We start from the raw sequence: 130,085 nt of genomic DNA, 5'->3' as shown, positions 1-130,085 counted from the left end.
AATTTCCAGTGTTCAGCGTCTCAGGGAACAGGCACACATCACTTGTGCTGAATAGTCCAAGGAGATGTGAGGGGAGCAATGAACCAACACCACCAGAAAACCCCAAGAGGAGAGCAGCCCATGGACCCCAGAGCAGCTGTCTGCAGGCTCACTCAGGGGTAGCAGAGGGCCCGCAGGCTGGCTGGGCTTCCTGAGCCCCCAGACTGCTGGGGAAGGCTGCCATCTTTCAATGATGATTCAGACTCCCCATCAGGAAAACCAGGCCTGATCTCAGCATCTCTGACTCAGTAAATACCTTCAGAACCCACCCCAAGTCCACCCTCTCCTCCTCTCTCTCAGGCAGAACGAATCGACTGCATTCAGTGCAGGCTAGGTCGCTGATCATCCTGGGGTGCTAAGGCCAGGGCTGGCCACATAACTCACCACCCGGGGATTCTCGGGGTCATAAGAACTTAGCTACTTCCTCATTCAGGGTGAGGAACAGCAGTGGCTGTGACAGGCAGGACGTCCCAATAAGACAAAGGGACAGGCAAAGTCAAGGTGAAACGAGAGGAGGCTGTCTGTGCGGGAAGCTGACCAGGGCAGCATGGCCAGCCCTCTGTTCAGGGACAGGCGGGCGCCCTTGTCACTAGAAGCAAATGCAAATCAGCCAGGGTCCCAGGGCTGTGACTCACAGCAGGTAATGGCATCAGCGTCTTGGTCCCTGTATCAGATGGGCACTTGTGAATCTGGGATGGCCAAGGAGAGCCAAGCCAGGTGGAAGATCGGCCCATGGAGCCTGCAGACCTTGACACCCACTGGGCGGAACACAGAGAGAAGTGCTGACTGGTCACCAACTCTCAGTGAGGGGAGGGCGGGAAGCTTTGGCCTGAGTCTCATTCCTAGGACCTACCTACAAGGTTAAAGACTGACCTGATCGTTACTAGATTCTTTTTAACAGAAGCCCAGGGTTCCTACTATACCCAGTTTCTAATGGGCCAAGGCGAAGATGGAAGAAAATGTTAGCATCATTCCTTCATCATTCATTTGTAAATTCATCCAATATTTACTGGACATTTTTATCACTAGTGATAAAGAATAAAATCTCCCTTTGAGAAGCTCCTTCTCTGCTGGTAATACAGAAAGTAATCCCCATCACAGGGCAGTGGACAGTCCACTCGCTCCGCCCAGGAGTCTGGGGGCCCTGACAGTCCAACAGGGCAGAGGAGGTTCAGGTGAGTCTTTAAAAGTGAGACTTTTTTTACCTGGAGGTGGAGGCAGCTCATGTGAAGAACAAGAACGTTTGTGAAAATGAACCTCATTCTCCCCTTCTCCTCTCAGGTGCTGGACCACATGGCACCCCGGGCTGTTCTTTGAAATCCCCACACCCCCTCAGTCACAGAGCATTTCCCTTCTCTCTGATTCCCCTGAAACACACTTCTCTTCCAGCGACAGACATCTCATTCCTTCATTGGCTCCAGGCCTTTACTTAAATGCTCCCTCCTGGGGGAGAGACCCCACACCTCACACGGAGGGCATCAGCGCCATCCTTCTCTTCCACTCGTCCTGCTCTCTCTCTCTCTCTCTTATTTCTTGCATCTCTGACAGCCTCTAGGGATGGGGCTGTGGGTGAAGGGAGATGTGGGGAGAGGGTAGGGTGCTATCTTCTCTCCACAGGCTTTGCTGGAGAAGAAGCTGTTTTTTTTTCAGAGACAAGGCATGAATATAAACTGCAGGTAAATTGAAACTTAAATTGAAGGTATTAATAAATCAAACATTAAGTGTGAAAGACAAAAAAACATGAAAACTTTTGGAGCATACCTAACAGAATGCTATTATGATGTCTGGGGGATGAAGAACTTCTTTAAAAAGCCGAATAAACGGGTAAGCAAAAGATGGATAAATATGATCATGTTACAAGTAACAACTGCTGCTCATCAAAAGACATCACAAAATGAGGAAAGCAAAAGCCAGGGAGTGGGAAGTGACATGTGCAACGAGTGTAAAGATTTTTCACCAATAAATATTTTTTTAAAGTAGATGTCAAAAACACGTTAACAGGCATTGCATGGAAGGTGAAACATGGAAGTCCAACGAACATTTAAAATGTGATCAGTTGTGATAAATTAAATTAAATTTGTGATAGATTACTGTGATAATAATGTGGTGGTGGTTTCGTCACTAAGTTGTGTCTGACTCTTTGTGAACCCATGGACTGTAGCCGGCTAGGCTCCTCTGTCCGTGGATTTCCCAGGCAAGAATACTGCAGTGGGTTGCCACTTCTTTCTCCAGGGGATCTTCCTGACTCAGGGATGGAACCCATATCTCTTGCACTGCAGGCAGATTTATTACAGCTGAGCCTCCAGGGAAGCTCAGGAAATCTATAAAGTCAGAAACATGAAAGCAATTGCTGAGGCGATCTGAGTAGAATGGGAAGTGGACCTCCTGTGGGTCTGAGAACTAGGGACAGGACGCCTCTGCATTTGAATCATGGTCACTCTCACTTGCTCTAACCTTGGCTGGGTTTCTAAACATACCAAAGTCTGAGTTTTCACAGCTGCCTCAGAACCTTGTTTCCTGAACTCAAAGGGCTCAGAGTGGGCACAGAGAAGGGCTGCTTCTCACCAACTTCTCCAAACTTGTACAGTGAAAAGTAGATTTTTAAAGTTGAGAGTAATAAGGTCTTTTGAACCAAGGGGAATGCAGAAACAGGCCAGATGGATGGAAAGAATCCAAAGCAGGACCAGAATCCAGAGGCTGCTAAGCATGATTCCCCTGTGCTCAGTATCACAAGTCATTCCCTGGGATCTGGGGGGATCGCTAGCTACCCTCACAGATGTGAAGAACTGACTCACTGGAAAAGACTCTGATGCTGGGAAAGATTGAAAGCAGGAGAAGGGGACGACAGAGGATGGGATGGCTGGATGGCATCACCAGCTTGATGGACATGAGTAAGCTCCGGGAGTTGGTGATGGACAGGGAGGCCTGGTGTCCACAGGGTCACAGAGAGTTGGACACGACTGCGTGACTGAACTGAACTGAGCTACCCTCATCTAAGTGCCAGTACATGTCTTATCTCATGTAATTTTCCACACAGCTCTATGATGCAATAGGATTGTCATTTCTACTCTAGAAGTAAAGAAACAGGTGATTAAAGACATTAGGTGTCCTGTCCAAAATCACACAAGTAGACAGGGGTAGCGATAGGATGTGGATGTTTGTGTGACTCACAGCCAGCTCGTATTCACCCCGACTCACACAAGCACAGTTTACTTCAGGCTTGTGCACTGAGAATGCCTGGCTTCTTACCTCAGCATTTGATAACACATCGCTGTCACTTTCAGCTAGGTGTCAGAAGAAAGAGAAAGATGCAAAGCTAAGTTTCCATGGGGCACGTTGTGATATAAGGTCATTTTCCCCTGGTTACTCTTTCCCTCCAGTGGGACCCCCCCAGTTCTGGATGCTCATCTCTGAGGGACGGCGCTCACCTGGTGGTCAAGATGCAGGTGCAAGGCCCAGGACCCCCTTGTGCATCACCCTCTCTCAGCTCAGCTGTCTCCAGAGCATCTCCAGATCTAAGTAAGATCACGAGCACACACCCTCCCAGCTGTTTCCCTGAGGCCCCTCTGCCCAAAGTCCCTTCCTGCCCCCAGGGAGGGCCTTTCATATCTACCCACATCCTCCCTTCCCTCTGTCTCAGGAGAGTGGCTTCTGAGTTGCTTTTCAGAGGATACATATTATCAAATTACCTTTCCTCATTCTAACTCCCTGATACAAAGAAATTCTTCCTACCAGTAGGGGGGCCATGTATCTTTTAAAAAGATACATTTTTTAAAGAAAACACTTTTAAATGTTAAAGAAATTCTTCCTACCAGTAGGGACCCATGTATCTTTAAAAAAGATACATTTCCCTACCTGTATCCATTTCTTACTGCTGGTATAACAAATGAGCACAAGTTCACTTTCTCATCCGTCTGGAGAAGTCCAATGTGGATCTCGCTGTGCGGACATGGAGGTGTCGGCGGGGCTGTGTTCCTCCTGCAGGATCTGGGGGTGTTCTTTCTAGGGGTCGCTGCACGGCTTGCTTGTGGGCCCAGCAGCCACTTCAGCCCCGCTATGGCTCATGTCCTCACGTCTCCTTCACCAGCTGTGACCCTCCTGACTCCCTCTCTGACTTCTGAGGACCCTTGGACTACATTGCACCCTCACCAGTAACCCAGAGGGCCTCCGGGTGTAGATCCTTTCTTTAACCACACCCACACAAGTCCCTTTTGCCATGTGAGTTAACAGTCACAGGTCCTGGGGATTAGGACCCAGATGTCTTTTGGGGGAGGGAAACTATTGGTCACACTACTCTTTCTGCACAACTTGAGAGAAAATTACTTTAAACAGTTGCAAAGTACCTTCACAACAGCTCAGAGTATAATCACCTACGAAAATATGATATATAGATAATACAACAATTGGGTCATAATGTGGATCACAATAAACAGGCCTAGAAGAATGCTTTCCTAATTTTTCACCAGCGAGAAACAAAGATCAGATTGTATTTGGGTGACACCTCTCAGGGTCATTTCCTGAAGCAGGAGGTCAGGGAGGGTGGGTGGGGTCTGCACAGACAGGGCTGAGCCTGGAGAGGTCCCGGTGAACACAGGCACAGAATCCAAGGGACAGCTAGGCCTCTGCAGGGTTCAGGCAGGAGCAGCCCCAGACATTAGGGTGGGAGCTGGGTGGGCAGGATGTGGCTGCGGGTGTGGGGGTCCCTGAGAAGCCGCGTCTTCTCACCACCTATTTGTGCAAGTGCCCACCCTCTCTAACTCCTAGTTCCCCCGTGATGTCCTGATCTACAGCGTCCGTTCAACAGAAAAGCACAACGTGGTAACAGCAGCGTGGCAGGACTGCAGAGGGCGGTTCGGACCGCTGAGATCAAGAAGCACTTGAGAAAGAGCAGCGCTGCTGAGCCCAGAGCCCCGGGAGACTCCTTCCGCCCCGCCCCGTCGGTGATCCCCAGCCCCGGAGCTTCCCGCTCGGGTCCTCTGCTGGAGAGGGGCCCGGGCGCCCGCACGTCTGAGCCTTGGGCCCCGCGACCGATCTCCGATGTGCCGCGCGCGCCCCTTCTCCCGGTCCTCCTCTCCGGGTTCCCGCAGCGGCCGGAGGGCCAGGGTCGGGCCCGGGGCGGCGAGCGGGCAGGGATGCGCGGCCCCGCCGGTGGCCGCGTGCGGGGAGCGGGCGCAGTTTCTCCCCGCGGGGCCGAGCCCGGTCGGTCGGAAGCCCTTAGCCCGGCGGAGGGGCCGCTGCGCCGCCGGCGGGGTCACCGGTTCCTCCACATCTCCGGCCTGCGGGGTATCGGAACCGTCTCCGGGGCCCGGAGACCGCCCCGCTCTCTCCTCGCCGCCTCCCGGCTTCTCGGGGCGCACCCGGCTCCCGGGTTCCAGCGGCGGCCAGGGGCCCGGAGCTCCTGCGGGGACTGGACCCCAGATCCCGCCCGGCCCCGGGCCCTCCGTGCGCGTCGCCTGCCCCGCGGGCGCGGCTTCCCGGAGTGGCCGGCCGAGCGGCAGCCCCAGCTGGGGAGATGCAGCCGCTGGAGGCGCCGTCGGACGGGGACACGGGGCCGCCTGGGCTCCTGACTCCGCCGGCCGCCCCGTCTGCAGCCCGAGGGCCGGGGGACACCAAGCGAGGCGGCTTCGCCGTCTGCCCGCGGAGCGCAGGGGCGGCCCCGAAACTACGACTTGGGGTCAACTGCATGCGCGCCGCTTCTTTGATCCATGTCTCTGGTGTGGAAGAACCCAGATCTCCCGCCCTGGGCGGAAGAAATGTTCTTTATAAATATTTTGCAGAAGGCGTTCTTTCCCCGGCCAAAATAAGCCGATTGATGATTTGAAACGCCACCATCACCCGCACTGTTGGCGGTGAGCCTGAAGGGCAGGTCTGAGCCCGACCCTCTGTGGGTGCGCGGAGCACAGAACACTGCCCGCCTCGGCTGGTCATCAGCCGCCAGAGAGGCAGACACTCAGGACTGGACTCCAGCTCCAGGGCTGGGGCTGGAAAGGCGGCTTCTGTCCCTCTGGGAGCCTCAGTAGGTACTGACGACTTGATGGGCGAGGAACTGTGCCCAGCAAGTAACTGCTGCTCAAAACTGGATGGGCGCCAGCGCGCAGCAGGAAAGGGGTACGGGACAGGACAGCTTCACTCCCTGCTGGAGGCTGGGGACGCATGGATGAGGTTGTTGTAGCAAAAATAGAAACGAAGTGTTTCCTCTCCTGAGAACAAGCGAAGACTAGAGAAGAAACATGACCGGTGGTCAGAGTTATTCGCTCCTAGTTTTACTTGAAGTGTTACTAACCTGTAGTGTCTGTAACCAGAAGTCCCCTAATTCTACATAGTCTTCATCCGGTACCACATTTTTGCTCTCGCTGCACCCTCTTGTAGCAAGTCACCCCTTAGAGTTTTGCTGCTGGATGTTTGATATTTCAAAGGGAGAGATTCAAGCCTGGACTTGTATTTCCAAACAGCAGTTGCTCTAATTAATGAAGCGTTTATCAAAGGTGATGTCCATTATCACGATTGTTGGAAACAGAGTGATTACTGAATGACCACACACTTTACTGATGTGGAGTGGAAGTGCCCCAGAGCCACACACCAGGGCTGGGAGAATCTGCCCCACGACAGGCGGTGGGAGGAGATCACATTCCCATCTTACCGAGTTTACCATCCACTGAATGATCATTCTCACACAGCAGCCCAAGATTCCACATGGAATGTTGAGAGGGTAACAGATCCAGGACCTACTAAGACCTGCACTAGTCCTACAGGTGCACAGAAAAAGGGTGAACTCACTTACATGTGGCATCTTAAAAAAATAAATAAATAAAATAAAAAGCAAAGCACCAAGGTCCTCAATACAGGGTCAGCTTGGTGGCTGCAGAAGGTGGGCTGTGGGGGTGTGTGAAGTAGGTGAAGGTCGTCAAAAGGCACAAACTTCCAATTACAGAAAAATAACTCATGGGATCATAATGTGTAGCATGGCAACTGTAGCTAATAATACTATTTTAAAAAATTATTTTGTATATTTGAAAGTTGCTAAAAGAGGGGATCTAAAAAGTCCTCATCACACACACACAAGATGTAACAATGTGAGATGATGGGCATGAGATGGACTCATCATGGTGATGATTTCACAGTACATACAAATATTGAGTCATTATGTTGCACATCCAAAATGAATATGAAGGGATATGTCAACTATGCATCAGTTAAAAAAAAGAAAATGGTGGAAGGACGATGTGCGCTCTCACAATTGCTGAGAAAGGTGAAGCACTGAGCTTGCCTCAGGGTCTGCAGTCTCCCTTCCTCTCAGGGATGTAAAGGATACTTATGGCCTTGTACGCAGTGATGGGATAGGCCTGGGGCTCTGCATTTCTCAAAAGCTCCCAGGAAATGCCAATTCCTGCAGACCCCTGGCTGCATTTGAGTAGCAAGGTGTTAAAGCTCCTGAGGGTGGAGATTAGCTGGGCTGGTTTCTAAGGGATCCAGTTACACTTATGAGTACAGCACAGGGGCTTTTTTGGCCTCCACTCCTGACAGTGTGAAATAGCTGCGGGGTGAGCCAAGGTGGTGTTTCCCTTGCAGAGAAGAGGAAAATGGCAACTTTCATCAGACTGGAAATGATGCTGTTTCATGTTCATATACCGATCTCCTCAGACAAATGGGGCCCACCAGCAAACACCTTCAGAAATAAAGGCCAAAAGACCATGGTGACTTTTAAAGTATTATTTTGGAGTGCTATCCACAATGAATAAACTAGATTAAAGGAAATGATTTTATGTCACAGCTCAAGTGGTTCAATTGCCTAGGAGCTTTTTTTTTTTAAGTTTTATCTTGAACCCTTCTTGGAAGTGTCTACAATTACATGAGGGCTTGACGGAGTGTGTCACTGCTTGTTCAAAGCTCTGGTGGCAAATAAAATATACAATGACAGGAAGCACCCTTCACTACACTTGTTAAAATATGGAAGGGACCTCCTTGGGAAGCTATAAATTATTGGTCACCATGAGGAGTAGAAAGTGAGCCTGCAGAAGACACAGCTGGGCCACAGGAGAGGAGCCAGCCGAGCTCCCGTCCCTCTCAGCCCCTCTGATAAAGGCTCTGTCTGACCCCCAGACACTCAGCCATGCCTCCCGGGGCTCACAGACCCTGAGAGGCCTGGCGTGGGTGCCGGTGGTCTCCTCTGACCTGGGGGAGGAAGCGGTGGGCTCAGGAGAGTCCCTGGACGTGGAGTGAGGGCCCCGGCCCGAGGTGCGCCATGCGCCGAGGGACACCGTCTGTGCGCTCCGCTGGTGTCGGCTTCCACGTGTGTAAGACGAGCGGCCCGGCTGCTCTTGGGTGTTTCTTTATACTTCAACGGTCCTTGGGCCTCAGCAAAATTGGCAGAAGTCAGACATGTGTAATCTCAGGCATCCCTGCTGACTCAGTGGTAAAGAATCTGCCTGCCAAGGCAAGAGACACAGGTTCGATCCAGAAAGATCCCACACGCCGCGGAGCAGCTAAGTCCGCGCACCACGACCATTGCTCCTGTAGAGCCCGGAGCCGCAGCCCCTGACGCCCGGGCCTCCCAGAGCCTGTCTCTGCAGCAAGAGCACGGGGGGCTTTCTTGGAGTGAAAGCTGCTCCCCCACAGCACAGACAGTGCCTGAGATGAGGCCCAGATGGCCCTGCAAGCCTGACGGGGGAGCCACAGCCTTCAGTCACCGTGCAGGTGAGCAGTGAGCACCTCCAGGCCTGAGAGAGTCGTGGAGAGTCGTGGGGCCTGGATTCCTGTCCTCAGGAAGCCCTGGGCCTAAGAGGGGCATCAGACAAGACGGAAGTGCCCCACCATGTGGCACATGCTCACCGAGAAAAGGCACACAGGACCAGAAGAAAGACAAGGAGTTACAACACAGCCCGAGGGAGTCAGGAAAATCAGCAGAGCAGATGGTTTTCAAACCAAGGTCTCGGAGGAATGCAGTTCAGCAGCCAGGAATCCAGAACCAGGGCCAGTGGTAGGTGCAACAGAGAGCAGGTTCCCCCAGAAAGACAGATGTGAAAACAGAGCGTTCATCTCACTCCTGGATGTCAAAGGTGGTGTGGACCATGGGGTGGACGCAGGGGGTGAGGGCTGGCAGAGGAAGGGGGCAGGGGAGAGAGGGTAAAAGGCATTTAGAGCCTGGCCTGGGATGCCACTATCCTTCCTGGGAAGTGGGAGCCACTCAGATGCTGTGAGTAGAGAACGCACATGTTCAGAACTGCAGTTAAAGCATATCAGTTATCACAGGGAGAAAGCGAACAGGAGGGCGGAGAGGCTGCAATCAGAGGGGGGTCAGGAGCCCAGCAAGAGCACTGGTGAGAGGAGCCCAGACTGAACTCAGGAGGCAGAGCTGGAGGGAGGAAGCCCATCAGAGCAGGGGGAGGAGAAGGAGAGGGGGTGGTAGGAACATGGAGAGCAGCTCCTGCGGAGGCTGAGGATCCTCGTTGTTTGGTGATGAAGGGAAGCTCAGAGAAGTCAGTCCCTGAAGGAGGAAACCTGAATCCTCATCCCTGTCCAGATGTTTGTTTGCCTACAGACGTTAGAAGGGTAAGAACCAAACAAAACTCAGGATAAGATGTGTTTCTTGTGTGAATTCTTAAAAAAAAAAAAAAATCCTCTATCAATCACAATTTTTAAGTTGGAATCTAATTCACATATCATAAAATTTACTGTGTAAAATGTACAGCTCAGTGATTCATCATCTGTGTGCAAAGCTGTGCTGCTATCATGGCTATCTAAATCAGAGCACTTCATCTCCTCACAGAGAAAGCCACTACCCACTAAACAGGCACTTCCCCTTCCACCTTCCCCCAGCTTTTGGCAATTGTCTGTGTGCTCTTTGACCCTAATGATTTGCCTATTCTGCATATCTAAAGTACATGGATTTGCACAACTGTGGCCACGTATGCTGGTTTCTTACACGTGGTGCTGTCTTTGAGACTCATCTATGTTTAGCACACAATTCATTCCTCTGTTTGACTTGAGAATTTTCCTTTCTAGGCCATTATAATACACACACACACACACCCGAGTTCTTTTCTTTTTAATTGTGAAAAACTCACAGCATATAAAATTACCATTGTTGCTCAGTCTACTTCACTAGGAACCGTCTTTGTGCAGGGAGCCTCTTTGCCTCATGGACCCTGAGCCACTGGCAAGCATAGAGAAACCAGCCCAGCCACGACACCCCTTCTTGGGACCCTCCGGACCACCCACCCGACCCAGACTCCACATGGGCCTCCCCATGGCAGCCTAAGAAGAGAACTACATGGGGGGATGGGGGTGGCGCAGAGGTGGAGAAGGAGAGAGACCAGGAGAGAGGAGAGCAGAGGTGGGCAGAGGAGCCGCCCACACTGAGCTCCTGTCTCAGTTGCATGCCTGCCAGACCAGCCCTGCTCAACTGCTGGGATCAGAAATGGTCAGATGGCTGAGGGAGGTGTGACCACGGATGTCAGCAGCTTCAACCAGACACCCGACAGTCTACACTGCAAACCTGCCAGGCCCAGCTCCACTCCCCGGGCCAGCTTCAGAACCCCAGAGCCCAGCCTCATGTGGAGGGCTTCCCAGCCCCATCCTCCAGAGCTCCACATCCCAGATCTCAGGAGAGTCCTCTGAGCTCCCAGGAGGTCATGTCCACTCAGGGTGTATAACAAGTGGCATTAGGCTGGGACCAGTTGGAAGTGGCCAGAGTGAAATCAAGTTTCTCTGTATCTCTTCTGCCCCTGAAGTGCCCACTCTCTCCTACTCACTCATGCCTGTTTTGTCCAGGTGTTCCCTGAACACAGCCAGGCTGCAGGGAGGGGTTTCAGGGCAGAGCAAGAGCTGCAGCATCTCACGGTGAGCAGGGCTGGCCACTAACTCATGCCCGACTCTGGGAGAGCATCACTGTGGGTCAGAAACTGACCCTCTGAAGGCACAGGTGACTGGTCCTGGATCACTCAGGGGCCCCAGAACTTAGATTTGTACTGTGACCTCTATAGCTGGCTCTAAAGGACAGAACATCTAGCAAGGAGACATCTGGACCCCGGTAATCACAGTCAGGTTGGTTAAGTACAAAGGGGATGGGAAGGGCAGTGAGAACGGGGGTGGGGGCCTCCTGCCTCTGCTGTTTCACCCCCAGTCCCCCGCTTTCCCCTGACTTTCTCCTCCTCAGTATCCTACCCGCGTATTGGGTTTTCTTGGCCCAGACACAACAGAAGTGATCATTAAGTTACTCAGTATTCAGTGGAATAGTCATGAAGTGACTTCAAGTGTAAAAAGAAATAAAATTGAAAATAAAATCCACCCAGACTATTAACATTTTGGATGAGGTTAGTGTCAGAGAAGATCCTTGGGCTCCTGGTAAAGGTCCCTCTGAAACTCTGTCTCTGGAAGGAGGGAGAAGAAGATGACCTTTGGTGAATGTGACCTAAGCCTGGTTTGTGTTTGACCAGCTCATTGATTTGATTATTGGTCATCATCACATTTTCTGAGCCCCGTTCTGCATCTGTTCGAGGTCCTCACAGGGCTCACAAGCTGGAGAGCTCACCGCAGTGTGCTTAAAGACTTGAGGGCTCCTGTTTAAGGCAGAAAATGGTGCAGGCAGAGCATGGGATCAAGAAAGGTGTCGTGGACCCGGTGAGTCTGAGCTCCAAGGGTGAGTTCGGCAGGGCCTGGCTCTGAGCAGGACTTAAATACACGATGAATGACTAAATGAATGAAAATGGAAATCTTCCCCAAAAAGAGCAAGACTGTCAGCTCTTCTGTAACTGAGTCCAATCTTGTCCTGCTCACCTCATGACAGGCCAATAAATTGAGAGATGAGTTCTTGGGGCAAGGAATAGTTACTTTATTCAGAAGCCCAGGACACTTGTCCCAGGACACATCTTGCCTGAGTTAGAATTCAGGCTTCCTTTATATTAATCCTCACAGGTGGTGGGGGAGGAAAGTCAAATATTTCCTCATTCTCATCAGGCTCCAGAGGGGATGTGTAAATGTCTGCCTCCCTGTCGTGATTCACAGGTGAGTCTGGTCATGAAGTTTCCTGTTAGTTAAACAAAGTTATTATTTTAGTTTGGTGCTCATTACCTGGGATGCAGGGCTCCCAGAGATGGGACTTTATGTACAAGCTTATAGGCAACATTCCTTTAGTGGTTAACTCCTAATAGGTAGGATACAAAGGGTCCTTCTCTATGACGCTTTCAGGCCAAAGCTTGGAACTACAGGGCACCCGGGGACAGCGGGAGAGGCCCCGCAGGGTGCCCACTCCACCCCCTCACGGCTGTCTTGCTGACTAAGCAGCTTGTGTCTTGACTTCCTGGGGCCACCTGTTTGCCCTTTTCTCTCGGACAGTGCTTGTTGTAAGGTATAGATTGGGCTGAGGCAGAGAAGGAGAGACAACCTCAACAGAAGTAGGTGACCTTTTTTCAGGCAAGGAGGGGCGTCAGTTGGCCTAGTGACCAGGCTGAGCCTGAGAGGGATCAGGGAGGCTTCATATTTAAAGGGAGGTTTGTGGAAGCGATAAGGGAAACGTTAGTCAGGCGGGATGTTTTGGGTATTCTTTAGTTGAGATGGCATTTGTAGTTGGGCAGGGGGTGATCAATCCTCTGGACAAGGGGTGGTAAGTCCCAGGTGGATGCAACCAGCCTGGAGCATCAGGGCGGGACCTAAAGTTTGGTTTTGTTTTCCCCGAAGTTAGATGACTCAGCAATGGCCTCTGAGACTGCTGTTTCCTTTTCTAGGCCCAAAGCCTCTTTCACTCATCAGAAGCAACACTCACCTGTGCCCCTCCCTGATCAGGCCCAAGCAAACCAGCTGCCCTCACCTGAAAGGGTGTTAGTCTCTCAATCATGTCCCTGTGACCCCATGGACTGCAGCCCACCAGGCTCCTTTGTCCATGGGATTTTCCAGGTAAGAATACTGGAGTGGGTTGTCATTTCCTTCTCCAGGGGATCTTCTCGACTCAGAGATTAAACCCAGGTCTCCTACATTACAGGTGTATTCTTTAACATCTGAACCACCAGGGACATGCATAAGAAACTGCTACCTCCCAAAACTGGGGTCAGAAGGCTGGGCATGTGGTTCAGGCTCTACAAGGCATTTCACATCCTCCTAGTATCTCCTCTTGTCTCCCTAAGAAGCTCTTACATCTCAGGACACCTCTAACCAATACCCTCTTTTGGTGAGAGCTAGTGCTCAGTGGTTAACATTTTCAGCCCAGAGAGACACAGCCTGTGCTTTAGACCATGGCAAACCCTCCCAGCTAGCCCCAGTCCATCCAAATTTATCCTGTTCCTCAGATCCCATGGCCAACAGGCAGTCCCTGAGTCTGTTCAGTGGACAAGCTCCCACAGTGTCCAGCGCTGAGGCTCCTCCCACCCCCGTGTCCCCTCAGCCCTGCACAATGAGCCTGCACTCCTGGGAATGGAGGGCCCCCTGTGTGCTTCTTCTGGGGCTGCTGCTGGGCCTTCTTCCTCCTTCAACCAGAGCAGGGAGCTGGTTCGGGCAGGCCCTGGGTAGGGGGAGGATTGGGTAGGGGGAGGAGGGGATGAGTGGTCAGTCCCTCCGACTCCTGTGGGCTGGGCCCTGCGGGAGGAGGTGCTGGGGGCTGAGAGTGGGCTTGGCCTGCTCAGTGGTCAGGACTCGGGGCGCATTCGGGGAAGGCTGAACCTACTGGAGAGTGGTGACAGTGTTATGGTGACAAGCTGTTTCCATCTCTGTATGAGCTGGCCCGGTTCACCAAATTCTCCCAAAACTAACACCCATATATAAACACTCTTCCTCTGGCAACAGGGGGTGGGCTGAGTGTTTTCCAGGAAACTCCTCACTAACCTCTGGGAAAGATTCTGACAGAGTCTCTGATGATGCAACAAATGTCCGCTTTGGTTCGGAATCAACAAGGACTCACTGTTTGGCACACGGATGTCAATGCTATGTAGCAGCCTCGAAGGGAGGGGAGTGTGGGGGAGAAAGGACGCATGTGTGTGTTTGGCTGAACTGTTCCCCTTGGTGTTCACTTGAAACTGTCACAACACTGTTTGTTAACGGGCTACACCCCAAATACAAAGTAAAAGTTAAAAGAGAACAACATGTGACCAAACACTCACCAAAAGAAGACAATGGATGATCTGAACATTGGCTTCAAAGTGCATTTTGGTAACACAGAAAACTACAGTATTTTAAAATCCTAGTTTATGATTTAGAGTCTATGATATTTAGGTGACTGATCAATTGTTTAATACAGGCACTGATAAGAATACAAGCTAAAGGCTAAGCAGTTTTAATATCATAAAATTCACACTACAGTCTAAAGCCAGGGCACATAAGTCTATTTATCAGTCTCCCTCCCTCCAACTCCCTCTCTCTATAGTTTTAAGATTTGTGTCACCAGTGAGCTCGCTCCAGCTCTCCTGCAACACACACCCTTCATTCTGTGGGAGAAGTGATAACACTTGTTTACACTAGTGTAAGTGAGGAGGTGACGCATGGTGACAGAAGGAAGGAGACTGGAGGGGGGCTCGGCCTGGCCTCGGCCTGAGGGCTTTGCCCGGATCCTCACTCCCTCTCTCACCGCTGACCATAAAAGGGGCCTGGAGAAGCCTGTGAGGAGCCCTGGCCAAGAACCTTCATGCACATCTCGCCATTTACATCATGAGCATGAAGTTTTCTCAAAGATCTTCAAATTTCTGTCTTTTTCTGACTTTTTTCGTCTTCATTAGTCTTCTCACCAGGGGTGTCGTTAACTAAATCAGCCTATATATTATTAATATTAACATATATCATTGATATATAAATATTATATTAAAATAATAATAGTACATAACATTTAATGTTTATTTACATTATATGTGCATACATTTATGTAGCATTATGTTATAATAAATTAAATTAATAAATATAAATAAACTAGCATGACAATATGAGTATATATTACTCCTCAGAGGCAGATCTTTGCCTTTTATGCAGTCAACTCTGCCTGCTGACCACATTTTGTTTGCCAGAAAAAATGAAGACTGAGGCCAGAGTGAAAAGTGAGGGGAAGGCAGGCAGAGAAGACCCAACCTGAAATTACAGGGAGGCATAACTGAATCACTCAAGTGAAACAAGAAGTGTGTTCCCAAGACCAGCCTGAAGTGAGGGGAGCGGATGCGACCCTGCACCCTGCCCGGCCTGTGGGCAGCTTCTGGGGTGGGGTGAGTGGGAGGGAGCCTCCTCCGGGTGTCTCTCCGCCGGCTCTCCAAGGACCCGCTCGTCCTCCCCAGGCTCTGCTGAGACCTTTGTGCTTTGCCGCCAGGAGGCCCATTTCCTGCCCTCCACTGTTCTCCGCCTACCATCTCTCTTTCCTGGATTGTCTCCACTGCTACCGGCCAGGCTGGAGACACAGGCATCACAAGACTTTCCCCCAGCCCGTGAGCTGTCCTTGCCGGGCCCTCCTCCTTTAGCGCTGGGTTAACGGGGTGCCTGGTGTTCATTGCTGAGACTTTCCTTGCTCATAGTTTCCTCCATTCCTGATGGTGGGATGTGCAGGGCAACTAAAGCCATTTCTGAATTTCCCTGAATGTGCATGCTAGATGAACCTAGTTTGCTTATAGCAGAATCATGTTGTTCTAAAGAAAGATTTTTATATTCCTATTGAAAACCACTGGAAAACCCCCAAACAGGAAATGGTGACACCTCAAAGTCATACTGTTACATGACAAAAGCAAGTTGTAAAACAACACACATTATTTGATTAACTGAACTAAAAATGAACATATATTATCTGCATGTAAATAAAATATATTTGAAAATGTTTTCTAAAAAGCTGGAGGAATATATACAAGTGAACCACAGATACTTTGATAAGGATGAAAGAGAAATTCTACTTTTACTCTAAATTATCCAGTTTCTTTTTGGGTGTACTTTTAACTCAGGAGGAACTTGAACGAGAGTGTATATTGTTTGCATTTAAATAAACACTACATATGATTGTACAGAACCAGCTTAGAAGGGCTAGAGACAGAAAGAGCACACGAGCAGCACAAACAGTGAAATGCTGGCTGCACGCTGCTGTCCCCTCCAGTCACTGGGTCATTCCCTGAACACTTGTTGGGTTTAAGGCAGCCTGGAAGTCAGTCACCTGTCCAAGGCAAGTCTGAAATGATGCCAGGCCCATAGTAAATACATATTTCAATTAGTAGCTCTCAGAGGTAGCAAAAGTACACTTTATTCTCTAAACTTATTTTGGCCTGTTCTATAATGGATTCTTCCATTAAAAACAAAACACTCAAACCAACATTAAAAACCACCCTTTTGGTGTACCTGAAAGCTTTTGCCATTTTAGAGCTTTCTCTTTTTCTGTCATCTCTTAAACATGTAAAATAAATACAGTCAAGTCCCCTCAGGAGGGGCCACTCAGGGAGCTCTGGGCCTCAGTCGTTCCTAGGAATAAAAGTGGCAACGAGCATTTTTGCTCCAGAACTCTCAAGGCATTTTGGTGTGGGATAATCGGGACCTGTGGAAAGCATATGATAGCCCGATACTGTTTCTCACATCTGCCACAGTTCAGTGATTTTCAATATCTTACTTTTTGTAACCAAAGATTGAGAATGCTCAGGAGAGAGCATAAATATAACTACATACTCGTTATAAATAGCATATAAGTAGAAAGTATAGTTAGATGTGAGTCTAACTTACCTTAATATCCTAGTTCCTGTGGCTCTCAGTCCATAAGGCTCAGACTACATTCCTCGGGCACCTCTGCAGATTGGACAGTAGGTGGCGCTTTCAGCCTGTTTGGAACAGTTCACGGGCTTTGGCTTGTTTACTTGCTTTTTAACTGTTTTACCACCATTGCACAGAAAACAGAGTAATTTGGTACATAAGTGTATGAAGTCCAGATCAATGTCATGGGAGCAATTCCAGAAGAACACAAAGCCATATAACTGGATCTGTAGGAAGCATTTACAAATATCCACAGAAAAGACTTTACCTCTCCGTAGATCCAAACTGAAAACAGAAAGTGAAAGTCACTCAGTCGTGTCCAACTCTTTGCGATCCCTTAGACTGTAGCCCGCCAGGCTCCTCTGCCCATGGAATTCTCCAGGCAAGAATACTGGAGTGAGTTGCCATTCTCTTCTCTAGAGAACCATCCCAACTCAAATTATCCAGTAATAAAACGCTTTTAGGGTCTGTGTCACAAATGCTCCTCACTACTTTGATTCCTGGTAATGACAGAATCTCAGGTCGACCCGGGACCTGCCCTAAAGTAGTTTGTGTCCTGTAACCCTGGTCCACATAGACTTTAGTTCAGTTTTCTTGTTTGGAAACAATTTGACGTAGCTTGCTCACAAGCGAAAAGCAAACTACTATACCTTAAAATGTTCCAGTAGAGCACAGTCAAGTGCTCTTGATTCTAGGAACTTCAAAGGATGTTTTTAAGCCTTGTCAGCTACCAGCTTCTCTTGATTCTGAAAGCTGGGTTTACTAGGGACCGGCAGCAGTGGAAGTGTGATGAAATCACTGCAGCGGTGTTGTGCTTCAAAGCACAGGGTCTGTACAGACTAGGAACAAAGATAAAATATTCTGAAGGGGTGAATCCAGGGCATTTACTCTTATCTGAACAAAAGCTTGTGCACAGATGCATTTTATGCATCACCAGGGAGGGCACAGGCTCCCTGGGCTCTCCAAATCCCTCAGGTTAAGAGCTCCTGGCCAGGGAGTGAAAGAAAGCAAAGGCAGCCCTTCTCTCTTCCCCATTCCGACCTCTGGTCCCATGAGAGGGACAGTGGACGCTCAGCGCGCTGTCCCAGCCTCACGGCTGCCAGAGGAGTTACAGGAGCAGACTTGCCCAATGGCGCCACTGCTTCCTGCCTGCTGCCGGGCCTTGTGAGAAGGCCCCAAGGAGATCTAGGAAAAGCAAAGGGGAGTCCAACTCAGCAGAGCAGCCCCGAAGCACAGGGAGTTAAAGAAACAGGAAGCACGAGTCAGGTCAAGGAAGGACCCCTTTGTGAAGGCTGCGCTGATAACGGGTGTGGCTGAAGCATTACTCTCCAAGCACATGGGGCTCTGAGTCTGCAGGCACTTCCAGTTTGCCTCACCATGAGAGGCGCCTGCTTGTCAGAAGGCAGATCTTTTCTACCATCAATATACTGTCTTTTCCCCGCTGTCAGCCCTATAATCTGGCACTATATGTGCCTTGCTCCATTGGCTGCTAACACTTCTGTAAAAAGAGATCTAACTGTCAAGAGTTCAGAATTCCACGGGTCTGTGGAGTCCCGCCACCAATTCACTCCCCAGAGCTGTGTCTGAATCAAGTAAAAATGCTCATTATAGGCTTAGGATTGAAGATACTAAAGTGAGAACATGAATAAATTTAGAACTTTTGGAAAGTCTGATTTTAAAAGTATTTGTTTATCTTTAAAGTCCAATAATAAACATTTACTCTTGCTTGTCTTGTCTGAGGAATAAACGTGGAAAGATACTTACTGAAAAAAAGCTACAAAATCTGAGGCTTTGAAGAAGGGAATTAAAAGAGAATGGGTCTCATGAAGAGTAACTCCTTTCAGATGGAGAAGCTGAGAGGAGAAAGAAATTGATTTAAGACAAGATCTTAATATTAGAGCTTAATATTAGAGCTGAGGCCTTCTGCCATTTCGTCAAATTTGCTTTTCTGCATGCAGGGTCACCTTATACAGACTCGTACAGACACACAATACAGCTACCATCTCCACTGATACACAGAGGGGTGCCCTGGCCACCGCTTCAGACCACCTTGTGGGCACTCAGGATGCTCAGGACTCTGTCCTGTGTGTCCCTGGGAAGTGATTCCCAGGAGGTCCATCCACTGAGCCGAGTTTGTCTGTTTTCAAGCAGCCCTTTAAATCCCTGAGGCCAGCGCCCCTCTCTCACCGCATAAAATGTCCCCCCGTGTGTCACTGCTCCTCATCAACATGGCTGCTGCTTTTATAATCAGTCTTCAGATATGGTCACCTGATTCTGTTATTTTTTATTATGCTGAAGTCAATCAAGTGTTTTATATCTTACTAGCATATTAATATGTCAGATTCAGAGAAATAATTCAAGTATGAAGTCAACTGATTATCCTCCTATCCATATGAAGTATATAAATATAATCTCTGGGAGTTGGTGAAGGACAGGGAAGCCTGGTGTGCTGCAGTCCATGGGGTCGGAAAGAGTTGGACATGACTGAGTGACTGAACAATGATAAAGTATTATCTCAATTGATAATGAATGTACAGTGCATAGGGAAAAGTGGGAGAAAAGTATTTTAAAACTTGGATCAAGCTTAGCTAATAAAATTAGCAGTTGCAAATGTTGTTTGAGGGAAGAACATAACGAATTATGAATTAGGAAATTTTCCTCTTATGTGAAAGGAAAACAGCAAAAGTCACAGAACATCCTCATGAGTAGATATATTTATTTATTTAGAAACTGCTTATTTTCTGTCAATCAATTTCCATTTTAAGAGTTTGTGGGGTTTCCATAATGGCTCATGGTAAAGAATCCTGCCAATGCAGGAGACATGAGTTCAATCCCTGGTCCAGGAAGATACCATGTGCCTTCAGAGGAACTAAGCCTGTGAACCACAACCATCAAGCCTGTGCTCCACAGCCTGGGGGCCACAGCTCCTGAGCCCACGCTCTGCCACCACTGAAGCCTGGGGTCCCTGGGGCCCACGCTCCATAACAAGAGAAGCCGCTGCAACAAGAAGGCCAGGCACCACAACCAGAGTGCTCCCTGCTCACCGCAACCAGAGCAAACCTGTGCAGCAGCAAGGACCCAGCACAGCCCCCACCCAAGAAAAGAGCCTGTGAAAGAACAGCTGAAGCCCACGCAGTGCTGTGCCTACCCATCCAGTGGCCTGAGCAGTGGGCGCTGCAGGCCAGCCTTCAGGGGGATCTGCGGAGTAGGCAGCCAGCTCGCTGCCCGCCTGTGGACTAGGCCAGCACCTCAGATCCAGTAGCGTTGCACTCAGCTGCTGAAGTGACCCATTCACGGTGAAGTCCTCCTTGGTCAGAGCTTGCTCAGCTGCCGCCTGCTCTTCCCTTTTAATCTCTTCAGAATCTGCAGATGTAGAGATCAGGCACGACCTCCCAAGAGTGTTCACAGGAAACGGTGCCGCGCACGGGCAGAACTTCCCGGGTGAGCATCCGCCAAGTCAGACCCACCGACAGCTCCCTGGTTGCCGGGAATGGGTCGTCTCCAGAGTGCAGAGGAGAGTCCGTGTCACACAGACCGATGGTAAGAAGTTCACATACATGCCTCTGGGAGAGGCCGGCGGTCAGCCCTGGCCTCGTAACCACCAGGAGTCTTGGCTCCTGGAAGCTGCCTGGGTCTGGTTAGTGGAGGCTCCAGGAGCGAAGCGGCTGACCAGAGGAGTGGCGGCAGCAAACTGCAGCTCAGCTCGCTGGCGAGGGTTCCTGGAGGACGCAGCAGGGACAGCAGCTGGGTTTTCAGTGGCAACGATGGCATGAGCTGCCTACAGAAGCTTCTCCCAGGTTCTCTTCGGATTCCTAGTGTAGACGCCGTCACTTTTCCTTCTGTAGATGTACTGCTCCATTGGGAAGTAAAGGTCGGTGCTACCTAAGTGGGCCCCTGCTGCAAGGAACGTGATGACGTCGTCCTTCATTTGCCGGACATCAAGGACCGAGGATAGTGTAAAAGATTCACTTCCCGTTATGACAAGAATCCAGACAGTGCCCTATGGACCACTGTGTGGGTAGCGTGGGAAAAGCCTGAGAAGATGTTTTAGAGAAGCCAGATAATCTTTCTGATAAAACAAACTTGACTTTCATTCAGTTTGTAGAAATAACGCTGTGAGTTTTATTCTTTAGAGGTTTAAATTCTTTTATAATGTCTTGGCATTTCTGAGAAACTTATAATACATGTACAAGATTCAAGAACCTAGAAATATAAAATACTTCATATTACATTGTTCTTCCTACCGCCTCCCTTCTTGTCAAGGCCCTGCTGCTTCCACAGTCAGCCACGTGTTTTGTTTCTCAGGAATAGCTTCTGGAGGTTTATTTATTTTTTCTAAGTATTTATTTGGCTCTGCCCGCGGGACCTTTGCCATGGGAACTCTTAGCTATGGCCTGTGGGTTCTAGTTTCCTGACAAGGTATTGAACTCAGGCCCCTACAATGAGAGTGCAGAGTCTTAGCCCCTGGATCAAGAGAGAAGGCCCAGAATGTCATTTTATGGATACACAAGCAACTATGAATATCTATTTCTTCTTCACTCCACATGTGGTGCTAATGGTAAAGAACCCACCTCCCTGTGCAGGAGACATAAGGGACTCAGATTCAATCCTTTGGTCTGGAAGATCCTCTGGAGCAGGAAATGGCAACCCACTCTAGTATCCCTGCCTGGAGAATCGCCATGGGCAGAGGAGCCCGGTGGGCTACAGTCCATAGTGTCAAAAGTGTGGGACATGACTGAGTGACTGAGCACAACCACATTTAAAACCATACATGGTCACATACTGTGCACAATGTTTTATGGTATCTTGCTTATATTCAGCTGACAATATCTTGGGGAATATTCTCTCTTGGGACACTATTTTCCACAAATCAGTCCAGTGAATAGATGATGTACTATAATACGCTTTACTGGTCCACATTGGAATAAACACTAATATAAAATGACATCTTGACATCACAAAAAACTATGTAATGCATAACCTTAGCCTAATTTATTCCATTGCAGGAAATTGTATCAATTTCTAATGCATATGGAATTTCTATAAATCTAATGGATTTGTAGCCTGAAGTATTTCCAACTGAAATATAGCATCTGATAGGATGTTGCTGGTAAACTAGCACGTTGCTGGATTTCCCCCCCTCCCCCACTCCACCAAGGAGCTATGCAATGATCATTTCTCTTTCCTTAAGACTCAACCTCTCCTCTCCCAGATTTCTCCCTGATCTGTTTTCAAAAACATTCTCCAACCTCTTCTGCCCTTGTGACTTCTCTATAATCTGCTCCTCTTCTTAGCACTGTCCTTCATTCTCACGCCCTCATTGCCTGGTCTGGTCTCTACCTGCCATCTCAACATTGCCCATCATTGCTCCACCCACTCCCCTAGAGATGGTATCAATACGGCCAGATAGATGGTTGAGTATAGAAAAATGGTTCATGGATGATACTGAATCACTGAGCCTGGATGAGAAGGAGACATCCACAGGGGAGTCTAAGGTAGCTGGGGAAGAAGGAGAATTTAGGTTTTATCTGTGGTCTTCATTCAGGGGAAGATGCTACAGGGCCCACCAGGGAAGGAGAAGTCAGAGTCAGAGGTAAATACTTGGGAGGTGGTGTCCAGAAATTCCAGCAGGAGCTCTGGAGAGAAGAGTGAGGGAGAGCGCCTGCTGTGAAGCTGCTGTGAGTGTCGGGCAGGGACACACATGGGGCAGCAGAGAAAGGAGCAGGAAGGTGATAACAGGCTTCCCGAGGGAGGGAGGGTGTCATGGTGATAGTGATGTGCACAGAGTTACACATGTCACGGAGATGAGGGAGGACGGAAAAGAGCCAGTGAGAGGGAGGGCGGATGCAACTAACACACCCTGTACGCTGTTTCCTGAGAGGCCAAGAGCAGAGGCCAAGAGAGAGGCTGAGCCAGAGCACAGGACACAGTGAAGGAGACATGAAAGTTGATAAATAAAAACATAGGTGTTCAAATCAAGATTGTGTTAAAACCCTCTTTTAAGGAATACAGTTGGGGTTTTAAGGAACTCCTTTTAAGGAATATAGAAATAAAATTGCAGGTGAGATGATATTAATTCTTAGATGGTGATTCACAAGAATGACTCCCCTGCCTAAAGAGTGACACCATCAGAAGCAGTTCTGTGCAGAGGAGAATGGGGAGACGGCACAGCACAGTGGTGGAGACAAATGGTCGATGGAGACTCTGGGCCTTCACGGGACGAGGGGGGTCCTGTAGACCCCATACGCCGGTGTGCTGAGAACATCGAGCAGGAGTTACTTGAGCCATTGAGAGTCACTGTACTTGAAGGGGTTTTTGTTTACACATAATTTTATTTCTTTTTGGCTGCCCTGGGTCTTCTTTGCTGCCTGCAGGCTCTCTCCACTTGTAGCAAGCAGGGCCTGTGCTCTAGTTGGGTGGTTGGGCTTCCCGCTTTGGTGGCTCCTCTTGCTGTGGAGCGCTGGGCTCTAGGATGCCTGGGCTCAGTCTTTGCGGTGTACAGACTTGATTTCTCTGTGGCATGAGGGATCTTCTGGGGACCAGAGTTTGAACCGGTGTCCCCTGCACTGCAAGGTAGATTCTTAACCACTGGACCACCAGGGAAGCCCCTGTACTTGAAGTTTTCATTGGAGCTACCTAAAACATGATAAAAGTGATCTCAGCAAAAGGGGGAAGGAGCAGTGAGTGCACGGCCTGCCTTCCACCAAAGAGAGCCTGCTGGGTTTGCACAGACCCCTTTCCGTTTCTGAACCACACTTGCCTCTTTCTCCACCTAAAAACCACACATCTCTTAAATTCTCCAAGCAATCTTCCTAGTGGCTTTCTTCCATGGAAGTAGAATTTCTTTTTTTTTTTCTTTCTTTTTTTACTTTTATTTATTTTATTTTATTTACTTTTATTTATTTTTTGCAGCATGTATTCCCAAGCCATAACTTTTTGTTTCTTCAGTTTCTTTTTTTCTTCTTCTTTTTTTTTAAATTTTATTTTTAAACTTTACATAATTGTATTAGTTTTGCCAAATATAAAAATGAATCTGCCACAGGTATACATGTGTTCCCCATCCTAAACCCTCCTCCCTCCTCCCTCCCCATACCATCCATCTGGGTCGTCCCAGTGCACTAGCCCCAAGCATCCAGTATAGTGCATCGAACCTGGACTGGCGACTCATTTCTTACATGATATTTTACATGTTTCAATGTCATTCTCCCAAATCTTCCCACCCTCTCCCTCTCCCACAGAGTCCATAAGACTGTTCTATACATCAGTGTCTCTTTTGCTGTCTCATACACTGGGTTATTGTTACCATCTTTCTAAATTCCATATATATGCGTTAGTATACTGTATTTATGTTTTTCCTTCTGGCTTACTTCACTCTGTATAATAGGCTCCAGTTTCATCCACCTCATTAGAACTGATTCAAATGTATCCTTTTTAATGGCTGAGTAATACTCCACTGTGTATATGTACCACAGCTTTCTTATCCATTCATCTGCTGATGGACAAGGAAGTAGAATTTCTATGCAAAAAATTCTATGCAATCTTTCTATGTGAATATCAGAAGAAGGTGAACATTTTGTTTGAGGTTATGGTTCTGGAAATTCAGAATTAAATATATTTCAGCTCACATTGGCCAAACATGCTATACCTGGCCTCAGCCTCCTGTATTTTAGTTGGCTCACTGGTGTCATTAAGGTCCTGGGATCCCTCTAGCCCCTCAACTACTTCATCCACCTCCTATGGCATGGCAAAAAGAAAAAAAAGGCTCTCTGGTACCATTAATATCCCTGTTGATTGCAGATCCTGTGATCTTGCTGGTGCCTTGACTTACTGCAGCTTCCTAAGTTCTTACCTAGGATTTGTTGGCATAAAGTTCAACCAGGAAAAGCAGAAAACAAAACCTATTTTAATGTGTCTCTTGATATTTGGTTTTGTTTTTACATTTGCAAGAGCAAAACAGAGAAAATGAAGCAAAGGATACTTTTAAACATATATGGTTAACTGATTTAGAATTACTGATTCAAAGAGTGTCTGTAAAAATAAAATGTGACTTCCACTCCCAGCTTTAAGAGGAACAGTATCTGAACTTCCTCACCTGGCACTGGTAATTAGAAAGCTGAACAAAATACTGGGAACAACTGTTTTCAGATCCTGGACAGCAGGCCATGTAGGACTAAGTTCCTAGAGTGAAGATGGATGCACAAATCCATTTGAAAACTCCTGGCTGTCTGCCTTCAGGCAATTTCCATGTTGCAGGTACAGGGAGGGGAACCCAGATGCAGCCCAGCAAAGCCCTGATCTGAGAACACAAGTGAGCCAGGGAGGTGCAGAAGGTGATATGTGTGGGGCAGGGCATCTAAAAGAGAGCTACTCAGACAGAAAGAATGATTACAAGTGCCTAATGAGCCCATTGAGTCTCTGTCATCTGATCACACGCAGGTGAAATTTCCCAAGGCTGGGCAGGAACAACTTTTGAGGAAAGAATTATTACTGGAGAGCTGTGCATTGAGTGGGATCAGATGCCATGATCTTAGTTTTCTGAATGTTGAGCTTTAAGCCAACTTTTTCACTCTTCTCTTTCACTTTCATCAAGAGGCTCTTTAGTTCCTCTTTACTTTCTGCCATAACAGTGGTGTCATCTGCATATCCGAGGTTATCAATATTTCTCCTGGCAATCTTGATCCCAGCTTGTGCTTCTTCCAGCCCAGCGTTTCTCATGATGTACTCCGCATATAAGTTAAATAAGCAGGGTGACATACTCCTTTTCCTATTTGGAACCAGTCTGTTGTTCCATGTCCAGTTCTAACTGTTGCTTCCTACAGGTTTCTCAAGCGGCAGGTCAGGTGGTCTGGTATTCCCATCTCTTTCAGAATTTTCCCCAGCTTGTTGTGATCCACACAGTCAAAGGCTTTGGCATAGTCAATAAAGCAGAAATAGATATTTTTCTGGAACTCTCTTGCTTTTTTGATGATCCAGTGGATGTTGGCAATTTGATCTCTGGTTCCTCTGCCTTTTCTAAAATCACCTTGGACATCAGGAAGTTCATGGTTCACGTATTGCTGAAGCCTGGCTTGGAGAATTTTGAGCATTACTTTACTAGCGTGTGAGATGAGTGCAATTGTGCGGTCGTTTGAGCATTCTTTGGCATTGCCTTTCTTTGGGATTGGAATGAACACTGACCTTTTCCATTCCTGTGGCCACTGCTAGTTTTCCAAATTTTCTGACATATTGAGTGCAGCACTTTCACAGAATCATCTTTTAGGATTTGAAATAGCTCAACAAATAGATGGGGAAACAGTGGAAACAGTGGCTGACTTTATTTTGGGGGCTCACAAATCACCGCAGATGGTGATTGCATCCATGAAATTGAAAGATGCTTACTCCTTGAAAGGAAAGTTATGACCAAACAAGACAGCATATTAAAAAGCAGAGACAGTACTTTGCCAACAAAAGTCCGTCTAGTCAAAGCTATGGTTTTTCCAGTAGTCATGTATGGATGTGAGAGTTGGACTATAAAGAAAACTTAGCAGAGAATAATTGATGCTTTTGGACTGTGGAGTTGGAGAAGACTCTTGAGAGTCCCTTGGACAGCAAGGAGATCCAACCAGTCCATCCTAAAGGAGATCAGTCCTGGGTGTTCACTGGAAGGACTGATGCTGAAGCTGAAACTCCAATACTTTGGCCACTTGATGTGAAGAGCTGACTCATTGGAAAAGCCTCTGATGCTGGGAGGGATTGGGGGCAGGAAGACAAGGGGACGACAGAGGATGAGATGGTTGGATGGCATCACCGATTCAATGAACATGAGTTTGGGTGAACTCAGGGAGCCTGGTGCACTTCGGTTCATGGGGTTGCAAAGAGTTGGACACGACTGAGCAACTGAAATGAACTGAACTGAATGCATTGAATAATGTGCAACATTCATGTGAGGCGGAGAATCCTCACCAGCCAGAGTGAAGAAACCTCCTTGAATACATGGGGCATTCAACTGAGATGGAAAATGCATATATTAGAGCTGAAACTAAAAAAAAAAAGAGAGAGAGAGAGAGATGAAACTAATCACAAGCCTTAAAATAAAGGGCACATAGAATTCTACTAACAAACCTTAGCAATAATCCTCAAACGTGTCTGTTATGAAGGTAATCATTTCCTACCAGGAAAAAGCAAAATTAACACTTTCAGGAATCATGCAAAGAAAACAAGCCAAAAGACATTTCTATCACCCAGGAAACTTCAAGACACTTAGGGGTCCTGTGTCAGACAAGAGGTCCGAAGTATATTTCATATTACCTCATACCCACCCACAAAAATGAATATAAACCCCTTTATATACACTGCAAATATACGAGAATATTCAAGAAATTGACTACTTTCTGGAAAAATATGAATTCTCAAGACTAATATTTAAAGCAGCTGTAACAAAAGAAAAATAAGCAAGGAAGGCTATAAAATAAAATTTTTTTCAAGAATTACTTCTGAAAATCATGTGAAGGCTATGCAAGCAAAGAACAACTGACTACAAAAGCACCACATAATTTTAGAGAATCAAGAATAGAGGAACAGAAGAAATCTGTATTTTGTGAACATAATTTAACCCTGATAGGAGTCGGACACAACTGAGTGACTTCACTTTCACTTTTCACTTGTGTGCACTGGAGAAGGAAATGGCAACCCTCTCCAGTGTTACTGCCTGGAGAATCCCATGGATGGAGAAGCCTGGTGGGCTGCCATCTATGGGGTCGCACAGAGTTGAAGCAACTTAGCAGCAGCAGCAGCATGAGAACTTGACATAAGTGACATAAAACAAAACGACACACCAATTTTACCTACTATTCTTGGTCTCCTAATCCATTAAATGCTGATTAATGATATATGAATCATTGCAGAGAAATTCTCCATCTCTAAAAAAATTTAGGTTTCCTCACAATTTTTGTTCCTTTAAAGGAAGTCAAGCTGTACAGTCTAAGAAGTGCTTGCTCCAGAAGATGTGGAATATATATACAATGGAAAATTACTCAGTCATAAAATCAAATGAAATAATGCCATTTGCAGCAACATGGATGAACATGGTGATTTCACTTTAAGTGAAGTCAGACAGAAAGAGGCAAGCATCGTATGACATCACATATGTGGAATATTGAAGAATGATACAGATGAACTTATTTACAAAGCAGAGGTAGAGTCACAGACATAGAAAACACGCTTATGGTTACCTAAGAGGACACGGGGGTGTGGGGAGAGGTGAGTTAGGAGTTTGGGGTCAGTACGCACACACTGCTGTATGTACACCAGGTGACATAAGGAGCTGCTGTGTAGTGAGGGAGCTGTACTCAGTATCTTGTGACGACCTGTAACCAGAAAGAATCCGGAAGAATATATAGTGGCTCAGTCGTGTCCAAGTCTTTGGGACTCCAGGGTCTGTAGCCTGCCAGGCTCCTCTCAAAGGACGGGCCACAAGGAGCTGGACACAACAGAGGGACTAACCACACAAGTCCTACTCTGCTCGTTCTTAGCCAACTTGGAGAAAGACATGACGCCTTATCAGTGCTGCAGTAAGTTTTGCTCTAAGATGCTTTCCCTGTAGGGAACAATTTGAACATATTCTGAATTTCAGTTGTGCTTGGAAGTAATTTTGCCGGGAGAAAGAGTTGGTGAAAGAAAGCACAGCTGACCCAGAGGAAACTAACCAGGCAGGAAAACACAAAACACCGCTTAACACACAATCAAACATTAAACTGATTGAGGACATCGTGGGAAGTGTCCTAGATCATTCTCCATTTGTCCACACTTAATTGAGTGTGCTCAGTTAAGACACTCTGTGTCTAGAGTGTACTGTCATTCTTGGCTAATTTAAAATATAGTGTATTAGTAGGAAATTGCAGGCATAATAAGGCAAACAGATCAGGAGATAACTGTCCTCGAAAAGAGAGTTGATGACTTACAGTTCCCAAGAGGAGGGACAGGCCACACCATTGGGCCACACGGGAAAGGACCGGACTTGTCCGCAGATTGAGGGAAGGGAATTAGGTACAGGGACCTTTACTGTGACTCTTCAGGGGGAACAGTGAGCTGGGTGTGCAGGCTGAGGACTGGCTGGTGCACGTGATGTTAGCGGCCATCCTTGGTGTCTGCCTCTGGGTGACAAGGGAAGGGGACAGTGGCTCGGAGCGCATTTTAATTGTCACCTCCTCAGAGACACATCCCCATGTGCATCTGTGGTGACAGCTCCCCCATGTCTCCTGCCCTTACCACCTTGGTCCTTCACGGCACCAGGGCTGGCCCTGTCTGCACCCGCTGGGGCTCATCACCCATCCGTCCTCTGTCCCGGGACTCCTTTCCTCCCCACCCTCCCACCGCCCCAGCTCCTCTCTTCCTGCTATGCCGTGTCCCGCCCTTCACTCCATGGAGCTGACTCTTCTACAAGCTGTTCTGTTTATTCCTTGTCTCGCTCCACAGTGTCAGCTCTGTGGGAGCAGCAGAATCCTTTCTTTTTAAAGTGTGGTGGTTTTCTGTCTTACTCTCCTCTTGAATGTCAAGGACTGTGAGGTGTCGTGGCTGGGTCCCTGCCCCCAGCACAGGCCTGGCACAGAGCACATGCGCTCTCAGCATTTGGGAAGAACCAGCAGTGGTAAGCCTTGTTGCTGCCCCCCAGGGGACTGTTAAAAACAAGACAACAGCCCCAGAGGAGTTGCTTAGTTAGGAACCATGCTAGCAAAATAGACGACGTAAATGCAGTTTTGGCTCTTCCAGAAATGAAATCTTGAACCAGTCAGCCAGGAATCTTCTGATTATCACTAGTTAAGTCATCTGCCTGAGAAAGCTTTCCAGCCTTTAATGGAAAGTAACCTCACAGTAACCACTTGGATTCTTTGCCCAGTACAACTTCCTTGTTTCTGATCCCTTATGCCTATAAAAGTTTTTTATTTTGTGCAACTCCTCAGAGTTTCTAACTGCTAAATTGGATGCTGCCTGATTCATAAATCTTTAAATAAAGGCACTAAGATTTTAAAATTTTACTCAGTTGAATTTTATTTTAATAGGGCATATAGCTTATTTTGGAGATGGCAATGGCACCCCACTCCAGTGCTATTGCCTGGAGAATCCCAAGGATGGGGGAGCCTGGTGTGCTGCCTTCTATGGCGTCGCACAGAGTTGGACACGACTGAAGTGACTTAGCAACAGCATAGCTTATTTTAAGATTATATTTGGCTTTTAAGAGATTGTTATAGATTCAATTGAGCTTACTGTGAACGATGTCAGATTCAGGATCTCCGAAGATGATTTAGCTTCAGGACCAAGGACCAGGATTGATCACTCAAGAGCGTTTGTGTAGCAGAGTTTTGAGACAGTGGAAAAAAGTCATAGAAAGCTTCTGACATGGACAGCAGAAGGGGGTGGAGAGTGCCCCCCTTGCTAGTGTTAGCAAGGGAGGTATATACTTTTTAAATTAGTTACTACAATAAATCAAAAGAATGTCTCAAGTTTGTGAAAGTTTTACCAGACCCACTCCCACAATTAGCATTTTAGGATAACAGGATTAGATTTTAACAGAAAGATCCTACGAGACCCATTCCCATAATATATATTCTAAGATGTCAGGATTAGTCAGAAGGTTTTCAGAAAGGAGAAACTGTCCTCAAGCAGGATACATTGTTCTTATATGATCCTTAGTACAGAGTTTAAGTGGCTCAGATGGTAAAGCATCTGCCTACAATGTGGGAGACCTGGGCTGCATCCCTGGGTTGGGAAGATCCCCTGGAGAAGGAAATGGCAATGCACTCCAGTACTCTTGCCTGGAAAATCCCATGGACAGAGGAGCCTGGTAGGCTACAGCCCATGGGGTTGCAAAGAGTCAGGCATGACCGAGCAAATTCACTTTCTTTCACAGAGTTTAAACTGAGTTGTGTAATCATCAGTTCTGGGCCTAAAGAAAGAAAGAAAACAAAACAAAAAAATGTTTTAAGTGACTAAGACTAAGGAATGTAGAGAAAAAAAGATGTTTGTCCTTTCCTCCTCCTTGAGAACTCCAGACCCTCTCTCCTTGGCTTCCCCCAGACTTCTTATCAACCTGCTTAGGAATTGACTCTCTCACTTTGAGCACCTCTTCAGCCTGTGAGCTCCATGAGAACATCAGGCCAGAAAGAGAAAAGACCTTGAGTAAATGTTATGATGACTGAATAGCTGTACAGATAAAATGACTACACAGAGTCCATGAGAAGGTTACATTCACTGAAGATTAGCTTTTTCTTCCTCCTCCCTCCCTCTTTCCAGAACAGAAGTTCAAGGGATATTATATCACCCTCACCTCATAAGGGACTCCAGTGGTCTGGGTGAGTTTTATCTTTTCTTTATTTTTACACTGGAAGACATTTCATGACTGTACCCCTCAAAACTGAGAAAATTACTACTTGAGGGGCAGGAACACTTCATGTTGTCTGAGTCAAAACAGAACACTACATGAACATAGGATATTGAGGAGGTGGCTGGGCCCCTGGGCAGCTGGAAGTAGGGAAACAAAGGCAGAGGGGTGCTGTTTCCACCTCCCTCCTCCCAACATGACACACTTGTCCCTCTTTGTACTTAATCAATCCGATCCTGATTATCTGGAGATTGACATGTCTGCTGGCAGGTGGTGTGGTCTTAGGTCACAGCATTAAGGCCACCAGCCATCAGTTCTGAGCTGTTTGCCAGACCTAGGACAAGTCTTCAGTGTCTTAGATCTGCTGTTTTTATCCCTAAGCATTGACAGCGGTACTACCTGTGTGAGGGCCCAGAGGCAGAGGCATCGGCACTTGGGATTGGTCACTGAAAGGCTGCAGCCCTGTGAAGGCTGCCCCTAGAATCCCACCTGGAACACGAGTGGTACGTGCAATATCTGGATGAAGCAGTGAAGATGTCAGCGAGAGACACTCAGTTGGTGCCAGGACAGCATTGAATTAGAGCACTGGGCTTTTCTCCACTCACTTCCAGAGGGTCAGGCCCTATTGCCACTGGCCACATACCCTGAGTGATAACCATCTCTTGGGAACTCCAAGTCACAGCCTGATGGCTGGGCCTCCACAGGGCTGAAGGATGTGTCAGGAGCGGTTTGTCCACAGATGCTGGGCACCCCAGGGCTCTGACAGGGGCTGGTGAGGCTGGCATGGCAGGGCCCCACAGCACAGGGTATTGGGGTGCCTGGTCGGGGCTGCCATCATCTAGGGCCATGCCACCATGAAGGCACCTGTTAATTTCTGAGCTCAGAAGCTAAAGCAAGGTTGAACCTGATTAGTACTTGGTTGCAAGACCACCTGGAAAGACCAGGTGCTGTGGACTTTCCCACTTGTCTCTCCTTTCATCTCTCTCTCCCTTTGCTACCACCGCCCCCCCCACCCCCACCCCCCAGCACAGTTGGGCTCTCCTTTGGCCACAGGGAGCTGCACCTATTGTTGAGTCTTGGCCTGGGTGGGTGCTGTTGGGAGTTCTGACAATGGGCAGCACAGTTGGGCTGGCATCCTCTGTGCTTGCTGGCCGCTGTGGGTTGGTGGGCAGGTTGAGTGCCTACAGGAAGGCAGTACTTTATGCCATGGAACTGTCTGCATAAAATGGTTCTCATGGTGACATTGGACCTCTGTGTATTTTCCACATTAAAAGAACTGTAGCATGTCTGTGTGTGTGTGTGTGTGTGCATGTGTTAAAGACTTAGGAAAATTCTGAAGCCAAACAAAAAATTGGATCACATGATAAAATATGAATAAGCTTCAAAAACATGACACTGTGTAAGAAACCGGACCTAAATGGCCACAGTTGTACAAACCCATGTGCTTGAAATACACCGAATAGGCAATTCCATGAGGATGAAAGAGTGAGGAATGTGGAATTAAAAGTGACTGATTAAGGAACACTAGGTGTCTTTGTAGGGAGATAAAATATAAAATATTCTGGGTTAGATAGTGATGATGGCTACACAACTATAGAGATAGGCAATCACTAAAATATAGTGCTCAAAGGAGAATTTTTTGGTATATGATATATATCTCAACTTAAAATGATTAACTTGATTTTTTTCAAAAATAACAAAACCCATGTATTATCCTCAGTGCTTTATTTGGTTCTCACTCTAAGCTCTGTAGACATAAACAAACATGCCTGTGTCTGTGTGTGCATGCTCAGTCGTGTTTGACTCGTTGTGACCCCACGGCCTGCAGATGGCCAGGCTCCTCTTTTCATGGAATTTTCCAGGCAAGAATACTGGAGCGGTGGCTGTTTCCTACTCCAGGATATTTTCCCGATCCTTCACTGTTTCTTCAGAATTTGTCTCCAGAGCAAGGAGTCAGCCACCACCACTCGCCTAGGCTGAGACTCAGGGCACACAGAGGAGTGGGACGCGCTCTGGTGGGAAAGAGGGAAAGCATGTCCTACTCAGAACGTGTAATGTGGGGAAGCCGGAGGCAGGCTGGGAGGAAGAGGGCCGTCCCAGGTGACTGCTTAGATGACAGATTTGGTTTCCCCCAATTGGTACTAAATTGAAAGGAAGGAAAATAAGAAAGGTGGCAGTCACCCACCACGCACTGAATCCTGGAGCCCATTGCTGCAGGGGCTGGGGTCTGGCTTTCCAAGTCGGCTGTTGCAGGGCAGGGCCTCATGGCTGGAAGGAGAGGTTCCCCAACTTCACAGTGTATGAAGAAAGTTCTTCATTTCAATATCCTTCTCTGGTCGTCTTCAATTGGATACTCTGTGGATAAACTTGAAACTGTTTCTTAAATTAACTGCAAACAAAGGTAATAAAAACATTATTCTTGAGTTACAATGATAATGGTGATTTTCACTATAATTAATTTCGAGATTTCTCATTGAATACCTACATTACAGTTCATATATTAACAAGAATCAGGCCATGTGGTCGACCTCGCCACAGTAGCCACCAATCTGTCGGCTTTGTGATCCTCACACAGATGTATCCGCGTCTCATACCCGGGAAACACAGCGCCTCCACACAGACACCATCCTTTCCACTTCTGAGCCCGAGGAGAATAGAAGGGACGCCGGGCGCCCCTCGTATAGATGCAGCCCGACCCGCAGGAAACCCATCTGCGGAGTCCTGAGCACGTCACCGGGAACCGAGGCCGCCTGGGAGCAGCCTCAGCGCCGCGAAGGCTGCGGGACGACCGTTCCCCCAAGGTGGCAAGGAAGCGCTTCCGGGCGCCCTTTGGGGAGGAGGACGGGCGGCCCGTGGTCCCTTGCGGTGCCTCCTGTTCTGGACAGCAGGGCCGGCCCTCTCCGGGGAGAGGACACACGTTTGTGAATCGGGACTATCGGGGTCCATGGGGGAGGCTGGGAAGACTGGACATGTCTGCATGCATCCGTGTGGTCCGCACCTCCGGGCGAGTGGGAAACATCGAGAGGCTGTAACCCCGCGGACGCCGGCGCCATGCCCTTTCCTGCTCGCGCTCAGCTGCCCCGGCGGTGCCCGCGGGCAGAAGGGGCCCCGCGGCGCGCTGGTCCACCGGGCCGGGAAGCGACACCGACCGACACCGACCGACGCCGCCCGCCCTGTCCGCCGACCTGCAGCCCGAATCTCCGGCGACAGCAGGCTCTTCCCGGGTCTCATGACACCGGGAACGTTGCCGCTGTCACCCCGGCCTCTGGAGCTCTGCCCCGGGCTTGGTGGCCGAACCGTAGCCTTCGCGGGAGTCGCCAACGTTCCCCAGGAAGGGACCGGCTCACGGCGGCCGCTGGGTGGCTCCCGACGGGAGGCGCACACGGCCCCGGGCGGACCCCTACCCTTGGGAGGCCAGAGCGCAGCGGGGGCCGTTCTTACGCCCGGGACAAGCCGGGCTGGGAGCCGGCTCCCGGCCCGGCAGGGCGCGGAGACCCAGACACCAGTCGGGAGGACGGGAGCTGGGAAGACCTCCCCGGGCAGCTGCGGGAGAAGGCGCGCTCCTCAGCGATTCCCGAGGCTGGGACCCAGGCGGCCCCAGAGGGCAGGTCCCTGCTCCCGGGCGGACTTAGGAATTTAGTGAAACTTAGACTGTGGGGACTGTAAAACTGAAACCATGAAGTGATTGGGTAAAAACATGTATGAATGATTTTTATTCTGTGGAATAAAAAGAATGGAATCATGATACAACATTTAAAAAAAAAAAAAAAGTCCAGAAGCTATCAAAGAAATGAATGATAAACAGCCATAAATCCACCTTTTCATATTCCACACGGAAGGTCCAATGATAACAACTCAGCATGGGAGGAACATTTGTGCAAATACTTGTGTACTAAGATTGTTGATATTAGTATCACTCAGTATAAAAACAGAACATTCAGGAAACAGCCATTAAGAGGGATCTAGGAAGGAAATTTGTGTCGGTACTGACTTGGAAAGATCTGTATGATGAATTGTTGGATAAAAATAGCCAAGTTATAGGATTTCCACTGGTGTTAAAGAAAAAATATATACATTTGTACATTTATCTTTAAATGAACTGAGATGGAAAGGCAAATGAATTAGAACAGCTAAAGCAGTTTTATAAAAAGAATACAATCTTTCCCATAGGTTGGCACCTGGTGCCAGAAAGAAGTGTCTTCAGAAATCAAAAGGAGCCACACCGCCTGCTTTTCTGCCTCCTCCTCCTGTGGCCTCCAGGCAGGCAGCTGGCATCCTAGCCCCTTAAAGTCACTGCTCCACTTAGACAGACGCAGATCCAAGGAGGGGTTGGTATGACCTTGGCTCTGCAAACTTGGGCTCCTCAGCCTCTTGCCTCATCCTGGGAGCCCCCAGCCAGTCAGTCATCACCCCAGTCTTCCCCACCAGAGGCTACTGGCCCCACTCTGCAGTGGGCAGCCCTTGTCTCTATGAGCTCTGAGCTGTTTTCCCAAAGGAAGGATTTTCCCTTTGCACCGCAAGTATGAAGCAAGGGGATAACTGACTTTTTGCACCTGAACCCATCGCACACTTTGTCCTCACATCTGGCCCCAATTATGCCCATGAGGGTAGAAGAAGGCCATTCCCTTTACATAGGAGGTGTGAATCAATTGGAGGCCTGAGCTTTCACATCTGGACCTTTCATACACGTTTTGTATGCATTGAGCTCCTGAAGACACAAGACAGAGACAGGGTTAGGCCTCTTAGTGTGGTGTGGCCATTGCTCTCAAAAAATATCCAGGGTCTCTAAGCAACACCAGGGTGGCAAGAATAGGGAAGCATGAAATCATTCAAGCCACATACACACACACACAAACAAAGGAGGGGCTAAAGCAACCACCTGATCCTAAGGGAAAATGCAACTCTGGAATCAAACATGTTAATGTGTTATGCAGATGTAATATCATGAAAATGACCTGATTCTTTAAAAAATTTTTAATTATGAATAAATATTTGATGTCCTTGTGTTTATTCTGAGATTATTGAGACTAATATGGCCAGATAAACATTACTTAAAAAAGATTTATTTCATTGGGAAAAATTTACTAAAATTTTACATTTCTTCAAGAAAAATTCAAGCAGAGAGTATTGAAAATACTATGTTTCTGTGAGGACCTGTGAGCGAGGCCACTACTTTTGTTAGGTCTGAGAGGGCAACGACCAATGTTATAAGATGGACGATGCCAAGGTGACCGCCTGTGACGAGACCGCTGCCCTGAGCCAGAGCGCCTACGTCCTGTTCTACGCCCGGGAGGGTGCGTGGGAAGGGGGCGCTGGGGGAGGGGCAGCGGCCCCCGTCGGGGCTGACCCCACAGAGCCCGGGCAGCCTGCAGGAGACGCCAGCGGCAGAGCTCCTGGGTCGGAGGAGTCCCCGGGGGACACAGAGGTCGAAGGGATGAGCTTAGAGCAGTGGCAACGCCTGCAAGGACACAGCCGACCGAAGCCGGCCTTGGAGCTGCGGAAGGTCCAGTCTGCCCTGCCTGCCGGCGCAGTCGTGATTCACCAGTCCAAACACGGAGGAGGGAGAAACCGCACGCCGCCCCAACAGGAGCACGAGCGGCTCGACCGTCCCAGCACGGACACCCCGCCTCCGGGGCCGAAGAACGTCGGCAACGGCCCTTGTGCCAGCGGGAGGGCCAGAGCCACCAAGGGGAAGAACAAGAAGCCGCGGCCGTCTCTGGGGCTGTGGCGGTAGGTCGGCTCTGACGCACGTGCGTGCAGGCGCCCAGGCACACGCTGTGTGCGGCACGCCCTGTGTGACGCACCAAGAGTTCCGACGAGGAGCGAGTTCCTCTCGGCCGTGTGCGTGATGCAGCCTCCTGGGAAGAAGCGGGGCCTGGAGTGTGCCCGGGGTCTCGGTGTTCACTTGGGACGGGCTCGTGCCTGAGCGGCTGAGCTCTCGAGGGCTGGCTCTGCTGGGAAGTCGCTGGAGAGGATGGGGTGATGGGGTGCATGAGCGGGCCTGGGCACGGTCCGAGGGCCTCCCACTTCTGCGAGGGTGGGAGAGTCCTCTCGGGATGGGACTTTGGGTGTGGGTTTGCCTTTCGTTCCCCGTCCCCGTTCCCTGGCCGCACCGCTGGCCTCGGGTGAGTGACGCGGCCTGGAGACGCCTCACAGAGCGCTCACAGCCAGCCGAGCAAGGAGAAGATCTCGGGAGCCCTTCGGGGGGCAGGGAAGAGCGGGTGCAGGTCCATGAACCGTCTCCTTCCGGCCGGTCAGGCTCTCGAAAATGCCCCAGACGTCGAGAGGCGTCCGGGGAGAAGACGGGCAAGCAGCCTTTATGGGTGTCTGTCCTTGGGAGGCCTCGTGCTACTTGGCGGAGGGTCCGGCAGGAATGAGGCGGGGATGCGCGCGTCCCCGGCACGACGCTCGTCCGCAAAGATCCCTGGGGCTCCATGTCCGGTGCAAGGAGTACGCTGGAGAAGCTCCAAGTGCCAAACAGGAGAAGCGATCCACAAGGCCATGAGCACCGCCACCAGCACCACCAGCACCACCAGCACCACCAGCACCAACACGAAGGCCAAGGGGAGAGAGGCAACCCAACCAGTCCCAAAGAAACTTCTCCACCAGCATCGCACCGGTGCCTGAGTGGAGATATGTCGCGCCACGTTCATTTCTGAAAGCAAAGGTCCTCCCCGCACTGAGGAAAGACCCGAGCCTACCCTAGATTGTGATAGCAAGACAACTGGACTTCCGACTCTGCCCGTCCTGTCTGGCAGTCTCATCCAGCTGGGCCCCGGGCAAACGCCTCTGGACGCGAGGAGATGCGGCCGGCCTCCAAAGTGCCTGGGGCGGTGGGGAAGCTGTCCTCCCCTAGCTGCTTTCTCGACTGCCTCATGGGCCCGTGACCCGCTGGAGGGGCACCTGAGGCCCCTTATCGACCACCTCTTGCGTTTTTCTTTCTTTGGCTTGGCTGATGGCTTCAAACCCCAAACCCTCCATCAAACGGCAGACCGGGAATTTGCGATGTAACATCTCCGACCTCGAGGGCCCACTCTGGCTCCTGACTGCGCTAGTCGGCGTGGCAAGGAACAGAGAACGTTCCGATGGCTTGTTTCCCCCGCATGGCTACCTACGCCGCACCATGCCCTCCGCACGTAGAGAGGACAAAGAATGATGAGCAGTGTCTTCCCCCGAGAACACGAACAAGCGTGCCCTGCACGAGGAAGCGGAGCCACCCACGGTCCACCCTCATCATCACCACGCATCTTCCTCCGCCCCATCGTCTCAAATGGACTTACTGCTTGCCCCATCCACACCCTCTGAAGAAGGAGGAGGAGGAGGAGGAGGAGGAGAATGTCGATTGGGGTGGCGTGACAGAGGGAATGGGAAGGTGGCCTTATGCTGGGCGAAATCCGTGCAAAAGAGAGAAAAATCCTGGCTGATCTCGCTTCTCTGTGCCATGGGAAGGAGGTAAGAGGACAGCAAGGGTGTGAGCACTTGGATCATAAAGCACAAAGCGGTAGGCTCCTAGGATGGGATGGGGGGAGCGGGAGGTGGGAGGGGTGCAATAGGCTAAGGAAGAAAACGGGGTCAGGGCCCTTCTTTCCTAGTAAGGACCAATGGAATCAACACTCCAGCTATGGTAAACCTGTGGACGGTCAAACCCCCATAGTCCTGGAAGGCAAGCATAATGTCCAGGATGGGAGAGCAAACAAACACACATGTCACACACCGAGAAGGAAAGCAACAGTCATCCTCCTCCAGGAGGGAAACCTTTTTTATACCTTGAGTTATACCGCATTTTGAGCCCCGGAATTCGAAAGACGACTGTATGAGTCAACTAGTGTATATAAAAGAGAGAAAGAGAATAAAAGCAACAAAAAAATAACAAAAGGAACACAAAATTTTAAAAAGAGTTTAAAAATAAATGGAAAAAAAAAAAAAAAACTCAAAAAACCCTAAAACACCCAGCAGGAAAAAAAAAAAAAAAAAAAAGTAAATGATAAAGGAAGAAGGAAAAGGAAGAAAAAAGGGCAGCGGAGAGAGAAAAGGAGCTGCAGAAATGAATCCAAAGTTGCAGGACGCCTATGCCTTTCTAAATGAGCTCGCTTTGGGTCTTGAGCAACGGCCCTGAAGGGAGAAAAGCATATGTGGCACTCTGCTGGCATCTTTTGGTGCTAGGACCCTGAACGCTAGAAGAGTGTCCAGTGAGAACGCATAGAAATTGGGGAGGACCTCGCTGGAGCGCAAAGTTGAGGCAAGGGTTTATTGTTGTCCGGGGAGGGGTTGTCCTCAGGCAGGGGTCTGGGGTCGGGAGACCCCTAAAGGGGAGAGGTTCGGTGGGCAGACATATGTTTCCACACGTGTGTTAGGATGTGAATGGTGAGCCCACGGAAGTCCTGTGCAGCCGGCATTTGTGTGCTGAACTTGGAAGCCCCGCAGTGAATCTCTAGCGGGCAAGGCTGGAAGGCCCAATGCCCCCGAATCACTTGCATCCTGAGCCCTTTGGTCCAGGGGGTCAGGTCGGAAGTGCGTGTGGGGCCTCGTCAAGGGGAATTCCCCGAGAAAAGTGTGGGTGGTTGGATGGCGGGAGTGGGAGTGGGCACGCCCTCGGCCGCCTCAGCCAATGAGGAGCCTGCACGTGCGGGGGTGGGGCTGTGGGGAAGCCCCCAAAGGCCCGAGGGGGCGGGGCCCAGGCCCTTTTCTGGAGCCGGACCGTCTGAGGGAAGGAGGCGTCGGCGTGCAGCTGCAGGTAGGAGATGGAAACCCTCGTGGGCCTCGGGTGCAGAGCCCCGGGGGCTGCTTCTGAGCACGGGGGAGGTGTGTGTCCGTCTCCGTTCGACGTCTTCCCCGGAGGGCAAGGTTGTGGGCCCAGCGGCGCTGGTGCGGATGCCCTTCGGGGACCCTCTGTCCCTGAGGGGCCGTCGCCGGCGCTTGGGCGTCCCCAGCGGGGTGACTTGGCTCCTGGGTCAGCAGGGCTGACGCCTGGCCAGAAAGGCGCCCTGAGTTGGAAGGGGCCGTGGGGGGTGGGGGCTGGGCTTCAGAACCTGGGGAACACCTGCTACGTGAATGCGGCGCTGCAGTGTCTGAGCCACACGCCGCCCCTGGCCAGCTGGATGGTGTCCCAGCAGCACGCCGCCCTCTGTCCGGCCCGCAGCGCCTGCACGCTCTGTGCCATGCGAGCTCACGTGACCCGAGCCCTCCTTCACGCGGGAGAGGTGATCCGGCCCCGCAAGGACCTGCTGGCGGGCTTCCACAGACACCAGCAGGAAGATGCCCGCGAGTTTCTGATGTTCACTCTGAATGCCATGCAGCAAGGGTGCTTGAGTGCATCCCAGCCGTCGGGCCATGCCTCCGAGGACACCACCGTCATCCGTCAGATCTTCGGCGGGACCTGGAGGTCTCAGATCCAGTGTCTCCGCTGCCTCGGTGTCTCGGACACGTTCGACCCTTATCTGGACATCAGCCTGGATATCACGGCGGCTCAGAGTGTGGAGCAAGCTCTGAGAGAGCTGGTGAAGCCCGAGAAGCTGGACGCGGACAATGCCTATGACTGTGGCGTCTGTCTCCGGAAGGTGCCTGCCACCAAGAGGTTGACTTTGCACAGCACCTCCCAGGTCCTGGTGCTGGTGCTGAAGCGGTTCACACCGGTGAGCGGGGCCAAAAGGGCTCAGGAGGTGCGCTATCCCCAGTGCTTGGACCTGCAGCCCTACACGTCTGAGCGGAAGGCAGGGCCACTGGGCTACGTGCTCTATGCCGTGCTGGTGCACTCCGGGTGGAGCTGTGAGCGAGGACACTACTTCTGTTACGCCCGAGCGGGCAACGGCCAATGGTATAAGATGGACGATGCCAAGGTGACCGCCTGTGACGAGACCGCTGCCCTGAGCCAGAGCGCCTACGTCCTGTTCTACGCCCGGGAGGGTGCGTGGGAAGGGGGCGCTGGGGGAGGGGCAGCGGCCCCCGTCGGGGCTGACCCCACAGAGCCCGGGCAGCCTGCAGGAGACGCCAGCGGCAGAGCTCCTGGGTCGGAGGAGTCCCCGGGGGACACAGAGGTCGAAGGGATGAGCTTAGAGCAGTGGCGACGCCTGCAAGGACACAGCCGACCGAAGCCGGCCTTGGAGCTGCGGAAGGTCCAGTCTGCCCTGCCTGCCGGCGCAGTCGTGATTCACCAGTCCAAACACGGAGGAGGGAGAAACCGCACGCCGCCCCAACAGGAGCACGAGCGGCTCGACCGTCCCAGCACGGACACCCCGCCTCCGGGGCCGAAGAACGTCGGCAACGGCCCTTGTGCCAGCGGGAGGGCCAGAGCCACCAAGGGGAAGAACAAGAAGCCGCGGCCGTCTCTGGGGCTGTGGCGGTAGGTCGGCTCTGACGCACATGCGTGCAGACGCCCAGGCACACGCTGTGTGCGGCACGCCCTGTGTGACGCACCAAGAGTTCCGACGAGGAGCGAGTTCCTCTCGGCCGTGTGCGTGATGCAGCCTCCTGGGAAGAAGCGGGGCCTGGAGTGTGCCCGGGGTCTCGGTGTTCACTTGGGACGGGCTCGTGCCTGAGCGGCTGAGCTCTCGAGGGCTGGCTCTGCTGGGAAGTCGCTGGAGAGGATGGGGTGATGGGGTGCATGAGCGGGCCTGGGCACGGTCCGAGGGCCTCCCACTTCTGCGAGGGTGGGAGAGTCCTCTCGGGATGGGACTTTGGGTGTGGGTTTGCCTTTCGTTCCCCGTCCCCGTTCCCTGGCCGCACCGCTGGCCTCGGGTGAGTGACGCGGCCTGGAGACGCCTCACAGAGCGCTCACAGCCAGCCGAGCAAGGAGAAGATCTCGGGAGCCCTTCGGGGGGCAGGGAAGAGCGGGTGCAGGTCCATGAACCGTCTCCTTCCGGCCGGTCAGGCTCTCGAAAATGCCCCAGACGTCGAGAGGCGTCCGGGGAGAAGACGGGCAAGCAGCCTTTATGGGTGTCTGTCCTTGGGAGGCCTCGTGCTACTTGGCGGAGGGTCCGGCAGGAATGAGGCGGGGATGCGCGCGTCCCCGGCACGACGCTCGTCCGCAAAGATCCCTGGGGCTCCATGTCCGGTGCAAGGAGTACGCTGGAGAAGCTCCAAGTGCCAAACAGGAGAAGCGATCCACAAGGCCATGAGCACCGCCACCAGCACCACCAGCACCACCAGCACCACCAGCACCAACACGAAGGCCAAGGGGAGAGAGGCAACCCAACCAGTCCCAAAGAAACTTCTCCACCAGCATCGCACCGGTGCCTGAGTGGAGATATGTCGCGCCACGTTCATTTCTGAAAGCAAAGGTCCTCCCCGCACTGAGGAAAGACCCGAGCCTACCCTAGATTGTGATAGCAAGACAACTGGACTTCCGACTCTGCCCGTCCTGTCTGGCAGTCTCATCCAGCTGGGCCCCGGGCAAACGCCTCTGGACGCGAGGAGATGCGGCCGGCCTCCAAAGTGCCTGGGGCGGTGGGGAAGCTGTCCTCCCCTAGCTGCTTTCTCGACTGCCTCATGGGCCCGTGACCCGCTGGAGGGGCACCTGAGGCCCCTTATCGACCACCTCTTGCGTTTTTCTTTCTTTGGCTTGGCTGATGGCTTCAAACCCCAAACCCTCCATCAAACGGCAGACCGGGAATTTGCGATGTAACATCTCCGACCTCGAGGGCCAACTCTGGCTCCTGACTGCGCTAGTCGGCGTGGCAAGGAACAGAGAACGTTCCGATGGCTTGTTTCCCCCGCATGGCTACCTACGCCGCACCATGCCCTCCGCACGTAGAGAGGACAAAGAATGATGAGCAGTGTCTTCCCCCGAGAACACGAACAAGCGTGCCCTGCACGAGGAAGCGGAGCCACCCACGGTCCGCCCTCATCATCACCACGCATCTTCCTCCGCCCCATCGTCTCAAATGGACTTACTGCTTGCCCCATCCACACCCTCTGAAGAAGGAGGAGGAGGAGGAGGAGGAGGAGAATGTCGATTGGGGTGGCGTGACAGAGGGAATGGGAAGGTGGCCTTATGCTGGGCGAAATCCGTGCAAAAGAGAGAAAAATCCTGGCTGATCTCGCTTCTCTGTGCCATGGGAAGGAGGTAAGAGGACAGCAAGGGTGTGAGCACTTGGATCATAAAGCACAAAGCGGTAGGCTCCTAGGATGGGATGGGGGGAGCGGGAGGTGGGAGGGGTGCAATAGGCTAAGGAAGAAAACGGGGTCAGGGCCCTTCTTTCCTAGTAAGGACCAACGGAATCAACACTCCAGCTATGGTAAACCTGTGGACGGTCAAACCCCCATAGTCCTGGAAGGCAAGCATAATGTCCAGGACGGGAGAGCAAACAAACACACATGTCACACACCGAGAAGGAAAGCAACAGTCATCCTCCTCCAGGAGGGAAACCTTTTTTATACCTTGAGTTATACCGCATTTTGAGCCCCGGAATTCGAAAGACGACTGTATGAGTCAACTAGTGTATATAAAAGAGAGAAAGAGAATAAAAGCAACAAAAAAATAACAAAAGGAACACAAAATTTTAAAAAAAGTTTAAAAATAAATGGAAAAAAAAAAAAAAAAAACAACTCAAAAAACCCTAAAACACCCAGCAGGAAAAAAAAAAAAAAGTAAATGATAAAGGAAGAAGGAAAAGGAAGAAAAAAGGGCAGCGGAGAGAGAAAAGGAGCTGCAGAAATGAATCCAAAGTTGCAGGAAGCCTATGCCTTTCTAAATGAGCTCGCTTTGGGTCTTGAGCAACGGCCCTGAAGGGAGAAAAGCATATGTGGCACTCTGCTGGCATCTTTTGGTGCTAGGACCCTGAACGCTAGAAGAGTGTCCAGTGAGAACGCATAGAAATTGGGGAGGACCTCGCTGGAGCGCAAAGTTGAGGCAAGGGTTTATTGTTGTCCGGGGAGGGGTTGTCCTCAGGCAGGGGTCTGGGGTCGGGAGACCCCTAAAGGGGAGAGGTTCGGTGGGCAGACATATGTTTCCACACGTGTGTTAGGATGTGAATGGTGAGCCCACGGAAGTCCTGTGCAGCCGGCATTTGTGTGCTGAACTTGGAAGCCCCGCAGTGAATCTCTAGCGGGCAAGGCTGGAAGGCCCAATGCCCCCGAGTCACTTGCATCCTGAGCCCTTTGGTCCAGGGGGTCAGGTCGGAAGTGCGTGTGGGGCCTCGTCAAGGGGAATTCCCCGAGAAAAGTGTGGGTGGTTGGATGGCGGGAGTGGGAGTGGGCACGCCCTCGGCCGCCTCAGCCAATGAGGAGCCTGCACGTGCGGGGGTGGGGCTGTGGGGAAGCCCCCAAAGGCCCGAGGGGGCGGGGCCCAGGCCCTTTTCTGGAGCCGGACCGTCTGAGGGAAGGAGGCGTCGGCGTGCAGCTGCAGGTAGGAGATGGAAACCCTCGTGGGCCTCGGGTGCAGAGCCCCGGGGGCTGCTTCTGAGCACGGGGGAGGTGTGTGTCCGTCTCCGTTCGACGTCTTCCCCGGAGGGCAAGGTTGTGGGCCCAGCGGCGCTGGTGCGGATGCCCTTCGGGGACCCTCTGTCCCTGAGGGGCCGTCGCCGGCGCTTGGGCGTCCCCAGCGGGGTGACTTGGCTCCTGGGTCAGCAGGGCTGACGCCTGGCCAGAAAGGCGCCCTGAGTTGGAAGGGGCCGTGGGGGGTGGGGGCTGGGCTTCAGAACCTGGGGAACACCTGCTACGTGAATGCGGCGCTGCAGTGTCTGAGCCACACGCCGCCCCTGGCCAGCTGGATGGTGTCCCAGCAGCACGCCGCCCTCTGTCCGGCCCGCAGCGCCTGCACGCTCTGTGCCATGCGAGCTCACGTGACCCGAGCCCTCCTTCACGCGGGAGAGGTGATCCGGCCCCGCAAGGACCTGCTGGCGGGCTTCCACAGACACCAGCAGGAAGATGCCCACGAGTTTCTGATGTTCACTCTGAATGCCATGCAGCAAGGGTGCTTGAGTGCATCCCAGCCGTCGGGCCATGCCTCCGAGGACACCACCGTCATCCGTCAGATCTTCGGCGGGACCTGGAGGTCTCAGATCCAGTGTCTCCGCTGCCTCGGTGTCTCGGACACGTTCGACCCTTATCTGGACATCAGCCTGGATATCACGGCGGCTCAGAGTGTGGAGCAAGCTCTGAGAGAGCTGGTGAAGCCCGAGAAGCTGGACGCGGACAATGCCTATGACTGTGGCGTCTGTCTCCGGAAGGTGCCTGCCACCAAGAGGTTGACTTTGCACAGCACCTCCCAGGTCCTGGTGCTGGTGCTGAAGCGGTTCACACCGGTGAGCGGGGCCAAAAGGGCTCAGGAGGTGCGCTATCCCCAGTGCTTGGACCTGCAGCCCTACACGTCTGAGCGGAAGGCAGGGCCACTGGGCTACGTGCTCTATGCCGTGCTGGTGCACTCCGGGTGGAGCTGTGAGCGAGGACACTACTTCTGTTACGCCCGAGCGGGCAACGGCCAATGGTATAAGATGGACGATGCCAAGGTGACCGCCTGTGACGAGACCGCTGCCCTGAGCCAGAGCGCCTACGTCCTGTTCTACGCCCGGGAGGGTGCGTGGGAAGGGGGCGCTGGGGGAGGGGCAGCGGCCCCCGTCGGGGCTGACCCCACAGAGCCCGGGCAGCCTGCAGGAGACGCCAGCGGCAGAGCTCCTGGGTCGGAGGAGTCCCCGGGGGACACAGAGGTCGAAGGGATGAGCTTAGAGCAGTGGCGACGCCTGCAAGGACACAGCCGACCGAAGCCGGCCTTGGAGCTGCGGAAGGTCCAGTCTGCCCTGCCTGCCGGCGCAGTCGTGATTCACCAGTCCAAACACGGAGGAGGGAGAAACCGCACGCCGCCCCAACAGGAGCACGAGCGGCTCGACCGTCCCAGCACGGACACCCCGCCTCCGGGGCCGAAGAACGTCGGCAACGGCCCTTGTGCCAGCGGGAGGGCCAGAGCCACCAAGGGGAAGAACAAGAAGCCGCGGCCGTCTCTGGGGCTGTGGCGGTAGGTCGGCTCTGACGCACATGCGTGCAGACGCCCAGGCACACGCTGTGTGCGGCACGCCCTGTGTGACGCACCAAGAGTTCCGACGAGGAGCGAGTTCCTCTCGGCCGTGTGCGTGATGCAGCCTCCTGGGAAGAAGCGGGGCCTGGAGTGTGCCCGGGGTCTCGGTGTTCACTTGGGACGGGCTCGTGCCTGAGCGGCTGAGCTCTCGAGGGCTGGCTCTGCTGGGAAGTCGCTGGAGAGGATGGGGTGATGGGGTGCATGAGCGGGCCTGGGCACGGTCCGAGGGCCTCCCACTTCTGCGAGGGTGGGAGAGTCCTCTCGGGATGGGACTTTGGGTGTGGGTTTGCCTTTCGTTCCCCGTCCCCGTTCCCTGGCCGCACCGCTGGCCTCGGGTGAGTGACGCGGCCTGGAGACGCCTCACAGAGCGCTCACAGCCAGCCGAGCAAGGAGAAGATCTCGGGAGCCCTTCGGGGGGCAGGGAAGAGCGGGTGCAGGTCCATGAACCGTCTCCTTCCGGCCGGTCAGGCTCTCGAAAATGCCCCAGACGTCGAGAGGCGTCCGGGGAGAAGACGGGCAAGCAGCCTTTATGGGTGTCTGTCCTTGGGAGGCCTCGTGCTACTTGGCGGAGGGTCCGGCAGGAATGAGGCGGGGATGCGCGCGTCCCCGGCACGACGCTCGTCCGCAAAGATCCCTGGGGCTCCATGTCCGGTGCAAGGAGTACGCTGGAGAAGCTCCAAGTGCCAAACAGGAGAAGCGATCCACAAGGCCATGAGCACCGCCACCAGCACCACCAGCACCACCAGCACCACCAGCACCAACACGAAGGCCAAGGGGAGAGAGGCAACCCAACCAGTCCCAAAGAAACTTCTCCACCAGCATCGCACCGGTGCCTGAGTGGAGATATGTCGCGCCACGTTCATTTCTGAAAGCAAAGGTCCTCCCCGCACTGAGGAAAGACCCGAGCCTACCCTAGATTGTGATAGCAAGACAACTGGACTTCCGACTCTGCCCGTCCTGTCTGGCAGTCTCATCCAGCTGGGCCCCGGGCAAACGCCTCTGGACGCGAGGAGATGCGGCCGGCCTCCAAAGTGCCTGGGGCGGTGGGGAAGCTGTCCTCCCCTAGCTGCTTTCTCGACTGCCTCATGGGCCCGTGACCCGCTGGAGGGGCACCTGAGGCCCCTTATCGACCACCTCTTGCGTTTTTCTTTCTTTGGCTTGGCTGATGGCTTCAAACCCCAAACCCTCCATCAAACGGCAGACCGGGAATTTGCGATGTAACATCTCCGACCTCGAGGGCCAACTCTGGCTCCTGACTGCGCTAGTCGGCGTGGCAAGGAACAGAGAACGTTCCGATGGCTTGTTTCCCCCGCATGGCTACCTACGCCGCACCATGCCCTCCGCACGTAGAGAGGACAAAGAATGATGAGCAGTGTCTTCCCCCGAGAACACGAACAAGCGTGCCCTGCACGAGGAAGCGGAGCCACCCACGGTCCGCCCTCATCATCACCACGCATCTTCCTCCGCCCCATCATCTCAAATGGACTTACTGCTTGCCCCATCCACACCCTCTGAAGAAGGAGGAGGAGGAGGAGGAGGAGGAGGAGAATGTCGATTGGGGTGGCGTGACAGAGGGAATGGGAAGGTGGCCTTATGCTGGACGAAATCCGTGCAAAAGAGAGAAAAATCCTGGCTGATCTCGCTTCTCTGTGCCATGGGAAGGAGGTAAGAGGACAGCAAGGGTGTGAGCACTTGGATCATAAAGCACAAAGCGGTAGGCTCCTAGGATGGGATGGGGGGAGCGGGAGGTGGGAGGGGTGCAATAGGCTAAGGAAGAAAACGGGGTCAGGGCCCTTCTTTCCTAGTAAGGACCAACGGAATCAACACTCCAGCTATGGTAAACCTGTGGACGGTCAAACCCCCATAGTCCTGGAAGGCAAGCATAATGTCCAGGACGGGAGAGCAAACAAACACACATGTCACACACCGAGAAGGAAAGCAACAGTCATCCTCCTCCAGGAGGGAAACCTTTTTTATACCTTGAGTTATACCGCATTTTGAGCCCCGGAATTCGAAAGACGACTGTATGAGTCAACTAGTGTATATAAAAGAGAGAAAGAGAATAAAAGCAACAAAAAAATAACAAAAGGAACACAAAATTTTAAAAAAAGTTTAAAAATAAATGGAAAAAAAAAAAAAAAAACAACTCAAAAAACCCTAAAACACCCAGCAGGAAAAAAAAAAAAAAGTAAATGATAAAGGAAGAAGGAAAAGGAAGAAAAAAGGGCAGCGGAGAGAGAAAAGGAGCTGCAGAAATGAATCCAAAGTTGCAGGAAGCCTATGCCTTTCTAAATGAGCTCGCTTTGGGTCTTGAGCAACGGCCCTGAAGGGAGAAAAGCATATGTGGCACTCTGCTGGCATCTTTTGGTGCTAGGACCCTGAACGCTAGAAGAGTGTCCAGTGAGAACGCATAGAAATTGGGGAGGACCTCGCTGGAGCGCAAAGTTGAGGCAAGGGTTTATTGTTGTCCGGGGAGGGGTTGTCCTCAGGCAGGGGTCTGGGGTCGGGAGACCCCTAAAGGGGAGAGGTTCGGTGGGCAGACATATGTTTCCACACGTGTGTTAGGATGTGAATGGTGAGCCCACGGAAGTCCTGTGCAGCCGGCATTTGTGTGCTGAACTTGGAAGCCCCGCAGTGAATCTCTAGCGGGCAAGGCTGGAAGGCCCAAAGCCCCCGAGTCACTTGCATCCTGAGCCCTTTGGTCCAGGGGGTCAGGTCGGAAGTGCGTGTGGGGCCTCGTCAAGGGGAATTCCCCGAGAAAAGTGTGGGTGGTTGGATGGCGGGAGTGGGAGTGGGCACGCCCTCGGCCGCCTCAGCCAATGAGGAGCCTGCACGTGCGGGGGTGGGGCTGTGGGGAAGCCCCCAAAGGCCCGAGGGGGCGGGGCCCAGGCCCTTTTCTGGAGCCGGACCGTCTGAGGGAAGGAGGCGTCGGCGTGCAGCTGCAGGTAGGAGATGGAAACCCTCGTGGGCCTCGGGTGCAGAGCCCCGGGGGCTGCTTCTGAGCACGGGGGAGGTGTGTGTCCGTCTCCGTTCGACGTCTTCCCCGGAGGGCAAGGTTGTGGGCCCAGCGGCGCTGGTGCGGATGCCCTTCGGGGACCCTCTGTCCCTGAGGGGCCGTCGCCGGCGCTTGGGCGTCCCCAGCGGGGTGACTTGGCTCCTGGGTCAGCAGGGCTGACGCCTGGCCAGAAAGGCGCCCTGAGTTGGAAGGGGCCGTGGGGGGTGGGGGCTGGGCTTCAGAACCTGGGGAACACCTGCTACGTGAATGCGGCGCTGCAGTGTCTGAGCCACACGCCGCCCCTGGCCAGCTGGATGGTGTCCCAGCAGCACGCCGCCCTCTGTCCGGCCCGCAGCGCCTGCACGCTCTGTGCCATGCGAGCTCACGTGACCCGAGCCCTCCTTCACGCGGGAGAGGTGATCCGGCCCCGCAAGGACCTGCTGGCGGGCTTCCACAGACACCAGCAGGAAGATGCCCGCGAGTTTCTGATGTTCACTCTGAATGCCATGCAGCAAGGGTGCTTGAGTGCATCCCAGCCGTCGGGCCATGCCTCCGAGGACACCACCGTCATCCGTCAGATCTTCGGCGGGACCTGGAGGTCTCAGATCCAGTGTCTCCGCTGCCTCGGTGTCTCGGACACGTTCGACCCTTATCTGGACATCAGCCTGGATATCACGGCGGCTCAGAGTGTGGAGCAAGCTCTGAGAGAGCTGGTGAAGCCCGAGAAGCTGGACGCGGACAATGCCTATGACTGTGGCGTCTGTCTCCGGAAGGTGCCTGCCACCAAGAGGTTGACTTTGCACAGCACCTCCCAGGTCCTGGTGCTGGTGCTGAAGCGGTTCACACCGGTGAGCGGGGCCAAAAGGGCTCAGGAGGTGCGCTATCCCCAGTGCTTGGACCTGCAGCCCTACACGTCTGAGCGGAAGGCAGGGCCACTGGGCTACGTGCTCTATGCCGTGCTGGTGCACTCCGGGTGGAGCTGTGAGCGAGGACACTACTTCTGTTACGCCCGAGCGGGCAACGGCCAATGGTATAAGATGGACGATGCCAAGGTGACCGCCTGTGACGAGACCGCTGCCCTGAGCCAGAGCGCCTACGTCCTGTTCTACGCCCGGGAGGGTGCGTGGGAAGGGGGCGCTGGGGGAGGGGCAGCGGCCCCCGTCGGGGCTGACCCCACAGAGCCCGGGCAGCCTGCAGGAGACGCCAGCGGCAGAGCTCCTGGGTCGGAGGAGTCCCCGGGGGACACAGAGGTCGAAGGGATGAGCTTAGAGCAGTGGCGACGCCTGCAAGGACACAGCCGACCGAAGCCGGCCTTGGAGCTGCGGAAGGTCCAGTCTGCCCTGCCTGCCGGCGCAGTCGTGATTCACCAGTCCAAACACGGAGGAGGGAGAAACCGCACGCCGCCCCAACAGGAGCACGAGCGGCTCGACCGTCCCAGCACGGACACCCCGCCTCCGGGGCCGAAGAACGTCGGCAACGGCCCTTGTGCCAGCGGGAGGGCCAGAGCCACCAAGGGGAAGAACAAGAAGCCGCGGCCGTCTCTGGGGCTGTGGCGGTAGGTCGGCTCTGACGCACATGCGTGCAGACGCCCAGGCACACGCTGTGTGCGGCACGCCCTGTGTGACGCACCAAGAGTTCCGACGAGGAGCGAGTTCCTCTCGGCCGTGTGCGTGATGCAGCCTCCTGGGAAGAAGCGGGGCCTGGAGTGTGCCCGGGGTCTCGGTGTTCACTTGGGACGGGCTCGTGCCTGAGCGGCTGAGCTCTCGAGGGCTGGCTCTGCTGGGAAGTCGCTGGAGAGGATGGGGTGATGGGGTGCATGAGCGGGCCTGGGCACGGTCCGAGGGCCTCCCACTTCTGCGAGGGTGGGAGAGTCCTCTCGGGATGGGACTTTGGGTGTGGGTTTGCCTTTCGTTCCCCGTCCCCGTTCCCTGGCCGCACCGCTGGCCTCGGGTGAGTGACGCGGCCTGGAGACGCCTCACAGAGCGCTCACAGCCAGCCGAGCAAGGAGAAGATCTCGGGAGCCCTTCGGGGGGCAGGGAAGAGCGGGTGCAGGTCCATGAACCGTCTCCTTCCGGCCGGTCAGGCTCTCGAAAATGCCCCAGACGTCGAGAGGCGTCCGGGGAGAAGACGGGCAAGCAGCCTTTATGGGTGTCTGTCCTTGGGAGGCCTCGTGCTACTTGGCGGAGGGTCCGGCAGGAATGAGGCGGGGATGCGCGCGTCCCCGGCACGACGCTCGTCCGCAAAGATCCCTGGGGCTCCATGTCCGGTGCAAGGAGTACGCTGGAGAAGCTCCAAGTGCCAAACAGGAGAAGCGATCCACAAGGCCATGAGCACCGCCACCAGCACCACCAGCACCACCAGCACCACCAGCACCAACACGAAGGCCAAGGGGAGAGAGGCAACCCAACCAGTCCCAAAGAAACTTCTCCACCAGCATCGCACCGGTGCCTGGGTGGAGATATGTCGCGCCACGTTCATTTCTGAAAGCAAAGGTCCTCCCCGCACTGAGGAAAGACCCGAGCCTACCCTAGATTGTGATAGCAAGACAACTGGACTTCCGACTCTGCCCGTCCTGTCTGGCAGTCTCATCCAGCTGGGCCCCGGGCAAACGCCTCTGGACGCGAGGAGATGCGGCCGGCCTCCAAAGTGCCTGGGGCGGTGGGGAAGCTGTCCTCCCCTAGCTGCTTTCTCGACTGCCTCATGGGCCCGTGACCCGCTGGAGGGGCACCTGAGGCCCCTTATCGACCACCTCTTGCGTTTTTCTTTCTTTGGCTTGGCTGATGGCTTCAAACCCCAAACCCTCCATCAAACGGCAGACCGGGAATTTGCGATGTAACATCTCCGACCTCGAGGGCCAACTCTGGCTCCTGACTGCGCTAGTCGGCGTGGCAAGGAACAGAGAACGTTCCGATGGCTTGTTTCCCCCGCATGGCTACCTACGCCGCACCATGCCCTCCGCACGTAGAGAGGACAAAGAATGATGAGCAGTATCTTCCCCCGAGAACACGAACAAGCGTGCCCTGCACGAGGAAGCGGAGCCACCCACGGTCCGCCCTCATCATCACCACGCATCTTCCTCCGCCCCATCGTCTCAAATGGACTTACTGCTTGCCCCATCCACACCCTCTGAAGGAGGAGGAGGAGGAGGAGGAGGAGGAGGAGGAGGAGGAGGAGAATGTCGATTGGGGTGGCGTGACAGAGGGAATGGGAAGGTGGCCTTATGCTGGACGAAATCCGTGCAAAAGAGAGAAAAATCCTGGCTGATCTCGCTTCTCTGTGCCATGGGAAGGAGGTAAGAGGACAGCAAGGGTGTGAGCACTTGGATCATAAAGCACAAAGCGGTAGGCTCCTAGGATGGGATGGGGGGAGCGGGAGGTGGGAGGGGTGCAATAGGCTAAGGAAGAAAACGGGGTCAGGGCCCTTCTTTCCTAGTAAGGACCAACGGAATCAACACTCCAGCTATGGTAAACCTGTGGACGGTCAAACCCCCATAGTCCTGGAAGGCAAGCATAATGTCCAGGACGGGAGAGCAAACAAACACACATGTCACACACCGAGAAGGAAAGCAACAGTCATCCTCCTCCAGGAGGGAAACCTTTTTTATACCTTGAGTTATACCGCATTTTGAGCCCCGGAATTCGAAAGACGACTGTATGAGTCAACTAGTGTATATAAAAGAGAGAAAGAGAATAAAAGCAACAAAAAAATAACAAAAGGAACACAAAATTTTAAAAAAAGTTTAAAAATAAATGGAAAAAAAAAAAAAAAAAACAACTCAAAAAACCCTAAAACACCCAGCAGGAAAAAAAAAAAAAAGTAAATGATAAAGGAAGAAGGAAAAGGAAGAAAAAAGGGCAGCGGAGAGAGAAAAGGAGCTGCAGAAATGAATCCAAAGTTGCAGGAAGCCTATGCCTTTCTAAATGAGCTCGCTTTGGGTCTTGAGCAACGGCCCTGAAGGGAGAAAAGCATATGTGGCACTCTGCTGGCATCTTTTGGTGCTAGGACCCTGAACGCTAGAAGAGTGTCCAGTGAGAACGCATAGAAATTGGGGAGGACCTCGCTGGAGCGCAAAGTTGAGGCAAGGGTTTATTGTTGTCCGGGGAGGGGTTGTCCTCAGGCAGGGGTCTGGGGTCGGGAGACCCCTAAAGGGGAGAGGTTCGGTGGGCAGACATATGTTTCCACACGTGTGTTAGGATGTGAATGGTGAGCCCACGGAAGTCCTGTGCAGCCGGCATTTGTGTGCTGAACTTGGAAGCCCCGCAGTGAATCTCTAGCGGGCAAGGCTGGAAGGCCCAATGCCCCCGAGTCACTTGCATCCTGAGCCCTTTGGTCCAGGGGGTCAGGTCGGAAGTGCGTGTGGGGCCTCGTCAAGGGGAATTCCCCGAGAAAAGTGTGGGTGGTTGGATGGCGGGAGTGGGAGTGGGCACGCCCTCGGCCGCCTCAGCCAATGAGGAGCCTGCACGTGCGGGGGTGGGGCTGTGGGGAAGCCCCCAAAGGCCCGAGGGGGCGGGGCCCAGGCCCTTTTCTGGAGCCGGACCGTCTGAGGGAAGGAGGCGTCGGCGTGCAGCTGCAGGTAGGAGATGGAAACCCTCGTGGGCCTCGGGTGCAGAGCCCCGGGGGCTGCTTCTGAGCACGGGGGAGGTGTGTGTCCGTCTCCGTTCGACGTCTTCCCCGGAGGGCAAGGTTGTGGGCCCAGCGGCGCTGGTGCGGATGCCCTTCGGGGACCCTCTGTCCCTGAGGGGCCGTCGCCGGCGCTTGGGCGTCCCCAGCGGGGTGACTTGGCTCCTGGGTCAGCAGGGCTGACGCCTGGCCAGAAAGGCGCCCTGAGTTGGAAGGGGCCGTGGGGGGTGGGGGCTGGGCTTCAGAACCTGGGGAACACCTGCTACGTGAATGCGGCGCTGCAGTGTCTGAGCCACACGCCGCCCCTGGCCAGCTGGATGGTGTCCCAGCAGCACGCCGCCCTCTGTCCGGCCCGCAGCGCCTGCACGCTCTGTGCCATGCGAGCTCACGTGACCCGAGCCCTCCTTCACGCGGGAGAGGTGATCCGGCCCCGCAAGGACCTGCTGGCGGGCTTCCACAGACACCAGCAGGAAGATGCCCGCGAGTTTCTGATGTTCACTCTGAATGCCATGCAGCAAGGGTGCTTGAGTGCATCCCAGCCGTCGGGCCATGCCTCCGAGGACACCACCGTCATCCGTCAGATCTTCGGCGGGACCTGGAGGTCTCAGATCCAGTGTCTCCGCTGCCTCGGTGTCTCGGACACGTTCGACCCTTATCTGGACATCAGCCTGGATATCACGGCGGCTCAGAGTGTGGAGCAAGCTCTGAGAGAGCTGGTGAAGCCCGAGAAGCTGGACGCGGACAATGCCTATGACTGTGGCGTCTGTCTCCGGAAGGTGCCTGCCACCAAGAGGTTGACTTTGCACAGCACCTCCCAGGTCCTGGTGCTGGTGCTGAAGCGGTTCACACCGGTGAGCGGGGCCAAAAGGGCTCAGGAGGTGCGCTATCCCCAGTGCTTGGACCTGCAGCCCTACACGTCTGAGCGGAAGGCAGGGCCACTGGGCTACGTGCTCTATGCCGTGCTGGTGCACTCCGGGTGGAGCTGTGAGCGAGGACACTACTTCTGTTACGCCCGAGCGGGCAACGGCCAATGGTATAAGATGGACGATGCCAAGGTGACCGCCTGTGACGAGACCGCTGCCCTGAGCCAGAGCGCCTACGTCCTGTTCTACGCCCGGGAGGGTGCGTGGGAAGGGGGCGCTGGGGGAGGGGCAGCGGCCCCCGTCGGGGCTGACCCCACAGAGCCCGGGCAGCCTGCAGGAGACGCCAGCGGCAGAGCTCCTGGGTCGGAGGAGTCCCCGGGGGACACAGAGGTCGAAGGGATGAGCTTAGAGCAGTGGCGACGCCTGCAAGGACACAGCCGACCGAAGCCGGCCTTGGAGCTGCGGAAGGTCCAGTCTGCCCTGCCTGCCGGCGCAGTCGTGATTCACCAGTCCAAACACGGAGGAGGGAGAAACCGCACGCCGCCCCAACAGGAGCACGAGCGGCTCGACCGTCCCAGCACGGACACCCCGCCTCCGGGGCCGAAGAACGTCGGCAACGGCCCTTGTGCCAGCGGGAGGGCCAGAGCCACCAAGGGGAAGAACAAGAAGCCGCGGCCGTCTCTGGGGCTGTGGCGGTAGGTCGGCTCTGACGCACATGCGTGCAGACGCCCAGGCACACGCTGTGTGCGGCACGCCCTGTGTGACGCACCAAGAGTTCCGACGAGGAGCGAGTTCCTCTCGGCCGTGTGCGTGATGCAGCCTCCTGGGAAGAAGCGGGGCCTGGAGTGTGCCCGGGGTCTCGGTGTTCACTTGGGACGGGCTCGTGCCTGAGCGGCTGAGCTCTCGAGGGCTGGCTCTGCTGGGAAGTCGCTGGAGAGGATGGGGTGATGGGGTGCATGAGCGGGCCTGGGCACGGTCCGAGGGCCTCCCACTTCTGCGAGGGTGGGAGAGTCCTCTCGGGATGGGACTTTGGGTGTGGGTTTGCCTTTCGTTCCCCGTCCCCGTTCCCTGGCCGCACCGCTGGCCTCGGGTGAGTGACGCGGCCTGGAGACGCCTCACAGAGCGCTCACAGCCAGCCGAGCAAGGAGAAGATCTCGGGAGCCCTTCGGGGGGCAGGGAAGAGCGGGTGCAGGTCCATGAACCGTCTCCTTCCGGCCGGTCAGGCTCTCGAAAATGCCCCAGACGTCGAGAGGCGTCCGGGGAGAAGACGGGCAAGCAGCCTTTATGGGTGTCTGTCCTTGGGAGGCCTCGTGCTACTTGGCGGAGGGTCCGGCAGGAATGAGGCGGGGATGCGCGCGTCCCCGGCACGACGCTCGTCCGCAAAGATCCCTGGGGCTCCATGTCCGGTGCAAGGAGTACGCTGGAGAAGCTCCAAGTGCCAAACAGGAGAAGCGATCCACAAGGCCATGAGCACCGCCACCAGCACCACCAGCACCACCAGCACCACCAGCACCAACACGAAGGCCAAGGGGAGAGAGGCAACCCAACCAGTCCCAAAGAAACTTCTCCACCAGCATCGCACCGGTGCCTGGGTGGAGATATGTCGCGCCACGTTCATTTCTGAAAGCAAAGGTCCTCCCCGCACTGAGGAAAGACCCGAGCCTACCCTAGATTGTGATAGCAAGACAACTGGACTTCCGACTCTGCCCGTCCTGTCTGGCAGTCTCATCCAGCTGGGCCCCGGGCAAACGCCTCTGGACGCGAGGAGATGCGGCCGGCCTCCAAAGTGCCTGGGGCGGTGGGGAAGCTGTCCTCCCCTAGCTGCTTTCTCGACTGCCTCATGGGCCCGTGACCCGCTGGAGGGGCACCTGAGGCCCCTTATCGACCACCTCTTGCGTTTTTCTTTCTTTGGCTTGGCTGATGGCTTCAAACCCCAAACCCTCCATCAAACGGCAGACCGGGAATTTGCGATGTAACATCTCCGACCTCGAGGGCCAACTCTGGCTCCTGACTGCGCTAGTCGGCGTGGCAAGGAACAGAGAACGTTCCGATGGCTTGTTTCCCCCGCATGGCTACCTACGCCGCACCATGCCCTCCGCACGTAGAGAGGACAAAGAATGATGAGCAGTGTCTTCCCCCGAGAACACGAACAAGCGTGCCCTGCACGAGGAAGCGGAGCCACCCACGGTCCGCCCTCATCATCACCACGCATCTTCCTCCGCCCCATCGTCTCAAATGGACTTACTGCTTGCCCCATCCACACCCTCTGAAGAAGGAGGAGGAGGAGGAGGAGGAGAATGTCGATTGGGGTGGCGTGACAGAGGGAATGGGAAGGTGGCCTTATGCTGGGCGAAATCCGTGCAAAAGAGAGAAAAATCCTGGCTGATCTCGCTTCTCTGTGCCATGGGAAGGAGGTAAGAGGACAGCAAGGGTGTGAGCACTTGGATCATAAAGCACAAAGCGGTAGGCTCCTAGGATGGGATGGGGGGAGCGGGAGGTGGGAGGGGTGCAATAGGCTAAGGAAGAAAACGGGGTCAGGGCCCTTCTTTCCTAGTAAGGACCAACGGAATCAACACTCCAGCTATGGTAAACCTGTGGACGGTCAAACCCCCATAGTCCTGGAAGGCAAGCATAATGTCCAGGACGGGAGAGCAAACAAACACACATGTCACACACCGAGAAGGAAAGCAACAGTCATCCTCCTCCAGGAGGGAAACCTTTTTTATACCTTGAGTTATACCGCATTTTGAGCCCCGGAATTCGAAAGACGACTGTATGAGTCAACTAGTGTATATAAAAGAGAGAAAGAGAATAAAAGCAACAAAAAAATAACAAAAGGAACACAAAATTTTTAAAAAAGTTTAAAAATAAATGGAAAAAAAAAAAAAAAAAACAACTCAAAAAACCCTAAAACACCCAGCAGGAAAAAAAAAAAAAAGTAAATGATAAAGGAAGAAGGAAAAGGAAGAAAAAAGGGCAGCGGAGAGAGAAAAGGAGCTGCAGAAATGAATCCAAAGTTGCAGGAAGCCTATGCCTTTCTAAATGAGCTCGCTTTGGGTCTTGAGCAACGGCCCTGAAGGGAGAAAAGCATATGTGGCACTCTGCTGGCATCTTTTGGTGCTAGGACCCTGAACGCTAGAAGAGTGTCCAGTGAGAACGCATAGAAATTGGGGAGGACCTCGCTGGAGCGCAAAGTTGAGGCAAGGGTTTATTGTTGTCCGGGGAGGGGTTGTCCTCAGGCAGGGGTCTGGGGTCGGGAGACCCCTAAAGGGGAGAGGTTCGGTGGGCAGACATATGTTTCCACACGTGTGTTAGGATGTGAATGGTGAGCCCACGGAAGTCCTGTGCAGCCGGCATTTGTGTGCTGAACTTGGAAGCCCCGCAGTGAATCTCTAGCGGGCAAGGCTGGAAGGCCCAAAGCCCCCGAGTCACTTGCATCCTGAGCCCTTTGGTCCAGGGGGTCAGGTCGGAAGTGCGTGTGGGGCCTCGTCAAGGGGAATTCCCCGAGAAAAGTGTGGGTGGTTGGATGGCGGGAGTGGGAGTGGGCACGCCCTCGGCCGCCTCAGCCAATGAGGAGCCTGCACGTGCGGGGGTGGGGCTGTGGGGAAGCCCCCAAAGGCCCGAGGGGGCGGGGCCCAGGCCCTTTTCTGGAGCCGGACCGTCTGAGGGAAGGAGGCGTCGGCGTGCAGCTGCAGGTAGGAGATGGAAACCCTCGTGGGCCTCGGGTGCAGAGCCCCGGGGGCTGCTTCTGAGCACGGGGGAGGTGTGTGTCCGTCTCCGTTCGACGTCTTCCCCGGAGGGCAAGGTTGTGGGCCCAGCGGCGCTGGTGCGGATGCCCTTCGGGGACCCTCTGTCCCTGAGGGGCCGTCGCCGGCGCTTGGGCGTCCCCAGCGGGGTGACTTGGCTCCTGGGTCAGCAGGGCTGACGCCTGGCCAGAAAGGCGCCCTGAGTTGGAAGGGGCCGTGGGGGGTGGGGGCTGGGCTTCAGAACCTGGGGAACACCTGCTACGTGAATGCGGCGCTGCAGTGTCTGAGCCACACGCCGCCCCTGGCCAGCTGGATGGTGTCCCAGCAGCACGCCGCCCTCTGTCCGGCCCGCAGCGCCTGCACGCTCTGTGCCATGCGAGCTCACGTGACCCGAGCCCTCCTTCACGCGGGAGAGGTGATCCGGCCCCGCAAGGACCTGCTGGCGGGCTTCCACAGACACCAGCAGGAAGATGCCCGCGAGTTTCTGATGTTCACTCTGAATGCCATGCAGCAAGGGTGCTTGAGTGCATCCCAGCCGTCGGGCCATGCCTCCGAGGACACCACCGTCATCCGTCAGATCTTCGGCGGGACCTGGAGGTCTCAGATCCAGTGTCTCCGCTGCCTCGGTGTCTCGGACACGTTCGACCCTTATCTGGACATCAGCCTGGATATCACGGCGGCTCAGAGTGTGGAGCAAGCTCTGAGAGAGCTGGTGAAGCCCGAGAAGCTGGACGCGGACAATGCCTATGACTGTGGCGTCTGTCTCCGGAAGGTGCCTGCCACCAAGAGGTTGACTTTGCACAGCACCTCCCAGGTCCTGGTGCTGGTGCTGAAGCGGTTCACACCGGTGAGCGGGGCCAAAAGGGCTCAGGAGGTGCGCTATCCCCAGTGCTTGGACCTGCAGCCCTACACGTCTGAGCGGAAGGCAGGGCCACTGGGCTACGTGCTCTATGCCGTGCTGGTGCACTCCGGGTGGAGCTGTGAGCGAGGACACTACTTCTGTTACGCCCGAGCGGGCAACGGCCAATGGTATAAGATGGACGATGCCAAGGTGACCGCCTGTGACGAGACCGCTGCCCTGAGCCAGAGCGCCTACGTCCTGTTCTACGCCCGGGAGGGTGCGTGGGAAGGGGGCGCTGGGGGAGGGGCAGCGGCCCCCGTCGGGGCTGACCCCACAGAGCCCGGGCAGCCTGCAGGAGACGCCAGCGGCAGAGCTCCTGGGTCGGAGGAGTCCCCGGGGGACACAGAGGTCGAAGGGATGAGCTTAGAGCAGTGGCGACGCCTGCAAGGACACAGCCGACCGAAGCCGGCCTTGGAGCTGCGGAAGGTCCAGTCTGCCCTGCCTGCCGGCGCAGTCGTGATTCACCAGTCCAAACACGGAGGAGGGAGAAACCGCACGCCGCCCCAACAGGAGCACGAGCGGCTCGACCGTCCCAGCACGGACACCCCGCCTCCGGGGCCGAAGAACGTCGGCAACGGCCCTTGTGCCAGCGGGAGGGCCAGAGCCACCAAGGGGAAGAACAAGAAGCCGCGGCCGTCTCTGGGGCTGTGGCGGTAGGTCGGCTCTGACGCACATGCGTGCAGACGCCCAGGCACACGCTGTGTGCGGCACGCCCTGTGTGACGCACCAAGAGTTCCGACGAGGAGCGAGTTCCTCTCGGCCGTGTGCGTGATGCAGCCTCCTGGGAAGAAGCGGGGCCTGGAGTGTGCCCGGGGTCTCGGTGTTCACTTGGGACGGGCTCGTGCCTGAGCGGCTGAGCTCTCGAGGGCTGGCTCTGCTGGGAAGTCGCTGGAGAGGATGGGGTGATGGGGTGCATGAGCGGGCCTGGGCACGGTCCGAGGGCCTCCCACTTCTGCGAGGGTGGGAGAGTCCTCTCGGGATGGGACTTTGGGTGTGGGTTTGCCTTTCGTTCCCCGTCCCCGTTCCCTGGCCGCACCGCTGGCCTCGGGTGAGTGACGCGGCCTGGAGACGCCTCACAGAGCGCTCACAGCCAGCCGAGCAAGGAGAAGATCTCGGGAGCCCTTCGGGGGGCAGGGAAGAGCGGGTGCAGGTCCATGAACCGTCTCCTTCCGGCCGGTCAGGCTCTCGAAAATGCCCCAGACGTCGAGAGGCGTCCGGGGAGAAGACGGGCAAGCAGCCTTTATGGGTGTCTGTCCTTGGGAGGCCTCGTGCTACTTGGCGGAGGGTCCGGCAGGAATGAGGCGGGGATGCGCGCGTCCCCGGCACGACGCTCGTCCGCAAAGATCCCTGGGGCTCCATGTCCGGTGCAAGGAGTACGCTGGAGAAGCTCCAAGTGCCAAACAGGAGAAGCGATCCACAAGGCCATGAGCACCGCCACCAGCACCACCAGCACCACCAGCACCACCAGCACCAACACGAAGGCCAAGGGGAGAGAGGCAACCCAACCAGTCCCAAAGAAACTTCTCCACCAGCATCGCACCGGTGCCTGGGTGGAGATATGTCGCGCCACGTTCATTTCTGAAAGCAAAGGTCCTCCCCGCACTGAGGAAAGACCCGAGCCTACCCTAGATTGTGATAGCAAGACAACTGGACTTCCGACTCTGCCCGTCCTGTCTGGCAGTCTCATCCAGCTGGGCCCCGGGCAAACGCCTCTGGACGCGAGGAGATGCGGCCGGCCTCCAAAGTGCCTGGGGCGGTGGGGAAGCTGTCCTCCCCTAGCTGCTTTCTCGACTGCCTCATGGGCCCGTGACCCGCTGGAGGGGCACCTGAGGCCCCTTATCGACCACCTCTTGCGTTTTTCTTTCTTTGGCTTGGCTGATGGCTTCAAACCCCAAACCCTCCATCAAACGGCAGACCGGGAATTTGCGATGTAACATCTCCGACCTCGAGGGCCAACTCTGGCTCCTGACTGCGCTAGTCGGCGTGGCAAGGAACAGAGAACGTTCCGATGGCTTGTTTCCCCCGCATGGCTACCTACGCCGCACCATGCCCTCCGCACGTAGAGAGGACAAAGAATGATGAGCAGTGTCTTCCCCCGAGAACACGAACAAGCGTGCCCTGCACGAGGAAGCGGAGCCACCCACGGTCCGCCCTCATCATCACCACGCATCTTCCTCCGCCCCATCGTCTCAAATGGACTTACTGCTTGCCCCATCCACACCCTCTGAAGAAGGAGGAGGAGGAGGAGGAGGAGAATGTCGATTGGGGTGGCGTGACAGAGGGAATGGGAAGGTGGCCTTATGCTGGGCGAAATCCGTGCAAAAGAGAGAAAAATCCTGGCTGATCTCGCTTCTCTGTGCCATGGGAAGGAGGTAAGAGGACAGCAAGGGTGTGAGCACTTGGATCATAAAGCACAAAGCGGTAGGCTCCTAGGATGGGATGGGGGGAGCGGGAGGTGGGAGGGGTGCAATAGGCTAAGGAAGAAAACGGGGTCAGGGCCCTTCTTTCCTAGTAAGGACCAACGGAATCAACACTCCAGCTATGGTAAACCTGTGGACGGTCAAACCCCCATAGTCCTGGAAGGCAAGCATAATGTCCAGGACGGGAGAGCAAACAAACACACATGTCACACACCGAGAAGGAAAGCAACAGTCATCCTCCTCCAGGAGGGAAACCTTTTTTATACCTTGAGTTATACCGCATTTTGAGCCCCGGAATTCGAAAGACGACTGTATGAGTCAACTAGTGTATATAAAAGAGAGAAAGAGAATAAAAGCAACAAAAAAATAACAAAAGGAACACAAAATTTTTAAAAAAGTTTAAAAATAAATGGAAAAAAAAAAAAAAAAAACAACTCAAAAAACCCTAAAACACCCAGCAGGAAAAAAAAAAAAAAGTAAATGATAAAGGAAGAAGGAAAAGGAAGAAAAAAGGGCAGCGGAGAGAGAAAAGGAGCTGCAGAAATGAATCCAAAGTTGCAGGAAGCCTATGCCTTTCTAAATGAGCTCGCTTTGGGTCTTGAGCAACGGCCCTGAAGGGAGAAAAGCATATGTGGCACTCTGCTGGCATCTTTTGGTGCTAGGACCCTGAACGCTAGAAGAGTGTCCAGTGAGAACGCATAGAAATTGGGGAGGACCTCGCTGGAGCGCAAAGTTGAGGCAAGGGTTTATTGTTGTCCGGGGAGGGGTTGTCCTCAGGCAGGGGTCTGGGGTCGGGAGACCCCTAAAGGGGAGAGGTTCGGTGGGCAGACATATGTTTCCACACGTGTGTTAGGATGTGAATGGTGAGCCCACGGAAGTCCTGTGCAGCCGGCATTTGTGTGCTGAACTTGGAAGCCCCGCAGTGAATCTCTAGCGGGCAAGGCTGGAAGGCCCAAAGCCCCCGAGTCACTTGCATCCTGAGCCCTTTGGTCCAGGGGGTCAGGTCGGAAGTGCGTGTGGGGCCTCGTCAAGGGGAATTCCCCGAGAAAAGTGTGGGTGGTTGGATGGCGGGAGTGGGAGTGGGCACGCCCTCGGCCGCCTCAGCCAATGAGGAGCCTGCACGTGCGGGGGTGGGGCTGTGGGGAAGCCCCCAAAGGCCCGAGGGGGCGGGGCCCAGGCCCTTTTCTGGAGCCGGACCGTCTGAGGGAAGGAGGCGTCGGCGTGCAGCTGCAGGTAGGAGATGGAAACCCTCGTGGGCCTCGGGTGCAGAGCCCCGGGGGCTGCTTCTGAGCACGGGGGAGGTGTGTGTCCGTCTCCGTTCGACGTCTTCCCCGGAGGGCAAGGTTGTGGGCCCAGCGGCGCTGGTGCGGATGCCCTTCGGGGACCCTCTGTCCCTGAGGGGCCGTCGCCGGCGCTTGGGCGTCCCCAGCGGGGTGACTTGGCTCCTGGGTCAGCAGGGCTGACGCCTGGCCAGAAAGGCGCCCTGAGTTGGAAGGGGCCGTGGGGGGTGGGGGCTGGGCTTCAGAACCTGGGGAACACCTGCTACGTGAATGCGGCGCTGCAGTGTCTGAGCCACACGCCGCCCCTGGCCAGCTGGATGGTGTCCCAGCAGCACGCCGCCCTCTGTCCGGCCCGCAGCGCCTGCACGCTCTGTGCCATGCGAGCTCACGTGACCCGAGCCCTCCTTCACGCGGGAGAGGTGATCCGGCCCCGCAAGGACCTGCTGGCGGGCTTCCACAGACACCAGCAGGAAGATGCCCGCGAGTTTCTGATGTTCACTCTGAATGCCATGCAGCAAGGGTGCTTGAGTGCATCCCAGCCGTCGGGCCATGCCTCCGAGGACACCACCGTCATCCGTCAGATCTTCGGCGGGACCTGGAGGTCTCAGATCCAGTGTCTCCGCTGCCTCGGTGTCTCGGACACGTTCGACCCTTATCTGGACATCAGCCTGGATATCACGGCGGCTCAGAGTGTGGAGCAAGCTCTGAGAGAGCTGGTGAAGCCCGAGAAGCTGGACGCGGACAATGCCTATGACTGTGGCGTCTGTCTCCGGAAGGTGCCTGCCACCAAGAGGTTGACTTTGCACAGCACCTCCCAGGTCCTGGTGCTGGTGCTGAAGCGGTTCACACCGGTGAGCGGGGCCAAAAGGGCTCAGGAGGTGCGCTATCCCCAGTGCTTGGACCTGCAGCCCTACACGTCTGAGCGGAAGGCAGGGCCACTGGGCTACGTGCTCTATGCCGTGCTGGTGCACTCCGGGTGGAGCTGTGAGCGAGGACACTACTTCTGTTACGCCCGAGCGGGCAACGGCCAATGGTATAAGATGGACGATGCCAAGGTGACCGCCTGTGACGAGACCGCTGCCCTGAGCCAGAGCGCCTACGTCCTGTTCTACGCCCGGGAGGGTGCGTGGGAAGGGGGCGCTGGGGGAGGGGCAGCGGCCCCCGTCGGGGCTGACCCCACAGAGCCCGGGCAGCCTGCAGGAGACGCCAGCGGCAGAGCTCCTGGGTCGGAGGAGTCCCCGGGGGACACAGAGGTCGAAGGGATGAGCTTAGAGCAGTGGCGACGCCTGCAAGGACACAGCCGACCGAAGCCGGCCTTGGAGCTGCGGAAGGTCCAGTCTGCCCTGCCTGCCGGCGCAGTCGTGATTCACCAGTCCAAACACGGAGGAGGGAGAAACCGCACGCCGCCCCAACAGGAGCACGAGCGGCTCGACCGTCCCAGCACGGACACCCCGCCTCCGGGGCCGAAGAACGTCGGCAACGGCCCTTGTGCCAGCGGGAGGGCCAGAGCCACCAAGGGGAAGAACAAGAAGCCGCGGCCGTCTCTGGGGCTGTGGCGGTAGGTCGGCTCTGACGCACATGCGTGCAGACGCCCAGGCACACGCTGTGTGCGGCACGCCCTGTGTGACGCACCAAGAGTTCCGACGAGGAGCGAGTTCCTCTCGGCCGTGTGCGTGATGCAGCCTCCTGGGAAGAAGCGGGGCCTGGAGTGTGCCCGGGGTCTCGGTGTTCACTTGGGACGGGCTCGTGCCTGAGCGGCTGAGCTCTCGAGGGCTGGCTCTGCTGGGAAGTCGCTGGAGAGGATGGGGTGATGGGGTGCATGAGCGGGCCTGGGCACGGTCCGAGGGCCTCCCACTTCTGCGAGGGTGGGAGAGTCCTCTCGGGATGGGACTTTGGGTGTGGGTTTGCCTTTCGTTCCCCGTCCCCGTTCCCTGGCCGCACCGCTGGCCTCGGGTGAGTGACGCGGCCTGGAGACGCCTCACAGAGCGCTCACAGCCAGCCGAGCAAGGAGAAGATCTCGGGAGCCCTTTGGGGGGCAGGGAAGAGCGGGTGCAGGTCCATGAACCGTCTCCTTCCGGCCGGTCAGGCTCTCGAAAATGCCCCAGACGTCGAGAGGCGTCCGGGGAGAAGACGGGCAAGCAGCCTTTATGGGTGTCTGTCCTTGGGAGGCCTCGTGCTACTTGGCGGAGGGTCCGGCAGGAATGAGGCGGGGATGCGCGCGTCCCCGGCACGACGCTCGTCCGCAAAGATCCCTGGGGCTCCATGTCCGGTGCAAGGAGTACGCTGGAGAAGCTCCAAGTGCCAAACAGGAGAAGCGATCCACAAGGCCATGAGCACCGCCACCAGCACCACCAGCACCACCAGCACCACCAGCACCAACACGAAGGCCAAGGGGAGAGAGGCAACCCAACCAGTCCCAAAGAAACTTCTCCACCAGCATCGCACCGGTGCCTGGGTGGAGATATGTCGCGCCACGTTCATTTCTGAAAGCAAAGGTCCTCCCCGCACTGAGGAAAGACCCGAGCCTACCCTAGATTGTGATAGCAAGACAACTGGACTTCCGACTCTGCCCGTCCTGTCTGGCAGTCTCATCCAGCTGGGCCCCGGGCAAACGCCTCTGGACGCGAGGAGATGCGGCCGGCCTCCAAAGTGCCTGGGGCGGTGGGGAAGCTGTCCTCCCCTAGCTGCTTTCTCGACTGCCTCATGGGCCCGTGACCCGCTGGAGGGGCACCTGAGGCCCCTTATCGACCACCTCTTGCGTTTTTCTTTCTTTGGCTTGGCTGATGGCTTCAAACCCCAAACCCTCCATCAAACGGCAGACCGGGAATTTGCGATGTAACATCTCCGACCTCGAGGGCCAACTCTGGCTCCTGACTGCGCTAGTCGGCGTGGCAAGGAACAGAGAACGTTCCGATGGCTTGTTTCCCCCGCATGGCTACCTACGCCGCACCATGCCCTCCGCACGTAGAGAGGACAAAGAATGATGAGCAGTATCTTCCCCCGAGAACACGAACAAGCGTGCCCTGCACGAGGAAGCGGAGCCACCCACGGTCCGCCCTCATCATCACCACGCATCTTCCTCCGCCCCATCGTCTCAAATGGACTTACTGCTTGCCCCATCCACACCCTCTGAAGGAGGAGGAGGAGGAGGAGGAGGAGGAGGAGGAGGAGGAGGAGAATGTCGATTGGGGTGGCGTGACAGAGGGAATGGGAAGGTGGCCTTATGCTGGACGAAATCCGTGCAAAAGAGAGAAAAATCCTGGCTGATCTCGCTTCTCTGTGCCATGGGAAGGAGGTAAGAGGACAGCAAGGGTGTGAGCACTTGGATCATAAAGCACAAAGCGGTAGGCTCCTAGGATGGGATGGGGGGAGCGGGAGGTGGGAGGGGTGCAATAGGCTAAGGAAGAAAACGGGGTCAGGGCCCTTCTTTCCTAGTAAGGACCAACGGAATCAACACTCCAGCTATGGTAAACCTGTGGACGGTCAAACCCCCATAGTCCTGGAAGGCAAGCATAATGTCCAGGACGGGAGAGCAAACAAACACACATGTCACACACCGAGAAGGAAAGCAACAGTCATCCTCCTCCAGGAGGGAAACCTTTTTTATACCTTGAGTTATACCGCATTTTGAGCCCCGGAATTCGAAAGACGACTGTATGAGTCAACTAGTGTATATAAAAGAGAGAAAGAGAATAAAAGCAACAAAAAAATAACAAAAGGAACACAAAATTTTTAAAAAAGTTTAAAAATAAATGGAAAAAAAAAAAAAAAAAACAACTCAAAAAACCCTAAAACACCCAGCAGGAAAAAAAAAAAAAAGTAAATGATAAAGGAAGAAGGAAAAGGAAGAAAAAAGGGCAGCGGAGAGAGAAAAGGAGCTGCAGAAATGAATCCAAAGTTGCAGGAAGCCTATGCCTTTCTAAATGAGCTCGCTTTGGGTCTTGAGCAACGGCCCTGAAGGGAGAAAAGCATATGTGGCACTCTGCTGGCATCTTTTGGTGCTAGGACCCTGAACGCTAGAAGAGTGTCCAGTGAGAACGCATAGAAATTGGGGAGGACCTCGCTGGAGCGCAAAGTTGAGGCAAGGGTTTATTGTTGTCCGGGGAGGGGTTGTCCTCAGGCAGGGGTCTGGGGTCGGGAGACCCCTAAAGGGGAGAGGTTCGGTGGGCAGACATATGTTTCCACACGTGTGTTAGGATGTGAATGGTGAGCCCACGGAAGTCCTGTGCAGCCGGCATTTGTGTGCTGAACTTGGAAGCCCCGCAGTGAATCTCTAGCGGGCAAGGCTGGAAGGCCCAATGCCCCCGAGTCACTTGCATCCTGAGCCCTTTGGTCCAGGGGGTCAGGTCGGAAGTGCGTGTGGGGCCTCGTCAAGGGGAATTCCCCGAGAAAAGTGTGGGTGGTTGGATGGCGGGAGTGGGAGTGGGCACGCCCTCGGCCGCCTCAGCCAATGAGGAGCCTGCACGTGCGGGGGTGGGGCTGTGGGGAAGCCCCCAAAGGCCCGAGGGGGCGGGGCCCAGGCCCTTTTCTGGAGCCGGACCGTCTGAGGGAAGGAGGCGTCGGCGTGCAGCTGCAGGTAGGAGATGGAAACCCTCGTGGGCCTCGGGTGCAGAGCCCCGGGGGCTGCTTCTGAGCACGGGGGAGGTGTGTGTCCGTCTCCGTTCGACGTCTTCCCCGGAGGGCAAGGTTGTGGGCCCAGCGGCGCTGGTGCGGATGCCCTTCGGGGACCCTCTGTCCCTGAGGGGCCGTCGCCGGCGCTTGGGCGTCCCCAGCGGGGTGACTTGGCTCCTGGGTCAGCAGGGCTGACGCCTGGCCAGAAAGGCGCCCTGAGTTGGAAGGGGCCGTGGGGGGTGGGGGCTGGGCTTCAGAACCTGGGGAACACCTGCTACGTGAATGCGGCGCTGCAGTGTCTGAGCCACACGCCGCCCCTGGCCAGCTGGATGGTGTCCCAGCAGCACGCCGCCCTCTGTCCGGCCCGCAGCGCCTGCACGCTCTGTGCCATGCGAGCTCACGTGACCCGAGCCCTCCTTCACGCGGGAGAGGTGATCCGGCCCCGCAAGGACCTGCTGGCGGGCTTCCACAGACACCAGCAGGAAGATGCCCGCGAGTTTCTGATGTTCACTCTGAATGCCATGCAGCAAGGGTGCTTGAGTGCATCCCAGCCGTCGGGCCATGCCTCCGAGGACACCACCGTCATCCGTCAGATCTTCGGCGGGACCTGGAGGTCTCAGATCCAGTGTCTCCGCTGCCTCGGTGTCTCGGACACGTTCGACCCTTATCTGGACATCAGCCTGGATATCACGGCGGCTCAGAGTGTGGAGCAAGCTCTGAGAGAGCTGGTGAAGCCCGAGAAGCTGGACGCGGACAATGCCTATGACTGTGGCGTCTGTCTCCGGAAGGTGCCTGCCACCAAGAGGTTGACTTTGCACAGCACCTCCCAGGTCCTGGTGCTGGTGCTGAAGCGGTTCACACCGGTGAGCGGGGCCAAAAGGGCTCAGGAGGTGCGCTATCCCCAGTGCTTGGACCTGCAGCCCTACACGTCTGAGCGGAAGGCAGGGCCACTGGGCTACGTGCTCTATGCCGTGCTGGTGCACTCCGGGTGGAGCTGTGAGCGAGGACACTACTTCTGTTACGCCCGAGCGGGCAACGGCCAATGGTATAAGATGGACGATGCCAAGGTGACCGCCTGTGACGAGACCGCTGCCCTGAGCCAGAGCGCCTACGTCCTGTTCTACGCCCGGGAGGGTGCGTGGGAAGGGGGCGCTGGGGGAGGGGCAGCGGCCCCCGTCGGGGCTGACCCCACAGAGCCCGGGCAGCCTGCAGGAGACGCCAGCGGCAGAGCTCCTGGGTCGGAGGAGTCCCCGGGGGACACAGAGGTCGAAGGGATGAGCTTAGAGCAGTGGCGACGCCTGCAAGGACACAGCCGACCGAAGCCGGCCTTGGAGCTGCGGAAGGTCCAGTCTGCCCTGCCTGCCGGCGCAGTCGTGATTCACCAGTCCAAACACGGAGGAGGGAGAAACCGCACGCCGCCCCAACAGGAGCACGAGCGGCTCGACCGTCCCAGCACGGACACCCCGCCTCCGGGGCCGAAGAACGTCGGCAACGGCCCTTGTGCCAGCGGGAGGGCCAGAGCCACCAAGGGGAAGAACAAGAAGCCGCGGCCGTCTCTGGGGCTGTGGCGGTAGGTCGGCTCTGACGCACATGCGTGCAGACGCCCAGGCACACGCTGTGTGCGGCACGCCCTGTGTGACGCACCAAGAGTTCCGACGAGGAGCGAGTTCCTCTCGGCCGTGTGCGTGATGCAGCCTCCTGGGAAGAAGCGGGGCCTGGAGTGTGCCCGGGGTCTCGGTGTTCACTTGGGACGGGCTCGTGCCTGAGCGGCTGAGCTCTCGAGGGCTGGCTCTGCTGGGAAGTCGCTGGAGAGGATGGGGTGATGGGGTGCATGAGCGGGCCTGGGCACGGTCCGAGGGCCTCCCACTTCTGCGAGGGTGGGAGAGTCCTCTCGGGATGGGACTTTGGGTGTGGGTTTGCCTTTCGTTCCCCGTCTCCGTTCCCTGGCCGCACCGCTGGCCTCGGGTGAGTGACGCGGCCTGGAGACGCCTCACAGAGCGCTCACAGCCAGCCGAGCAAGGAGAAGATCTCGGGAGCCCTTCGGGGGGCAGGGAAGAGCGGGTGCAGGTCCATGAACCGTCTCCTTCCGGCCGGTCAGGCTCTCGAAAATGCCCCAGACGTCGAGAGGCGTCCGGGGAGAAGACGGGCAAGCAGCCTTTATGGGTGTCTGTCCTTGGGAGGCCTCGTGCTACTTGGCGGAGGGTCCGGCAGGAATGAGGCGGGGATGCGCGCGTCCCCGGCACGACGCTCGTCCGCAAAGATCCCTGGGGCTCCATGTCCGGTGCAAGGAGTACGCTGGAGAAGCTCCAAGTGCCAAACAGGAGAAGCGATCCACAAGGCCATGAGCACCGCCACCAGCACCACCAGCACCACCAGCACCACCAGCACCAACACGAAGGCCAAGGGGAGAGAGGCAACCCAACCAGTCCCAAAGAAACTTCTCCACCAGCATCGCACCGGTGCCTGGGTGGAGATATGTCGCGCCACGTTCATTTCTGAAAGCAAAGGTCCTCCCCGCACTGAGGAAAGACCCGAGCCTACCCTAGATTGTGATAGCAAGACAACTGGACTTCCGACTCTGCCCGTCCTGTCTGGCAGTCTCATCCAGCTGGGCCCCGGGCAAACGCCTCTGGACGCGAGGAGATGCGGCCGGCCTCCAAAGTGCCTGGGGCGGTGGGGAAGCTGTCCTCCCCTAGCTGCTTTCTCGACTGCCTCATGGGCCCGTGACCCGCTGGAGGGGCACCTGAGGCCCCTTATCGACCACCTCTTGCGTTTTTCTTTCTTTGGCTTGGCTGATGGCTTCAAACCCCAAACCCTCCATCAAACGGCAGACCGGGAATTTGCGATGTAACATCTCCGACCTCGAGGGCCAACTCTGGCTCCTGACTGCGCTAGTCGGCGTGGCAAGGAACAGAGAACGTTCCGATGGCTTGTTTCCCCCGCATGGCTACCTACGCCGCACCATGCCCTCCGCACGTAGAGAGGACAAAGAATGATGAGCAGTATCTTCCCCCGAGAACACGAACAAGCGTGCCCTGCACGAGGAAGCGGAGCCACCCACGGTCCGCCCTCATCATCACCACGCATCTTCCTCCGCCCCATCGTCTCAAATGGACTTACTGCTTGCCCCATCCACACCCTCTGAAGAAGGAGGAGGAGGAGGAGGAGGAGGAGGAGGAGGAGGAGGAGGAGGAGAATGTCGATTGGGGTGGCGTGACAGAGGGAATGGGAAGGTGGCCTTATGCTGGGCGAAATCCGTGCAAAAGAGAGAAAAATCCTGGCTGATCTCGCTTCTCTGTGCCATGGGAAGGAGGTAAGAGGACAGCAAGGGTGTGAGCACTTGGATCATAAAGCACAAAGCGGTAGGCTCCTAGGATGGGATGGGGGGAGCGGGAGGTGGGAGGGGTGCAATAGGCTAAGGAAGAAAACGGGGTCAGGGCCCTTCTTTCCTAGTAAGGACCAACGGAATCAACACTCCAGCTATGGTAAACCTGTGGACGGTCAAACCCCCATAGTCCTGGAAGGCAAGCATAATGTCCAGGACGGGAGAGCAAACAAACACACATGTCACACACCGAGAAGGAAAGCAACAGTCATCCTCCTCCAGGAGGGAAATTCGTTCATTTCAGTTCAGTAGGTAACTCGTATTCCTCTCTTTGCAACCCCATGTACTGCAACTTGCCAGGCTTCCATATCCAATACGTAGTCTCAGAATTTAGTGTGTCTAATATCCTTGTGTTGGTGGTACCATCCTGCTATCTCATCCTGTGTTGTCTCCTTCTTTTCCTGTCTTCAATTTTTCTCAACATCAGTGTCTTTTAAAGTGAGTCAGTTCTATTCATCAGATGTGCTACTTATTCGAGTTTCACCTTCAGTATCAGTGCTTCCAGTGAACATCCAGGACTCATCTGCTTTCTGAAGGACTGACTTGATCGCTTTGCAGCCAAGGTGCTCTCAATAGTCTTCTCCAACACCACAGTTCACAAGCATCAGATCTTCTGCGCTCAGCTTTCTTTATAGTCCATTTCTCTCTTTCATACATGCCTATTGGGAAACCATGGCCTTAACTAAAAGTACCTTTGTTGGCAAAGTATTGTCTTTGCTTTTTCATATGCTGAGTTGTTTAGCCATACCTCTTTTTCCAAGGAGCAAGCATCTTTTAATTTCATGGCTACAGTCACCATCTGCAATGATTTTGAAGACCCCAAATAATATAAGCTGAGTTCTCCACCACAGCAGCAAAGCGACTTTGAGGCAGAAACGCCCACATAAGCCATTTCTAGCTCACAGACTGTGAGGAGTTTAATAGGCAAAGTTTAGTAGTGCAGCCTTGGAGTAATGCTGCCAGAGAGGAACAGAAAGCACCGTCTACCAGGAACCAGGAACTGACCTCACCACCCACCACCATCTCCTACCAGCCTCCCTCCAGAGGCAACGCTCACATTCCTAGCCTCACCTGGGCAGCTCACTTCTGCCTTCATGTTTCTGTGTAAGGGCTGCCTGCTCTCAGACGTGCTTCTCCTAGAATTGTGCAGGCCCAGCTCCTTCCTTCATCCTGGTCACCGCAGCAAGGCCTTTTAGACCCTCCTGACCACTGACTCCAAGCCCTCCCTCACAATGCCCTTTTTTATTTTCAGTAGAGCACTTCTTCTTTTCCTTCCCTTGCCTGGCTTCCATACTTTTCTCTTTCTTCACTCCAAACCGAGAGCTCCTTGAAAGGACGGGCCTCTGGTCATTTTCAGCACTGTTCTCTGTACCACTGACTCACCTGGCATAGAGTGAGTACTCACAGCCTGGGGGCAGAGTAAATAAACGTGAAGATCCTGGGGCTCCCCTTTCTCTTCTGTCCAGGTCGGTCTCTTGAGATGATCACTCTTACTAGGAAGTGCATGCTGTTTCTGAGGCAGGAGCGTGGCCAGAATGACCTCCGCCATCCTTTTTCTCTCTCCAGTTGCTCCAGCAAAGCTCAGCCAGCAACCCCGACCCGGTGCCTCCTGGTGGCCCGCGCTAGCATTGCAGGACTAACCCGAACCTTCATTCAGGTCTTCAAGGTGGAGGCTCTCCAGAGTTCCAGAGGTGAAAGTGTACTTCAGGCAGGCTGTGGAAAGACCCAGGAATCTCCTTCTGATTTTTCATTTCCTCTCCTCTCTTTGGGATTTAGTTCATTCATGTTGCATCCTCGGCTCAGACAGGGCAATAATTTCCCCCTACTTTCAAATTAGAACCTCTGGAATCCGGTTAGGCTCGTCTTCTTTCTGGAACCCTGACTCTGGGTCCACAACTGTGCCCTCTCCTGCTCACCACAAGCCCTTGTTCCTTCAGCTCCTCTCTCCTCTGAGGGACCTCTGTGAGTGGAAAGCATTTTTCCAAGCTCTCAGACACAGGGGTCAATGGTGGAGAACCAAGGTCGACAGATTTCCCAAGCATACTGAGTGAACGCTTGGGGGGGCCCAACAGCAAGCACACAATGTTTAGGAAAGGAAAGCAAGTCCTTCCGTCCTGTAGCACCATCTACAATGGGGAATGGGGTGTGTGCTCAGCCTGGTTTTAACAGCCCAGAAAAGTGGACTGTGGGACTGAGACCGCGTTCACTGGAGAACACTGAGGAGAGGGCCCACACCCAGGCAGAACTCAGGGAACGTGGAGAATCCCCCTCACGCTTTGGACTTCTGAACGTAGTGCCCGTTGCCAGGAGCGGGGTGTGGAGGCCCCTGCTCCATGGCAGAGCTGCCTCCAGCCCTTCCTGCTCTCCCAGCCCTGACACTGTGTTCTCCTCCTTTACCATCTCACATCGTCCCCACTGTGGACCCTATTTCTGTTTGTGCCTGCTTGTGTGAGCATGAAAATGCAGAGAGAATAATGGCCCAAGTGGGGCCAGGTTGGTAGAGTTCACCAGGAACTTAGGGTCTCACTTCCAAACCAAGCATGATGGATAGGACTGCGAACTGGCTTAGGGAGCTGGGGTCCTCACTTTCCTACTGGCTTCTGCTCACATACTGTGTTCCAGACAAGTCTGCCTCTTTCTAGGCTTTAGTTTTCAAATTGTACCAAGAGGGCTTGGATAAAAAGCTGCATAAGCGCATGCACAGGCAAACGTGTTCTCTGACTCCAGCAACAATAGATGGGTTGTTGGCACGGGTGGTCTCAGGAGGCCTGTGCTCCTGATGTGGGCAGAGGCAGGCGAGCTTGTAGCGGGAGTGGCCAGGACACCTGTCCTGTCCCAGCACCAGCCAGAGGGCATGTGCAGGGAAGGGACAGTGGGCGCACCTGTCCCCGCCTCCCTGCACAGTCACCGACACTGGACCAAGGGCTCCGCTCAGAAGGTGAGTTCTTTCTGATGCCCCACCTGCAGCCTCTGAAAGGCCCGCATTTTCTGGAGCCCTAAGGACAGATGATTCACATGGAAGTGGTTCCCAGCAAGTAAATGGAATGTGGAAGGGATATTTGCCGTGTGTACGCTCAGGCTATGAAAACACGCCCCGTGATGTGCCATACATTTCCCCTTTACAACGAAGTGAAATAAGACCAAGGAACATGCCTGCATTTGAAAGCACATGTTGAGGATGGAAAATCCACAAATTAAAGGTTGCTGAGTCCCAGAATCTCTGACTGGAGGAAAATCAACAAGAAGAATCGCTTGCTATTGGAACCTCATTTTTATTTTATTTGTATTGGGCTGTTAATGAAGAGAGCTTGCCAGGTGGTGCTAATGGTAACAACTGAGAGTGTTAGCAGCCTGGGTAGGGAGGCCAGAGGTCCCAAAGCAGCAGGAAGAAACGAACTGCAAGTGGCAGACTCCTCTCCCTTCTCTGTTGAGGACACCTGGTTCCCTCTGAACTTGACTTTTCTCAAACCTTGAGCTAACCAATGCGTTTTTCTTATGGAAATGTTTTTCTTAAGCTATGCTAATGAAACTATGTACTTGCTTTGGGATCTCACTTTCTTCAAATCGGTTCTGCCTGAGACTAACTTTTGTCTCAAACCTTGGGCTGATAATGGCTCAACAGTTCAGTATTCATGTCAGTTGTTTCATGTCTGGGGACGACACATCTTGTGCCATTCCATCTCAATAACGCTCATTGTGGGAGAGGGGCCTGGTGACGCTCCCTCAGCCTTAAGGCGTCTCCCGACCCAAGACGAAGTCTGCCCAAACCCATGTCCATTGAGTCGGTGATGCCATCCAACCATCTCATCCTCTGTCATCCTCTCCTGCCCTTAATCTTTCCCAGCATCAGGGTCTTTGCAAATGACTCAGCTCTTCTCATCAGGTGGCCAAAGTATTGGAGTTTCAGCTTCAGCATCAGTCCTTCCAATGGATATTCAGGACTGATTTCCTTTAGGATGGACTGGTTGGATCTCCTTGCAGTCCAAGGGACTCTCAAGAGTCTTCTCTCTCAGGACTATGTGCCTGGTAGCCATGGGGATAAGATGCCTTTGGCTGAACTGGCCTCCCAGACTGACAAACATGAGATTCCATACCAAGATTTCCCATTGCCAAAAGGCTTGTAATAATCCCCTATATAGTCAGTCACCTTTGTAAGCTTTATGGCACCCATTGGTGTAGGCTACCATGTCTAACCAGCTGACTCTTCTGATTATGAATCATGGCTGTAACCTGACTGTATCTCCCTTTAACACTTTCCAGGCTAGGTTTAAGGAATTTGGGGATGAGTACACTTGCAACCCACTCCACTATTCTTGCCTGGAGAATCCCATGGACGGAGGAGCCTGGGGGGCTACAGTCACAAAGAGTCGGACACGACTGAGCAACTCCACTCACTCACACTTAAGGTATATAAGGTTTTCAAAAAAGTCGGTCAGGGTCCTTGGCTAAGAGGAGACTGTGCCTTGGGCCTGCCAGTGTAATAAACTGCACTCCACTATCTGCATGCCGAAGCCTTTGACTGTGTGGATCACAATAAACTGTGGGAAATTCTGAAGCAGATGGGAATACCAGACCACCTGACCTGCCCTTGAGAAACCTGTGTACAGGTCAGGAAGCAACAGTTAGAACTGGACATGGAACAACAGACTGGTTCCAAATAGGAAAAGGAGTACATCAAGGCTGTATATTGTCACCCTGCTTATTTAACTTATATGCAGAGTACATCATGAGAAACGCTGGGCTGGAAGAAACACAAGCTGGGATCAAGATTGCCGGGATAAATATCAATAACCTCAGATATGCAGATGACACTATCCTTATGGCAGAAAGTGAAGAGGAACTAAACAGCCTCTTGATGAAAGTGAAAAAGGAGAGTGAAAAAGTTGGCTTTAAGCTCAACATTCAGAAAACTAAGATCATGGCATCCGGTCCCATCACTTCATGGGAAACAGATGGGGAAACAGTGAAAATAGTGGTTGACTATTTTTATGGGCTCCAAAATCACTACAGATGGTGGTTGCAGCCGTGAAATTAAAAGATGCTTACTCCTTGGAAGGAAAGTTATGACCAACCTAGACAGCATTATTAAAAAGCAGAGACATTACTTTGTCAACAAAGATCCATCTAGTCAAGGCTATGGTTTTTCTAGTATTCATGTATGGAGGTGAGAGTTGGACTATAAAGAAAGCTGAGTGCTGAAGAATTGATGCTTTTGAATTGTGGTGTTGAAAAAAACCCTTGAGAGTCCCTTGGACTGCAAGGAGATCTAACCAGTCCATCCTAAAGGAGATCGGTCCTGGGTGCTCATTGGAAGGACTGATGTTGATGCTAAGACTCCAATACTTTGGCCACATGATGCGAAGAGGTGAGTCATTTGAAAACACCCTGATGCTGGGAAAGATTGAGGGCAGGAGGAAAAGGGGACAACAGAGGATGTGATGGTTGGATGGCATCACCGACTCAATGGACATGGGTTTGGGTAAATTCGGGAGTTGGTTATGGACAGGGAGGCCTGACGTGCTGCAGTTCACGGGCTCACAAAGAGTTGGACACAACTGAGTGACTGAACTGAACTGACTCTCTGAAATGTCCTTCTGAATGAGTTTGTTTCCCAGAATGCGTGGCTACAACAGATTTGCTAAATGAGGGAAAAGCACAGTTTGATTCCTTACAAGCTTACAAGCTCCAAGGTATGCCGGCTGTATCCCATTGCTTCAGATGTCTATTGATTCCTTGGCATTAACTCTGGACTCCTATTCTCAAATGGCTAAAAGTCCATAGATTTTCCACTTCCATCTTCTGTTTCAGTTATTTGTGATTGTGATAAATTTAATTCAGATGACCATTATATTTATTACCATGGGCAAGAATCCCTTAGAAGAAATGGAGTAGTCCTCAAAGTCAACAAAAGAGTCTGAAATGGAGTACTTGGGTACAATCTCAAAAATGACAGAATGATTTCGGTTCATTTCGAAGGCAAACCATTCAGCATCAAAATAATTCAACTCTGTGCCCCAACCACTAATGCCAGAGAAGAACAAGGCCTTCTAGAATTAACACGAAAAAAAAAAAAAGTTCTTTTCATCATAGGGGTTGTTGTTCAGTCGCTCAGTCGTGTCTGACTCTTTTGTGACCCTATGGAATGAAGTACACACTCTCTGTCCTTCAACATCTTTCAAAGTTTGCTCAAACTTATGTCCATTGAGTTGATGATGCCATCCAACTGTCTCATCCTCCGTCATCCCCTTCTCCTCCTGCCCTCAGTCTTTCCCAGCATCAGGGTCTTTTCTAATGAGTCAGCTCTTTGCATCAGGTGGCCAAAGCATTGGAGGTTCAGCTTTAGCATCAGTCCTTCCAGTGAATATTCCGGGTTGATTTCCTGTCAGATTGACTGGTTTCATGTCCTTGCTGTCCAGGAGACTCTCAAGAGTCTCCTCCAGCACAACAGTTCAAAGGCATCAATTCTTTTGTGCTTAGTCTTTTTTATTGTCCAACTCTCACATCCATACACGACTACTGGGAAAACCACAGATTTGACTATATGGACCTTTGTACGCAAAGTCTCTCTGCTTTTTAATATGCTGTCTAGGTTCATCCTAGCTTTTCTTCTAAGGAGCAAGCATATTTTAATTTCATGGCTGCAGTCAACAAACTACAGTGATTTTGGAAACCAAGAAAATAAAGCCTGTTACCGTGTCTGTTTTCCATTCTATTTGCCATGAAGAGAAGATGCCATGATCATCATTTTTTTTTTATGTTGAGCTTTAAGCCAATTTTTTTCACTCTCCTCTTTCAGCTTCATCAAGAGACTCGTTTTTTCCTCTTTGCTTTCTGCCATAAGGGTGGTGTTATCTGCATATCTGAGGTTATTGATATTTCTCCTGACAATCTTGATTCCAGCTTGTGATTCATCCAGCCCAGCATTTTGCATGATGTATTCTGCATATAAGTTAAATAAGCAGGGTGACAGTATACAACCGTGACATACTCCTATCCCAATTTTGAACCAGTCAATTGGTTCCATTTCATGTTCTAACTGTTGCTTCTTGACCTGCATACAGGTTTCTCAAGAGGCAAGTAACGGGATTTGGTATTCCCCTCTCTTGAAGAATTTCCCACACTTTGTTGTGATCCACACAGTGAGAGGCTTTGGTGTAGTCAATAAAGCAGGAGTAGATGCTTTTCTGGAACTCTCTTGCTTTTTCTTTGATCCAACAGATGTTGGAAATTTGATCTCTTGTTTCTCTGCCTTTTCTAAATCCAGCTTGAACATCTGGAAGTTCTTGGTTCACATACTGTTGAGGCTGGCTTGGAGAATTTTGAGCATTACTTTGCTAGCATGTGAAATAAGTGCCATTGTGCAGTAGTTTGAACATTCTTTGGCATTGCCCTTCTTTGGGATTGGAATGAAAACTGACTTTTTCTAGTCTTGTGGTCACTGCTGAGTTTTCTAAATTTGGGGGGCATATTGAGTGCAGCACTCTTACAGCATCATTTTTTAGGATTTGAAATAGCTCAGTTGGAATTCCATCACCCCCACTAGCTTTGTTTGTAGTGACTGGAATGCAAAAGTAGGAAGTCAAGAGATACCTGGAGTAACAGACAGGTTTGGTCTTGGAATACAAAATGAAGCAGGGCAAAGGCTAACAGAGTTTTGCCAAGAGAACGCGCTGGTCATAGCAAAAACCCTCTTCCAGCAACACAAGAGATGACTACACATGGACATCACCAGATGGTCAATACCAAAATCAGATTGATTATATTCTTTGCATCCAAAGATGGAAAAGCTCTATACAGTCAGCAAAAACAAGAGCAGGAGTTAACTACAGCTCAGATAATGAGCTCGTTATTGCAAAATGCAAACTTAAATTGAAGAAAGTAGGGAAAACCATTAGGACATTCGGGTATGATGTAGTCAAATCCCTATGGGTATACAGTGGAGGAGACAAATAAATTCAAGGGATTTAGGTCTGATAGAGTGTCTGAAGAACTATGGATAGAAGTTCATAAAATTTTTCAGGAGGCAGTGACCAAAACCATCCCCCAAAGAAAGAAGTGGTTGTCAGAGGAGGCCTTACAAAGAGCTGAGAAAAGAAGAGAATTGAAAGGCAAAAGAGAAAAGTAAAGATATACCCATCTGAATGCAGAGTTCCAAAGAATAGAAAGGAGAGATAAGAAAATCTTCTTAACTGAACAATGCAAAGAAATAGAGGAAAGCAACAGGATGGGAAAGATTAGAGAGCTCGTTGAGATAGCTGGAGATACGCACTATGTGACAGTGGCCAAGCTACATTTTATTTGGGGCAAAACGAGGACTGAGCCCAGGAGACAGTATCTGAGATAATTCTGAGAGACTGCTCCAAAGAGGCAGTGGGGGGAGGTTAGTATATAGGATTTTGGTGAATGGGGAGTTCAATGCAATCAAGCACTTATTTTACAAAAGGTTTTCTGCTGGTCCCGAGCTGATGTCACCATGAAGGGATTTAGTGATTTTCTAGATATGAAGAAATGTAAGAGTTGGGATCAAGAAATCAGTTCCTGAAAATATCTGACTATCTAAAAGACCTGTTCCAGCAGTTTCCCTGGAGCAGAGTGCCTGGCTCTCTACCCTAGGTTCCCCTCAGCAGAAGTTGACGGTCCACAGCTTCAGCAGCACAGGGTCAATCTCCGCTGAGGCAGCTGGCAAATCCCCTGTTGCAGGTGAGTCTCTGGCCAATGCTCCTCACAAGTGCCAATTTGTAGCTGACATAGATATCACGTGGACGCAGTTGAGAAAATATTGAAAAGGTAAAGCAGAGATGTATTAAAGCGCGCTATGTTAGGTTTGTCAACCGCAAACTGGCACTTGCAATGGTCACTTGCCTTCCACCTCTACAAGGATCAGATAATGTGCTGCTGCAGCTGCTGATTTTCAACACCCCTTGAAAGCAGTTCAGGCTGGAGAGCAGAAATGAAGACCCCTGTGCTCTGGGAAAAACTGGTGGAACAAGTCTTCAGATAGATATTTTCAGGAGTCAAGTTTATAAGGCCAATTCTTGTATCTCCTAGTATCTAGAAAAGGGCTAAAATCCTTCATGGTGGTTAAGTTGACAGGTTTTATATTTTAAGGAATCAGAATTTATTATACTTTTGCTTTCCCATTGAGAAATGGAATATTTCCTGTCATATCAGTAACAAATGATTTCACAGTCATCAGTGATTGCAGCCACCAGCCAAAGGTGAGCTGGTGAAGCCCTGAGGGGACTCAGGAGGGAAAGACTATCTGCCCTCTGGCAGCCTTCAGACTGCAGCTATGCCCCATGGCGAGCCCTGAGGGAACTCAAGATGTGAAAATGTGGTAGGATGTAGATGGGTCCCAGGCTGCACACCTGGTGATTGTCAAGGGGAGTAAAGTTGAAGCTTTGCTCTCACCCAGACACTCCAAGGACAAAGCTAGTGGCAAACACGGAGCTCTGCTGAAGTAGAGATACAGTGCCCACTCCTTAGGTCAAGGAGGACTTCTCTGTGCACACATGTGCAGGAAGGCTTGTTGAGGGTCAGAAAGGGAAGGGAGTCCCATCCCATAAGTGTGGACATACACCTACAGGCTTGTGTGGTGGAATCCATATTAGCAGAAATTTGCACAAGCCTCTTAGGGGCAAAGGACCAGCCAGGTGTGAGAAAAGAAACAAAATAATTGGCCAAATGTAAACAAAGACCCTATATCAGGACACTCCTATATGAGTGTTTTCTTTTTCTTTTTTTTCTGATCTTATTTTTTTCTTTATTTGATCTAATATTATGCCAAAAGTGAAGACTTATAGAGCCCATACACAAAGCGTAATAGTGAAAAGTTTAGAAAGAAACTGGACCCAAGGTGCGTGTTGAGTCACTGACTCAGAGCCTATAGTGGTCTTCCGTCTTGCCTTCTAGTACATGGCCGTGCCTGTATCTGTAGCTTTATCACTGGTCTCCAGAGGAATCTCAGGAGAGTTGTGTATGATACACACAAACGGAAGTCCCACTCCCACCTTCAAGTTAACAGGTCAGAACTGAGTTTATAACATTGTAATCTACCCCAAAGCCTGCATAAATGTCAGTACCATTCCCCCAGATGCCCAGAATAGACAGGTATGTGGCATTCTTGTCCATACCTTACTTTTTATCTCTAGTTATATAATTTTTACTCTCAAATATGTTTCAGTTTGCATCTCTTCTCTTTACTTCTGTTGTGATGTTTTGTGTCTGCTGCTGCTGCTGCTGCCAAGTCGCATCAGTCATGTCCGACTCTGTGCAGCCCCATAGACGGAAGCCCACCAGGCTCCCCCGTCCCTGGGATTCTCCTGGCAAGAACATTGGAGTGGGTTGCCATTTCCTTCTCCATATACGAGTATTTTAAATCAGCTTCTTACTGCACTCCCCATTCAGGACACCCGTGCTCCTCTCCCAGTGTGTGTTACTGTCATGCTTCTGACATAAATAAATTATTTCTGAGTGCTCTCCTATGTGTTGCGCTGTGTCTCTATATAAAAAACTTTGCACCTGTTCTGCAGTTTTTGCCTCCTTGAAACATTTTTGCTTTCAAATGGAGTAAGAATCAAGGAACTTAGCTTGTAGCCTCTAGCCACTGGTGGACTGGCAGCTGGGTTCATTTCCTAGATGGGGAAATGAGATCCTACTTCAAGACTAAGACTGTGCCCCCAGTGCAGGGGACCTGGATTCTGTCCCTGGTCAGGGAATTATGTCCCACATGCCACAACTAACATGTCCCACGTGCCACAGCCCAGTCTTGGCACAGCCAAATAAATAAATAAAGACTGCTATTCCTTCCAGGACAAAACCACAGGATCCTGTCCCCAAACAGCTGAGATGCGTATCAAAGGAATGATTTCAGTGAGGCCAGCCTCTTGCGTCTTCCCACACATAGAAAAGTGCTAAATTCATTCACTTGAGATATCTGGCTTTCTTTTAATTAACAATAATCTTTGATGTTCTGACTACTTGCCCTTTGTGCAAAACTTCTATGTAACCTGGCTCCCCCTCACCTCAGAGCAGTTCCCTCGGTTTTCTTGAGGTGCTGTCTCCCTGTTTGGAAATCCTAAACATTCCTGCTGAATAAAATGTAACTCTAAACTTGTAGGTTGTGCATAATTTTAAGCCAGCACTTCACTGTCTTTAAAGGAATAAAATTATTTGTAACATATGTAATATATACTTCTTAGGGGCTTCTGTGGTGGCTCAGATGGTAAAAAATCCACCTGCCAATGCAAGAGATTTGGGTTTGATGCCTGGGTCAGGAAGATCCCCTGGAGAAGGAAATGGCAACCCACTCCAGGACTCTTGCCTGGGAAATCCCATGGACAGAGTCTCAGAGAGTCAGACACACTGAGTGACAACAGCATCTGCAACAACAACGACCTCTGCTTAAACTTGCTCATGTCCCGCCCATCACCTTATCTGTCCAAGGAGAAGGTTTTGTGTAGACCTGGGAAGACGTGTATTCTGGTTCCATTGGGTGGAATGTTCTATATATGTCTCTTAATGTAATTTGGTCTAAAGTTTGGTTTAATTCCAACACGTCATTCTTGATTTTCTGTTTGGGTGATCTATCCATTGCTAAGACTGAGATGCTGAAACCCCCTTCATTGTTGTAATGTTGTCTATTTTTTCCTATAGGTCAGTTATTATTTGCTTAAAATACTTAGGTGACCCAATGTTGTTTTATATATTTGCATATGTAAGTGTGTGTGTGTGTGTGTGTGTGTATACTTTTTCATGTATTAACCCTTTGTCATACAATGGCCTCCTTTGATGTTTGTTATCATTTTTCTTAAAGTCTATTTTGTCTGATATAAGAATTACGATGCCCCCCTTCCAGAGAAGGCAATGGCAACCCACTCCAGTACTCTTGCCTGGAAACTCCCATGGACGGAGGAACCTGGTAGGCTGCAGTCCATGGGGTCGCTAAGAGTCAGACACGACTGAGCGACTTCACTTTCACTTTTCACTTTCATGCATTGGAGAAGGAAATGGCAACCCACTCCAGCGTTCTTGCCTGGAGAATCCCAAGGACGGAGGAGCCTGGTAGGCTGCCGTCTATGGGGTCGCACAGAGTCGGACACGACTGAAGCGACTTAGCAGCATGCCCCCTTCCTTTCTGTTTTCATTCCTGTGAAATACCTTTACCTACCCCCTCACTTTGAGCCTTTGTGTATCCTTAAAGCTGAAGTGAGTTTCTTGTAGACAACATATACTTGGGTCTTTTTTTTTAAGCATCAGTGTCTTTTTATTGGTGAACCCACTCTATTTGCATTTAGACTGGGTATTGATTATAAGAGCTGACTCCTGCCATCTGAGTGATTGCTTTCTGGTTGTTTTTTGTCTCCATTGATTCCCTTTCCCTTTGTTTCTGCCTACTTTTGTAAATTGGTGGCTTTTCATCCTGGTATTGTTTCCCCTTTCTATATTTCTTGCATCTACTCTAGATTTTTAATGTGGTTACCATGGAGCTTACATTAAAATTTTATACCTAAAACAAGTTTGTCTTGTGCTGATGGCAACCTGGCTTTTTTAGCCAATAAAGTGGCTCCGCCATTTAACTCTTCCTCTGCAATGTTCTGATGTTCCGGTTCTCTCTTTTATGCTGTGTGTTTGGTGATAAGGTATATTAGCTGTAGTTACTTTTAGTCATCCTTTCCTTGAGTCTTTATACTTGAACTTGTTAATATACCATTCTTCTAAGTAATTGGAACTAACTAAATCTGACTATACATTTTTACCTTACCTAGTGTGTTATATACTTTTGTATGTGTTCATGTGTTACTTTGCATCTCTTTTATTCTGCTTGAACTTCTTCAGCATTCTTTGCAAGGCAGATCTGGTGGTGATGAACGCCCTTAGCTTTTCCTTAGGAAAACCTTTATTTTCCCTTCATATTTGAAGGATGTTTGGTGAATAGAGTTTTTCTGGTTGGCAATTTTTATGGCTCTGCCCTCTGAATATTCATTTTACTCTCTCCTGGCCTGTAGTTTTCTTCTGAGAAATCCCCTGATAGCCTCGTGGGGTTTCCTGTGTCAGTTATAGTCATGCCTGTAAGTAAATCAGACATTTATATTTTAGATAGGAAAATTTAATCAGTATTTTGTAACAACAGTAAGGAAAATTGTCGTGATCTTGGCGCTGGTTGGAAAAGAATTTCCTGATATGAGACAGAGTGAGAGGGAAATAAAGTTTCTTAGCGTGGGAGATGCTATTAGAACAGCGGGCCAGCTCAAGAGAGAACCGTCTTTGAACAGGGGCCCTTAGTCCAGTTTTATACCCAGGGTACAGGGAGCAGGATACGGGTCTTGCGGGTCATTGCTGATTGGATGAGAAGGAGGGCGGAGAGTAAAGCAAAGACCTTCTCCCTATGGGCTAGGAGGGGAGACAGGTTGTACTGCTCAGAAGGACCTGAAATCCGTTAGTAGTTACACCATGGGGGAGGGAAGGACGATCAGGGTGTGGTTCTCCGTTCCTGCATTTCGTTCCCCCTTGGTTTTCTCTGCTCTTCTGTCCTTGGGTCTCCACCTTCCTCCCTCTCTTTATTTTTAGGGCCAATTCTTTGGCCCCTTTTGAGACCCTGCTCACGTCTAACTATCTACCTATTTCCCTTCTCAGGCATTTGGGAACCCGGTCTCAGGGGAAAGGGGTGATGACCACTCTGGCTTCTTCAGGCTGGAGGGGCATTGTGGGGCTCTAGGTTCCCTTTGCCTGCTCTCTGCCAGGATGCATTTACGGAGGGAGATGAGAGTCCATGGAACGATAAGGCGGCGCGTTTCAGCGTCGTCTGGGTGTTGGCCAGGGAATATTCTTGTCAAACTATCACTTGGAGATTTGTTGTTTTCTAGAAGAAACAAACTTAACAAGAAAGTTAAAGACACATGGCCCAAAGATTGAGAGAAGCAGAAAAGCTCCCGAGGAGCTAGCCAGGAGAACCAGGGCCAGACATTGGGTAATGACATTAGTGTTTCTCTGGGTGCAAGAAGAGGTGAGAAGCTGAGCTCATAAAAACCTTTACCTGAAAACATCCGACTCCCTGAAGGCCGGTTCTTCTGGGTTTTTCCCAGAGCAGAGTGCCTTATTTCTAATCTCCACCTTGAACTCCTTTCAAGGTCAGCAGCTTGCAGTGGTCACGATGTAATCTTTGTAGAGACAGCTGGCAAGTGCCAACTTCCAGTCAGCAGGGTCCCTTCATAACCACATATTTGACCATGCTTTGGGGGCATTTCAGGGCCCTCGTGTCTCAGGTCTAATGAAGATTCCATTGACAGGCCATTGTGTGCTGTTACTAGACCAGACCTTGCAAGTAGCAAAAGTCTCAGGACCACACCTGTCTTACTAGCCTCTTGGCCCAGGAGAATATTCCCTCTTGTTGCTTCTTTCCATATCTAGAGTTACATTATTACATTCATTGATCTCATCAGTTCAGTTCAGTCACTCAGTCGTGTCCGACTCTTTGTGACCCCATGAATCGCAGCACTCCATGCTTCCCTGTCCATCACCGACTCCCGGAGTTCACTGAGACTCACATCCATCAAGTCAGTGATGCCATCTAGCCCTCTCATCCTCTGTCGTCCCCTTCTCCTCCTGCCCCCAATCCCTCCCAGCACCAGAGTCTTTTCCAATGAGTCAACTCTTCGCATGAGGTGGCCAAAGGACTGGAGTTTCAGCTTTAGCATCATTCCTTCCAAAGGAATGTGTGGTTAGATTTTAAACTATTGATTCAAAAGTATAATTTTCTCTTGAAATGTGATTTCTGCTTCTAAATTCAAGGAGGAGTGTCTGGACTTCCTTAAGGGGCACACATAAGAGTGGTAGCAAAAGAGGAAGGCATGTCCTGCTGAGAGCTTGTGATGTAGGGAAGTTAGAGGCAGGCTGACGGGAACAGGGGCGCCCAAGGGATTGCTTAGAGGAACATATTCCCGCCGATTTGTTTCTAATTGGAAAGGATAAATGAGGAAACAGTCACTGACCAAGACCGGAATGTGAGGCCTAGTGCTGCAGAATTTGGGGGTCTGGATTTCCAGAATGGTTGCTGCGGGGCATGGGGCAGGGCCTCGTGGGTTGTAGGGAGTTCCCTCTGCTTTTAAACGTATATTTAGACATATTGAAACTCCTTTGGTCATCTTGAACTGAGCAGCTAGCTATTTTGTGGGTAAACTTTATCACTAATTACACACAATGGTAATAACCATAATAGTAATTTTCATTATTGCAGATTTTAGTATTCCTCATCTACTACAACCTACAGTATAACATAACCACAGCAGCCTACAACATAGCAAAGTTGAAAGCACCAAAGTTGTCTGGCCACCTGGTCGACCTGTTGGCGGTGACCAGCCAGCTACAAACAAACACCATGAATGCTACCTGGACAAATTTTGATCACAGGGCGAAGGTACAGCACCACCACTGCACTCATTTCCTACGAGTTCGCCGCAGGTTGCATTTCTCTCCCCTAAGCGTCCTCCCGTCCACTTGTGTTCAGAGGCTCTTCCAGAACCAAAGACCGAGCCAGGGTCCGTACCCTGGTTCCCTCAGCGGACGGCCCCGACCACTCTTTGGGTCTCAAACACTTGTTTGGTGCCTCTGATCACCGAGGCCGAGCAGGACTAGAGCCGCGCGTTGGGCGGCCTCCTTGCTCGCCCACGGGGAGGGACCCGTGTGTGGTTCACACAACCCCCGAGCCCGCAAGAACAGCAGAAACTACATGCGGTCCCCGCGAAGACGCAAGCCCGCTCACGTACGATCGCAGAGTATGGTGACACGACAGCGTCCGTCCCGGAGCAGCTTACCCCGCCGTCCGGCTCTGGTGCGCACCTGGGCCTCCAGGCGGCGAGGACGTGGCGCAGGGAGATCCGAGCCCGGTGATCGTGGTGCCGGCTGGGCGCGCAGTCCAGCGCCGCTTTGTTCCGCGCCTCCGGCAAGGCCCCACTACGGGGGAGGACGCACGGGATTCAGGGACGGCAGGCGGGAACCCTGCGCCGTCTGCCGACGGAGACACACGGCTACTCAGACGAGGCGGGAAAACAAGAAAATGTGGCCCCAGGACACCGTGCGGTGCACCGTCACTCTCCTGGCCGCGAGCTGTACCCCAGGCGGACGAAACGTTCGGATCGCCGCACAGCTTCTAGATACACGGCCCGTCCTCGCCACGCAAGCCTAAACGTTCAACTCTAGCGGGAGCAGGACGCGTCCAGGTTCGGAGACGGGGCCCAAGCGCGCTCGCCAACGAGCCCTGCGAGCACGGCTTCGGCCAGGCTGTCCAAGACCCAGAGCCTGGAGCGGGAGGAACGCGGAGGGGAGACGAACGCCCCTAACGGTGACCCAGGAGCCTGGCCGCCGAGCCACAGGCACTCCGGCGCGGAAGACCCTCTTCCTGTGCGCTCCCAAGCCCCGCGGATGGAAGGACGAGGAGAGATGCTGGTCGACCAGAACAAGCGGCAACCCACCACTGAGGTACGAGACCGCCTCACAAACCTGCAAGTCCAATCTTCAGCAGGAACAAGCAGGCCCAGGTCTCCGCAGCACCGCTGTTATCGCCGCCCGTGCTGCCAGTCTCTGGAGCTCTGCGCCGCGTTCGCCGGCTGAGTAGCAGTCCTTATGAAGGTCGCGGAAGGACAGGAACGCTCTAAAAGCGGCCGCCAGGGGCGCCCGACAACCGCTTCGAGTGTCCCCGGGACGAGTCGCCGGCAGGCCGCAGCGGCGCCGACCGCCCTTACGTCCGAGCTTGCCCGGGGCCTCTGCTTCGGAGGGGACTCCCCGCTCGGGACAGCGCGACGCGGCGTCGCGGAGCGGCCCAGGCGGCAGACGAGGGCGGGCGGAGAGCGGGAGGCCGCGGCGGAGAGGCCTTCCCCGCGAGACTGCAGGGCCGCAGGCCAACCTGAGCAAGGGAGATTCTGCAGGGGGCTGGGCTGTGTGAACTGTGAGCTGGAACCGTGAAAGTAAAACAGAAAGAACAAAAGCACGGAATACGTTTTATTCTGTAATTTCAGAGTTGAGATGTTGCTAAAGCACAAAAATACAAGGCTCAGAAGCCATAAAGGAAACGACTGAAAACTTGACTATGTAATTGGCCTTTTAGTCTTTACCAAGCAAAGCCAGGTGACAAAAAATGGGTGTGTGAGAACATTTGTGCAACTAAATATATATTAAGAATGTTGACATCAGCATTACGTAATAATAGAATATTTAGAAAACACGGCAAGGGACCAGTTAAGGACATTTTCAGTGCATTCGTGTAACACAAGATTGTCAATTTGCTTTTTGGTTTATTGCTGTTGTTTAAATGAGTTAGATCCATAGGTATTGACTTGGAAGATGACGAAGGCAAACTGTCAAATGAAAACAGAAAATTTTAGCACTTCCAGGGGTGTGTATATATATATATATATACACATATATATATATACCTTTTTTAAAAGTGAAGTGGACATATAAAGAGTTAGAATAGCTAAAGCGGTTTTAAAGAGCAAGAATCAAGTCTTCCCTGTAGCCTGGTGTCTGGACAGAAAGACGTGCCAGAAACAAAGATGGGCCACACTACGTGCTTTTCTGCTCCCTCCTGCGTAGTCTTGGGACAGGCAGCTGGCATCTCAGCCCCTCCACGTCTCTGCTTCACTAACACCCACAGCCCCTGCAGGCAATCAGAACTCTGACTCTGCAGGCCTGGGATCCCTATGTCCACAGTCTCTTCCTTCACATCAGAAGCCTCGAGCAATTCACTTGGTTTGCCCAATCATCCATGCCCAGAGCTGCTGGCTCCAACATACAGCTGTGTAGTCCTTCTCTCCATAAGCTTTGAGCTGATATCCTAAGGGAAGACCATTCCCCTCACAAAACAGGTATGACCCACGGGAACAACCGGAAGTTTGCACCTGGACCCATGATACAAACTCTGTGTGCACACTCAACTCCCAAAGACACTACCCTTTCCACTGTGCTGTTTGCATGGCCTGACCATTGCTTACTTGAAGCATCCAGGCTCATTTATGTGGCAGGAAGAAATATGACACACACACACACATGCACACACACCCACGTACAAACATAGAGGCACACACACACCCCAGGAGCTAATCTGGACTCCTGCTAGGGCTGGCAATGGTGGGAGCAGAAAAGAGATCATTGTTGCTGCTTCTCGGGTCCTCTGCGCTGGCAGACCCTGGTTGCTTTGCTGACTTCACCATGGGGAGTGCGGGCTTGGGGCGCCCTAGTCTGCAGTTTGCTGTCCAGCGCCCTGCACTTTATTCGGTCCACTCTACCCTCTCTCCTCAATGCACAGTCACCATTAAGAAATAAGAATCGACACATATTGCATTCAATTTTCAAACTTGAACAAAGTTTAAGAACAGAGAGAAACGGAGTTATTGTCAAGAAGGTAGTGAGGAAGCTTTATTTATCTGGTTTATAGCTACCAAAATGTTCAAATATAGTCTATAAAAGCTTAATATTTTTTAAAATTAGGAAAAATAAATAATCCTTCATTACTCCCTCTTGCCCATCACCACCTCTGCCCCAGCTTCTGTCACACTGGGCTCACCTGATGACATGCCTTTTCTCCTGGTTTGGAGACTTCTTTCACACTCATCACTATCCTCTATGCTCATTACACACCTGAGGCCATTGTAGCCATTCACATGGTAAGTCAGGGGATTTTTCTCTAGTGAGCCTGAAAGTTGTATTTTTTTTTTTTTCCTTTTAATAGAAACCTCTCCCATCTGTCCTCTAAAGTCACAACCTTTACAGATGCTGTAACAAGTGGGTGTGAATGACAGAAAGAGGGTGTTTCCATATCAGTCCCTGAGCTGCCATATGCCTAACAGAGTGGTGGATGTTACTGGCATTAGTATTTCCTGGGTGGTGTTAGAAGATCCAAGCTGAAAGGAGAAACCGGACAATTTGGCAAGACACAGATCAAACCTGGACTGAGAGCAAGTCCCTCTCATTGTTTCAAGGTCAAGAACTCAGCCACCACTGTCCTCCTCTGCATCCTCATGCAGGACTGTTGAAACTGATTAGATAAAGCTGGGGAGATGGAAAGAAGTCATGAGAGCCAAGCCTTTAAAGCCCTGCTAGATACTCCAGGCATGAGTCCCCAACCATTCACCTGGGGGTGACTCCTCTCACCAAACCACGGGCATGCAGAGAAATAGGGAACCCTCCTTTCTCTGGGGTCAAAGGTAAAACACTAGGGGGCTGCTGCTACTGCTGCTAAGTCGCTTCGGTCGTGTCCGACTCTGTGCGACCCCATAGATGGCAGCCCACCAGGCTCCCCCATCCCTGGGATTCTCCAGGCAAGAACACTGGAGTGGGGTGCCATTGCCCTCTCCAAAAATACTATGGGCTACTCCCCGCATAAACAATGTAGTAATATTTCCATTTTACACAGAAAAAAATGAAAGTCATGAGCTTTATACTCTGATTAGATCTACTTATTCAGAGTTATTTAATTAATACTCAATTCCTATGATTTACATCAAATCCCAGGAAACCCTCACAGTGATCGTTTGGGGAATTTGACTCCACAGAACAAACACCACTCTCAAACATTTCCATAACTAATTCTTGATCAAATGCATCAGGCTTTGTTCTCTGATACCCACTGAAGTCATTTAGAGTCCCCACCCTTCCTGCTGTGCCCTTCCCTGACCCTCTGGATGCAAGTGCCTTCAGTCATCTTGAGTCCTCCCCATGTGGGAATCAGGCAGCTTCAGAGCCCGAACCTTAGTTCTGTCATGGCCTCAGATATGTAACCAAGCCACTGTGAACCTTTTCAGTGGTAGGTGAAACAACATTAAGGGTCATGTCTTGGTGAAAGGTCAGGCACTCTGGTCACACAGATAAGCTCTTAAACCCCCTTGCACAGGAAAGAAGCAGGAGCACATACACCATGAGTCCCCTGGTGGTTGTCACAGTCCCACAGGGCAGACACGCTCATCAAATGCAGAGGAAGTTTAATTTGGGGTGAAATCTAGTTGACACCTTCAGAGGCATGGTGAAATACTACATGGATTTCTGTCCTGCTAAATATTATTGGCAGAAACATTCTTCATTTCATACTTTTTGTATAGGAAGGTATTTGTCTCTAAGGAAGGAAAATTAATTACTTTCTTCATCAAACAAATTTGTGTGCTCACTCAAAACATATTCTGATATTTAGTTGACACCCTCCATCTTCTTAAAAGATAAGAAATATAATCATTTGTTTCATTTCACCCTGCTCATCTCCAGGTTTCCCATTTTCCCAAAAGGGTGTGCCTCTTCTGAGTACAAGTCCCACCTACTCCCTTGTCTTCATAAGAGAGCTCAGGCCTCAACCATAAGTTCGCTCTTGAAATAAATATCTCAGATGATCTAGTGGCCCCAGGAGAATGAGAAGCTATACCTAGCATGGTAAGAATCCTTGAGTTCCCTCCCCAACTAATCTGCCAAGTCTCCCCTGCTCAGAGCTATTTTCCTAAATGATGTCTGTGGGCAGCAGCTGATGTGAAAGAGAAGAGTGTGCCCAGAGGCCCAGCACCGCCCCATTCTGTCCCCAGCAGCTCTAATTCTGGGTCTGGTTTCTTGTTTCATTTATTTTACCATGAGGGCTCTTCCCAGCCATCCTAGGAATTCCTTTAGAGTAGTTCTTAAAGATCCCCCAACCACCATTGACCTGGTGTGCCGTGCTATACTTCCCTCCTGAAACTAAATTCAGTTCTTTTGAAAGATTGAGTCCGGGGACTTCCCTGGACATGCAGTGGTTAAGAATCCACCTGCCAATGCAGGGGACACAGGTTTGATCTCTGGTCTGGGGGATCCCACAAGCCACAGAGCAACGAAGCCTGTGCACCCCGACCACTGAAGTGTGCGCACCCTGGAGCGGGTGCTCCACAGCAAGGGAAGCCGCCACGGTGAGAAGCCAGGCGCCGCAGTAGAGGAGCCTCTTCAGGTCACACTGCAGACAGCGGGTGTGTGGCAGTGACGGCCCAGTGCAGCCAAAAGAAATCAATCAGTTAAATTTTTAAAAGACAGAGTCCAGCAAAAAAAAAAATAACATTTCATTTCTCTTTATTTTCATTCTTCCTCTGACATTTTGTACCTGATTCTGTTAGGTATTTAGAATGCTTACAAAACTCCAGGTCACAGAAAAGGAGGAATTTCCAGTGTTCAGCGTCTCAGGGAACAGGCACACATCACTTCTGCTGAATAGTCCAAGGAGATGTGAGGGGAGCAATGAACCAAAACCACCAGAAAATCCCAAGAGGAGAGCAGCGCATGGACCCCAGAGCAGCTGTCTGTGGGCTCACTCGGGGCAGCAGAGGGCCCGCAGGCTGACCAGGCTTCCTGAGCCCCCAGACTGCTGGCGAAGGTTGCCATCTTTCAATGATTCAGACTCCCCATCAGGAAAACCAGGCCTGATCTCAGCATCTCTGACTCAGTAAATACCTTCAGGACCCACCCCGAGTCCACCTTCTCCTCCTCTCTCTCAGGCAGAATGAATCAACTGCATTCAGTGCGGGCTAGGTCGGTGATCATCCTGGGGTGCTAAGGCCAGGGCTGGCCACATAACTCACCACCTGGGGATTCTCGGGGTCATAAGAACTTACCTACTTCCTCATTCAGGGTGAGGAACAGCAGTGGCTGTCACAGGCAAGACGTCCCAATAAGGCAAAGGGACAGGAGGAGTCAAGGTGAAATGACAGGAGGTTGTCTGTGTGGGAAGCTGACCAGGGCAGCGTGGCCAGCCCTCTGTTCAGAGACAGGCAGGCGCCCTTGTCATCAGAAGCAAATGCAAATCAGCCAGGGTCTCAGGGCTGTGACTCATAGCAGGTAATGACATCATCTTCTTGGTCCCTGTACCAGATGCACACTTGTGAATCTGGGGTGGCCAAGGAGAGCCAAGCCAGGTTGAAGATTGGCCCATGGAGTCTGCAGACCTTGTCACCCACTGGGTGGAACACAGAGAGAAGGGCTGACTGGTCACCAACTCTCAGTGAGAGGGAGGCAGCAGGAAGCTTTGGCCTGAGTCTCATTCCTAGGACCTACCTACAAGGTTAAAGACTGACCTGACCATTACTAGATTCTTTTTAACAGAAGCCCAGGGTTCCTACTATACCCAGTTTCTAATGGGCCATGGTGAAGATGGAAGAAAATGTTAGCTTCATTCCTTCTTGGATTCATTTGTAAATTCATCCAATATTTACTGGACATTTTTATCACTAGTGATAAAGAACAAAACCTCTCTTTGAGAAGCTCATTCTCTGCTGGTAATACAGAAAGTTACCCCCATCACAGGGCAGTGGAGAGTCCACTCGCTCCGCCCAGGAGTCTGGGGACCCTGACAGTCTCATAGAGGAGGGGAGGTTCAGGTGAGTCTTTAAAAGTGAGGCTTTTTTTCCTGGAGGTGGAGGCAGCTCATGTGAAGAACGGGAACGTTTGTGAAAATGAACCTCATCCCCCCCCACCCCCGCCTTCTCCTCTCAGGTGCTGGACCACATGGCACCCCGGGCTGTTCTTTGAAATCCCAACACCCCCTCAGTCACAGAGCATTTCCTTTCTCTCTGATTCCCCTGAAACACGCTTCTCTTCCAGCGACAGACAGCTCATTCCTCCATTGGCTTCAAGCCTTTACTTAAATGCTCCATCCTGGGGAGAGATCCCACACCTCACACGGAAGGCATCAGCGCCATCCTTCTCTTCCACTCGTCCTGCTCTCTCTCTCTCTCTCTCTTATTTCTTGCATCTCTGTCAGCCTCTAGGGATGGGGCTGTGGGTGAAGGGAGATGTGGGGAGAGGGTAGGGTGCTATCTTCTCTCCACAGGCTTTGCTGGAAAAGAAGCTGTTTTTCTTCAGAGACAAGACATGAATATAAACTGCAGGTAAGTTGAAACTTAAATTGAAGATATTAATAAATTAAACATTAAGTGTGAAAGACAAAAAACATGAAACCTTTTGGAGCATACCTAACAGAATGCTATTATGATGTCTAGGGGATGAAGAACTTCTTTAAAAAGCCAAACAAACAGGTAAGTAAAAGATGGATAAATATGATCATGTTACAAGTAACAACTGCTGCTCATCCAAAGACATAAAATGAGGAAAGCAAAAGCCAGGGAGTAGGAAGTGACATGTGCAACAAGTGTAAAGATCTTTCACCAACAAATATTTTTTTAAAGTAGATGTCAAAAACACGTTAACAGGCTTTGCATGGAAGGTGAAACATGGAAGTCCAATGAACATTTAAAATGTGATCAATTTCATTTGTGATAAATTAAATACTAGTTAAAATTGCAACAAAACACCATCTCACAGCTCACAGTTGAGCAAACATTTGTGAGTGACTATGAAAGGCTGGCTCAGATGTGGAACAGAAGAAGCTGTCATTCCTTGTTAATCGGAATGGCAACTGTAGTAACACAGCACAGCTGCACAAGTGCACACCCTAGGCTTCATTAATTCCCATCCAGCTCATAAAGCAGATACATGTGAATGACATTCTTAACAGCAAAGAGCTGTAAACAGCGCCAACATTCAGCAACAATAGAATGGGTAGATTTGGTACATTTAAAGTATGGACTACTATATAGCAGTAAAAGTAACTCAATGGCATGCATACAAATGAATGAACCTCAGAAACCGATACCACACACAAAATAAGTATTATGTCACAAAAGGATAATCACTGTGATTCTACTTACATAAAGGGACAAAAGAGGAAAAGCCTGTGTACTGTTTAGGAACTCATATGCATGTGAAAATCTCAAATAAAAGGCAGAGAATGACATAGAATTGACATATACAGAAAAATTAGAATCTTTTTAAATGAGAGTGGGTGTTGAGAACATGAGAATTTGCTTTACTAATATTCTGCAAATTATGTATTTATATTACCTACAAGCTTTTCTTTATATAATCTATTTCTCAGTAAGATTTGTGCCACATATCAAAATAAATTCCAAGTGGCATTTAATATAAAATTTGATACCATAAACCTTAAGAATAAAGTATAAATATGTATGCAGTCTTGAGATGGGGAAGACCTTGATAAACTCGGATGGACTGGGTTGTGTCCCCCCAGGGAGATGTGTTGAAGTGCTAACCTGAAGAGACTCAGAATGTGACTGTATCTGCAGACAGAGTTTTTAAAGAGATAAATAAATTGAGGCCTTTAAGTTGTGCACTAATTCAGTATGACTCTTGTGCATGTAAGAAAAGGAAATTGAACACAGAAAGAAACCCCAGGAATGGGTGCATACAAAGGAAGGGTCAAGTAAGGACCTAGAGAAATTCATTGTCTGCAAGTCAAGAAGCAAGTCCTTGGAGAATCAACCCCAACCACACTATGATCTTGGATGTCCAGCCTCTGGAGCTGTAAGAAAACAAATGTCTGCCATTCAAGCTTCTGAGGAGGTGCGATTTTGTCATGGCAGCCCCAGCAAACTAATACATAAGCATTACATTGAAGGGCAAACTACATAGAAAAGTCTTCGTGGGTTTTACTACAACATTGCTAAACACTTACATGTCAAAAAGGAAAAGGAAAGTTACAAACTCAAAACTATAATACACTTGACAAAGTCTGACATTACCAACACATAGCCCCTATAAGTGTGTAATAAAACAATCTAGCAAAAACTTTGGCAAGATCCATAAACTGAAATGTTCATATAAAGAAATACAAATGCTTGTTAGAAGACAGAAAAAAAAAGTCAACTTCTCTCAACAAATTAAGGCTGAGATATTATTTTTTCTTCTATTAAGAGACAAATGCCTCATAAAATAATAGCATACACATTTAACAAAGATTGTAGCTATCATCCTTAGCAGATCTAAGTATTTAACATTCCTTCTTTTTTGGTCCTTTGACAGTACATACAGGTCAAAGAGTGGTAAAAATGACTTATGTTTGACATGGAAATTTTAAGTCTCACTTCTGGGAATTTATACCAAGTAATTAGGTAAATATTTTGACTATTTATTTTGACTATTAGAATATGTACTCTAAAATGAGAAATAATCTTTACTCTCAGCATAAGGATTTGGTTAAACAAAGTATAGCAACTTTCACACCATGGAAATGTTTAAATTGGAAAGGAAATAAACCAAAATATGAAGCAAGATCATCTCTGATAGGTAGATTTTCTGAATTCTATACAGGTAAATTTAAATGTCTTCTTTCCTAGTTATCAATATTTTTCAAAGTTTGCTACAATAAAATATAGATTGCTTTGATAATAATATGGTGGTGGTTTCATCACTAAGTTCTGTCTGACTCTTTGTGAACCCATGGACTGTAGCCCACTGGGCTCCTCTGTCCATGGATTTCCCAGGCAAGAATACTGAAGTGGGTTGCCAGTTCCTTCTCCAGGGCATCTTCCTGACTCAGGGCTGGAACCCATATCTCCTGCACTGCAGGCAGATTTATTACAGCTGAGCTTCCAGGGAAGCCCAAGAAATCTATAAAGTCAGAAACATGAAAGCAATTGCTGAGGCGATTTGAGTAGAATGGGAAGTGGACCTCCTGTGGGTCTGAGACCCAAGGACAGGACGCAACTGCATTTGAATCGTGGTCACTCTCACTTGTTCTAATCTTGGCTGGGTTTCTAAAAGTATCAAAGTCTGAGTTTTGCCAGAGGCCTCAGAGCCTTGTTTCCTGAACTCAAAGGGCTCAGAGTGGGCACAGAGAAAGGCTGCTTCTCACCAACTCCTCCAACCTTGTACAGTGAAAAGTAGATTTTTAAAGTTGAGAGTAATAAGGTTTTTTTGAACCAAGGGGGATGCAGAAGTAGAAACAGGCCAGATGGATGGAAAGAATCCAAAGCAGGACCAGAACCCAGAGGATGCTAAGCATGATCCCCCTGTGCTCAGTATCACGAGTCATTCCCTGGGATCTGGGGGGATCACTAGCTACCCTCACAGATGTGAAGAACTGACTCATTGGAAAAGACCCTGATGCTGGGAAAGACTGAAAGCAGGAGAAGGGGGCGACAGAGGATGAGATGGCTGGATGGCATCACCGACTCGATGGACATGAGTTTGAGTAAGCTCCGGGAGTTGGTGATGGACAGGGAGGCCTGGTGTCCATGGGGTCACAAAGAGTTGGACATGACTGCGTGACTGAACTGAACTGAGCTACCCTCGTATAAGTACCAGTACATGTCTTACCTCATGTAATTTTCCACATGGCTCTATGATGCAATAGGATTGTCATTTCTACCCTAGAAGTAAAGAAACAGGTGATTAAAGACACTAGGTGTCCTGTCCAAAGTCACACAAGTAGACAGGGGGTAGCGATAGGATGTGGATGTTTGTGTGACTCACAGCCAACTCGTGTTCCCCTGACTCACACAAGCACAGTTTACTTCAGGCTTGTGCACTGAGAATGCCTGGCTTCTTACCTCAGCATTTGATGACATATTGCTGTCACTTTCAGCTAGGTGTCAGAAGAGAAAGATGCAAAGCTAAGTTTCCATGGGGCACGTTGTGATATAAGATCATTTTTTTCCCCTGGTTACTCTTTCCCTCCAGTGGGACCCCCCCTCCGGCCCCCCGCTTCTGGATGCTCATCTTTGAGGGACGGCGCTCACCTGGTGGTCAAGATGCAGATACAAGGCCCCAAGAGCCCCCTTGTGCATCACCCTCTCTCAGCTCAGCTGTCTCCAGATCATCTCCAGATCTAAGTAAGATCAGGAGCACAACCCTCCCAGCTGTTTCCCTGAGGCTCCTCTGCCTGCAGTACCTTCCTGCCCCCAGGGAAGGCCTTTCATATCTACCCACATCTTCCCTTCCCTCTTTCTCAGCAGAGAGGCTTCTGAACTGCTTTTCTGAAGATACATATTATCAGATTACCTTTCCTCATTCTAACTCCCTGATCTCAAAAACGTCAGAACGATCTCTGTTCGTTTCCAAGACAAACCATTCAATATCAGAGTAATCCAAGTCTATGCCTCAACCAGTAACCTTGAAGAAGTTGAAGGTGAATGGTTCTATGATGACCTACAAGACCTTTTAGATCTAACACCCAAAAAAGATGTCCTTTTCATTATAGGGGACTGGGATGCAAAAGTAGGAAGTCAAGAAACACCTGGAGTAACAGGCAAATTTGGCTTTGGAATATGGAATGAAGCAGGGCAAAGACTAATAGAGTTTTGTCAGGAAAATGCACTGGTCATAACAAACACCCTCTCCCAACAACACAAGAGAAGACTCTATACATGGACATCACCAGATGGGCAACACCAAAATCAGATTGATTATATTCTTTGCAGCCAAAGATGGAGAAGCTCTATACAGTCAGCAAAAACTAGACCAGGAGCTGACTGTGGCTCAAATCATGAACTCATTATTGCCAAATTCAGACTTAAATTGAAGAAAGGAGGGGAAATCACTAGACCATTCAGGTATGACCTCAATCAAATCCCTTATGATTATACAGTGGAAGTGAGAAATAGATTTAAGGGCCTAGATCTGATAGATAGAGTGCCTGGTGAACTATGGATGGAGGTTTGTGACATTCTACAGGAGACAGGGATCAAGACCATCCCCATGGAAAAGAAATGTTAAAAAGCAAAATGCCTGTCTGGGGAGGCCTTACAAATAGCTGTGAATAGAAGAGAAGCAAAAAGCAAAGGAGAAAAGGAAAGATATAAGCATCTGAATGCAGAGTTCCAAAGAATAGCAAGAAGAGATAAGAAAGCCTTCCTCAGAGATCGATGCAAAGACATAGAGGAAAACAACAGAATGGGAAAGACTAGAGATCTCTTCAAGAAAATTAGAGATACCAAGGGAACATTTCATACAAAGATGGGCTCAATAAAGGATAGAAATGGTATGGACCTAACAGAAGCAGAATATATTAAGAAGCGGTGGCAAGAATACACAGAAGAACTGTACAAAAAAGATCTTCACGACCCAGATAATCATGATGGTGTTATCACTGACCTAGAGCCGGACATCCTGGAATGTGAAATCAAGTGGGCCTTAGAAAGCATCACTACGAACAAAGCTAGTGGAGGTGATGGAATTTCAGTTGAGCTATTTCAAATCCTGAAAGATGATTCTGTGAAAGTGCTGCACTCAATATGCCAGTAAATTTGGAAAACTCAGCAGTGGCCACAGGACTGGAAAAGGTCAGTTTTCATTCCTATCCCAAAGAAAGGCAATGCCAAAGAATGCTCAAACTACTGCACACTTGCACTTATCTCACACGCTAGTAAAGTCATGCTCAAAATTCTCCAAGCCAGGCTTCAGCAATATGTGAACCGTGAACTTCCTGATGTTCAAGCTGGTTTTAGAAAAGGCAGAGGAACCAGAGATCAAATTGCCAGCATCCGCTGGATCATGGAAAAAGCAAGAGAGTCCAGAAAAACATCTATTTCTGCTTTATTGACTATGCCAAAGCCTTTGACTGTGTGTATCACAATAAACTGTGGAAAATTCTGAAAGAGATGGGAATAGCAGACCACCTGATCTGCCTCTTGAGAAATTTGTATGCAGGTCAGGAAGCAACAGTTAGAACTGGACATGGAACAACAGAGTGGTTCCAAATAGGAAAAGGAGTATGTCAAGGCTGTTTATTTAACTTATATGCAGAGTACATCATGAGAAACGCTGGGCTGGAAGAAACACAAGCTGGAATCAAGATTGCCAGGAGAAATATCAATAACCACAGATATGCAGATTACACCACTCTTATGGCAGAAAGTGAAGAGGAACTAAAGAGCCTCTTGATGAAGGTGAAAGAGGAGAATGAAAAAGTTGGCTTAAAACTCAACATTCAGAAAATGAAGATCATGGCATCCAGTCCCATCACTTCATAGGAAAGAGATGGGGAAACAGTGGAAACAGTGTCAGACTTTATTTTTCTGGGCTCCAAAATCACTGCAGATGGTGACTGCAGCCATGAAATTAAAAGACGCTTACTCCTTGGAAGGAAAGTTATGGCCAACGTAGATAGCATATTAAAAAGCAGAGACATTACTTTGCCAACAAAGGTCCCTCTAGTCAAGGCTATGGTTTTTCCTGTGGTCATGTATGGATGTGAGCGTTGGACTGGGAAGAAGGCTGAGCGCAGAAAAATTGATGCTTTTGAATTGTGGTGTTGGAGAAGACTCTTGAGAGTCCCTTGAACTGCAAGGAGATCCAACCAGTCCATTCTGAAGGAGATCAGCCCTGGGATTTCTTTGGAAGGAATGATGCTAAAGCTGAAACTCCAGTACTTTGGCCACCTCATGCGAAGAGTTGACTCATTGGAAAAGACTCTGGTGCTGGGAGGGATTGGGGGCAGGAGGAGAAGGGGACGACAGAGGAGGAGATGGCTGCATGGCATCACTGACTCCATGGACGTGAGTCTCAGTGAACTCCGGGAGTTGGTGATGGACAGGGAGGCCTGGCGTGCTGTGCTTCATGGGGTCACAAAGAGTCGGACACGACTGAGCGACTGATCTGATCTGATCTGATCTCATTTCTGAAGACAGGTGATGTGAATGTGGTTTCTTTTTTACTCTTTTACATGTAAAGACTTTTGTATTACCTATGCACTTTCTGTATGTATCCCCCCCCCCAAAAAATACCACACATCCAAATAAATTCCAAGGGGAATATAAATAGGAAACATGATGCCATGAACTTCAAGATGAAAACTAAAAATATTTCTATGGTCAAGGAAGATATTTATAAACTGTTATGAACTGAATTTTGTCCCCCAAGTTCACATATTTAAGCCCTAACCCCTAGTATGTCAAAGTGTGACTAAACATATATCTGTGGCCTATAAACAGTTAAACAGTAAAATGAGGCTGTTAAAGTGGACTCTAATCCAATCAGGCTGTGCCCCTTCCCTATGAAAGAGGAAACTTGGAGCCACAAGGAACACAGGCTGCATGTGCACAGGGCAGATGACGTGAGCACACACTGAGGAGGCTGCCTGTGCCAGGCAGGGAGGGGCCTCAGGAGAAACCACAGCTCATCATGCCGTGGCCTTGGGCTTCCAGCCTCCAAAACTGTGAGGAAATCCATTTTTGCTGCTTACAATTCCTTCCCTGCTCCCCTCCAACCTGTGGTCTTTTGTTAAGGCAACTACAAGAAAATAATATTATCCTAAATGCCAAACTACACAGAAAAAGTTTAAAGAGTTTTACTACACAGTACTGTTAAACTCTTATTTGTCCAAAAATAAGAGGAGAACCGCAAACTCAGAATGTTACTGCTTCCCCCCCACCCCAGAATGTAACTTCTAATAGCTGATAGAGGTCTAGTATTCCCAAGAAATAATTCCTATAAATATATAGCAGAGTAAACACTTTAGCAGAAAAATTGGCAAGAAACGTAAGTAGGAAAGTTGAAATGAAAAATATACATTGTTGCCAGAAAATAGAAAAAGAAACCAAATTAAGAGTGAAATAATATTTTCTTCCCCACAAAGAGGTAAGAATCTTCCAATATAATATCTTACCCACTAACAAAGACTGTCGCTTTCATTCATGAAGATCTGTGTACACTACAATTTGTCTTGTTTGCTTCTTTGGTGGCACATACAAATCAAAACCCTTTAAAATGTTTCCTATTTGGCCTAGGGATTTCATTTCTCATTTCTGGGGATTTATACCAAGTAGATAATAAGCTATAAAGTTTTACCTGTTTGATGAGAAATAAATAATGCTAAAATGAGAAACACTCTTAAATGCTCAGCAATAACAATTTGATGAAACAAAGCTAGTACCTTTTAATACTCTCATGCTCTACCAACTGAGCTAGCTGGGCAATAGTAATTTTTATATCAGGAAAATATTTAAAATTGAAAGAAAGTAAGCAAAGAGAGATCTTTGGGTAGATTTGGGGGATTGTGGGTTACAGGTGAATTAAAATTCCTTCTTTCACTATTATAAATATTTTCAAATCTGGCTACAATAAATAAATAGACAGTATTTTGGTAATTAGAGAGATCTACAGGAGCTACTTTAAAAAAAAAAAAAAAGTGCAACCACTGAGCTCCGAAAAGTACAGGAAGAGAACTTCTTGTGGGTATGAGTGCCCAGGAATCAGACTTGTCTGAGTTTAAGTTTTGGCTTCTCACTCACTAACTCATTCACCGTGTGATTCTGAGGCACCAGAAATAGGGTCTCAAGTTGAGCAGCTGGAGTTTGTCCCCTATGGACACATACTCCAAGATGAAGGCAATAGCAGGAGAAAGGAGAAGTTGGGCACTGCCCAGACAAAGAGACCATGTATTTCTCATTCTCCAGGTCAAGGAGGCTTTCATGAATACACATCCAGAGAAAGGCTGCTCGGAAGTCAAAATGAGAAGGCACCACCCCATAGTAGGTGACGTCAACCTACCCATAGTCCTCTTCACTAGAGCCCGTCTTGGCTATGAGATGCGCGTGCGCATTGGGGAAAACCGTGAGATACACCCAACACAGACTCAGAGCTCAGCAAAGCAAGGTGACTGGTCAGAGGGAACCTGGAAGAAACATCCCACGTAAGGGATTCAAACTAAGAGGGTGCAGCTCTCTCGCTGAGCCACCCTGTGTGTGTCCAAGCGTACCCTTCTTCCTTCTATAAACAAATCGTTGACTGTTTTCAATATTTTCCATCTATTTTGTCAGATTTTATTACAACGTCGACTGGAGAGGACCTTTTCACTGGCCACTGGACAGGATCAGTGCTCTCACTGCTGTGGCCTGACTTCAATCTCTGGTTGAGGAACTGAAATCCTGCTTCAAATTTCTGCAGGTAGAGACCATATGAGATCAATCCTGGCCAAGTTACTAAAAGCACCATGTCTCAGTTCTGTGTTTTGGAAAATAAGAATAGTTGTGCTACATCAGAGGCTTTTTATAAAGATTAAATAAGATCTTGAATTTAAGGGCTCAGTGGGCACAGAGGAAGGCTATGTCCCACCCACCCCTCCAACCACACACAAGGGAAGGTGGAGTTTCAGTTGGAAATAATTACATTCAATGTGGATGGTTGAAGATGGAAAAGTAGAAACAGCCCGTGGGAAATGAAAAGGGCCCAATGCATGACCGAAGTCTGACACTAAGAGTGATCACCCTGGGGACCACGTGGACAAGTAACACAAAGTATTTCAAATCGTTCATTGGGATTATTGGGATTGGTATGTGACCTTGCATGTGTGGGCTCACTCAGTCACATGCGATTCTTTGCGACCCTATGGACTGTAGCCTGCCAAGCTCCTCTGTCTGTGGGATTTTCCAGGCAAGAATACTGGAATGAGTTGCCATTTCCTCCTCCAGGAGATCTTCTCAACCCAGGGACTGAACCCATGTATCCTGCATATTGGCAGGCAGGTTCTTTACCACTGAGCCACCTGGGAAGTACTTGTGTGACCTCTGTTCAGTTCAGTTGCTCAGTCGTGTCTGACTCTTTGCAACCCCATGGACTGCAGCACGCCAGGCCTCCCTGTCCATCACCAACTCCCAAAGCTTACTCAAACTCATGTCCAGCAAGTTGATGATGCCATCCAACCATCTCATCATCTGTTGTCCCCTTCTCCTTCTGCCTTCAATCTTTCCCAGCATCAAGGTCTTTTCCAGTGAGTCAGTTCTTTGCATCAGGTGGCCAAAGTATTGGAGTTTCAGCTTCACCATCAGTCCTTCCAATGAATATTCAGGGTGGATTTCCTTTAGGATTGACTGGTTGGATATCTTTGCAGTCCAAGTGGACTCTCAAGAGTCTTCTCCAACACCACATTTCAAAAGCATCCATTCTTTGGTGCTCAACTTTCTTTATAGTCTGACCTCAGATATGAACTAATACACACATTATCTCATGTAATTCTCCGTACAGCTATATAATATAATAACATTTTCATCTCTGCTTTAGAAGTAGGGAAAGTGAGGTTAGAGGTGGCTAGTCGGTCTCTCCAACCTCACATGGACAAGGAGTGGGTAGAGCTAGGATGCCAATGTTTGTGTAATTCAGGACCAGTTTGTATATTTCCTATCAGCATCTTCATGTCTAAATGGGTGAGCCACAGCAGGATGGGGGGACATTTAAAAATCAAGTAGGGCAACTACGGTCCAACTAGGCATTCACAATGGAGCCAGGCGGCCACTATGAATGTGGTTTCAGACACATCCTGGGATTGCGGAGTGCTTCAATGAACTGACCCGTGTTGTTAGTGAAGGCTAGTTTATGTGTCCAATGCAGAGTGAGACCAAACAAATGGAAACATCTGAGTTTGGAGCAGAGAAAAGTTTGTTTTGGGCCTTGTGAGAAGAATGCAGGGATCACGCCCCTACAAAAGCCCCAAACTCCCCCAAAGCTCTCAGCACAACTTTTCCAAAAGCAAGCTGTGAGGTTGGTTGTTGCAAACTTCTTGGTGCAGGAATTTTCTGTCCCTGAATGTCAGGTCACCATGTTCCTGGAAACATCCTGCAAAAAAAATGTAACTTTCTAGTCTGAAAATTTTATGTCCATGAATGGAAAAGTGTTATACTCTTAAAGATCAGAGCCTTGGGAATGGGCTGACCTGTATATTTCAGGCTATAGACAACATTCTTAACTCAAAGTGAAACCATAGAGTATAGAGGTTAGCGTAAAAGAAACAGACCTAATAGATTTGTTCTTCCCTATTACAGCATCAAACTCAAGGACACTATCAGTCACTCTCAAAACAGTGTCTACTGCCAGCTGCCACCAGCAACCTTACAGTCTCAAAGTCCTCCCTTGTAACCATGCAGCCATTCAAGACTGGGGCCATATTTTTAAAAATTTCAACCCAGCTCTACCTTCCCAAGGTAGAGGGAGTTTAAGTCGGAGCCTCAGTGCACGATGGGAACTTGTTGTCTGCAAAGCTAATTTTATTGTAATGAGCACATAATGAGCAAAAGTTACAGTGAGACACCAGAGATTTCCACTTTTCCCAGCTTTGTTTTTGCTTCCAGGACATCTATAACCCCAAAATGTGTGGTTTCCTGTCATTCCAGAGGCTCCTGATTTTCTTTGCCCAAAGCCCCCTTGTTTACAGGATGTGTGCTGGCCCACCTCTGGCCCTGGCCCTCTGTCTCTGCTCACGTCTGCTGTCTGCCTGGGCTCTGGGCCAATCGGGGCAGGAGCACTTGCATTTCGTGTTTTGCCAGGTTCCAGGCTACAGCCACAGAGCAGAATGAGGGAATGCCTTGGCCCTGTTGTCTGTCTTTCTGCACTCAGGGCCCACATGGGGCAACAAGGTGGCAGCCAAGTACACATGCTTCATTTTCTGAGCCATCATCTCTGGTGTGAAAGAGTCCAGATTTCCCATCCTTGGCAAAAATTATTCTTTAGAAAGGTTTGCAGGAGGCATTCTGTTCTCTGCCAAAGTAAGGTGTCAAGTGAACTAAAATCGCCAGAGTCATCCACAGGCATTGGCTGTGAGCAGCCAGGGCAGGTCCCAGCCCAGCTCCTTTTGGGTTCAGGGAGCACAGAAAAGCTGCTGGACTCCCCTGGGCCATCTCCAGGCAGGGAAGCTGCAGTCCTATTTGTGGGCTCTGAGCACGGAGCCTGAGGATGAAAAGGCAGCTCTCTGCCCCTCCCAGGGTGGGCAGTGGGGACCTGATGGATGATGGATGGGCCCAGGCAGGAACTGCTGCTCAGACTGAACTGGCACCCTGCATGCCAGGGACAGGATGGCCTGCATTCACTCCTGGGGCCGGGGATGCCAAAACGAGGGGAATGCCAACACGAGGGCTGCATGTGAGCAGGGGGCAGGCGTCCTGGGGAGGAACTTGATTCATTCACACCTTGGCGGAGCTTGGTAAATTGGTTTTTGTTGTGCTTTGTGTTCATATTTTCTGTAACATCTCAGTCTCTCAGTCATGAAGATCCCCTGGAGGAGGGGGCATAGAAACCCACTCCAATATTCTTGCCTGGAGAACCCCATGAACAGAGGAGCCTGGTCACAAACAGTCGGACACGACTGAGTAACACTTTCAGTTTCACTTGTGCCACTGGTTTGTTGCGAAATGCTGGTCTCGAAGAAGACATGCTGGTCTCTCAGTTACATGGTGGTTCTATAGACCCAGCCAGAGCATCCTACCACCCACGGACTAGGCTCTACCCCCATACTGTACTGGCAGGACCTGCAACTTAAGAATGATTTTTATATTTTTAAGTGTTGAAAAAAATTTAAATACTGTTTCACAACATAGGAGAATTGTATGACATTCACAGTTTTGTGTTTATAAATACAATTTTATTGGACAACAGCATGGCCCTTCACTAACCTTTTAGCTGAGGCTGCTTTCCTGCTGCAATGGTAGAGTCTATGTATAAGCAGAAGTCACGTGGCACAGTTTAATAGATTCACTGTCTGGCTTTTTAGAAAACTTTGCCAACCCCTTCTCAAGAAAAGTAGTATTTTCTTAAAACTATATGATGAGAATTTACTTAATAAGCAGGTTAACTTTTGGTGAATTCCCCCCCCCCCCCGCCCCCAGCAGATCTCAGAATAAACCCTAGACACCAGATGTGCTATCACTCCTGCACTGAGAAGGGAACTCACCTACTGCTTCTTTCACCCAAGAATCATCACACATCAGCACAGGTGGAATACAGCTCCCATCTGAATTAGCATCAACTACAGACTGTCAGTGTTTCCATTCTTCAAACTGGGGAAGAGTAAACCATGCATCTCCTTTGGACTTTGGTTTAGATACATCTGTTTTGACTATATCACTGTTTGCTGAAGTACACTGAACATAACAATTAAAAAAAATCATTGATAGAAAACTATCAGAATTTAGTAAGTTCTATTTATTATACTTGGAGAAAAGAAAACTGCTAACTGGTCACACTGAGGACATGATTAATACAAAAGTTACATACACTTAAGAAAATTTATTAAAGTAATATGAGAATCACAGCATTTCCTGTTATGAAATGACAGGCATTTTCATGCAGCTTCCAGGTATACTGTTCCATCTGGTGTTCTGCTTCTGTCTTGAAATGCATTTTTGCATAATAAAAACACATTGATAAAGACATTTTGAGTTTTCCTTAGCTATTTATAAGTACATTTTTTTAAATTTATTGCTAGTTTATATAGCAAAAATGTTTTATTCTGTGTTGCTTTGAATTATATACAATTAAATTAGAAGGAAATGAGGACCCCAATACAATAATCAAAATAGATATCCTTTTGTCTGCTAATCTTTAACATGGAAACTTACTGAATCTTAAGTAAAATAGCTGATATGTGGAATTTTAACATGTGTGTAGAAAAGATTTTCTTTTCTTATAAAAAATACTGGCTTTTCAAAAACCTAATTTAGAATTCAAAGAATTATATTTAAGAGTACTTATTTTATAATATACGGAGAAGGTAATGGCACCCCACTCCAGTACTTTTGCCTAGAAAATCCCATGGATGGAGGAACCTGGTGGACTGCAGTCCATGGGGTTGCTACGAGTCGGACACGACTGAGCAACTTCACTTTCGCTTTTCACTTTCATGCATTGGAGAAGGAAATGGCCATCCACTCCAGTGTTCTTGCCTGGAGAATCCCAGGGACGGGGGAGCCTGGTGGGCTGCCGTCTATGGGGTCACACAGAGTCAGAAACGACTGAAGTGACTTAGCAGAGACTTTATAAGTCCTGCATGATATAATATGGGAATTCTCTGTAGTTCAAATGGTAAAGAATCTGCCTGTGATGCAGGAGACCACAGTTCAATCCCTGAGTCTGGAAGATCCTCTGGAGAAGGGAATGGCAATCCACTCCAGTATTCTTGCCTGGAGAATTCCATGGGCAGAGAAGCCTGACAGGCTACATTTGTGGGGTTGCAAAGAGTTGGACACCACTGAATGACTAGCATATTTTATAATAGTAAACAGGGAATCTTACTCTTAGGAAAGGAAATCTAACTTTCCTCTGTTCACATCTTACAGAATACCTTTCCAAGGTTTCAGAACTTTGTGAAATATTTGTAGTAACCTAATCATTCTAAAAATACACAATCTTTCCAAGTCCTACAATTGGCAATGTTTTAAACATAATTTGTTTTTATATAAAGTGCCCATATATCCCAGCAGATTAGTTGTAAACAACCTGTAATTTACACCATGATAGACATTTTGTCTTCTTTTAATATCACTATCTTATTTTCTACAGTATTTCTATTATCTGCATTAGGTTGCAGATTTCTGTGAATAGAAGGGCGCTGTATTATTCACACTTTAATCCTCATAACAAAGTTCTAAAATATTAGAAGTTCTTTGTAAATATTTGGTAATAATTAAACATTTGATTAGTGAAAGAATAGTGATCTAGACAATCTTCTCTTGCATGATACATTTATCTCATTGTGGACTCACAGTTTCCTTTAAGGATAGAAAGATGATACACTCTCTTCCTTGCTTTTCCTTGATTATGTGTGTGTGAGTGTATGTGCAAGCATGCGGGAGTGCAAACACACACACGCAAATACACAGGCATGATGCATCGAACAGTACATTCTAATTAGCCATCTTGAAAACCATGATTCAAGCCATCAAACATCAAAGACCTCAACGATCTGATGCCTGTTTGGCAACAAAGAGAATGCGATTAAACCAAAGAGAGACCAGAATGTATGACTCAGCCCCCACCCTCTCCCTAACTAGACTTCTTGTAGGTTTAACTTCCCAAGAAGACATGCTCTCAAGGTTGGTTTTTCTCCCAGTGCTTTCTGTTTTAAGACCCATCAGGTAGAGCGAAGGGTGAACCCGTGGAGGGCAGACACACACATAGATGGCGGGAGGGGACAGGGCCTTGTGTCTGAGTGAAGGGGTGTATGCACCCCTGGAGTCCAGGCACATCGTGGAAATGGGGCTCCCCCATATCTCCTATCATCTTACACCTCCTCAGTCATGGAGATATGGACTTGTTTTATTTGGGGGTTTTCTAATGGAAAAACAAAACTCTTCACTGTAAAATCTCAGGTAAGGGAAGAACCTATGGCTCTGAATCCTTGGAATGTTCCTGTCCAGCAGCAGCTTCCCCAGAGTCCACTCTCATTCCCAACCTGACTTGTATACACTCGTATAACACTTACATCCCCCGAAGGAAATACTCTATTACTACACTATATTTTGAATTAGCCATGAATGAGAAGACACATTGTAGAAAATTATCTATGGTAAAATGAAGGACAAATGAATTATAAAACTTTTTATAACTTTCCCAGTGTAATATTTTATTTATTGGACTTTCTCCATAAAATCGCAGGTTCCATAAGGATGGAGGGCATATAAGAAATTATTATATGGACCAGATCCAACACCTGGGAAGTCCTAATAATGTCTCCTTGAATTGAGAACTCTATCCAAGGCCCACATTCTAGCTTTTTACTGCAAATAGAAAATTCAGATGGTTTTTCAAATTGAGTTTTTCAAACTAAGCTTTTCAATGCATCAGTTTAACAGAGAACCTACAGATTCAAACTCATCCTTATTGCAATAATCAAGTTACATCACACATGAGATGCCTGTTCCTTGAGGTTGTGCAGTTAGAAACTGTCCACATAATCAAGGAAAGAGCACAGGTTTCAAAACCAGCTGTGTCTTTAGGAGAGTGGGGGGCGCACAGTGTGGGGGGGAGAGCATGTCCACATCACTGGAAGGGATCAGCTCCTGATTAAGGGAGTTAAGAGCATCCATGTTCACACATCGGATTTTCAGAGAAGTGCTTGGAGAGGAGAGTGGATTGGATCTGAGCTTGGCTGTCCCCGCTTGTAAAGGAGAGCTGAAAATGCCAGACAGCAGAGGTTCTCAGAGCAGCCTGACAAGGGCACTACACAGAGTTCCCTCAAAGTCTGCTGTGCTGGTTCAGCTTGCCTACAGTAACCTAAGTCCCCACATAATTACAGCAAAGAGAAGTGTGCCTCGGTCTCCCATCCAGATCTGGAGGCAGGTAGCCCAGTGCTGGTCTTGCAGGGCTGTTCCAGAGAGCTTCTCTGTCACCCAAGGATGACAGAGAACGGATGAGGGGTAGGATAGAGCTACCATTTCTGGGTTTACATTCCCTGAAGCAGAAGAGGGGAGGAGAAAGGGCCTTCCTCTCCCTCCTAGAAAATATCCTGGAAGTTGCACAGCTTGATTTTCTTCCATCCTGGAGGGAGAGCATAGTCTCACAAGCAACCTCTTTGCGAAGGAGGCTGGGAACACCTATCATCTTAAGCAGTCACGTGCTCCGTTAAGTTTAGTGCTTAAGGCTCCCTGATGGCTCAGTGGTAAAGAACCCACCTGCAAATGCAGGAGACACAGGTTCAGTCCTTGATCTGGGAAGATCCCATGTGCATTGGAGCAACTAAGCCCATGTGCCACAACAATTGGAGCCTGCATATCTAAAGCCAGCACTCCAAAACAAGAGAAGCCACTGAAATGCGAAACCCAGGCACCACAGCTGCAGAGTAGCCTCTGCTTGCTGCAACCAGAGAAAAGCCCACACATCACCGAAGACCCCAACACAGCCAAAATAACTGAATACTACTGTTAAAAATGTAGTGCAGTTACTCCAGGAGACAAGAGGACCATGTGGGCTGGTGAATGAACTGGTGCTCTTCTTTGTGTTCTGTCTAAATCTCTTTCTGGGCCATGTCACAAGGTCCAGCAGAATGTTTGAAGCAGTGTGAGGCAGGTCTACTCCTGCTACTGAGCATAAGTTTTTGTGTTTGATGCACAGTGAGACTAAGCAAACAGAGAGAAAGGTTTTGGCAGGGCCACGCATGGAGACAGGTGGCAGGTGCCCAACATTGCCTGAGCTCCCTAAAGGGTTAAATGGCAAAGCATTTGTAAAGTCAGGGGAGGGAGAGGTGAGTTGGTTGATGCGAGCTTCTTGGTGCAAAGACCCTTTGTCCACACAGGTAAGGCCACGATGTTCCTGTAAACCTCTGACAAGAAATGTATGTTAGTCTCTGTTCTGTAACTTCTCTCTATATGCATGAAAAGTGTTGCACTGAAAGTTCGGCATTAAGAATGGGCTCTTCTGTATTGTGGGCTACAACCTACATTCTTGAAGCAAAGGCAGTAGAATAAAAGGCTGAAGTAAAAGAGACACCTACTGTGGAGTCAAATTTGTTCTTCCTTATAACATGTCTGACCGCCCTGCAGCCAGAATGCTGTGCCCTGAATGCCCAGCTTCCTTCCCATGGGTGTGGCTGTGATGGACCTAAGGTCTAAGTGTGGAGGACGCTGACGGTGCCTTTGTCCTTTTGACCCTCCCAGGTCAGGAGTTCTTACTGCCAGGAGTTTAGGAAAAAGCCTGGGAGCCTGGGCCCTCCTGAAGTCAAGGATAAAACGTGTGAGAGCACCGGCTTTCTGCAGGTAGGAGTAACTGCTCTGGGTCCAGCCTCACCCAAACATTTTACCCGCATTTCTGGTTGTTAGATATTATGTATTTTCCCAGAATACATAGCTATAGTATTTCCGCTAAGAGTTGTCATTAATTAGTAAAGGTAAGCTTCTGAGGATCAGGGGAGAGCAGTGGGTTGAAAACGTGTAGAGCATTCTGGGAAGCACCAAGTTTCAGAACCGCATTGCTTCATCTTCCCCAACAGTCCCCAGACTATAGTTCTTAAGAGATCTTTCTAACTTTCAGGTAACTGATTTTTTCCCGAAGAGTGGAATTTTTATTTTTTACTTGTAATTTTTATTTTGTTACTTTAAAGCCAGGCTAATATCCTCCCTTTCCTTTCCATCCCCAACACAGCTTTCAACTCTGTACACAAATAGTTTGGGGCAAACTGAAGTTGCCGTTGGATGTGTCACATTGTGCACATTTGGAGGCTCGTGTGTTTTTCATTTTAAGTTTTAAAACACGATTTGGATGCTTAGATCCTGGAAGGTCAAGATACCAGGCAAGAAGGCAGCTCCCTGCTCCCCATTGTTGGATACAGTACAGCCTGGGCTGCAGTTCAGCCCCTGTGACGCGGAGAAAATCCTGCTACCCAGAATAGCACTTAGGCGGGCTTCTCGTTTTAAACAAAATGCATTTTCTCTGTGGCCTTGGTGGTGCTCTTAGGGCTCACATCACAAAGGCCAGTTCAAGTCATCTGAGGGGGAAGGCGGTCCTCACTCAACGTGCTGGTTACTTTGTAGCGTCCAAGAAATGGCAGCTGGTTTCAGGTGAAGTCATTCCAGGTAAAAATAAAAGAACTTTTAAGCGAAAAAAAATCCAGTTCCAGAAGTCTTTCCAGCCTGGTAAAGTCCCAGGTTTCATTTTGTATTATCTATTCTAGAAGTGCTTTTTTTTTTTTTTTTTTTTTTGGTCCTCTTATAAAACTTGGCCTTCCCTGGTGGCTCAGATGGTAAAGCATCTGTGTACAATGTGGGAGACATGGATTCAATCCCTGGGTTGGGAAGATTCCCTGGAGAAGGAAATGGCAACCCACTGCACTACTCTTGCCTAGAAAATCCCATGGATGGAGGAGCCTGGTGCAGGCTACTGCCCATGGGGTCGCAAAGAGTAGGACACGACTGAGCGACCTCACTTATACAAACTTACCGCATTAGAGGGTGGAGCGCTGCTACATGCAGCAGTTTGATTGCTTTTACTGTTTCTCTATAGAAATGTTTTATTGACCACTCATTCTGTGGGTCCCAGACCATAGCATGGGAAACAGTTTCTACTTTCTCCTGTCTTTATGAAGCTGACTCCAAGGAAGACATTTTTAAAAACACCTGTGTACATGCAGACAATGCAGCAGCTACTGTCAAGGATTCGCTAGTGAGCATAGATTAGATCTACACCATGTGTCACGTCCACTATGATCCTTGAAGGAGGCAGGACTGAAGTAGCTTCATGGAGCTTTTCTCTTATTTTCAAGAATTCCTTTAGAAGATGTCCAATTCTGTACCATTAATCCCCACTGTTTATAGCAATTCTCAGGCTCTCTAACAAGGTGGAAGTGCAACTCATTCCTTTAACGCTCACTGTAAAAACCTAGAGCTGGGGGAGCCCTAGTTCTAGGTTGTGGCCTGACTCTGCGCCGTCACAGACAACAGCACCTGGACCTGCACGTGGGGTGGCTTCGGGCGCTGTTCCTGGCCTGGGGGGGGGCACCCCGGTTGCCAGCCAGCTGAAGAGAAGTGTGAATCCCTCTCATCATCTCCACTCCCAGTCCCACTTGTCACAAACCTCTGTGAAAGCAGATGTTGGGGTGGATTTATGTATGACGTGTCAACCTTTGTGACGGCACAGTGAGAAAGCAGCATGGGGCATGTGGCAAAACTGAGCTGTGAGGCAGTGCCAACACAGCCTCGCCCCCCCACTGAGGGCTTCTGCAGCATTTGTGACCTCACGGTTTCTCCAGCGTCCCCACTGCACTTGGCCATTGGCTGCAGCAACGCAGCAGAGACCCATCTAGGGATGAGGCTGCCTCGAGGAGCTCTTGGCTGAAAGTTGTGTCCAGACGGCACACCCAGCACGTGGGCAGTGAGTGTTCTCTGTGCCAGGGGTGTCAGCGGCATAGAGATGTTCACCGCAACTGGGGCTCAGTAGGATGCGAGGTGGAAGCGGGAGACCTGTCTGAATCGTTTGTCTTTTCAGCGGGCCGCCCTCCCAGCAAGCGGCATCAGCGGATTTTGGTGGCAAAGAGCCACTATGGGTAAAACTTAAGTTTGAGTTTCCACTTTCCACTAGATTCTTTTCTGCTAGCAGTCACTACCGATTCTGGTACTGAAGACTCTATTATCACCAAATCAAGGGTAGGTCCACTCAAGAGCCCAAACTCACAGGATGCCCAGGAAAACCAACCGGCAAGTGTCTTGGTGCACAACCTGCCGCCTGGGGGAGAGCATGGAGGATACCCCGGCGGACAAAGGCGCTAACTCATAGACTTCCCAGCTCTCAGGGTGTGGCTGTGTGCTCCAAAGACGTGCCCAGTGGGCAGCTTGATCACCTTGCCCTGACTTTACTAACCCCCGCTGCCTGTCTGAGGGCTAAGACACAAGCCTCAGGGAGGACACAGCCACGCTGCCACCATTTGCTTCTGTGATGTCTGAACCTCCTAGTTCCCCCCCACCCCCAAGGCCAGCTTCCTCACCTCCTCTCACTGACTTTCTGGCTGACCAGAATGAGCCCTCTGCTCTGAAAGGTTGTATCAGACCATTTTTAAAGTACTTGAACAATATGGACCAAATCACATTTTGCCTGTCTCTCCGCATTAGCCCCTGTTTAATCTGTCATCCTGAAACCAAATAGCACCTACTAAATTCCCCAGTGGCCAATGTTAGGTATACAATAGTAAAAGTTACAAACCTGTGGTAAAAATAGTGTGGGAATGTGTGCATGTAAATAATGTTTAAGCCTTGCAATTTTTTTTTTTTTTTGCAGGCTATGGCTTAACCCAGCACACTGCCTGGGCTTACAGGAGAAGCCATTAACACCTTCGAATCAATCATACCATCACTGAGGGAAATTCAGAACAGTGGAAACGGTAAATTGACCTCTAGTTGGCAAGACCGCAGTAACAGCGCTGACTGGGGCAGACAGTCCTGTGGGACCAGCAGAGAAGACAGACATGGGCGACACCTCCTCCTCCTCCTTCCACCACTCCACACGGGAGCACAGGCCAAATGGAGTTCACAGCCTCTCCTTGCTGAGTTGGCCAAGAACACGCTTCACACGGGTGATTCAGTCGTGGCATCTCCCTTTTATTTCAAGTTGGATCTTCTCTGCCCACCTCCACTCACATTTCACTTTGGCCTCAATTCTACACTTTCGTGGGCAAACATGTGGCCCAGTGGGGAGAGCTGACCCCTCTGGCCATGAAAGCCTGACACTGAGGCTTAATGTATTTTCATATTGTTTATAGTTCTTACTTGATTGTGATACAATATTTCAGTAATCGTTAATGCTGAGGACGTTTGTTCAGTGACAAACAGGTTTAGTGACATCCTGGTGAGACTTGTGAAGACTAGAGAAAGCCAGAGAAGTCACAACTAAAGAGTTTTTGGAGAACCCCATGCCCACGATGCAACTGGAGAGGAGCTGTCAGCTAGGGCTTCCCACCCCGCTCCTCTTGACCCCGTTACTGGATCAAGAGGCCACGTCCGCTCTCGTGACCAACCCTCTCCCTTTTCTCACCACACCCCAGGGGCACCAGCTGGCCCGCACAGCGCATCCTCACTTACAGTGTATGAACAAGCGGCACCACTTCTCGTAAAGAATACAGTGAACACGGTGCAGAGCCAGCACCTGCCAGTGACGCGGAACTGAAAACCACAGAGTGAACCAGAGAGGGCTGTTTAGACTATGATGTAACTTACGAAAACAAAACGGATGAAAACCCATTTATAGCAGTTTTTATTTTTTCACCAATGCTTGCATAAAACAATTGGTCGTCTAAGTAGTTCAGTTCAGTCACTCAGTCGTGTCCGACTCTTCGCAACCCCATGAATCGCAGCACGCTAGGCCTCCCTGTCCATCACCAACTCCCGGAGTTCACTCAGACTCACATTGATGCCATCCAGCCATCTCATCCTCTGTTGTCCCCTTCTCCTCCTGCCCACAATCCCTCCCAGCATCAGAGCCTTTTCCGATGAGTCAACTCTTCGCATGAGGTGGCCAAAGTATTGGAGTTTCAGCCTGAGCATCAGTCCTTCCCATGAACACCTAGGACTGGTCTCCTTGCAGTCCAAGGGACTCACAAGAGTCTTCTCCAGCACCATTTTTCAAAAACATCAATTCTTCCGCACTCAGCCTTCTTCACAGTCCAATACTCATATCCATACATGACCACTGGAAAAACCACAGCCTTGACTAGACAGGTGTTTGTTGGCAAAGTAATACCTCTGTTTTTTAATATGCTATCTAGGTTGGTCATAAAATAGAGGAAAACAGAATGGGAAAGACTAGAGATCTCTTCAAGAAAATTACATACCAAGGGATCATTTCATGCAAAGATGGGCTTGATAAAGGACAGAAATGGTATGGACCTAACAGAAGCAGAAGATATTAAGAGGTGGCAAGAATACACAGACCTGTACAAAAAAGACCTTCATGCCCCAGATAATCATGATGGTAAGATCACTGACCTAGGGCCAGACATCCTGGAATGTGGAAGTCAAGTGGGCCTTAGAAAGCATCACTACGAACAAAGCTAGTGGAGGTGATGGGATTCCAGTGGAGCTCTTTCAAATCCTAAAACATGATGCTGTGAAAGTGTTGCACTCAATATGCCAGCAAATTTGGAAAACTCAGGAGTGGCCACAGGACTAGAAAAGGTCAGCTTTCATTCCAAGCCCAAAGAAGGGCAATGGCCAGAGGATACTCAAACTACTTCACAATTGCAGTCATCTCTCATGCTAGTAAAGTAATGCTCAAAATTCTCCAAGCCAGGCTTCAGCAACATGTGAACCGTAAACTTGCAGATGTTTAAGCTGGTTTTAGAAAAGCTGGTTTTAGAAAAGGCAGAAGAACCAGAAATCAAATCACCAACATCCACTGGATCATGGAAAAAGCAAAAGAATTCCAGAAAAACATCTGTGTCTGCATTATTGACTATGCCAAAGCCTTTGTGGATCACAATAACCTGTGGAAAATTCTGAAAGAGATGGGAATACCAGACCACCTGACTTGCCTCTTGAGAAACCTGTATGCAGGTCAGGAAGCAACAGAACTGGACATGGAACAACAGACTGGTTCCAAATGGGAAAAGGAGTATGTCATCTAAGTAATCTGGTTCTAAATATAGGTTTTTAATTTTGAAATAACGCAGCTTATTTCACACCAAAAATGTACCTTTGAAGCCAATGCTAAAATCTGCCAGTGACTTCACCAAAGCAGTTTCTTCACATCTTTAGAGACGCCATCAGAAAGTTTCCAGATTAGGGGAGCATTTCCTGGGTCACAGGCAGCCCTTGGGCATTACAGTGTTTACTGTAAATGGTGGCGCTGAGAGAGCTGGCAGAGTGACTCAGGCTCCTACAGACACAGGAGTGGTTTGTCACCAGGGACATCTGTGGCAGGTGCGGCCAGTGCGTGGACACAGCCCCCAGCCCGGCCCCCGCCCCAGGCGAGCTGCCCTGCCAGCCTCCCTCCCATGCCACTCCCACCCCTGGGATCAACAAGCCTGGGACCCTGTGGGCCACTCATGCACTCTTCCCCTTCCCCACTCACAGGTATGGACAAGTCATCTTGGTGCTGGTTCCCAGAGGAAGGCAGTTCAGTCCCAGTCCCAGGAACACCCGTGGAGGGGGACCCCATCCACGCAGAGGCTGAGGGCTCTTCACAGAGGTGCAGATGTTCATGGTGGCTGGAGGACTTCAGTGCCTGCCCTCTGTGTGGTCTCACCTGATGAGCAAAGCCCTTTAAACCCCAGGGGCAGTGGGAGTGTGTCTCCAGGGCAGTTGAGGCTCAGATGTGTCAACGATAGAGAGGGCCTTCCAAGTTCCAGGGCACAAAGTCCTTTCTGAGGTGGAAGCATGAATGGATCTACAGAATGGAAACATTGGCTGAACGGGTCCCGAGTACAGGGTTTCTGAGACTCGAAGAGACACCAGAGGAGGGAAGAGTGCCGTGAAGACCTGAGATCTGATGCCACCTCGCTTCTCAGTTTGGGAGGTACACGTTATTGTACTTAGGACTGTCCGTAAGTCAGAGCAACTGCTTCTCCCTGGCTCTGATATTCAAACTTCATGATAGCAAAATATATGAGAAAGGAGCTAGGGCCTTCAGTAGGTTTTATCCTCTGTCCATATACAACCCGCAGTAGTGCTCCAGGACACCCAGCTGTCCCACTAAACACTCAGTGCTCCCTCCCCCAGAGCACATCCACAGAGGCCCCACTGCATTCATGGCCTGTTTGAGATACCAGGGCACAACAGTGGATGAAACAGGAGCCCAGAGATCCCCATCCTTAAACAACAGGCGGACGCAGAGAGGCAGAGAAAATGTACCCAAAGTCCGATGGTAATGCGCTTCTTGGAGAAAATCAGAAAGCTTAGGGAATAAGTAATGGATGACAGAGTGTCCTGGGCTGAGAGAACAATTGCAGAGACACTGAGGCCACAGTGGGCTGCGTGTTAAGAGTCTCAGTTACTAGATTTTTTAGTCAGTTTCACTTAAGTAGCTCATTAGTCTGCTTACCAATTCTCTTGTACTCAGCATACTGTATTGCAATGATTCACAGTGAAAAACTAGGGTGACTTTTGAGTCGTTGTTTACTTGCTCACTTGTCTCTGATGCTTTGCGACCCCATGGACTATAACCCACTTGGCTCCTCATTTTATGGGCTTCTCAAGCATGATTACTGGAGTGGGTTGCCATTCCTTTCTCCATGGGATCTTCCTGACCCAGGATTGAACCCATGGCTCCTACATGGGCAGGCAGGTTCTTTACCACTGAGCCACATGGGAAGCCCTGTATTTAATATGCCTGGTAAGTACCTGATACATATAATGCAAGGTCTCTCTCCTTGGATAACCAGTCTTTTGGAGACAGATTTAGAGGCCACCAGACTTCAGCTCTAAGCCCTCTTGATGACTCAGGCCAAGCAACTAGGACACTTGGCGCCTCAGTTACTAAATTTGACAGTTTGGTTTTGCCAGACAACCTTCTGGAGGGGGAAGCCCGGCTAAGCTCCTGGCCCCTGAAAGATGCTACAGCTCTGCTGTCACCCAACACTGTTCTCTAGTAATGCTGATCTGCACCATGGAGGGGGAACGTTGACGGGGGGAACATTGACGGAGGGAACGCAGGAGCTGGGGAGTGTGGTGGTGCCCAAGCAGCACTGAATCCAGGGAACTGGACGGGGCCACTTCCAGCTGGTCCTCGCAGGACACCAAGGGCCACATCCCCAGAATGTGTGCGGTCAACTACAGATTGGCACTTGCCCTCTACCTCTACAATGATTACAGCATGTCACTGCAGCTGCTGACCTTCAACACCCCTGACAGTTTAGGGTGGAGAGGAGCAAGGAGGCACTATGTGCCTTGAAAAAAGCTGGCAGAATGTCAACATTTTCAAGAGATTTTATTAGCCCCGTTCTTGTATCTCATTTAGAAAAGCACAAAAATCCTTCATGGTGAGTTCTGATGACTAGCAATACTCCATTAGACTAGCAGAAACTTGCCAAAAAAACGAGCTTGATTGCACATACTCCCCTTCACCACTCACTTGCTTTACCCTCTTTACAGAAGTTTCTTAACGCCTTCAGAAATGCTGTCTTCTGGGCTATCATTTTGCCCCAATAAAACTCAATTCTCAATGTGTGCTTTTTAAGAGACAAACTCTCTGGGACTAAAAAGTCCCAGGCTGAGGACAGCCCACACAGGCCTAAAAATGTGTGGGGAGCAGCCCCCACCCAGGAACCTGGGGAGCCCAGGCTCCAGAGCACACTGGGTGGTAAAGCCGGGCTGGCAGGGTTCCCAGCCTGGTGGCATCAGTGGCAACACCACCCGGAGGATACCTGGTTAAAAGACTCCAGGTTGTGGAAGATGAGACTTTCGCCACCTCTCTCATCTCCAGTTGCCACTATTACCCCTCACCTCTGCACAGGAGCTCTTTTCATTAGCCGCCGTCATGAGGCACCCATTGGTGTCCTGGTCAGGGTAGATGGCGTGTGGGTTTTTGAGAAAAGGCATCAGGACTGAGCTTGTGTCCACTGAGCTTGATGGTGGCTCAGGTGTGGTGAGGTGAGGGTCTGCAGGAAAGCAGGGTGTGAGGCCGTGGACAGACAATGCATAAAATGTTCACGCTGGGAACTTTATCTCATTTTTACAAATGTTAGATTTTGTCTGTGTATGTTAATGATACAACAGACAATTCTTCGGTGGAAAAAACACTATATAAAACACGGAAGAAGCTCGAAAACACTCGATGCGTGACATCCACCCGTGTGTACGAAGGCCTCTCCACGTCTCCAGAAAACCCAGCTTTTCTGGAGGCAACCTCTGCTCACCGCACACCCAGGATCGCGGCCGGGCTCAGCCCTCTTCCAGACCATCCCTGAACGGTGAATGCCGGTCCCGTTCCCCGACATTCGGGCAGCTGACCTCCAGGCCCCCGGCAGAACCGCCAGCACGCTGTTAGCACGCCGTGAGCACCCCGTTAGTTCGCGCTGTCACTCACGGCGAGGAGACCTCCGTGTCTGGCGCACAAGCGCCGGGCCCAGGGAACCCCCAGGAGAGGGAACAGGGGCGCTCTCAGCGGAGATGTTACAGGGCACGGCCTACAGGGCGTCCTGTTTGTTGAGCCATAGAATGTTTATAGCCGAACTGGAAAAACCAAAGTGCCCGCCGGTGAACTTTCAAGATGTCACCAGGATGGACCCAGGCCCCCAAGGGGCGAGGACGCACCCCAGGACTGTATGCGGATGCCCTGTCTGTGGGAAAGAATGGGCCTCTGGAATCCATCTCCAGTCCCTCCTAGTTTCGCATTCGGGCCGGTTCCTGCTCCAGGGGGAGAGGTAAACTACTGGGATTAGGATGGACAAGACCCACTGAGGAAGAGTGTGTGCATTTGCCTCGTTCTTGCTCTGTGGGCCACTTGACAGTGGGATAAACGGCAGACAGGTCTGTGATCAAAGGCGGACAGCATCCCTCTGGCAGAGAAACGTGAAAAAGTGCTGGCCCCTTCGGGCGGGTGCCATCACCTGACTCGGGAATGTGGCCACAGTTATTCCCTGTAAAGTGGCTTCGCGCTCTCTCTCCCTAAAACTGCCAACTCAATCTCCAGTGAAAGGAGGTATCGGGTCCTCTCTGCTCCGGGGGCTCTCGCTGCTAGCGCCGCCGGCTCCCTGAACGCTCCCTCCGGGCGGGCGGCGGAGGCGCAGCCCCTGGGCAGGGCGCTGAAGCTCCAGGGGGAAGAAAGAAGTCGCTCAATCGTGTCAGACTCTGGGCCCCATGGACTGTAGCCCGCCAGGCTCCTCTAGCCAGGGGATTTCCCAGGCAAGAATACTGGAGTGGGTTGCCATTTCCTTCTCCAGGGGATCTTCCTGACCCAGGGATCGAACCTGGGTCTCCCGCATAGCGGGCAGACGCTTTACCTTCTGAGCCACCAGGGAAGCCCAGCGGGATGTCCCTGGGACGTCTCCGGTTCGGATCCCGGTCGCGGGCCTGTTGTCGAGAAAGGAACACCGCGAGCTGCTGAAACGCCAGAGAGCCTCCTAGGAGGTCTGTCTCAAAGCTGGCACCCAGCCCGCACAACACGCCCGGGCCGCGCGACCTGGGCCGCAGAGGAAACGCGGCCATCGGGGAGATGGAAACGCCTCACCGGGAGGCTGCCTCCAAGGAGATGCGCCCGGTTGACCCCAGCCGGGTGGCGCACACGCAGCCCAGAGACGCTGCATGGTCCTTGCTCACGGGGCTGAGAGGATTGTGAAATGGCAACCGTGAAAGTACTGGGAAAGAGCATGTGTGAGAATTATTTATATTATGCAGTTACAGAGTGGAGTCCTTGCACAGAACTTTAAAGTCCGGAAGTCATACTAAAGTTGAATAAACGACTACATACTGATCTTTACATATTTCACGAAGTCCAATGGTAAGTACCTGGAGAACATTTGTGCAAATGTGTATGCCTAATAAATTGAGGGTAACTTTGCTTCATGTAAAAGCATTTGGGAAAAACTAGTAAGAGGGACTAGGTTGGTAAGTTCTAGTACAATTACACAAGGCAGTCTCATCAATTTGTGTTTGAGTTATTGGTATATATTAAATGAAGTAGATCTATAGATACTGCAAAAATTGACAGTGCAACTTCAATGAAAACAAGTTGTAGAACTTCCAGGGGTGTTCTTCAAAATAAAATGCATTTATCTTCTGAAGAAACTCAGCTGGAAAGCCAAAGATAATAGAAAAGCTTAAAGGGAATTAAAAAAAAAAAAAAACACGAAGGAAACAGGTTTCCTTGTGACTTGGACTCTGGAGTCAGCAAGCAGACCTGGACGCCCTGACCTCTTTCCTCAACCTGGGAGTCCCCACTGCCAGCCACACGAATTCCTAAGATTGCCCCGTGTTAGTTGTATTAGAAATCACCCACCTAGTTCCTTTTAATGGTTGTGTTCCGAATACTATGCTTTTATATTAAGTAATGCTGGTACTCATACCAATCATCCCCATTCCAAGGCTCCTAGCCAGCCACATCTTGCATGGGTGTGCAACACTTCTCTGCATGAGCTTTGAGCTATTTTCCAGAGGAAAGGACATGCCCTTCCCATGAAATGCAGTACTGGGGTGCAGTCTCAGAAATGACAGAATGATCTCTGTCTCCAAGGCAAACCATTCAATATCACAGTAAACCCAAGTCTATGCCCCTACCATTAATGCTGAAGAAGCTGAATGGTTCTGTGATGACTACAAGACTTTTTAGAACTAGCACACCGAAAAAAGTGTTCTTTTCATCACAGGGGACTGGAATGCATAAATAGGAAGACTTATACAGGCGGTAACAAGCAAGTTTGGGCCTTGGAGCACAAAATGAAGCAGAACAAAGGCTCAGAGTTTTGGCAGGAAGGATGCATTGGTCATAGCAAACATCCTATTCCAAAAAGCACAAGAGACAGGTTTCCATATATGGACATCATCAGATGGTCAATGCTGAAATCAGACTGATTATATTCTTTGCAGAATATAGAGAAGCTCTACACAGTCACCAACAAGACCAGGAGCTGACTGTGGCTCAGGTCACGAATTCCTTATTGCCAAATTCAGACTTAAGTGGAAGGGAGTAGGGAAAAAGTGACAGATTCAAGGATTAGATCTGATAGAGTGCCTGAAGAAACTATGGATGGAGTTTTGCAACACTGTGTCCGCAGTGGTGATCAAAATCCATCCCCAAGAAAAAGAAATGTAAGAAGGGCAAGATGGTTGTCATGAGTAGGCCTTAAAAATAGCTAAGAGAAGCTAAGGCAAAGGAAAAAAGGGAAAGATACACCCATCGGAATGCAGAGTTCCAAAGTAGCAAGGAGAGAGATAAGAAAGCCTTTCTCAGTGATGAAAAAGAGGAAAGCAATTAGAACCGGAAAGAGTAGAGATCTCTTCAAGAAAATAAGGGGAAATCCAGGGTATATTTCATGCAAAAGACAGGCCCGAAAAAGGACAGAAATTGTATGGACCTCACAGAAGCAGAAAATAGTAAGAAGAGGTGGCAAGCAGAGAGTAAGTGGAGACTTTTCACTGTTCCTCCCCCCAAACCTCAGTTAGAAGGTGTGAGCTGTGGCTTATCCACTTAGACATGATGTTGCTGATAGGAAATACACCGACTGGTCCTAAATAATACACACATTCCCATCCCTGCTCTGACCTCCCCATCAGTGAAAAGGCCCTGTAACCATTCTATCCTCACTTCTGCTAAAGCAGAGATGGCAACATTATCACATCGCATTGCTATGTGGAGAATTGCATGAGATAATGAATTCACCAGTGCATAGTATGTAGTCACATTTTGGATCCTTTTCATCACTCATGGCCTGGTTCTATTTTGCCATTCTCCTCAAGCCACACAGACCCAGTGATTCCAAACAAAACTGCACCTTCCCTTGTACAAGGTTGGGGGGTGTGTGGGAAGCAGCTTTCTTCTGGGCCCACCCCCACAGCCCTTCAATTCAAGATCTAATTTAACCCTCAGAATAATTTGCAATATTTCAATATTTTGACATTTATTGAGCTTTTTTGTGGGCCAGAATATCTTTGTAAACTTTTCATGTAAGAAAGAAGTGTTATTTACTGTGTAGTTCTTGGAGTTCTTTATAAAATGTTCACTATATGAAGATGAATAGTGTCACTCAGATCTTCTACATGCTTAACAGATTTCTTTTTTTGGTCTAAGTGCTATAACAACAAAGTTGCTTTAATTAATAATTACATATTTTAATTTTTGCAATGTCTGTGTCTACTGTACAAATTTCTGTTCCATATGAGAAGCTTATTGAAGTTATATAAACTCATATAAAGGATTTCACAGGCAATTATAAATGCTTATTAAAATACCATAAATACATTGAAAATACAGAAAAATTTATTAACAGTTTATTAACTAATTCATAAAGTACTTAACATTTTAACATTAAACATGCTAATTCTTCAAGGAAGATATTTTTGAGAGTTTGAAATGTTCATGTTTTAGTCACAAGGTAAATAATACTTAAAATACATTAATTATATAAAGTTTCAAGGATGCAGGAGAGAAAAGAGTAAAATAGGAGAAAGTGGGCTTAGTCTGAATTCAGGCATATTTGTAAACGTTGTGACACTGTGAACTGAAGAATTTCCTCAAATTATCTGATTCACGTGTGCAGTAGAAGGTGATTCCTTTTGTGGAAAGTAAATGAAGTACTAAGAATGTTTAAAAGTTAGAAGATATGCAGAAAAGTCTGAAATATTTGTGAAGCATAGAATAAGATTTAATTATCCAGATATAGTACAGTGGCAAGAGATGTTTGAAAGGTGTTGGGAGGTTTGTGAGCCTCCCCAGGTTTAAGATGCTAGTTAGATTCAGCCATGGAAAAGCAGGCCTGTGAAGTCATCCAGGACTGGAATCTTGACAGCAGGTGTGATAAAAGGTCAGAAGTATATGGAAAGTGTTGGTCTTCATAACTATATGTTGAAATGACTTAATTTGATGAATATGACATAAAAATAATGATAGGTTGACACAGATATTAAGGGAGTGGAGTCAATTCAATGGAGGTTTTCCAAGCATTTGGGGTCAGGAAAGGAACTGAGTAAGAACTTCAAGTAGCTTTAATTACTTTTCTAAAAACTCTTTGATTTTTGTTTCCTTATACATAAACTTGATTCACTATTTCCCTTGTGAGAAGCACTAGCCAAGCCCTTCTTAGTGTTGACTCTGGGAAAGAAGATTTCTCCGCTTTTCTCTTGAATACTTCCCGTTTGCTGGTGCCTCACTGGCAGTTCATGCCCAGGTAAAGGTTCAGGAATTCATGACTTTAGGCCTGGAATTTATAGATCAGATTCAAGTCTCATGGCTTTCTTCTATTTCCTCAGGTTCACTTGCTTAGAGAACATACTGACTGTGAGATAATAAAATACAGAGGGAAACAGCTAACAGCTGAGTTCTTGGCGATGCATCTCTGTGTGACTGGGGGCTTGCTTTTTCTAGTGAAATGATAACTCTCTTTTCAGTGGTTAGAATGGTATCTTCACTTGTACTGAGTCTTCTAAGTGTATCCAGGAGGCATTCCAGGCTCTGACCATTAGTTCACATGCAGCATCTCTGGGAGGATTGTGGGGTGGACAAGCGCTAATGCAGAAAATGCCTCCTTTCCAGCATTTACACGGAGAGGCCTGAACCAGCTAGAATCTCCTGTTAATCTGAGTAGGGAGATGGGGAAGCAGCAGGAGGAAAAGGATCATCAGAGCTGTGAGGCTCCAGAGAGATCAGAAGGGAAAAGAGCCCTCAGCTCACAGGAGAGGTCAGGCTGGGACACTCCTTCACTTCTGCAGCCCCAGGGTCACTGGCTTGAGGAGGAAAATCTGTCTGTTGTAGCTTGTGAAGAATGACTGATGTGTGTTGAGGTGATAAGGGCAGCGCTTCCTAAGCCCAGGCCCACAGAAAGCTGGCTCCATCCTGCAGAGTACTGGACACCTCGTCGAGGTTCTTGGAGAACCTCAAGACTAGTGTTTCTGTGGCTTTACCTGGGTTTTTTTTTTTTTTTTTTTTTAATGTAAGAAGCTCTTACCTATTAGATCTTTCGGTCACTCAAGTGTCTCAGGAGGTTATGAAACTATTTCACACTTAAGAATTTGGAGGTTTATACTTGAGGAATTTTGCTCACAGTCACAGCTAAGTGGCAGAACATGGATATTGTTTGCCTCGTGCTTAGTCTGTGAATTTAATTAAACTTTGTGGGGAATAGAGCATATTTATGAGCTCCCAGGTACCAGTTTTATAATCACCAGTCAGGAAGTTAAAATTATCATTCCATTGTGGAATTTCCAGATGTTTCAAACTACTTTTCATGTGATGTTCCATCTTCATGAAAGTTACTCTGGATTTAGAATGTGCACATCTCTGGGATGTTTCTGAAAGGCGTATGAGCAGTCACCCCAGAGATATACGGGACTTGACCTCTGAGTTTGGTTTTGACCTACACAGCTCTCTGTCCCCGGTGCTGTCATCCTAAACCATCACCTCTGCACACTGTGAGCAATGGTGCCACTCGAGCCAGGACTTCCACCGTGTTTGTAGGAATCATGGACCTTCAAGGGTGAGGCTGTGAACTCATCCAATGAGGGAGGCTGTGAAAATGCATCCCAGAGGAAACTGCGGAAATATGATGCTTCTCAGAAGTATCTGGTAGTTTCCATGTGTACACACGTGCTCAGCTGCTTCAGTCATGGCCAACTCTTTGAGACCCTATGGACTGTAACCCTCCAGGATCCTCTGTTCATGGGATTCTCCAGGCAAGAATACTGGAGTGGGTTGCAATGTCTTCCTCCAGGGGATCTTCCTGACCCAGGGACTGAATCTGTGACTCCTGCAGTTCTTGCATTGTGGACAGATTCTTTACCACTGAGCCAACAGGGAAGTCTTGACAGTTTCTATAGCTGATGCTGATTCAAATGGAAGCTTGGCAGGAGTTTGGCATTATGAACAGAGTAGGAACCTATGGTCCTTGCCCCCCACCCACCATGTCCTCTGCCTGCCTTTTGTCTGTGGAAAACTTTAATCAAAGAATACGTTTAGCTAGAGAAATGGGAAATGCTGAAACAAAGGAATACAGTTAAAGGAGACTAACTGTAGTCCTTAAGCATAGTTGAGGATCTTTATTTCTTTCTCAAGGGCTATAGATAATATTCTGAGCCACATCCCATGTGCTGTCTTATAGATGCTAAAACACCAGGTGGGAGAAGTTAGCTACATGGTGCCTAGACTGTACCCAGGATGTGAGCTGCCACAATTCAAGAACTGGCTGCAAAGAAATGGGAATAAATGGACTCCAGAACTGAAGATTAACTGTACCTAAAGCAACCAAGATGACGCTGGTCAGACCACTAGTGACCAATTCAAATATGACTGTTAGAGATAACTGTGCTGTTTCTACTTGTAGTCCCACCCCATTCTATCTATAAAAGTTCTGACCCCCTGCTTGTTGAGAGTGGGCGGATTCAGCCTTTGGACAGTTGTCTGCCGGATTCTCCCCATCCCAGTTGCCAGATCTGAAATAGAGAAGCTTTCCTTTCCACCAACCTGGCCTGTTTATTGGCTTTTGACGGGCGAGCAACCAGACCCCACACTCGGTCTTTTGTAACAGATTTTGGCCGCCAGGACGGGGCTGCCTGCTGCTGGCTCCTGTGCTTTCACGGCACCTGGCTTACCTGGGTTTTCTAGGGGAGATCTATGGCCATGACAGTGTATGAGCCTGCTTGTGGTTAGCTAGCCCCTAGTAGGGTATATGGGACGTGTTTCTAGCAGCTATCAAAACCATTTGTTTTGAGAATCCTCTCTGTTTCTCCCCTTCTTGGCACTGGCCGCCAACTTGTGCTTTTCATTGGCGGAATGGAAACTTGCATCTAGGAGGAGTTGACAAGCTCCAGGAGTGGGTAAGTCCACTGCGCACTGGTGTGCACACAGCGACCTTCCCATGTGTGAGTGTTAGTGCTATGTGGGCATTCTTGCCAGTTGGTTCTGATGTGTGTCTGATGTTGAGGATCATTTGTGACCACGGACTGCTATTTAGGCATTTTTACCAGTTGGTTCTGACTCCTGGCTAACAGAGCAGGATGGCTGCAGCCCTCAGCAGGTGGCCATTGCTCTGTCTCTTTACACTGCTCCCTGTTACTAGGCAACAGGTCTTGCGCAGCCATTGGTCGGCGCCTCAGTCGGCCCCACCCAGAAGCAACCAACTGTTGACGAGTGTTAGTTGTCCTGCTCAACTATTGGTCAGCACCACGGCGGGCCCTGCCCACTGGTAACTGTCAGTGAGGGACCACTGGGGAAGCGATTCAGCCAGGGGTCAGTGGGGTCCTGGTCACCCAGTGGAGAGTGAGGTAAGAGGCAGACTCAGGCCTTCTCCGGGAGGCCCTCCAGATTCCCCAGCCTTCGGGCCGTGGGTGAGTGGAGGGCCCAGGGAACAGACTGGGGCTCCATCCCGCAGGGCTCCAGAGGCCTCACAAGGCCTCCACTGGCCTTGGTCCAGCCCTTGAGGCAGCGGTGAACCTCTCCCTCACCCCTGTCTCTGTGACCTAATAGCAGTGGCCGTCCGTATGAGTCACAGTTTGTGGGACCGGGTCTCCCCATTTGGGCAGCTGAGGAGACTGAGGGTCAGTTGAGTTGGGTGCCTGGCTCCCTCAGGGATGATAGCAGAGCATGCCTTGGAAACCTGGACCTGAAGGAGCTGCCAACTGAGATCTGCTTCCTCTCAACCAGGACTGGGACCTTGGACGGTGAAAGGTGTGCCTTGGGACCTTGCCCTTTCTTGTCAGGACAGAGAGTAACATTCATCTATAGAGACTTACAGGAACATCATTACCAGACCTCAGAAACAAACGTTCTGACCCCGAGAAGTCTGCAACAACTAACCACACCCATCCCTCAATTTTTGCTTTTAAGGGGGCTTGCTGAAAGGTTTCATTAATATTGGAGTTCTTAGGGCATGAGCGACCCATCTTAGGGCATGAGCGACCCATCTCCTTGTATGGATGTGTATTAAGCCTTTCTCTGTTCCAAGCTCATTATAATGTTTAGAATTGATAGGCCTCACTGTGTGCCTGGCACATGGGCTTGTGAATTCAGTAACATAACTACCCGTGAGGACTGTTTGTGTCAGGGAAATGTTCCTTTGGGACTCTGTACTGGTCACCCTCAGAGAGGGTTTGTGACTCATCTGTCACTCAGTGTGTGAGACTGTATTCCATTTGCGTGATTGGTATTCTTGCTGCCTTATGCAAAATGACAACTCATTAGGGCGCAATTAAGCAAAATTTTAGCTACAAAATTATAACTAAGACAAAGAAAGATGACTATTATTATTATTATTATTTTGAATAACGTATGGCAGCAGCAGATAGTGAAGGACAGGGAATCCGGGCGTGCTGCAGTCTGTGGGGTCACAAAGAGTTGGACACAACTGAGTGACTGAGCAACAAAAAAATGGCAACATTATTTTTTAAGCTTCAGGGAAAATTGGTTAAGATGAAACTCTTGAAACTCACAAAAACTGGTTCTTTTTGTATATGCAGTTAGGGAAAGCTAGCTTGATAAAACAGTTTTCCTGGCTCCTGAGAAAACAAAAATATGCCTAGGAGAAAGCTTGAAGTTAACTCTTATCAAGTCCTTGAAATACAAACACAGTCCACTTTGCCTGTGACTTTGGTCTTTGGTTAATTGGGTAAAACTTCAAGCTAAAAAAAAAAAAAAAAAGAAAAAGGAAAGAAGCCTTTCAAGAATAAGTATGTAAATTCGGCTATTCTATTATCCATAAACTGATTAGTTTAATTGCAATGGCTGATTCATAAAATGTAAAAAGATGAAAGAATGAGATCTCTGTCTGAATGTTTGTGTGTCTCAGCACGTGTGTTTGTCTTTGTATTATATTGCTGAGGTTAATTTGTAAAGAAGCTCTATTTAATTGTCCTTAAAAATATGGTCACTTACAAGTCAAAGAAATCTAAATTTACTTCCTTTTGTCTTGTAAGACTAGAGGGAAATTAAAGATGTTTTGGTTTATTAAACCTGTATGTTGTACTACTGAAGAAAAATTATGCTATGAAAAGCATGTATGTTTTTAGGGGTTATAGAGTATGTTCTTGAGTTTGCCAATCAAAAAATGCTGGTATAATATTTGACTCACTTAGTTTCATTAAGGCTTCAAGGAGTAAAAATTGTGATATGTAAAAATAATAAGGGAAAGATTTCTGTGTGTAAAACAAGTAGGATATGTGTTGTTGTGGAAGAGAAGATATTTTTGTTGAAGAAAAATGATAGTTTTTTCCTACAGTTCTTTGTTTTTTGACGAAGAAATACAGGACAAATTTGTTTGGATCTAAAAAATAATAAAAGGTTTGTGAAAAAGAAACATAGAGAAAAGATTTTTGTATATTGTCAGGATTAATGTTAGACTGAATTTAATTAGATATATAAATTTTGTTATTAACAGTAAACTGATGCAAGACTGAATTTGTTCTTTTTCTCTGTTAAGAAAACAAAGTTCTCCTGGAATATTGATCTGACTTTGGTAACAGAGGCTTCTAATGGAAAGTACTTGTTTGGTTTCTAGTTTTGACCCTAATGT

General features: G+C 50.4%; 2 protein-coding genes, 2 long non-coding RNA genes and 1 pseudogene across 5 annotated transcripts; 4 read left to right on the top strand and 1 right to left on the bottom strand.

Moving 5' to 3' along the window:
- Positions 1 to 19,418: 19,418 nt before the first annotated feature.
- LOC147377196 (small ribosomal subunit protein uS2 pseudogene) lies at positions 19,419 to 88,019 on the bottom strand (annotated as a pseudogene). The gene is made up of 3 exons (XR_015136123.1): positions 87,404 to 88,019; positions 33,264 to 33,467; positions 19,419 to 20,925 (listed from the first exon to the last, which is right to left on the bottom strand). The product of XR_015136123.1 is annotated as a small ribosomal subunit protein uS2 pseudogene (transcript).
- LOC147377199 (ubiquitin carboxyl-terminal hydrolase 17-like protein 6) lies at positions 52,913 to 57,400 on the top strand. The gene is made up of 2 exons (XM_086324316.1): positions 52,913 to 56,977; positions 57,118 to 57,400. The coding sequence occupies exon 1, from the start codon at positions 53,661 to 53,663 to the stop codon at positions 55,260 to 55,262; it is 1,602 nt and encodes a 533-aa protein (XP_086180442.1). The 5' UTR covers positions 52,913 to 53,660; the 3' UTR covers positions 55,263 to 56,977; positions 57,118 to 57,400.
- On the top strand, positions 57,990 to 62,005 carry LOC147377198 (ubiquitin carboxyl-terminal hydrolase 17-like protein 6). Its single transcript, XM_086324301.1, has 2 exons — positions 57,990 to 61,582; positions 61,723 to 62,005. Exon 1 carries the CDS (start codon positions 58,266 to 58,268, stop codon positions 59,865 to 59,867), a length of 1,602 nt encoding a protein of 533 aa, XP_086180427.1. The 5' UTR covers positions 57,990 to 58,265; the 3' UTR covers positions 59,868 to 61,582; positions 61,723 to 62,005.
- Positions 69,198 to 74,447, top strand: LOC147377197 (uncharacterized). Its single transcript, XR_015136128.1, has 2 exons — positions 69,198 to 70,834; positions 70,975 to 74,447. It is a non-coding gene; the product is annotated as an uncharacterized LOC147377197 (long non-coding RNA).
- Positions 88,020 to 127,706: 39,687 nt separating the features above from the next.
- LOC147377195 (uncharacterized) lies at positions 127,707 to 129,220 on the top strand. The gene is made up of 2 exons (XR_015136121.1): positions 127,707 to 127,842; positions 128,222 to 129,220. It is a non-coding gene; the product is annotated as an uncharacterized LOC147377195 (long non-coding RNA).
- Positions 129,221 to 130,085: the final 865 nt, after the last annotated feature.

The sequence above is a fragment of the Bos grunniens genome, chromosome 2 (assembly GCF_055505025.1).
Source record: "Bos grunniens cultivar Pamir isolate PY7600 chromosome 2, Bosgru_T2T1.0, whole genome shotgun sequence".
Classification (NCBI taxonomy): Eukaryota; Metazoa; Chordata; class Mammalia; order Artiodactyla; family Bovidae; genus Bos; species Bos grunniens.
The sequence above is the reverse complement of the archived record's forward strand: the minus strand, read 5'-3'. Positions and strand labels throughout refer to the sequence as shown.

What these genes read in the sequence shown, in the direction of transcription:
- LOC147377199 (XM_086324316.1), top strand. Translation starts at nt 53,661, where the DNA reads ATGGAAACCCTCGTGGGCCTCGGGTGCAGAGCCCCGGGGGCTGCTTCT.
- LOC147377198 (XM_086324301.1), top strand. Translation starts at nt 58,266, where the DNA reads ATGGAAACCCTCGTGGGCCTCGGGTGCAGAGCCCCGGGGGCTGCTTCT.